At 34.9% G+C, this 114,033-nt stretch overlaps 13 protein-coding genes, 1 non-coding gene and 2 pseudogenes across 22 annotated transcripts in view; 10 read left to right on the top strand and 6 right to left on the bottom strand.

Annotated features, from left to right (window-relative positions):
• The first annotated feature begins 5,601 nt into the window (after window positions 1-5,601).
• LOC132628441 (transcription factor bHLH123-like) lies at window positions 5,602-9,322 on the top strand. 4 transcript variants are annotated; one of them, XM_060344230.1, is made up of 7 exons: window positions 5,602-6,238; window positions 6,373-6,925; window positions 7,567-7,677; window positions 8,105-8,170; window positions 8,296-8,361; window positions 8,520-8,570; window positions 8,881-9,322. In XM_060344230.1, exons 1-7 carry the CDS (start codon window positions 5,907-5,909, stop codon window positions 9,034-9,036), a joined length of 1,335 nt encoding a protein of 444 aa, XP_060200213.1. In that variant the 5' UTR covers window positions 5,602-5,906; the 3' UTR covers window positions 9,037-9,322. The 4 variants fall into 4 exon arrangements, with proteins under 4 accessions (XP_060200213.1, XP_060200221.1, XP_060200218.1 ...); XM_060344238.1 differs by having other exon boundaries at window positions 7,564-7,677; window positions 8,912-9,322; XM_060344223.1 differs by having other exon boundaries at window positions 5,603-6,238; window positions 7,564-7,677.
• An 8,448-nt stretch (window positions 9,323-17,770) lies between these two features.
• LOC132626976 (indole-3-acetic acid-amido synthetase GH3.6-like) lies at window positions 17,771-19,340 on the bottom strand (annotated as a pseudogene).
• Window positions 19,341-22,288: 2,948 nt separating this feature from the next.
• Window positions 22,289-26,664, bottom strand: LOC132628432 (indole-3-acetic acid-amido synthetase GH3.6-like). 2 transcript variants are annotated; one of them, XM_060344218.1, is made up of 5 exons: window positions 26,508-26,628; window positions 26,355-26,390; window positions 24,732-25,034; window positions 23,442-24,355; window positions 22,289-23,094 (listed from the first exon to the last, which is right to left on the bottom strand). In XM_060344218.1, the coding sequence occupies exons 3-5, from the start codon at window positions 25,019-25,021 to the stop codon at window positions 22,505-22,507; spliced, it is 1,794 nt and encodes a 597-aa protein (XP_060200201.1). In that variant the 5' UTR covers window positions 25,022-25,034; window positions 26,355-26,390; window positions 26,508-26,628; the 3' UTR covers window positions 22,289-22,504. The 2 variants fall into 2 exon arrangements, with proteins under 2 accessions (XP_060200201.1, XP_060200197.1); XM_060344214.1 differs by lacking the exon at window positions 26,355-26,390 and having other exon boundaries at window positions 26,508-26,664.
• Window positions 26,665-28,551: 1,887 nt separating this feature from the next.
• Window positions 28,552-30,833, top strand: LOC132626966 (indole-3-acetic acid-amido synthetase GH3.6-like; annotated as a pseudogene).
• A 543-nt stretch (window positions 30,834-31,376) lies between these two features.
• On the bottom strand, window positions 31,377-51,048 carry LOC132628393 (gluconokinase-like). Of its 4 annotated transcripts, XM_060344188.1 has the most exons (8): window positions 50,908-51,048; window positions 50,709-50,778; window positions 43,817-44,182; window positions 43,617-43,678; window positions 33,221-33,338; window positions 33,080-33,122; window positions 32,347-32,426; window positions 31,377-31,995 (listed from the first exon to the last, which is right to left on the bottom strand). In XM_060344188.1, the coding sequence occupies exons 5-8, from the start codon at window positions 33,285-33,287 to the stop codon at window positions 31,592-31,594; spliced, it is 594 nt and encodes a 197-aa protein (XP_060200171.1). In that variant the 5' UTR covers window positions 33,288-33,338; window positions 43,617-43,678; window positions 43,817-44,182; window positions 50,709-50,778; window positions 50,908-51,048; the 3' UTR covers window positions 31,377-31,591. The 4 variants fall into 4 exon arrangements, with proteins under 4 accessions (XP_060200171.1, XP_060200167.1, XP_060200178.1 ...); XM_060344184.1 differs by lacking the exons at window positions 43,617-43,678; window positions 43,817-44,182; window positions 50,709-50,778; window positions 50,908-51,048 and adding an exon at window positions 35,073-35,209; XM_060344195.1 differs by lacking the exons at window positions 43,617-43,678; window positions 43,817-44,182; window positions 50,709-50,778; window positions 50,908-51,048 and adding an exon at window positions 35,087-35,198.
• On the top strand, window positions 38,784-40,499 carry LOC132628383 (uncharacterized). Its single transcript, XM_060344169.1, has 2 exons — window positions 38,784-39,341; window positions 40,294-40,499. The coding sequence occupies exons 1-2, from the start codon at window positions 38,900-38,902 to the stop codon at window positions 40,359-40,361; spliced, it is 510 nt and encodes a 169-aa protein (XP_060200152.1). The 5' UTR covers window positions 38,784-38,899; the 3' UTR covers window positions 40,362-40,499.
• LOC132628419 (late embryogenesis abundant protein 46-like) lies at window positions 44,590-46,198 on the top strand. The gene is made up of 3 exons (XM_060344203.1): window positions 44,590-44,749; window positions 45,307-45,523; window positions 45,956-46,198. Exons 1-3 carry the CDS (start codon window positions 44,663-44,665, stop codon window positions 46,114-46,116), a joined length of 465 nt encoding a protein of 154 aa, XP_060200186.1. The 5' UTR covers window positions 44,590-44,662; the 3' UTR covers window positions 46,117-46,198.
• Window positions 49,373-53,517, top strand: LOC132628424 (uncharacterized). Its single transcript, XM_060344208.1, has 2 exons — window positions 49,373-51,034; window positions 53,238-53,517. Exons 1-2 carry the CDS (start codon window positions 50,718-50,720, stop codon window positions 53,281-53,283), a joined length of 363 nt encoding a protein of 120 aa, XP_060200191.1. The 5' UTR covers window positions 49,373-50,717; the 3' UTR covers window positions 53,284-53,517.
• Window positions 53,518-55,463: 1,946 nt separating this feature from the next.
• On the top strand, window positions 55,464-56,601 carry LOC132626957 (serine/threonine-protein phosphatase 7 long form homolog). Its single transcript, XM_060342000.1, has 2 exons — window positions 55,464-56,368; window positions 56,461-56,601. The coding sequence occupies exons 1-2, from the start codon at window positions 55,931-55,933 to the stop codon at window positions 56,599-56,601; spliced, it is 579 nt and encodes a 192-aa protein (XP_060197983.1). The 5' UTR covers window positions 55,464-55,930.
• A 7,091-nt stretch (window positions 56,602-63,692) lies between these two features.
• On the top strand, window positions 63,693-65,314 carry LOC132628377 (histone H2A.6-like). Its single transcript, XM_060344164.1, has 2 exons — window positions 63,693-63,965; window positions 64,734-65,314. The coding sequence occupies exons 1-2, from the start codon at window positions 63,777-63,779 to the stop codon at window positions 64,944-64,946; spliced, it is 402 nt and encodes a 133-aa protein (XP_060200147.1). The 5' UTR covers window positions 63,693-63,776; the 3' UTR covers window positions 64,947-65,314.
• A 1,015-nt stretch (window positions 65,315-66,329) lies between these two features.
• LOC132628370 (formin-like protein 5) lies at window positions 66,330-77,670 on the bottom strand. Of its 2 annotated transcripts, none has more exons than XM_060344156.1 (7): window positions 75,857-77,670; window positions 73,090-73,768; window positions 71,156-71,936; window positions 70,406-70,608; window positions 69,122-69,357; window positions 67,338-68,187; window positions 66,330-66,705 (listed from the first exon to the last, which is right to left on the bottom strand). In XM_060344156.1, exons 1-6 carry the CDS (start codon window positions 76,013-76,015, stop codon window positions 67,339-67,341), a joined length of 2,907 nt encoding a protein of 968 aa, XP_060200139.1. In that variant the 5' UTR covers window positions 76,016-77,670; the 3' UTR covers window positions 66,330-66,705; window position 67,338. The 2 variants fall into 2 exon arrangements, with proteins under 2 accessions (XP_060200139.1, XP_060200142.1); XM_060344159.1 differs by having other exon boundaries at window positions 66,330-66,696.
• A 3,687-nt stretch (window positions 77,671-81,357) lies between these two features.
• On the top strand, window positions 81,358-81,430 carry TRNAA-AGC (transfer RNA alanine (anticodon AGC)). Its single transcript has one exon. It is a non-coding gene; the product is annotated as a tRNA-Ala (tRNA).
• A 1,085-nt stretch (window positions 81,431-82,515) lies between these two features.
• On the bottom strand, window positions 82,516-85,686 carry LOC132628362 (photosynthetic NDH subunit of lumenal location 3, chloroplastic). Its single transcript, XM_060344150.1, has 3 exons — window positions 85,337-85,686; window positions 83,491-83,777; window positions 82,516-82,720 (listed from the first exon to the last, which is right to left on the bottom strand). Exons 1-3 carry the CDS (start codon window positions 85,608-85,610, stop codon window positions 82,622-82,624), a joined length of 660 nt encoding a protein of 219 aa, XP_060200133.1. The 5' UTR covers window positions 85,611-85,686; the 3' UTR covers window positions 82,516-82,621.
• Window positions 85,687-91,721: 6,035 nt separating this feature from the next.
• Window positions 91,722-95,664, top strand: LOC132628356 (uncharacterized). Its single transcript, XM_060344143.1, has 3 exons — window positions 91,722-91,870; window positions 92,958-93,556; window positions 95,308-95,664. Exons 2-3 carry the CDS (start codon window positions 93,095-93,097, stop codon window positions 95,458-95,460), a joined length of 615 nt encoding a protein of 204 aa, XP_060200126.1. The 5' UTR covers window positions 91,722-91,870; window positions 92,958-93,094; the 3' UTR covers window positions 95,461-95,664.
• A 9,649-nt stretch (window positions 95,665-105,313) lies between these two features.
• Window positions 105,314-110,679, top strand: LOC132628350 (transcription factor ILR3-like). Its single transcript, XM_060344137.1, has 5 exons — window positions 105,314-105,637; window positions 108,429-108,491; window positions 109,367-109,447; window positions 109,530-109,692; window positions 110,170-110,679. The coding sequence occupies exons 1-5, from the start codon at window positions 105,501-105,503 to the stop codon at window positions 110,428-110,430; spliced, it is 705 nt and encodes a 234-aa protein (XP_060200120.1). The 5' UTR covers window positions 105,314-105,500; the 3' UTR covers window positions 110,431-110,679.
• Window positions 110,680-111,402: 723 nt separating this feature from the next.
• The window catches only part of LOC132628340 (probable galacturonosyltransferase 12), a 4,917-nt gene continuing 2,286 nt past the window's right edge, over window positions 111,403-114,033 (bottom strand). The window contains exons 4-6 of the mRNA XM_060344129.1: window positions 112,914-113,504; window positions 112,253-112,555; window positions 111,403-111,934 (exon numbers count right to left, since the gene is read on the bottom strand). Coding sequence (XP_060200112.1) covers window positions 111,650-111,934; window positions 112,253-112,555; window positions 112,914-113,504 — 1,179 coding nt within the window. The 3' untranslated portion in view covers window positions 111,403-111,649. The remainder of the gene's footprint in view (window positions 111,935-112,252; window positions 112,556-112,913; window positions 113,505-114,033) is intronic.

Raw genomic sequence — 114,033 nt, 5'->3', positions numbered from 1 at the left:
ACATTTGTTTGGGCTAAGGATTTTGAACGCATGAATGTACAAAACTCTGTATATATAGCCAAATCTCTCTATAATAATATTATTGGGTCCGAATTGTTATTGTACATCTATAATAGCATTGATATTTAAATAATATTTCGTTGTTATAGGCAAAAAAGATGCATAAAATCTAATTTTTCATTTTAAATTGTCAAATCTTAAGCTTAATCACACTTTGTATAACAACGGAAAATCTTTTAATGATGAAAATATATATTCATATAATATTCTGTCATAAATAGTGTATTGAAATTTTAAAATATTTAGTCAAAATATCTTTACTTATTATTGGTAATCATAGATATTCTATTTTTATAAAGATGGTTAATTATTATATTACCAAAAATACAAGATTGTTGTTATATGGGGGATAATTTTCCAAAGATGATATTGTTATAAAGTTAGTTGTTGTTATAAGTAAAATATTGTTATAGAGAAGCAAAATATAACATAAAAAATTGGTTCCGAAAAAACTTAACTATTATAGAGAGGTGTTATTATATGTGGGTGTTGTTATAGAGAGGTCTGACTGTATAAGTAAAAATTCACCGATGATATAGAACAATACTCCATTCATATCAGTTTAAATGTTTTAGTTTGACTAGACGAGCAGATTAAGAAATAAAAGAGATTTTTGAATCTAGTGATTCTAAACTAAAATATGTATTGTGAATCACTAATTGTTATATCTTAAGCTTGCGGTCACGACGTTGAAATTAGGGAGTTACCAAATGTTATATATAGACATTGTTTTTTAAACAGAAAGAAGAAATTAAAAAACTTAGATTGAAACGGAGTGAATACTATATACACCATCGTTTTTTGTTAATGCATGCTACTTTTCTCTTAATTTTATGTGTCATACTTCTTAATTTGTCGCAATTTAAAAGTAATTTAATTTTAAGCTTTTCATTTTATATTTAATGTAATAATTAATTTATAACCACACAAATATTTATGACTTATTTAATTACGAGTTTTAATAGTCTTTGTTTCTAAAATTACGTGTAAAGGCAAACAGTGCCACGTGAATTAAGGCGGAGATAGTATAATAAACTACAAAGAAATTACTAGTAGTACTTGAGTAGGCGTAATGATCTAAAACTGTTGTACACACCACATTCTTACTAATGTGACAATCAACTACTAGTAACACATCTTATTCAGGTTTCACCAAGATAATTCTAAAGGGAAAAAAAAAAGGGGGGGGGGGGGGGGGGGGGGAAGAAGTATTAAATTAAGCACCAATAATTTCATATTTAGTTTTGGTTTCTTTTGTTTTTAAAAATCTTTTTGGAAAGAGGGATGTGCCCTTGAAAGAGAGAATATACTTGGTGAGGATTGAACTATCGACCAAAATAGCAAAGAAAAAGCTATATTGTAGACTTGTAGTGAATAAAATTTAATAATTATACGTGAAATTAATTAACCTTCAAGTTTGCTTGAGAAATGTCGGAAATGTACACTCATAGATAGGTTAAAGTTTTGTTTTATACAGCATATGCTATATATTGAATAATTGACTTGTTCGTATGTTTATTTTTTCACATTTTATGAATAAAATTTTTGGGCTTAATAGCTAGATGGACCCTTAAACTTGGCATGTTTTGTAAGATAGGCATATAAACTTACAAGGTGACCAGATAGACACTTAAACTTGCTCAAAGTGTATTTTTTAAACACATTTCTCCATCTGGCAACTCGCATGTCGTGACTTTTATCCTAAGCGCGTGAAGATTTTTAAAATTGCTGAGTCAGAATACAAGGCAATAAAAAAAACAACTTTATATAACTTATACCCATCTTCTTCCTGCTAACCACACCATTAAAGCCAGAAGATTCACATTTCTTGTTGTCTCTGCAATAAATCCACATTATCTTTGTTTCTAAACATTCCTTCTTCAAAATAGTTTATAGTTTTGTTAAATTAAATTTTATAGGCTAGTATAATCTGACACCATACGTTAGATCTAATTTTTCTAGTTAACACAACATTAGACAAATAGTAAAATGCTCTTAATAGAAATACAGAACTGAAACATTTGGCGTAGTTGAAAGGACCGCCAACACCACTTTGTCAACAAAATTTTAATAAAAGTAGAAAATTGAAATAGATACCATCAAGAAACTTTCGGCTATCCTTGTGCTATAATTACTACAATTAAAGCTCAAAATATGAGCTGCAAAAGAGTTGCTTCCAGACTACAAAACAATTAGTGTTGAAGAAATTAATATAACATCCCAAAAAGCAAAACAAGTTGTGCTAAAGCACTTGATTTACAAAAGTCCTCCTCCTAAAGTGATTCTTAAATACGGCAAAACAGTTGCATCTTCACTGGGTCACTCTATATCATTTGATGAAGCAAAATTTTTCAATTTTTTTAACAATGTTTTTGTGATGCTGAATTTGGGAAGTGGTTATAGCTTTCTTGCCTTTCCGTTTGAGAGCATGAGGTCGAAATCCAAGATCAATATTGGTATCAGCTACATTTTTCAGAAGTCCGGGTGTTAGAACTCTTTCACTTGGCATCCCTTGCTGCAACGTTTAAGTAAATTCAAATTAGAATCAACATCTCAAAATAGTGTATATCCTGCAGTATTTAAGAAAAACAAATTTACATACGTTGAATATTGATGTTCCAGACGCTTCAGACTCTTATTTGCTGTTCCAGACGCTTATTTGCTTACATGGAAATAAAATTACACGTGGTTGGACTATATTTTCTTACATGGAAAATTATTTATTTATTTGCTACATAATTGGCGTTTGGATCTCACGCACAGGTCTTCAATACAAATGTGTTTGACAAATACACTTTGAGTAAGTTTAAGTGTCTATCTGGTCACCTTATAAGTTTATATGTCTATCTTACAAAACATGTCAAGTTTAAGGGTCTATCTAGGTATTAAGCCAAATTTTTGCCACCGTCACTCGTGATACAGTTAATGCCAGATTCAATGTCAACCGCCTTTGAGGACTACTAATGGAGCTACTGCTAGCTAGTACAAGAATTAGATGATGTCTTTTGTGAACTCAAATTTAGTGGCAAAAGATATTTTACATTGACTTCAACCACTATCCTCAACAAGGAAAAATTATATACTTGTTAATTAAATCTTGTTAAGAAAGTACCAAAAGTTTTGACGATAGTGGTGAGTTTTAAATTATTAATCCTTTGACAAATTATAAACTTCTTGCTTTTATTTACTCTCATTGGTCCTTTTCAAATATCGCTTTTAGCCAAACAACCAAAGTAAGATGAGATATCTGTTATAATATAGTATAAAGCTAATCTGATAAAGTAGAAATTCTGTAGACTGTGAGTATGGATATTAGTTAAACTCTTAGGGCGTGTTTGGTATAGTTTTTTAATATTCGGCTGGTCAATTTTTTTGAAAAATATTTTATCTAGAAAAATAAGTTCTTTAAAAATAATAAAAATGTCTTCTCTAATAAAAGTAGAAAAAAAAAAGTGTCACCCCCACATAGCCCCACCCTCCACATCATACCCCCCACCACCTGACCCTATAGCCTTCCATCCCCACCACCCCACCCCTATCCCCGTCATGTTTGACTAAAGTATTTATGAAATAAACCGGAAAATAAATAAAAGACCCACTTATCATTCAGAAAAACATTCGCGGACAACATTTTCCTTCTTACCAAACCCACCTTTAATAAATTAATGTAACATCAGACAAATGTTATTATGCGTATGACGTGTAAGTTATTGTCTTGAAACATCAATGGTATATTGACTCAACGGTCCGTAGGAAAGTCTATTTGGACTTGTTGGCTCTTAAAGGTATATGCCACAAATAACAACACTGAAATAGATTCTTGCTGTTGGACAAAATAACGAAAGAGTCAAAGTGGGGGAAAAGCTAAGACTTCTATCGAGTATAAAATATTAAGTGGTCGTTTGGTAGATAGTCAAAATTATCCCGAGATTATAATTCCAGGACTAATTTATCCCATTTATTGGGATTATTTTATCCCACCTCCTGGGATAAATTTATACCTCTTACCAACACGGTATAAAAAATTAGTACTGGGATATCCTAGTCTATACCATGCACCAAACGACCCCTAGGGTAGAGTCAGATTTTAATTTTATGAGTTCTGAATTTAATTAACTTCAAAATTTAAGTACTAACAATAATTAAGTTTTAAATTTAAGATGTGTACATATTTAACTTAATGATTGATAACAATCAACCTAGGGAAACTCTAAGAATTAAACAAAACAAAAGGAAATAAAAGGGATATGGGAAATTTAGGGATGAGAAGATAGAAGGATAGATACTAGACCCAATTGGTAATGAAATCTATAGGCAAACTTAGGTATATGAAACCTAAACCCTTCTAATTGAATTTCAACCAAAGAACCTAAGTAATTTGAATTCAAAGAAGAGACTCAATTTGAATCCACAAATGAGCAATCTAGATGAATTTAATGGATCAGCAATTCAATTCACAACTTGAAAATCACGCTTGAACAATAACCAAACAAACTATACTAAAATTCTCTCAATTTGAGTTTATCATCAATATGCAAGCTAAGTCTTCCAAATGGATGAGAACAACTATTTATACTAAAGCCTATTACATCAAAAGGCCCTAAAGTGGCTCTTTTGCAAAAATACCCATATGGGTCTTTAATTGCATCCAAAGTGTTATAACTTGCAATTATGACCTCCAATTGTCATTCTAACCTCATAACTTGCAAGTATGACCTCCAATTGCAATCTTAGCCCCATAGTTTCACTTTTAGCCATTTTGCGCATCTAGCCACTTTGCGACACTTCCAATGCCAAGCTATCTTCCAAACATCATTTGCTCTCTTACGTGGATCCACAAGTGTCTCCAACATCCTCTTCCATGCCCTTGAGCCATTAGCATCGATCATGCCCTTTAGGATCATATCAATGATTAACACAAATAAATGCTTCAGCATAAGTTACGGGTTCGACCGAATACATATCTAGGCTTCTGCCTCTCTCCTTGGTTATATATATCTTCATTTTAAGGGATGTTTACGTCATCAGGTCATTTTTATCTGTTGTAGTATGTAATCCGTCTTATTTTCAAGATCACAAAAACCTACATTTTGAGGAAGCTTACCTGTAGATATCTTTTGAGTGATCTGATAGTGTAAAAAAAAATTACACCGCCAGTTACTGCAAAGATAGGAGATGCAAGTGGGTTCATCTTAATCCCCTTTGCCGGAAAATTACAATGTAATTACAAAATTAAATTTATTTTAATGTGTATATTCTAGTTGAATATTCTCCTTACTTTCTTCATATGCTTTATATATATATATATTTTGAATACCCTTAATAAAAAAATCTAAACATGCCACCGAGACAGTGAATATAACTTCACAAAAGATAATACCAGTAATTAATTGATGTTTGGCTAAGGATGGAGTACAATATAATTATTGACCCTTCCATTTGTCTAATCACTCATAAAAAGTCAATCAAAATTTTGGTCATTTCTCAAAGTCTCAAAAAATTCCTAATACTATAAATAGCCAGATGAATTGAAAAGAGAAACAAAATTCATTTCAATTTTTATAAACATAGCCAAAAACCCCAAAACCATAAACCAATCCCCAAGTGTAAAGCAAAAAGAGAGTTCCAGAATAAGAATCTTGATTCAATACCACAAAGAAAAAAAAAAGCAAACACAAGAAGTCATCTCATTTTATAAACTCAATTTGCAAGACCAAAGAAGGAATTTTCTCTTCTTTCTAACATCTCTTATTGTTCTTTTGTCACCTCTTGAAAATCACGAAAAGGAAAACTGTTATCGGTATTGAAAACGTCCTTTTTCTCATTTTTTTTCTTGAAAGGTTGCCATGGCAGAAGAATTTCAACTAGGAAGTGGAAATTGGTGGGAAAATAATACATCCACATCGAGGAATAGGTTCGATAGTGGCTCATCCAATACTCCTACAACTTCCTCATCCACTAGTAACTATAGTAATTGGCCGACAGAAACTCATGTGGACATCAAACCTAGGACTTTCTTGGACTCCGGGTCGGTGTTGGAATCTTCTGGTGGCGGCGGAATTGGTGGTGGAGGAGGAGGAGGTGGCGATGGCGTTTTATCTTCTCATGATTCCAATTTCCAAATTATGGGTTTAGGCCTTACTTCTCAAGCACATGAATGGAACCACCAATCTTTATTGTAAGTACTGTTAAATTGTGTGATCATTTCATTTGAAAGTACCTTAAAATCATTACATAAACTATACTTTTATTACTTAATTATATTATGTTTCAAACGTCTTTTCTTTTTTTATCTTTTATTTTTTGTTGTAGGAGGGGTGAAAAAGCTGAGAGTGGGTTTTCTTCATTACTTCAACAAGAAGACATAAGTTCAAATACAAATAAGTATCAACAAGAAGCTAATTCTCATGATCAAGATCATCATTGGAGTACTAGACAAAAAATGTTATATTCCGGTAATTCTGAGGATTCTTCATCACAAATGAATAATATTAGGGGATTTTCATTAGATCAAAATAATCCAATATTTAGTCATTCATCAACAAGTACTATGTCACAACAAGGAGGACTCTATGATATTAATCCATCAAATTATGAAGTAGCTGATAATCATCAAGTGATGCATTCATCTACAACAAATTCTTGGTCTAAATTTCCTCAATTTCTCCGAACATCACTGCCGGAACAGCCGTTGCTACCGCCATCGCCGTTGCCACCGCCTCATAGCCAGCTGCATTTCTCAAATAATACACCTTTTTGGAATGCAAGTGCAGCTGCCATGAATGATCTACCCTCAAGTCTATTTCCTTCTAATTTGCATAATCCACAACTTCCCAATAACCCAATAGTGGATGAGAAAGCAAAGGTAATTGTAATTACATTTTTTTTTTCTCGTTTGGTATTCGGTTTCTGTTTTGGTATAACGATAAATTCGAATTCAGGTCGCATATATAAGGACTATTAAATGGGGAGGTGTTCCTACCAAAGATTTTTTTTTTTTCATTCCCAAGGTTCTAACCTGACATATTTGGTTAAGAGTAAGAGATCTTATTTATCTAACCACTATCCATGGTGATAACTGTTATTATTCAACTATACCATATCTCAAACACGCCCCCCTCACATGTGTGGTTGATTCTTCTTCATGGCCATACAAGTGGAAATATTTTTTAAGTTTTTGGGTGGCGGTGAGATTTGAACTGACCATGTCTACTTGTTCGCACTGATACCATATTGAATTGTGTAATCATCTCATCTAAAAATTTGAACTATTAAAGAGAAGGCACACTTATAATTATCACTTAAATAAACTATGTCTCAACAGTGAATAATTCATTACACACACGTAAATTTCAGAATTTAGAGTCCAACGAGTTCAATATATATATAAATATGATCTATTATATACTAAATTTGCATGTTATATATATCTAGGGTTTACTTTTCCGATTGATTGATTCAATTTAGTACATGAAATGATTTTACTTTTTTCACCCATCGCAGCAGAATATGGGAGAGGTTAGGGAAATTAAAATATCAAAGAAAACTAGCAGTACTGAAACATCAAATAAAAGGCCAAGGAATGATCAAACTCCATCTCCTTCGCCAGCTTTTAAGGTATGTGTACAAGTATAAATTATATACAACAACATTTTAATTTTTTATCAATAACTTATTATAATTTACACTACAAGAGAACATGGAATTAGCTACGACATTTATCGGTAATTCCTAGTTAATCTGTCGCTAAATAGCTCCTCGCTAATTAGATTTTTTTATAATCTGTAGCTAAATAAGATTAGCATAGGATTTTGCTATTTAGCTACGAAATTTTGTCCGTCGCTAATTTCATGTTTTCTTGTAGTGGTAATAACAGGTTTATTATTATTTTTATCATATTATATCATGTTTATCAGAAATCTTACCTGATCGCGCATATATATTTTACATTGTTAATGCGTAGAACTTAAAATCTTATTTATTTTATAATAGTAGCCATATGTTATTACTAGAATATATGTAAAAAGAATTAACTCATTCTCAGGTGAGGAAGGAGAAAATGGGAGACAGAATCACTGCACTTCAACAACTAGTCTCACCTTTTGGAAAGGTTATAAGCACTGAGATTTAAAATTTTCTTCATTTTTTTTACTTAAGAGTAGCACTAGTTGTTTGAATTTACAATAAAAAAGAAGATATTTTCATTCATTTTAATAAATACTTTTTTCTCTCCAGACTGATACAGCTTCTGTACTATCAGAAGCAATTGAGTACATAAAGTTCCTCCATGATCAAATTGGTGTAAGTTTATGAAGATTCGTTTCTTCATTTATTTTTGAATTTAAGTTATACATACTGACGATATAATAAAAATTCTTTTAGATTATCCGATTATATAATATTTTTTACGCCGTCAATATACAAAGATTCATTTGTTTTTCTATGTAAATTAATTACAGGCATTAAGCGCCCCATACATGAAAAATGGAGCACCCATGCAGCATCAGCAGGTACTTAAAAACCCTACTCCATACATCTTGGAAAACAATTCATGTTCCAAATTTATGAGAGAGTTATAAGTTCTATGCAAGTACAGTGTAAAAATATATACTACAAAACATTAATCATATCATTTATAAGATATAATTACAAATAAGTTTCTATACCTAACCCCTGCGGTTATAGCTTAAATTTTTTCTACCAAGGATTATTCTCTTTCACCCTTAAACAAATATTTTGAATCGTGTCCTGATAGTTGAAAAAATCCTAGTAAAAGATGCTTTTCTTTATAATGAACTTTACAACACTGACATTGTGCAGAGTGGTAATAAATTATCCGAGGATGCCTCAGAAGGAAGAAATAAAGATCTGAGAAGTAGAGGATTATGTTTGGTACCAATTTCAAGCACTTTCCCAGTAACTCATGAGACCAATGTAGATTTCTGGACACCTACTTTTGGAGCAACTTTCAGATGAAATAGAGGCGGATTCAAGATTTAACTGTGATGAGTTCGATCTTGAAAGTTCTTGTCACTGAACCTATTGCAATACTTCTGGCATCACGGGTTCAAAAGTTAATATTTGTTAAATTTAGTGATTTTTTTTCTCGTTTAAGCTATATACATCATTAGAGTAAGAAATTTTACATTATTAGGTAAAATTTACATGTTATAGCGGGCGGTTCATTTTCAAGATTACAATTCTAACTAATGTAAAGTTTTGTTTACACTAACGATGTATATAACTTAATATTTTTTTTTTATATATTTATTAATACTTCATTTCAAAAATGACGTGTTCGATTGAACTCATAGTGGACAAGTGGGGATCAAATAAATAAGAAAAAGGCTGATGATATGATGATGAAAAAGGGATTAAAGGAAATGGTGAAAGAGAATTAAAGAAAAGGAATGACACTTTAAAGGGATTGGGCCAGCTTAAGGCAAAATGCTGCAGCTTTTCGCCAATCTTAAGGACCATAGATATATATACACACTGTACACACACGTCAGTCTCGAACAAGTTGAAAATATTAGAAGTTCTATCATGAATTTGACTAATTTTATGCTAATTATATGTTCCGCAACCATGCGACTTCTCTTTAATTTTGTCAGAACTTTAAATCGACAATTTGAGTAAACTCACACAGACAAAGTTGTATATCATATTCTTGTAATATAAGAAATAACTCGTCAGTCTCAAACAAGTCGGGGAGCATTAGAAAATTTATCATGAATTGATCAGTTTAAGTTGATTGTTTGTTTACGGTAAAGGTAGAATCATTTTCTTTTATTCGAGCTTAGGACCAATAATTTGAGCAAATTTCGTACCACTATATTGTTGTAATAATTAAAGAGTTTTGATTAATTTAAGCTAGTCTATTACTTTTTAGGAAGAAAAAAGAGCAAATAAGTGTAATTTATTTTAGTAGTTTATACTCCAAAAGAATTTGTAGTTTCTAGCTAATATAGTTTGAAATGATTGGGATAAAGGAGCTTTTAGCTCATTTTTTGTATTTATTATAGTGCATAGGGAGCTGGCAGTACCTTTAATTTTTTTTCATTTTTGAAGAAAAGAAATAAAGGAATAATCGAATTTTTCACAGAATAAAGCTGAGTGTGGACTAGAGATCAATTGACAGGAAATCTAACTTTTCATTTGTTTATATGTTGGAATATGTTAGTGGAAGTCAGAAGATTATGGCCCATGTCACCAACCCCTCCCCCCCAAAAAAAAAAAATTCTCATTCCGGACCATTGAAAATATTATTTAGCTATATAATCCAGTTTTACAGAAAATTAGTAGTATAAGTTAATATAATAAAGTACGAGAGATTTTTGTAGAGATGTACATTTCTTTGATATTCAAATTATATACAAGTGATGGGCATATGAGATCATTTCTGTTGAAGAATGAAAAAAAGTCCCTCATCGGTGGTTAATGAGATGGGTGGTCTCCTTATATGGACTTAGGCAATCCTCCCCTCAAAAGCTAGCTTTTGGGGTTGAGTTAGGCCCATTATCCATTTCTTTACATGGTATCAGAGCAGGACTCATCTCACCCGATATTAGGCCCCCAAATTAAATTGCCCACGCTCCAGATGTCCAGCCCTGGGCGTGAGGTGGGGTGTTGAAAAATGAAAAAAAGTCCCTCATCGGTGGTTAATGAGATGGGTGGTCTCCTTATATGGACTTAGGCAATCCTCCCCTCATAAGCTAGCTTTTGAGGTTGAGTTAGGCCCATGATCCATTTCTTTACAATTTCATCTCTACTCCCCCGTTTTAATTTATACAGTGTAATTAACTGAGCATGAAGTTCATTTTACTCTTATAGCCACAGAGATGTCTATAACATATTTTAGACCACAAATTTAAAAAATCATTAAGTTCCGTGTCTATTCAAAATACCTTTACATAAATCACACCGAAAGTGAATAGGTTTATTCATGACTTTCTAACTACTACTACTACTAATATTTGTGAATATACACTGCGTACATATTGCGTACTTATATGTATAGACTTTTATAATGCTCCACCAAATAAAGTAGAGATAGATTCATAAATATGAAATGATAGGGAGACAGAAAACAAAACAACAGACAGAAATGAAAGAATTATTTTTCATAGTTTCCTTTCATTCCTTGAATTGGTTAATATACAAAAATATCCTACCTAAAATAAGAGAGTACAAAATATTACAAAATATTCTAACCTAAAATAAGAGATTACAAAATATTACAAAATATTTACATAATCTATCACACCCCCGCAGTCGAAACGGAAGGTTTACGAACGCTGAGATTGTCATGAAATTCTTCAAAAAGGACCTGAGGAAGACCTTTAGTGAAAATATCTACAATCTGATATCGGGACGGGACATGAAGGACTCGAACTTGTCCCCGCGCAACCTGCTCACGCACAAAATCTATGTCCATCTCAATATGTTGGGTGCGTTGATGTTGCACCATATTACCGGACAGATATATGGCACTCACATTGTCACAATATACCAACATAGCCTTGCGAACCGGACAATGTAGTTCCAATAAAAGATTGCGAATCCAGCAAGACTCAGAGACAACATTAGCCATACCTCGATACTCTGCTTCAGCGCTAGACCGAGAAAGAGTTGGTTGTCACTTTGACGACCAAGAAATCAAGTTGTCACCCAAAAATACACAATACCTCGACGTAGAACGACGAGTGTCCGGACAACCACCCCAATCTGCATCGGTGTAGGAGACAAGGTCGGTGATCGATGATGGGTAGAGATGCAACCCATGGTCAAGAGTGCCCTGAACATACCGCACAATCCGCTTAAGAGCATGCATATGATCGTCCCTCGGATCATGCATATGTAAGCACACCTGTTGGAAAGCATATGAAATATCTGGTCTCGTGAAAGTGAGATACTGAAGAGCACCTACGAGACTACGATAATGAGTGGGATCTTCATAAGGAGCACCCGAAGTAGCACTGACCTTCGGTTTTGTGTCAACCGGAGTGAGAGAGGGCTTGCAAGATGACATACCCGCGCGATCAATGATTTCCCCGGCATACTTACATTGAGAGAGGAACATCCCCCCCTTGTGACGGGTCACAGCAATGCCAAGAAAATAATTCAAAGGACCTAAATCCTTCATAGCAAATTCGGAACCAAGCCTATCCACGATGGAACGACGGAGAGCGTCTGAGGATGCAGTGAGTATAATATCATCAACATATAGTAAAATGTATGCCATTTCAGTCCCCGCATGGTAGATGAACAAAAAATTATCAGACCTGCTATTAAAGAAGCCAAGGGAAAACACAAAATCTGCAAATCGTCTATACCAAGCACGTGGAGCCTGCTTAAGCCCATAGAGAGACTTACGCAATAGGCAAACATAATCAGGATGTGTGCGATCCCGAAAACCCATAGGTTGATGCATATACACAGTTTCCTTGAGCTCACCGTGAAGGAAAGCATTCTTCACATCCAGTTGATGTATAGGCCAATGCTTTGACAACGAAAGACTAAGGATAGTGCGGATAGTTTCCGGTTTCACCACCGGACTGAACGTCTCACCACAGTCAATGCCAACCTGCTGAGTTTTGCCATCACCTACAAGTCGGGCTTTATGCCTCTCAAAATCACCATTAGACTTTTCCTTATGAGTAAAAATCCACATAGAATGAATAACATTAACATTAGGTGGACGGGGGACCAAATCCCACGTCTTATTCCTAACAAGAGCATCAAATTCATCATTCATAGCCATTATCCAATTCGGGTCACAAAGAGCGGCCAATGGGTTACAAGGTAGAGGAGATTTCGTAACCGTGGTATGTAAGTTAAACTGACGTTTAGGCTTGACAATACCTCGTTGGCTGCGGGTGACCATGGTGGGACGGGGAGTGGGGATAGACGGCTGGACAGTAGCAAGGGGACGGGGGCTGGCAGTCGGGCTAGCTGGGGCTGGCAGTCGGTCCTGCTTGGGCTGCCTCACCATGGGACCAGCAGTGGTGACAGGAGGCAGTGGAGAAGCAGTGGTCGGCTGGGCAGCGGGCGGGGAGGGGGCAGGTCCCGATTTTTTGGAGGTGATGAAAAATATAAGGGGAGATCCCTTCGTCCAAAAAATCGTATGTATAGGGTTGAGGAGTAGGAAAATTAGCAAAGGGAAACCGAGTCTCATCGAAAACAACATGACGACTAAGGATGATCTTATTTGATGATAAGTCATAGCATTTGTAGCCTCTATGGTTTGATGGGTATCCCAAAAATACACAAGGTGTAGACCGAGCCTGCAACTTATGAATCGTAGTTGACGGGAAAAGAGGGTAGCACAAACACCCAAAGATCCGAAGGTGAGAGTACATAGGTTCCTTATGATATAGAGCATAGGGGGGAGACTTATGGTTCAATAACTTGCTTGGTAAAATATTGAGTAGGTAAGTTGCCATTTGCAATGCATGATGCCAAAAGGAAGGCGGAAGAGAAGCGTGGGCAAGAAGAGTTCGCACGACATTATTGATAGACCGAATCTTTCTTTCGGCCTTCCCATTTTGTGAGGACGTATGAGGACAAGAAAGACGGAAAGACATCCCATTCGACTCACAAAGACGCCAAAAATCATTATTTTCATATTCTTTCCCATTATCACATTGGACATTTTTTATTTCTCGTTCAAAATGCGTTCGGACATGGGCCCGAAATTCTAAGAACTTAGCAAAGACATCAGATTTCCTAGCTAAGGGAAAAGTCCACAAATATTTCGAGAAATCATCCAAGAAAAGAACATAATATCGATGACCCATGGAACTTAAGACAGGAGAAGTCCATAAATCACTATGAATAATATCAAAAGGCATACAAGTGTTCGAATTAGACGGAACAAAAGGCAACTTAATATGTTTTCCAAGCACGCAAGAACGACAAATACTAGAGCAACTAGAATTATTACATTCAATGCTTTTATTGATCCTAAGAGAATTCAAAACTGACGCTCCCGGGTGACCCAAACGATCATGCCAAAGAGAAGAAGACAAAGCAGCAAAGGTTGATGGAGAATTGGCTGTGTTTGTGATGGTGGTGGTGATGGGATATAGATCGCCCCGGCTCTCACATCTCATTAGTGGCATCCCCGTCTGAAAATCCTTCACAGAAAACCCATATGGATCAAAATTAACAGACACAGAGTTATCAGTAGTGAACTTTCTAACAGAGATTAAGTTTTTAATGAGTTTTGGGGCGTGAAGGACATTTTTCAACGATAAAGGAGGGTTTGGGGGAGGCAAATGAGTATGACCACAACCGTGAATTGAAATTGAATGACCATTACCAACAGCAATACCATGATGATGATTGCTCAAATTAGAATAAGACGAGAGATTATCATTCGTGGATGTGGCACCGGTGTCCATGTACCACTTCTGGTCCGGAGGATTCATAGTCATCGTATGCATTGCTGATTCGATGTCCGTGGGAGCATAAGACGGGGCATACATCTGCTGATACGGGGCAGCAGCATAAGCCTGCTGCGGAGGCTGGGGAGCAGGGCCGAGAATGCCCGGCTGTTTGGCCGAGGGGCCTTGCGAAGACGTCGGCCAAGTTGACGGATACGGGCAAGGTGGCACGGCCCATTGTGGCATCCATCCCCAAGCATAATTTGGAAACTTCCACGGGTGAGGAGATGGGTGACGCGGCCAGCTGCCTGGCGGTGGCTGGGAATTTTCGCCGCTGTGACCGCGGCTGCCGCCACGGCTGCTTTTGCCGCCATCGTTTCCACGGCCAGAGCCGTTCCGACGGCCAGAATTGCGGCCTTTGTTGTTTTTATTTTTGCCCCTGTTATTCACAGAATGACCAGACGAATTAGTATTATCAAAAAAAGAAGTCGAACCCTCGCCACCTGTGGCAGCCACCATCGCCGAAGGAGTAGAGTGGGCCGCCTGCATCGCCTGTTCTCGTTCCTCCAGAACGAGTGAGGAGCGCGCCTCGGTGAAAGGAGGCAATGGTTTGTTGTGACGAATCTGCGTTCCCACACCCTTGAATGCGTCAGTGAGACCCGAAACAAGCTGAAGAACAAGGCGGGAATTGGAAACCGGAGCCCCCACATTTTTTAACTGATCAGAGATGCTCTTGAGCCTTTGACAATACGCAGACGCGTTCGGGAAGTCTTTCATCCTAGTTGTGGAAAACTCTTGTTCGAGCATAACGGCACGGGAGTTTTGATGGTCCTGGAAGATGTCACGCAAGCGATCCCAGGCTTCCATGGCCGTCGCTCCAGGCTCAAGAATAGTAGTAAGGAGGTCATTCGAAATCGTGGAATAAATCCACTGAAGCACAGTCGCATCAAGGGTCGACCAAAGTTCTTTGTCGTCATCGGAGGGAGGGGCTGCCTGCTTCCCTTTCTCTGGTGCGATGATATGGTGTATGACCCTATGGGATTTGGCGTGAATTTTAAACAATTCCGCCTATGTACCGTATTGTGCATTCTCCATTTCAAGAACCACAGGAATGTTATTACGGATGTTGGAGACGGCAAAAGCTGGGTGAAAGGATGATTTGGAGTCGGACATGGTGGCGGAAAAAGGTGGCAGCCGACGGAGCTAGGGCAGCAGAGAGGAGAGAGGAGAGGGAAAAAAAAAAACCTAGACTGCTGATACCATGAAAGAATTATTTTCCGTAGTTTCCTTTCATTCCTTGAATTGGTTAATATACAAAAATATCCTACCTAAAATAGGAGAGTACAAAATATTTACATAATCTATCAAGAAAGAGCAGAAATTGGAGCTATCATAGAGATGCTAAAATTATCTAGGGTTTCTACCAAAAATCTATTTTTTTTGGAACCTTTGTTAGACCGTATTTGCTTACTTTTGTGGCAAGTTGAGTCGTCACTAAATGCACACATTTGTGGCGACCCCGAAGAGTTGTCACAAAATGTTGCTTAGCATGGGAAGTACTTATTAATTATCTTAGACCATCTCGGCTTTTGTCGACTTTAATCGCCACCCAAAAAAAGTCTAAGTTCTTGTAGTATTTCTTCCCAAAAAAAAAAAAAATCTATTTTGTGGAACCTTTTTTTGTAGCATATTTGTTTATTTGTAACTAGTGGCGAGTTTAGTCGTTACAAAATGAACACTCTTTGTGGTGACCCCAAGAGTTGTAATTCAGATGAAATCATCAGAAGTACTTGTAACAATTCTAAGGTCGCCAGTAAAAACATTTAGTAGAGATCATCTCAGCATTTGTACCAACTTTAATTGCCGCTAAAAAAGTCCGATTTCCTGTAGTGAGCATTCAAGAAATGCTAAAACTATCTACGGTTTTACAGGTGAATTTCACAAAGGTATACGTTATATGTATACCTTTCTTAGGCAGCTTTTAGCACTGCCATCAAGTACTTGAGAATATTTATATTTTGAATTTCCAAAAAGCAAGGCATTAGCTTTGCTTAGAAGCATAAATGAATCCAAAAAGACATATAGTAATATAATCCATAGCATCAATGCAATCATCATCATCAGTGTCTTCTTGGAAAAGTCAACTAATTAATTTGTTCTCAATGAAATACCACGAATTCCTGGCTTTTTGTTTGATTTGATTTTATAAAAGGAAAAGCTGAAGAATTTGTTTTCAAATACACAAAATAATATTTAATCAGTCACAAAGATTCTTGTCCACTTCCTACTATTTTTTTTCTTCTTTTTAACCATCTGGTAACTGATACTTATTGGCCCGACTAATTCAGATTTACGTATGCATAGGATTATTAAAGGAGAAAGCTCATTTACCAAGAATTTTTCCATTCACAGGATTAGAAACCGATCCCTCTAGGCATCATGAGTTTTGAGTATTACATTTAACTCCATTTATATTTTTTTAAACTCTTTTATATTTTGTTTTTCATTTCATACAACAGAAAAATATATTCTAAGTCGGAAGTCATGAGTTTTTGTATCTGTGACTCGCCCATGCATGAGTAAGCCGGGCGGAGCTAGAAGTAGCAAGGGGATTATTTCGTACTCAAAGGTGGATCTATGTTTTGAAGTATATGGGTTCCTATAATGATTTCAAGTTAACACAAAATAATAACTAGGTTCACAATCAGCTAGTTATAAATATTTTATGGATTTCCAATAGAAATACACGGTAAGAACAAAAGTGATTGCATTCCCGTGAACCCATATAAAGGCTACATCTGCCCTTGTAATCGTACCTCCTTTCCCGGATGTATACATTGTAGAATTCTTTATATTTTGAATCCCTCCGCAAAAATTCTGACTCCGCTAATATTTTTAAGCTCAAAAAAACTAATGGAAGTATCTGTGTATCTACGAGAGAGGTTAATAAAAGTACTTATATACAAATGAATTAAGGATTCTTACTGCAACAATTTTGTATTGGAAAAACTCTTTTAATTTGTTGTTACAGAATTATTGAAGAAAAAAGTTGGTCAAAAAGACAAATTTGGAATAAAAACAGAATGTTCATTTGGTTCTGTTATCCTTATAATTGGTTTGATCATAAAATGAGTAATCAAAAGAATTAGATAGGATTAACTATGGATGAAATATGGTTGTGGAATTTTCTGATTTCAAGATAAACATTCTTAACAAGCACAACTACGTAAGCAGGGTGGAGCTAGAGGGGCGGATCGCCAGAAATCAGCAGATACAAGGTCAAACTTTTTTTAGGTATATATAGTAGATGATGAACGTAACCCTCTCTGTGAACATCCTGCCTCCGTCAATACTGTTTATAAGTATCTACACAGATAATTCAATTCATGTTGTTCCATTTCTTGCTTCTACAAACCTATTTTGAACACACAGGACTGAAGTAGCTTGACACGACAGTCGAAACCTTTTTTTAGGTACATATAGTAATTAGTAGATGATGAACCTTCTTGATGAAAATCCTGCCTCCGTCACTGTCTGTTGTAAGTATCGACCGATAGTTCAATTTGTGTTGTTCCATTGCTTGCTTCCAGGTACCCATTTTGGACACATGGGACTGAAGTAGCTAGACACGACCCTTGAGTCCAATAGCTTCATGAGCGGCACAAGTTTCACGCACCGCGGCGTCTTGTATTGGTTTATGGAAGCACCTAAGTTGGTGCAACAATAGTCCATGAGCTTGTCAAAAGTACCTATTTCCACTCTCCTGATTTCCAGAGGTCCGATGGATTTGTCACACACACGGCCCTGGCGGTAGACGCTGTTTAAAGATTCTTCAATGGTGAGGCAACATTCTTCAAAAACCGAAGGAGGAATCTGGGTGGAGCCATTCTCGCTCAGCTGCCAGAATATGACATAGTGGCCTGGAATGGTAGCAGTATCCGCATAGCTGGTGTACTCGGTTACACATGCATCGAAATGTCATCAGATTGCTCGCTGCATTTTTCACTGCATTTTGCAGCTCAAATTCATCAGTCTTGTCAGAATCGATGCTCAAGATTACATTTTCCCGGCGTACAAAGTTGAATTGAGGCGTGTTGTTCTTGTGTCCAGTAACCCGAAGCACATCACCCACCCTGTAGCTATAGAGTCCTGAAATAATACATCCAAGAAAATCTGAGCATTAGCAGACATGTTTGACAGATAAATGGAAGAAAAAGCATGTGTCAAAGAGCATCTTCATTTGGCACTTGAAAATTACTCCTCCTATCCCAATTATGTGACACTTTTCACTTATCGAGAATGAAATTGCAAAAAATAAATTATATCCTAAATGAATTGTCATTTTTTTTGTTACATTTATTCTAACAAAAGAAAACTCTCAAATATTATTTTATATGTTATGTTATTCCACTACTAAATAAGCATGAATTATCGACAGAAAGTTAAACAATAATATTCATCGCTAATCTTATTTAGCGACGAATTAGTAACAAATTATCAAAAAAAAAAAAAATTAGGTGCTAGCAATTTAGCGGTTTTACGATGAAGTTCGTAGTTAAACTCAGTATTTTTATGTAGTGTTTGTTGTCAAATTAGGTACGCGCTTTGGTCATGCGCAAAGCGCGTACGCTGAGACTAGTTTGTAAATAAATTCGAAAGACCTTTGTAGAGACATTTATTTTATATCCAAATTATAAGTGATGGACATATAACATATAAAATCATTTCATCTCTATTCCCGCCGTTTTAATTCATACGATGTAATTAACTTAGCACAAAGTTCAAGTTCAAGGTGATACATTTTTCTTTATAGTCTTTCTTGAAAAGAATATCATATTTGTAAAGTTTGGAACACTTTAATTTTAAACTTCTCATTTGTATACTTGAGGACATGATTTTATAGACAAAGATGTTGATGACATATTTTAGACCACAAATTTAAGAAAATCATAAGAGTCGTGTATATTCAAATACCTTTACATAATTCAGCACCGAGAATGAATAAGTTTATTCATGTCTTTCTAACTACTAATATTTGTGAAATACACTACGTACATATTACGTACTTGTATGTGCAGACTTTTATAATGCTCCTACCAGTTAAAGTAGAGAAAGTTCATAAATATTAAATGATAGCGAGACAGATAACAAAAACAAAAGAAAGAAAGATTAGAAACTGGAGCTATCGTATATATGCTAAAATTATCTTTGGGTTTCTACCAACAATCTATTTTTTGGTACCTTTATTATAGCGTATTTGTCTACTTTAGTGGCGAGTTTAGTCGTCAACTAAATGTACACATTTCTAGCCAACCCCAAGAGCTGTCACAATTTTTTTTTTAGCATGGGAAGTATTTATAACAATCCTAAGGTTGCCACTAAAACATTTAGTGGCGATCATCTCGGCTTTTTTTGTAGCGACTTTTGTTGGGTGTGCGAACAAAGTACCATATTGATAGCTGAAAAGAAAAAAGATCTACTTATAAGGAGTTGGATACTCTTAATGATGTGAGACTTTTAGGGGAAAACCGTGCGGGTTTAGCCCAAAGCGGACAATATCACATCATGTTAAGATCATGTTAAGAGTATCTTTGGGTCATTTTAGCCCAACAACTGGTATCAGAGCCAATGGTTTGGCGGGACGAGTATAAAGATGACGGAGTGTAGCGTGGGGTCCGGCTTAGTGCCTTTGCCCGTCTATGGGCCGGTTTACAACCTTTACCCGTATGGCGGAGTGTGGCGTGGGGCCCGGCTTAGTGCCTTTGCCCATCTATGGGCCGATTTACAACCTTTACCCGTAGCTTTGAAGACGCATTCACAGTCTTTTGGCTTCGGTGACCGTAAATACTCTGACAGTGTGGGTGGCACACAGGCCACGAGGAACTTAGTTCGAGGGGGGATTGTTGGGTGTGCGAACAAAGTACCACATTGGTAGCTGAAAAGAAAAAGGAGCTACTTATAAGGAGTTGGATACTATTAATGATGTAAGGCCTTTTGGGGAAAACCGTGCGGGCTTAGCCCAAAACGGACAATATCACATCATGTTAAGAGTATCTTTGGACCGTTTTAGCCCAACAACTGGTATCAAAGCTAATGGTTTGGCTCTGATAAGAAAGTTAAATTTCTTGTCTTGAGCATTCAAGAAATGCATAAATTATCTAAGATTTCTTCCAAAAAATCTATTTTGCGGAACTTCATTTTGTAGCGTATTTATCTATTTTTAATTTGTGGCAAGTTTAGTCATACAGAATGTACACATTTGGGTGTGACCCCCAAGAGTCGTAACAAAAAACATTCAGCATTAGAAGTAAGATCGCCACTAAAAACATTTAGAGACCATCTCAGCTTTGGTAGCAACTTTTATTGCCGCCAAAAAAGTCCGATTTCTTGCAGTGAGCATTCAAGAAATACTAAAGCTATCTACGGTTTTACAGGTGAATTTCGCAAAGGCATACATTATATTTATACCTTTCTTAGGCAGCTTTAAGCATTCCTATCAAGTACTTGAGAATATTGATATTTTGAATTTCCAAAAAGCAAGGCATTAGCTTTGCTTAGAAGCATAAATGAATCCAAAAAGACATATAGTAGTCTAATCCATAGCATCAATGCAATCATCATCATCAGTATCTTCTTGGAAAAGTCAACTAATTAATTTGTTCTCATTGAAATACCACGAATTCCTGACTTTTTGTTTGATTTTACTTCATAACAGGAAAAGCTGGAGAATTTGTTTTCAAATACACAAAATAATATTTAATCAGTCACAAAGATTCTTGTCCACTTCCTACTATTTTTTTTTTCTTTATAACCATCTGGTACCCGATACTTACTGGCCCGACTAGTTCAGATTTACGTATGCATAGGATTCTTAAAGGAGAAAGCTTATTTACCAAGAATTTTTCCACTCACAGGATTAGAAACCGAGCCCTCTAGGCTTTATGAGTTTTGAGTACATTTAACTCTATTTATATTTTTTTAAACTCTTTTATATTTTGTTTTTCATTTCATACAACAGAAAAACATACATATTCTAAGTCGGAAGTCATGAGTTTTTGTTGAATCTGTGACTCGCCCATGCATGAGTAAGCTGGGGCGGAGCTAGAGGTCGCAAGGGAATTATTTCGTACTCAAAGATGGATCTAAGTTTTAAAGTATATGGGTTCCTATAATGATTTCAAGTTAACACAAAATAATAACTAGGTTCACAATCAGCTATTTATAGATATTTTATGGATTTCCAATAGAAATATACGGTAAGAACAAAAGTGATTGCATTCCCGTGAACCCATATAAAGGCTACATCTGCCCCTGTAATCGTGCCTCCTTTCCCAGACGTATACATTGTAGAACTCCCTTAATTTCTCTGTGTATTTATTCTTTATATTTTGAATCCCTCCACAAAAATTCTGACTCGGCTAATATTTTTAAGCTCAAAAAAACTAATGGAAGTATCTGTGTACTTGCGAGAGGAAAATAAAAGTACTTATAATACAAATGAAGTAAGGATTCTTACTGCAACAATTTTATATGAAGTAAGGATTCTTACTGCAACAATTTTATATTGAAAAAACTCCTGTTAATTTGTTGTTACAGAATCATTGAAGAAAAAAGTTGGTCAAAAAGACAAATTTGGAATAAAAACAAAATGTTCATTTGGTTCTGTTATCCTTATAATTGGTTTGATCATAAAATGAGTCATCAAAAGAATTAGATAGGATTAATTATGGATGAAATATGGTTGTGGAATTTTCTGATTTCAAGATAAACATTCTTAACAAGCACAACTACGTAAGCATGGTGAAGCTAGAGGGGCGGATCGCCGGAAATCACACAGCAGATACAAGGTCAAACTTTTTTTTAGATATATATAGTAGATGATGAATGTAACCCTCTCTGTGAACATCCTGCATCCGTCAGTACTGTTTATAAGTATCTACACAGATAATTCAATTCATGTTGTTCCATTTCTTGCTTCTAGAAACCCATTTTGGACACACGAGACTGAAGTAGCTCGACACGACAGTCAAAACCTTTTTTTAGCTCGACACGATGGTTCAATTTTTGTTGTTACATTGCTTGCTTCCAGGTACCCATTTTGGACACATGGGACTGAAGTAGCTAGACACGACCCTTGACTCCAATAGCTCCATGAGCGGCACAAGTTTCACGCACCGCGGCGTCTTGTATTGGTTTATGGAAGCACCTAAGTTGGTGCAACAATAGTCCATGAGCTTGTCAAAAGTACCTGTTTCCAGTATCCTGATTTCCAGAGGTCCGATGGATTTGTCACACACACGGCCCTGGCGGTAGACGCTGTTTAAAGATTCTTCAATGGTGAGGCAACATTCTTCAAAAACCGAAGGAGGAATCCGGGTGGAGCCATTCTCGCTCAGCTCCCAGAATATTACATAGTGGCCTGGAATGGTGGCTGTATCAGCATAGCTGGTGTACTCGGTTACACGTACATCGAATGTCATCAGATTGCTCGCTGCATTTTTCACTGCATTTTGCAGCTCAAATTCATCAGTCTTGTCAGAATCAATGCTCAAGATTACATTTTCCCGGCGTACAAAGTTGAATTGAGGCGCGTTGTTCTTGTATCCAGTAACCAGAAGCACATCACCCACCCTGTATCTATAGAGTCCTGAAATAATACATCCAAGGAAGTCTGAGCATTAGCAGACATGTTTGACAGATAAATGGGAAAAAAACCATGTACCAAAGAGCATCTTCATTTGGCACTTGAAAATTACTCCTTCTAACCCAATTATGTGACACTTTTCACTTATCGAGAGTCAGTTTGACTAATTTACAAAGCTAAATAGAATTAGATCAACTCAATATTTTTTAGATTAAAATTTAGATATTCAAAAACTATAGGAAAAGTACTATAAGTTGCAACTCTTCTTGTGTCAGTATGATGAAAAAGATAATTTTAAAAATATTGATCAAAGTTTACATAGTTTAAATCTCGAAAAGCGAACACATTACCAGAATATGTGGTAATAATGAGCTCGTATTCTTGGCCAATCTTGACATCAACCAAATCGACCAATTGTTGTTCTTTTCTCTCATTATGCGACTCGGATATGGAGATAGAATCGAGGACTTCATTGTTCCTGTGAATTGGTAAGAACTCGAAATAGGCCATTGTGGGAAAGAGTGTGTAAGAGACTTCACTGGGCTTACAAAAGGGGTTCAAGTTGATCCCAAACAAACATTCCGAGGAAGCATACGCAGTACTGACGAGAGGGAGGAGACTATTGCTGTAATAATCGAGCGTTGGTATATATTGTGACATGGTTCCAGTCACTACGACGTCCACGTACTTCGTATTAGGCCACAGCCTAGTGATGATCCCTTGCCATGAATCCTTGCTGCATTCGGCCTCGATGAAATCAGCCAACTCCGGGTCGGGTTTGAGGATTTTCATCACAGCCTCTCTCACCGAAGGATCAGTAATTTGCGCATTAACCGTTCCAGTTCGGATATCGTTCAATAGTATAGACCAATGATTCTCCAAGAATCGCATGGCACGGATGAAGGCGGATGCAAAAATAGCGCCAACACGGACGACTTCTCTGTTTTGGCAGAGGCCACAAAGCATTTGTGAGTACATGCTTTGGTAAGCGTCTAGGCAGTGAATGGCGTCAGTCGGGCTAGTGTAGTTCGTGTTGATGAAATGAGGGCTCTTGAAAATACTAGTTGAAATGGGGCGAGCTAATAATCCTCCCGGGGTCTTCGCTTCAGACTTTACGAACATGAAATACATTCCTTTGCCCTTTTCAAAATCTGGAATAAATTGGCTCACCACAGACATCATAAGGCCGTAAATCAGTGATCTCCTCCCATGTTCTTCCTCTATTGTTGGTATCAATTTTATCTCCCCTCGTGACGTCCCAGAACTGCACATTGAAATCACCCTTTAACAAATATTACGGAATTAGGACTCACATGCAAGAACTACAAAAAAAAAAATGATAATGAGATACTCCTACTGTTCCATTTTATGTTAAACTCTTCATTATCAGTCATGTCACACATTTTTCTTATTAGTCCTTTACGAACTGAATGACAAGTTTCTATATTTGGAAACGATTAAACCTTAAGCTTTCCATTTTACCCTTAATGACATGCTTTTATAGCCACAAAACCACAAGTTTCGAATCGTATCTTGCACAATCAAACACCGTTGTATAGAGTGAAACTGAAACGAGAGAGTTGTAATCCATTAAGATAAGTATGCTCATTTTTCATCTGAAAGAAAGAAAAAGGAAGGACCTTGTCAAGAATTCAGATACGGGCTGGGAGCAGAGGATTGGAGATTTATCGCCATTGGCTATACGGTTGATATCGGGGTGAATGTCTTCGTAGGTGATCACGGGGATCACTTTCTTGAATGTCTCTCTATCAGTGTGACCATTGAGATTATGGCGCTGCAAGTACTCAACTTTGGCATTTCGAGTGAGGATTTCAGCAAGAACTCTCTTTTGGACATCATCAGCATTGGTAGTGACCTCTTCAATGTACTGAAGATTCTTCTTGTTTTGCTCAGCCATGTTTCTTTCCATATTTAATAAGGACCTGTAATTGTATCACATTAGCACTTTACCCCTAATGTTGGACTTCACGTCGCACTATACCCCTAATGTTGGACTTCCCGACGTGAATCCGGATTTAGTCGGGCCCAATGTGGGTACCGAACACTGGAGGTGAAATGAAAAATAAAGGGCTCGTTTGGTTGCTGGAGGTGAAATGAAAAATAAAGGGCTCGTTTGGTTGCTGGCTAGAGTTATGCAGGTATTAGTAGTAATGCATAGATTAGTTATGCAGGATTGTAACCTGGTAACCAAATAAACACTGTAATTGGTACACTGAATTTTATACCTAACAACTTAACTGCTACTCTCTCCGGATCAAAAAAAAGTGTCCACTTAGTCTCTTTTTTTTGGGTCAAAAAAAGTATTCACTTATTAAATCAAGAAACAATTAACTTTATCTTTCCAGATTTGCCCCTATTAAGTGTTATGTGATCAAATCCCAATATCTTTTTAATTAGGGGTAGTTTAGTCAATTTACATAAAAAAAAATTCTTGGAGTGAGTAGTTTCTTAAGGAGTGTGCAAATGGCTAAGTGGACTCTTTTTTTATCCGGAGGGAGCACCAAATATGGTACTAGTTATGCTGGTTTTAATATATGAATAACTCACTTCCTAACCAACAACCAAACGACCCCTAAGAGTTCGTGCACAAAAAGAGATTCAGCTGATTGTGATAATAGTAATCAAACTAAGCCATAGACTTGATCTCTGCGTGAACTTAATTAACCATCAAAACACAAGTGCATTTGATGTACACATTTTTTGCATCAGGACATTTATCAAGTCAAAGGACAACGACCTCAAGTGTTAGTAATTAGGTTTGAAATTTAATATCCATTTGGTCCGCTAATTAGCGACTTGACTAAGATAGATTCAATAACGATAACAGCAGAAGCGGATCTAAAATTTGAACTTTAAGGATTCGAGTTCAGGATTGTATTACAACTATTTGATTTACTGTGTTCGAAATCAATTACTTGTGCTTACTTAGTGAAACTTTTAACAAATATACAAGGTCCGAGCTAAAGCTACTGAGTTCAAATAAAACCATAAGTCACACTAGATACCATTAACAAGAAAGTAAGAAAAGAAAAATAAAAGCTTGGTTCAAGATTTTTTCCATCTGTCCAAATCTTGTGGTCAGATTTACTTACCAACCTCTGCTGGTGGGAGCCAGCAGGTTCAAGCTGGCCCGGACACGACGATCAACTTATAAAAGATTAAAAAGAAATAACTAAGTTCAAAAACAGGCTTAGATTATTTCATCATGCAGATTAAATAAATTTCAAAAGAAAACAATGTACCTAAGCACAGAGTTCACTACTGGCCTTCAAATGCTTCTGCAGATACAACAAAATTAAATTGAAAATATTTTTTCTTCTTCTTCTTCTTTAAAACAAGCTATTAAAGCAGAAAAGAATTACTAAAATTTGACTAGGAAATAAGTAAAGATTTACCAGGAAACTCTCTCAATGTTTGCATTTAACAACTTTTTTTTTTCCTTCCTAAATTTTCCTTTGCAATGGATAGGTTTAAACTGTCGGTAAAGAGGCTTCGCTTTATCTCTGTCGTTCTTGTACATTACTATATTTTTATTTTAATGCAACGTGGAACGCCAGTGAAACATCCACATATCGTGAATGCATTTATATACCCCTTTTGTTTCGATCTAGGGGAAAAAACGCAAATATACCTCTCAACTTTGTGATTTAGAGCAGATACATACTTCATTAGAAGTGGAGTCAGGGTTTGACATTTATAGATTTGGGATTTTAGTTTTTTACGTTACTGAATTCTAAATTAATAATTAGTATATGTTCAATGAATTTTTCAATACAAATATAAGGTTTGGACCAAAGCTATAGGGTTTGGTCGAACTCGCACCCGATGAGCTAACTCCGCGTCTATCCTTCATTAAAAAGGTGATGCATAGATATCTTGTCGTTACACAAATGGTACAAATATATCATTTTCACTAACAGAATTTTTTTAAATATCATTTAGATTGTTCTTTAATTAAGAATATGTCACATGGCTTTTAAAAAAATAAGTCTGCTTAATCTTTTAGTAGAATTATTTCCTTAAGCCACCTAGTTTTTTTTTTGTGGGTCGGGTCTGGTATGTTAAGAAAATGGATAGACTTATTTCTTTTTAAAGCCAAGGAGATTTTTTTTTTTCAAACGAATGAGATAACCCACTAGAAAATAAATTGTCTCGTGGCTTTAAAAAAAATAAGTATACTGAAAAATATGGGTAGACTAATTTTTTTAATGCCACGTGAAATATTTTTAATTAAAAGATAAGTTAAGTATTTTTTACAAAAAAACATCGCAGCAAAAAGGGTATATTTGCACCATTTATTAACAGTAGGGGTATATATGCACTATTTTTTAACAATGGGTATATCTGCTCCAAATCGCAAAAGTGAGGATTATATTTGCACCTTTGCCCTTCAATTTATGTGTCCTGATTCGTCGGACGAGATGTCAAACTAACTAATTTTTTTTTCCGATGTGACTTAAACATAAAATCTTTGGCTATTTTGTGCTTATAAAATTTTTATATTTAAAAGTTACATAAAAAAGTACTAGTCGCTCAATTCAAAGTATTTAAAAAATATTTGAAAAAATAATGATCAAGGAAGCATCTCGTGACTCTCCAAGTAAAGTAGTAATGATATTACATAAATTGAAACTAGGAAGTACATATTTATTTATATGATCAAATATTTATCTATCCATTTATATGTATAATTATAAACATAATTGTTATCTATAGGAAGCGATGACTCAAGAGAAATAGCGCTGGCATATACTTATCTGAGTTTCTTCTTGAAGTAGATGTTTTGAGGTATTTTTTCGGATTAACTTCTAGATAAATCAGAACTAAATCTACAATTTATATTTTCCATGTATGTATCACATTCAATTTTAGTTGTTCCTTCCGTTTCAACTTATGTGGCATAGTTTGACAGGACAAGATTTTAATAAAGAAATGAATTTTCTTATTGTCACTTAGAATGAAACAAAGGGAGTAAATAATCGGACTAATTAGTCAAATTTGTTCATAATAAACATGTACTCAAATTTAAATATTATGTTTCTTCATAGTGAATTGAATATAACCTTTGTTTGAATTTCAAATACACCCTTTTCTTTCACCAAAATACACTTGCTTTGATGAGTGGAAAATAAGCTAAACATAAAATTTGAAAGAACAAAAACCACATGAAACACATGTTGATGACTATCTGATCATCTCTTTTGTCATAAGCTAGCATATGTATAAAAAAAGATACACTTGCTAGACAGATGGAAAATAACATCACCAGTTGATTATAAAAACCTGTGCATCAAAAAGCAAATTTATATGTGGCCTTAAAGGTGTATGTCTTGAAGGTCACTGAAACATTTCTTTTAATTATGAGACAAATTGCCAATAGGACACCGCGATATATTTACAAGTGAATACTGGATTCAGTTGAACCCGTAGTCAATACACTCCATCCATCTCTGCTTTGTAACGTCACCCGAAATCTTCCTCTATATAAAGCCACTTCTAATATAAATTTTGTTCGCCTTGTAATAAATCTCAACTCAGCCTTCCCAACACTCTCTGTGTGGACTCCTCTTATGCACACAATTGTCTAAGGTGATACAGTTACAGGTCTTTATTAATATGGAAAGAAACTTACCTGAGGCACCAAAGAGCCCGAAGAAGGCCACTGATTTAGTATCGCAGAGGAAAACAAGAAGTGTCTTCAGTTCATTGAAGAGGTCACGGCCAACGTTGATAGAGTCCAAAGGAGAGTTCTTGCTGAAATCCTCACTCGAAATGCCAATGTTGAGTACTTGCAGCGCCATGATCTCAATGGTCACACTGATAGAGAGACGTTCAAGAAAGTCGTGCCTGTCATCACCTACGAAGATATTCAGCCTGACATCAACAGTATAGCCAATGGTGATAAATCTTCAATCTTCTGCTCCCAAACCATCACTGAATTCTTGACAAGGTTTGACTTTTCGAAATGTCTCATCTCCAACTCAAAAGTGTACTATTATAAAGTACACAATTCACGTTCTTTGTATCTCCTTTGAGATTTTCTCGTTCTTGCATGTGAATCCTTTGTCTGTAGTTTCTTTTAAAGGGCAGTTTTCATGTGCAGTCCTGGGACGTCTGGAGGGGAGAGAAAATTGATGCCAACAACTCAAGAAGCGCTTGGGAAGAGATTTCAGCTTCACGGCCTTGTGATGTCTGTGATAAGCCAATTTGTTCCAGATTTGGAAAAGGGCAAAGGAATGTATTTCTTGTCCATAAAGTCTGAAGCCAAGACACCAGGAGGATTACCAGCTCAGCCCTGTTTTAACGAGTATTTACAAGAGTCCTTATTTCAAAAATAGACGTCTTAGCCCCTATGCAAACTACACCAGTCCAGCTGAAACCATTCTCTGCCCAGACTCTTACCAAAGCATGTACTCCCAAATGCTTTGTGGCCTCTGCCAAAACAAAGTACTCAGGGTTGGTTCGTACTTTGCGTCCAGCTTCATCCGTGCCATCCGGTTCCTAGGAAATCACTGGTCTCTACTTTGTAACGATATTTGAATGGGAACCGTTAACAACCAAATCACAGATCTGTCAGTGAGAGAATCAGTGATGAAAATCCTCAAACCTGACCCAGAGTTAGCTGATTTCATCGAAGCTGAATGCAGTAAAGATTCATGGCAAGGGATCATTGCTAGGTTGTGGCCTAATACCAAGTATGTGGATGTTATTGTAACCGGAAGCATGTCACAGTATATACCAACCCTTGATTATTACAGCAACGGCCTCTCCCTTGTCTATACCATGTATGGTTCCTCGGAATTCCCCTTTGGAATCAACCTGAACCCCTTTTGTAAGCCGAGCGAAGTCTCTTACACCCTTATTCCCACCATGGGCTATTTTGAGCTCTTACCAATTCACCGAGACAATGGAGTCATCAACTTTAATGAGAAAGAACAAAATCAATTGTTAGAACTGGTTGATGTCAAGATTGGCCAGGAGTACCAGCTTGTTGTTACAACATATTCAGGTACTTTCAAATGACAAACAAAATGCTCGACTCATTTTTTTTGATATTTGTCTGTCCAACAAGTCTGCTAATGCTTAACTTTGCTTGGACTTCAGGACTCCATAGATACAGGGTGGGTGATGTGCTTCGAGTTGCTGGATACAAGAACAACACACCTCAATTCAACTTCGTATGTCGGGAAAATGTAATCTTGAGCATTGATTCTGACAAGACTGATGAAGTTGAGCTACAGAATGCAGTGCAGAATCTGATACCTTTTGATGCAAATGTAACCGAGTACACCAGCTATGCTGATACTGCCATCATTCCAGGCCATTATGTCCTATTCTGGGAGCTGAGCAGAAACGGTTCTAACCAAATTCCTCCTTCAGTCTTTGAAGATTGTTGCCTCACCATTGAAGAATCTCTAAATAGCGTCTACCGTCAGGGCCGTGCCTCTGACAAATCCATTGGTCCTCTGGAAATCAGGATAGTGGAAATTAGGACTTTTGACAAGCTCATGGACTGTGTTAGCTTAGGTGCTTCCATAGAATAATACAAGCCACCCCGGTGCGTGAAATTTGCACCCCTTGTTGAGCTATTGAATTCGAGGGTTCTGTCCAGCCACTTCAGTTCAGGGGCGGATCCACACCATTGGGTGTGGGTTCGCAGTAATCCACAACTTTTATCCGAATCTTTTATTTATAATGAATCTATAAGAAATTTGAGCTGAGAACTCAGTAACAACAGACAATGCTAACTGGGAACCCACAAGCTTTAAATCCTGGATCCGCCTCTGCTTTAGTTCCACGTGTCCAGATTGGGTTCCCGGCCACAAGCAATGGAGCAACATGAATTGAATGGTAGCTTCATTCTCTATGCATAGCCACTTTTGGTTCTTCAACTGTAGGATGATACAAGAGCCTGAATTCTTATTGAGCTCCTTTAATTTGCAAAAGAAGAATGAAACCAAAGAAAAGAGACAAGTCGAAAAACCTTTCTTACCTTTGTCCTTGTCCCGTGAAATAAATATTAACAGAACTCAAAGTGTCATTGTCTCTTTGTTTTGGCTTTAGACACAACTCTCTTAGAAGGGGAAGATCATTACTTCGTTTCATCTACTTTTACTTAGCGTCGTTCAGAAATACTCCCTCTGTCCCAATTTTTGTGAAGGTGTTTGACTTGGCACGGAGTTGAAGAATGAAAAGAAGACTTTTGAAACTTGTGTTCTAAAATAAATCATAGATATTTATGTGACTATAAATCATCTCATAAATAATAAAATGGGAAGCTTAGAATTAAAGTGTTGCTAAATATATAAATGTGTCATTCTTTTTTGAACTGACTAAAAAGGAAAGAGTGTCATATAAATGGGGACGGAGGGAGTATTAGTTGGTTGCTATCCAAATGCATATAAAAAATACACATTACAACTATAAGAATTCTGTTTTATCACAAATTTTCTTTATATAATGCATCTTTAATGGTCTATCAGATGACAAAAGTTTGTATGGTTTTCACTATGTTGTCAGGATCCATTGTAGCATCAACCTTAAATATCCCTTCTGCTTCATCAATCTGAAGCAAATCCAGTTGGGTCTGCAAGAGCTTTGCAGGCATGAAATGCTTTCCCTCAGCTGCTCTCTTGACTAGCCGAGTAGCAAGTACTTCAGCCCCAACATCCAGCAACACGAACTTAACAACACTTGCATAAGAACCTAGTTCATAATTCGGGTCTGCAGATCTAAGGATTTCCCTGTACCGCTTTTGCAGAGCTGAGCAAGCAAGAATCAGTGTTTCATTGTCAACTAAACCTCTTCTCAGCACATTTCGTAGTGTTTCAAGCCATGGAACACGATCTTCGTCAGAAAGAGGGATCCCATTCTTCATCTTCTCTGTTTTTGGTCATTCAAATAATCAATAAATGCACCCCTTGGGGAATATGCTCTCATATTAATCAGCGTATGATTATACTCCTTCTGTCCCTTTATCTGATACTCTTTCCTTTTTGGTCAGTATCAAAATAGAATGACACCTTTCTATATTTAGTACTAACAATTTAAATTTAAAATGTCCATTTTTCCCTTAATGAGATGATTTATGGCCACACATTAATCTATGATTTATTTTGGACAACAAGTTTTAAAAGTCTTTTTTTCTTTCTTAAAACTCTGTGGTCAATCAAACCACCTTCACATAAATTAGGACAGAGGGAGTATTTGTGAACAAATAATCATAATCCTTACCTTTATTAGACTCTGAGTGATAATCATCAGCATCAAGAAAGCGGCCATGAACAGCTCTTCCAAGCATCTGACCAATTGTTCTGAGCCGGCAAGCACAAGAATTAGGTAAAAGCAAAACTGAAAACCGAATAATTGAAACATGAAATTCAAACCACAGAAATATCTATCAAATTGGAATGATATGTTTAGATAAGCTTCAAGTTCTTTGAGGAAAGGTTTCCTAGGAAGAGTAAACCATTAGATATCATAAATTACATTGAACTGAATCCAAGTCATTTTTTCTTTCAATTGATCTCAGAGAGACTGACAAACCAACTATATGCCGAGTTAAGAGATACTCCCTCTATTTTAATTTGTACGTCTTAGTTTGACTTGACAAGGAGTTTAAGAAAATAAAGAAAAATTTGAATCTTGTTGTCTACTAAAGATGTGTGTAATTTACCAAACTGCTCTTTGAATCCTGTGGTCTCAAATATGCCATATAGGATGTTGGGTGTAAAGAGTTACTAAATATAGAAAGTGGCATTCTTTTTTAGACAGACTAAAAAGGAAAGTAAAACAAATTGAAACGGAGGGAGTATTCTACTTCTACAATCTGAAGTTTTTATTAAGGACTACTTGAATCCTCAAGCAGATAGAAACTGATCAATGACCTCCACACTTTTTGGTTAACGGATATGCAATGACAGGAAGAAGCAATAAACTGATTCAATAAGTAACTTGAAAACCTTACGATTTTCCAGCTCCGCTAACACCCATAATTACAATAGCTTTTCCTGCGAAGTAAGACATTACATGCAAGAAGAAGAATATTTATCACACCATCCATAACAAATGAAAAGGAAAGAAGAATAAGATGGAAAATGAATACAACCTTTATAGTCAGATGCCATTTTCAGAAAACTTACTACACAATTGTAAGTGCTTGATGCCGAAAGCATCAGATAATTAACCACTTCAGATATTACAAGGTTCTGCGCATCTCTCTGATCCTAAAACACAGGAAATATCAGCTTTACATGAAGAATTCAGATCCTGTTAAGCTCTACCTTTCTCAAAATTGCCACAAAAGTGATGTACTAATACTTAATGTTAATGATAATATTAATCAGCAAGTCAAAATCACAGTTCTCAAGAACATTTTGAATCTGATCTTTTTAGGAAACAAAAGGAGAATCAGAGTAGCGTGTTTTCAAGCCAACAGGTTAAGATAGTAGAAACTAACTCTGAAAAGAGATTAAAACCCTTCTCATATAAGGATTATTTAATGCATTGTACCCCCTCTATATATGCAACAAATGTTTATCTTATCTACAAACACCTTCTTGATGGAGGTTGGAGGTTGGAACAAGAAAATGAAGGCAAAAAATGTTTCTTTTTTTAATAACCGTGTTGTCCAGACCAACTTGTGCGCACCTCTGACATATCGGATGACTTTGTCCACCAAGGCTCTGACAGATTCAAGTCAATCATCTAGTGTTTTTGCCTCCCCTAGTGTTTATCCTAAAACTACTCTTATACTGAAATTGCCACATCTACTTTCCTTCAGTTAGCAACGCTATTCATCGGCTCCATTGAGGATTATTCAATAAGAATTCCATCTCTTACTTTGTTTACTGTTATCCTACTGCTTTAACACAATTTACTGTTTATCTTGCATTATTCTAATATTGTTTGTATTAACGAAAGGCTTAACAGGACTAAGTTAATTCGCTTGAATGTGGTCTAACACTAAAAATTTAATTGTTAATCTTTAAGCCAGATTTTAGGTTAAAAAGTTGGGATTTGAACCTAAGACCTCATAGTTGGGATTTTATGGTCTTATTTGTCTATGAGTAACATGTAAGCCAATAATGATGCATGTTAACTTGTTAAAATCATAAATTAATCATAAACTTTTGATTTAATAGTTTCATTATGCTGGAAAGTAAACAAAAAAACAAAAATACTGAATCAAAAATTCATACTCCCTCCGTCTCAATTTAAGTGTTCCTTTTTGGTCTATCCAAAAAGAGCGTCTCTTTATACATTTAGAGCCTGTTTGGATGGGCTTATGGCTATAAGCTGCAAACAGCTTATAAGCTAAAAAAAATAAGTTGGGGTCGTCTAACTTATTTTTTTTGGCTTATAAACTGTTTTCAGCTTATAAGCTGCTTTAGATAAGCTAAGTCAAATGGGCCCAATTATTTTTTTGAGCTTATTTTAAGCACAAAATGACTTTAAGCTGGCCAGTCAAACACTCAAAAAAACTGAAAACAGCTTATAAGCCACTTATAAGCCAATCCAAACGGGCTCTTAATAAGTTATAATTCAAACATCCTACGTGACAAGTTTATTAACACAGCATACTCCCTCAGTCCCAATTTATGTGGCACCAGGAAGACTTTTGATATTTGTGGATCTAAAATAAATATTGGATATTTATATGGTTATAAATCATTTTTTTAAAAGGTAAAAGGAAAATTTTAAAGTTAAATTATTTCTAATTATAAAAATGACACATTCTTTTTCGGGACAAACTAAAAAAAAGTGTGTCAACAAACTGGGACCGAGGGACTACATTTTTTTAATTTAGGATCATAAAATTTAAAAGTATCTTAAAAGTTTCATGCCTAGTCAAATTAAGATATTTAAATTGACAGGGAGGGAGTAATTCGTATTTTAACAGTAAAAAAAAATGAAAAAAAGGAATAGAATTTCAGAGAATATTAAAGAGAAAAACTTACAAACTGGATTTTACCGGAGAAGTGAACAGATAATGATTGGTTCGGTGACTGGATCGAAAGGAGAAGAAGAAAAAGAAATTTGGAATCAATTTTTGTATTTTGGGCTACTAATTTGGTGGACCCATCCAACCTAACTTAGGCCCACTACTTAAATCCAACATTTTTTTGCACGGATTGCCCTTCTTTTGGGGTGGTCTTTAAATGTTGCCCCTCATATTTGTGTTCTTTAAGTTTTGCCCTTCGCTTGGATACATGAGGTTTTGGATTCGAACACCCGCTCAGGCATAAAATAAAAAAATAATTTCGCAAGGCAGGGCTGGGGGAGTGTATGCCAAATCCGACATACAATCCTTAAGGAAAAACTAAAGTTATGCCGGAGGGGGCAGACTTTGCCTTGAGACATATATTTTATTTTTTTACTTTTCAAGGCAAACTTTTAATTATGCCTTAAGGAAAAGTTTCGCCTTATGGGGCATACTTTTAGTTATGCCTTAACTAAACGTGTGCCCCATAAAATATAACTAAAAGTATACCCCATAAGGCGAAACTTTTCCTTAAGGCATAACTAAAAGTTTGCCTTAAGGAAAAGTTCTGCCTTATGAGGCATACTTTTGGTTATGCCTTAATTAAAAGTCTACCCCATAAGGCATAGTTCCTTAAGGAAAAGTTTTGCCCCATAAGGCATAACTAAACTATGCCTTGAGGAAAAATTATGCCCCTCCGGCATAACTTTAGTTTTTCCTTAAGGATTGTATGCCGGATCCGGCATACACTCCCCCCAGCCCTGCCTTGAGAAATTATTTTTTTATTTTATGCCTGAGCGAGGGTTCGAACCCAGAACCTCACGTATCCAAGCTAAGGGCAAAATTTAAAGACCACAAATATGAAGGGCAAAATTTAAAGACCGCAAATATGAGGGACAAAATTTAAAGACCACCCCAAAAGAAGGGCAATTCTACGAATTGCCCTAAATCCAATGGGAGCCCATATGTTTTTGCCCTTCAAATGAAGTGGTTTTTAAATTTTGTCCTTTAAACGAACTTATGTCTAGTGGGATATAACTTTTTTAAAGGCATTGACTTAATTTGTGCATATTATGATGGGCAATTCACAGGAATACCCTTATTTTGGATGGTCTTTAATTTTTGTCCATTAAATTGGTTGTCTTTAATTTTTCCCTTCGTTAAACCTCTTGGTTTCGGGTTCGAACTTTCGCTCAGTTAAAAATTAAAAAAAATTCGCAAGGTAGAATTTGAATTCGCAAGGCAGGCAAAACTTTGCCTCAGGTAGAATTTTGCTAACTTCAAGCAAAGTTTGAAACTCTACCTTAAGGTACTTTATTTGATCAGGTAGAATTTGAGTCAAACTCTACCTGATCAGGCAGAGCTTGAGTCAAACTCTACCTGATCAGGTAGAGTTTTGCCTTCAGGCATGCTAAAAATCTACCTTAAAAGCAGAGTTTTGCCTTATACCTGGAGGCAGAACTCTGCCTTACGGCCTAACTTTGAACCGATCAGGCCTAACTTTGCTACAAAATTCTACCTTGCGAATTTTTTTTTTTTTACTGAGTCGGGTTTCGAACCCCAAACCTCATAGTATTAGGCGAAAAGGCCCAAAAATCAAAGACCACCAATTTGAGTGGAAAAAATTAAAGACTAGTGCATTTGAAGGGCACTCCGCACAAAAAAAATGTATTATGATGTGTAAGTTTGATTTTAAAGGATAAAAATTAAAAACCACCCCATTTGAAGGGTGTACTTTTGTCCTTATTTTGTGTTGGTCTTTAATTTATGCCCCTCGTAACCAAAAAAAGGTTATAGGGCATAAGTTTATATTTCGTATCATAATATATCATACGTTATGCCTTGACATGACTTCATTTTCTAAAGAACACTCTACCCTCTCCAGGTTTGCGTACACTCTATCCTCTCCAGACCCACTTGATGAGATTATACTGGATATGTTGTTGTTGTTGTTGATCAAGCCCTCGAATAATACAATGCAATAGTGTATAAAATGACCAACTACATAGTTTTATTTTGGTAGATACAGAAGATATTTGTAGTTGTTTAAAACCTGAAGAAAATGAGTTTAAAGTATATGCCCTCCCGTATAATATAACAAAATCTTTACATCATCAAATCATTTAATAGATAATTACAAATAAATATCTTAATAAAATATTTATTGGTAATTTAAAAAATAATAATTAATCAAGTATGGAGCATCATATCAGATTGAATGAATCTCCTTTAGAATAAGACAGAAGAAAATGCTGCTACCCTATTGGATTTACAAACTATACTGTTTTTCTTGCTCTTTGCTCTATTTAACCTTAGGTAAAGTGTAGAGTAACAGTTAATAAAATTGCTATTGATAACAAAATAATGACATAATAATACCAATAATGATAACACAAGAAAGTCTAATGACGCCCCGCCTATGCAAAACTTACGACTAATCATTTTTCAGCTTCTCTAATTAAAAAATAATAATTGTCATAAAGTATTATATTGCGACACAAATTTGATATTACCACTAATATATCATTCATTGATTTGTTGGTTTGACATGTCGCAGATGAGTGTGCTTCACATGCTTGGTTTAATGTTTACGCAACATATTACTGTCGAGTAGCTAGAGATGTTCAAGTGGTCACTAAGACCCCTTTGTCGACAGATTTATTTTAAAATCTAAAATAATATTTAAAGATTATTTTAAATAAGTGAATGTTTATTAAATTGACTCATTATTTCAATTTCAAACTTGAAATATATGGAATTTGAAATTTGAAAAACACATTTTAAGAGTTTTTCAAGTTTTCACTCAAAAAACTTTTTTTTTTTTTTTTTTCGTATCCAAGCACAATTTCAATTTTTAATTACTTTATATCAACTAAATTTCAAATACTTTTTTTTTTAATATCGACCAACTCACATTTAAACGCCTATTAATTAGGTTAATTAATGCATCCAACTGACATATTGTGCCAGCTTAAAGGGGTTATATTGGTATTTTGCTTAAAAAGAAAGATCAACATTTTGAAAGGTAGAAAAAGAAACAAGTATCTCGTGAAAGAAGAAATATTAGTAATGGAAACATGAAAGAATGAGAAATGAAGTCAATCAATCATATGTCCTTTGTCCCTACCACTAAAGCCAACCTATTAAATATTAATTCACTCTTCATCTCTCTTGTTTAAAATAGTCTTTCTGTATATCCCCAAAGCTCCCTCCTTCATTCCCTCAAATCATACTTTAAATATTTATTAGTATCGAGTGTTTATATCTAATTAGATAATTAATTTTGAAAAAAGTTAAAAGTTAAAATACATATCATTTAGTTAATAGGTGTAATTATAATTTTTAGTTTATGAGTTTTGGATCATAATTCGTTTGCTTATTAATTTTTGGAGATATTATTTTACCTATTGAATTAACTTACCAATACAAATACATAATTTAAACTAAAGTTAATGAATTCTGCCGAATATGTAACAATCACTGAGACTCCACCCCTGCTTAATCATATCTAATATTAAGGATGATTCGATGCACAAAGCATCCCACATTAACAGGGTCCGAAAAAAGGCTGCATGCAAAGAGTGTGATGTAGAGAGCTCACCCTAATACAAGACATATGTCTTATATTCATTCGATCTGATATAAACAACCAATACTGATAAATTTTTACCCCCTTAAACCCCTCCTACACACCTAATTCCATAAAGGATATCAAAACCAAAAAAAACATCCTCGCTCTTTCTCTTTCTCTTTTTCTCTCTCTCTCTCTCTCTCTCTCTCTCTCTCTCATAATTTCCTTCATTCATGGCTTTCCTTCAATATCATCATCAATTTCCACTTCTTTTACTCTTCTTCTTCATGTTCCTCTCTTTAGCACTCTCTTCACAAATGTCCATTCATGATCTCCTCAAATCCAAAGGCTTACCATCTGGTCTCCTCCCAAAAGAAGTAAAATCTTACAACTACTCATCAAGTAATGGCCTTCTTGAAGTTTATTTAGATGGGCCTTGTTTGACAAAACTTGATACAATGGCCTTTTATGAGAGTTATTTTAAGGCTAATCTTACTTATGGTTGTCTTAATGGTGTTCATGGACTTTCACAAGAAGAACTTTTTGTGTGGCTACCAGTTAAAGGAATTGTTGTTGATGATATAAATTCTGGGATTATACTTTTTGATATTGGATTGGCTCATAAACAACTTTCTCTTTCCCTTTTTGAAGATCCACCACATTGTAATCCAGAAGGTAAAACTCTTGGCTACCCTCTTTTGCTCTATTTTTGGCTATCGTTATCTATACCTGAAAATAGTTGTTTTCGACTTGTTTGGGACTAAGAAATAATTATTGTTGTTGTTTATTTATTTTACCTTAAAAATAAGGCAGACGAAGTTTAATAACCAGTGGCGGAGTTAGGACATGCAAGGGGCTTCGAACCCCTTCGTCAGTAAAAATTACACTAAATTATTTATATATATAATTGATGTTGAATCCTTTTAAATTGTTTACTCTTTTATTTTTTTAATCTCTTTAGTGGAAAGTGCCAAACTGGGATCCGCCATGGCTACAACAAAGTCAAATTACAATGATAGTTAAAGTTGACGCAACTTATGCTCTATGAATTCAATTGAACCTAGTATTTTAGATATGAAATACTAATATATACAATACGTAAAGATTCACTAAAATTTGAAAATTGTTTGAATGAGGACACCTGACCGACTTTCCAAGATTCCCCAACCAGCCCTTCTTCTTTACGGATCTGGATTTTTTGCGTCGTTTAAGTCTTGGATGGAGTTATCTAACCAATGAGTTTAGTGTTAAAATTTTTGTTTTCAACACACCGAGTTTAAATCCTGATCTCCTATAGTGTAAAAAATATTCTTAAATTTAACTAATTCCATTTTTGTTCTTATATTGTTTTTTACTTGTTTTTTAATTTCTTTTGATTCTTGGAGTTCCGTTTTTCGAGTCTTTCAACATTTGTTCTGTATTTGACAAGTACATGCTGATTTTATCTCATGTGAACTACTCTTCATTCACGTGAAAATAATACTATGTCACTTGTTTCGATTTTTTTTATTTTTTATTTTAAAAGCAGTTTCTAGTTCAATTGTCTAGCTGGTCAATTTGTATTACTTCATTTTCTGACTTTTGGGTGCGGCAGACTGAACATTACACTGCATTATTGAATGTGCAGGGATTCTGAAAAAGAACACTGGAAGGGACAGGTATTTGAAGCACAAAGATAGAAGAGACGCCCTTTGAATATTATCTTGTGACTTATATACCTATAATAGTGTAGTACATAGTAGCAAGCTTCATATTATAGGATAACAAGTATTTATCTCTTTAATTAGAAGCCTCGGGTTTGAGCTCTGTGAATCAAATCGATTTTGATAAGAATTGTTTTAACTTCTAAATTTCTAATATGAAAATTTTCGGGAATTTAGATTAGTCTAGCCTTAAAACGAGTATCAGATACTAAATGAGAAGTCAAATAAAGTAAAACGTCTTTATTTAGATGGAGGGCTTAGAGATTTTGGGAATAAGATCTCTTGCTGATTAGATAGAGATATGCTAATCTTCTAACTTTTGTATATCTTTTGTTTATGGTAAACAAAGAATCTCATAAAATGCTAACTCCCTCAACAATCTTCTCTTTCTACAGTCCAAAATCTCTATGTTCCACATAATTAACAAGAATAAGAAAGATGTCATTGGTCAACAGATTATTATTCCCTTGACCAATTAGATTGTCTTTTAACCGCCCAGTATTCTAAGTTTACTCGCCCCATTAATTCGGATTCATGTTTCACAAATTAACTAAGGGAGTAAAGCGTCAATATTCGAAGTTTACTAGCCCAACGTAACTAATTTAGATTCATGTTTCGTAAACTAAGGGAGTAAAGCCCTGCTACCTTAAAGTTCTCCATTCCCAAAATCAAACTCTCTTTTGCGAGGATCTACACCCCTTGCGGTGTAGGTTGCCCCCTCATGCATGACATGACTTGGCATACTTGGATATTGTATGTGAAAGGGTGCTTAGCCAGTTCGCACACGCTGCAGCGCTTCGAACCCGCGACCTTGCAGTCACTTTTGTTCCCCCTTGCGGGAACGCCTCTTACCAATTGAGCTGGCGTTCCCGCAAGGGGGAACAAAAGTGACTGCAAGGTCGCGGGTTCGAAGCGCTGCAGCGTGTGCGAACTGGCTAAGCACCCTTTCACATACAATATCCAAGTATGCCAAGTCATGTCATGCATGAGGGGGCAACCTACACCGCAAGGGGTGTAGATCCTCGCAAAAAAGGCGTAAGGATGGAGAGATTCCTGGATCATATTAAACCTAAGGCACAACTATTCATGGATTTGAACTTATTGTTATTCCTTCATTTTTCATCTAAAGTTTTGGATACGGACCCTAAAAATATTTAAATAAGGAACACTTTCGCTCTTGAGTGGGTCTATATATTCAATACGACTTCGATTAGTCAAGTGAGTAAATTTTGATCGACTGATGGTTAAATAAAAATCTAAGCCATTAGTAATTGTTCTGTGTGAAACACAATTATCAAAAGTGTAAGTAGAAGTTGTACTAGTACTATACAACTTTGAGTGTAATTTGTTCAACATATTTCATTGGATGCTTGTATGGGATCGTGATATATGGTGATATGGACCTACATTCATATATATGGCTGCTTTTTACGGAAGTAGTTGATTACATCCATCTCTTATTGGGCAAACTCATTATGTCGTGGACCCTCTCACCGTGTACAATTTTTAGTCTTATCTCTGAACTAGGGGCACTCCAATTTTATGATTGAGAATCTTCTTGAAAATAAAAATCTTACGCAACGAGAAAATTGTCTTCGCATGAGGTCATGAATTTAAGGTGTAGAATGAGTCACTAACCTTCACATTAGGATAGATATTCATAATCTCGTCATAGCTCAGGTCGGAGCAAGGTGCCATCGAACGTTCAACACGTCAAAATGGTACTAGTCGTACTTAATAATAGAAGGATTTGACAGAAATATATAAATTTCCCCTCCTAAAAAGATTATTACAGAATAAATGAGCAATAGTTAGAGAGGTCGGCGAGCAGATGTGACCCTTTTCAAAATTCTGCATAGACATGAGATACTTGGTGCCCAAAATAATTTGTTTTTTTAAACCTTTCTTGAAAAGAGAAGAGAAAAAGAAAGGGGCAATTTGCACGATTGCCCTTATTCGGGGTGGTCTTTAATTTTCCCCCTTAAATTGCTGGTTTTTAATTTTTGACCTTCGCCTAAAATATTCAGAGGTTCTCGGTTCGAACTCCGGCTCGGAAAAAAAATCGCAAGGCAGAGTTTCGTATTATACCTATTCGGGGGGCCTAATTTTTGTAGAATTCGAGTAGAGTAAAAAAAGACAAAATTTCGCAAGCCAACTTTTTCCTTAAGGCAGAACTTGCCTTAAAATTATGTCTTATAAGGCAGAATTATGCCTTATAAGGCATAGCTAAAATTCTGCCTTTTAAGGTAAATTTTTCCTTAAAAGGCAGAATTTTCGTGAAGCCTTACCTTACAAATTGTATTTTTTTTTTTACTGAGCGGGAGTTTGAACCCAGAACCTCGGAGTATTTTCGGTCACTTTTTTAAGCGAAGGGCAAAAATTAAAGATCAGCGCCTTTGAAGGATAATCATTTTTTTGTGCGTATTGCCCTTCAAAGGCACTGGTCATTAATTTTTATCCTCTCAAATTGGTGGTCTTTAATTTTTGCCCTTCGCCTAACACCCCGAGATTCTGCGTTCGAACCCCAGCTGAGTAACAAAAATAAAATAAAATTGCAAGGCAGAGGTTTGTAGCAAGTCAGGCATATTCGGGCAAAAGTTAGGCCTTAAGGCAAACTTTTATCCAAAATTAGGCCTTAAGGCAAATCTCTTCCTTAAAGCCTAACTTTTGGCCAAAATTAGGCCTATTAAGCCTTAAGGCAGAGTTTAAATCCAAACTCTATCTTAATTTTTTTTTTTAATTTTTGACTGAGCGGAGGTTCGAATTAGAAACCAAAAATTTTTTAGTGAAGGACAAAATTTAAAGACCACCATTTTGAGGGATAAAAATTAAAGACCAGTGCCTTTGAAGGGCAATCGTGCAAATGAGCCTAATTAAGGATAATCCGTGCAAAAAAATGGAAGAAAAAAAAAGACATAAAGAAACTAGATCAATATTGGGTCGGTATATTCCATATGGGCTTAGAATTTTTTTATTTTTTTTGCGCGCATTGTCCTTCATTTGGGGTGGTCTTTAATTTTTGTCCTTCAAATGGGTGGTCTTTAAGTTTTGCCCTACACCTAATACATCGAGGTTGTGGATTCGAACCCAGTTCAGTAAAAAAAAATCGCAAGACAGAATTTATAAAATTATGCCTTGCGATTTTTTTTTTAAATATTTGCCTAACATTTGCAAATGCAGTGTTTTCCAGTAGCTACTAATGAAAAACATGACAAATTAGGAAAGAGAAAAGTGATTAGAGAGATACCCTCCTATTGAAACTTCCATCGCCAAGAAAATTGAAAGCATCAAACCCAAATTGTTCTCCACCTGGAGAGAATGTTATAGTGGCGGAATTAAAATTTTTACTGAGAAGTATCAAAATATAAAAAAATAAATATACGACGAAATTAATGAGGTTCAACACATAATATATATACATAAAAAAAGTTATGTTTACACATTTACATAATGTAATTTTTCAGCGAAGGGTGTCAACCGCATGTGCCTCCGCCTGATGTCACTACTCCATGGTTGCTGGAAAGTGAAGGGTTCAATTTGGTGAACATTTCCTCCAAATCCCTCACCTCCATTTCTTCTCAAATCCACACCCTTCATTTCCTTAAAATTATGCTGACCCATCACTCCGTTGCCGTTGATGCTTAGATTTTGTTGTTGAAAAACACCCATTTGAGGATTATGCTGGACACTGGTTTTCTGAGGATTAACAGACATCATTTGAATATTCTGATCATTGGGTATCGTTGACCGTGGCACACCATTTTTGATTTGGCTGATGACCCACCCCATTAACAATTGAAGCAAAAGCCTTACCTTGAAAAACAAAAAAAAAAAAAAATCTGTATAAAGAAGACATAAGAGGTTGCAACAGTCAAGAAACAAATTTTCTAGGATGGGACACGTTTCAGAGGGAGTGCATGTGTGTTGACTTTCTAGGATGGGACACGTTTCATTACATACCAAATATCCAAAATGGACCTCAGAACGAAAATATCATAGAAATATAAAAAGCAAGTAAATCAAAAATGTTGAAAGAAAAGAAGAAACAAAGATCTTAGCCAAAACCTAAAAGAAGCACCTAAGACAGTTTGTTTGTATTACGAGCTAGGAAGCTGACAGGTGTTTGGACAGGTGTTGGGAAGGTGAAAAAACTTGGCAATAAAGTGACACGTCTCATCTCATTAGTCCCTGTGGGCAAATCTATTTATAGCACTTTTGTATTTGATGATAGAAACGAAACGAAGATTAAACAGAGTGGTTCAAGAAAGAAGGTAGCAGTAAAAGAGAGTGAAAATGCAGGCCATGAAGGAAACCGCATCAAATATTGCTGCGTCGGCAAAGTCTGGCATGGAAAAAACCAAAGTTATTGCCCAAGAAAAGGTTTTCCATCTCTTTTTTCTTTTTAATTGAGAAGTGTATGATTCGTTTATCATAAGATATTTCACCAGCGATATAGTGTATAGATGAATAATGATAATCATTTGTCTTCATAGTTTTTGTTTTAGCGGTTTGATTTGTACCTCCTATATCTTTAGTAATTTTCATTTGGAAGCGGAATAAAGTAAAATCTAGCATTGCACTTCAGGTTTTCTCTTTCAAATATACTTGTTATTCATCTACTGTAGTTTCTTTCACAAGGAAGTATTTCCTTATATATTTTTCTAATTTTCTATAAAAAAAAAAAAAAATTGACATATTTTAAATTTAAAAATAATTTCACTGTAAATTTTCATTTTAGCGAGTGGCTTTTGTAGCCACACAATATGTTTACGCTCAAGGTCCAAATTATTAATAAAAAATAAAATACTGTTACTTAAGATCATAAGTTTAGAAATTGTAGTGGTCAGATTATGCCAACATAACAATGGCACCATATAGAAACGGAGAGAGCAATCTAAGTCAAGTTCTTATTTTGAAATATATTAATGTCCAAACAGATGGAGAGGATGACAGCAAACAACCCAACTGAGAAAGAGATGGCAACTGAAATGAAAGAAGAAAGAATTAACGAAGCAGAGATGAAGAAGCAAGAAGCTCGAGAGGAGAATGCAACAGCTCGGCAAGGCTACTCTAGCACTGGCAAGACATATTCCTACTCAACTACTGGAGCCACTGGGCATCCAACTGGTGCACATCAAATGTCAGCGTTACCAGGTAGAGGCGAATTCAGAATTTCAAAAAGATGCCTTCACTATTAGCTATGAGGTTTTTTAATTTTTTTTGTCTTTTGGGACTTGGATAATTAGAAATAAAGGGAGGTGTAATATAAAAAAGAAACACGTTTTTATTTTTGGGTAATTAGAATTATAGAAGAAAAGGGATTTAGAATAATACAAAAAGGAAGTTGAATGGCTGCTTTAGAAAATAAAAACGTAAAAACGTGCAGGAACTCAGGTTCTATTTCAAGACCTTAAGGAAATAAATACAACCCCTAATCAGTGCTCCTTTTGACCTGGTTTAATTATGTGTTCCTTCAGTTAATATTAGATATATTTTTAAAATTATACACATAATATATTGAGTTTAGTCGAGTGACCTATGTTCACGTGATCTAAATTTTATATGTAAATTCGCCTCTGTTACCAGGTCATGGTAGTGGCCAACCAGCAGGACAGGTGGTAGAAGGGGTGGCACAATCTCATCCTATTGGAACTGCTACTGGAACTCATAGAGCTTCTGCTGCACATAATACACATGTTGGTGGTGGGGCTAGCACGGGCTATGGCACTGGCGGTTCATATAGTTAAAATTTCTCATTTTATTACTGTAAACTAAGCACAATCTGTTTTTCTTTAATTTCAATAATGTGAACGGTGTTTTTGAGGTGTATGTGAACCTGTTTACGAAATGGTTTAACTTCTTCAAATTATCGGCAGATAGTGTATGCGTTTAATACTACTCTATCAACCTTAGATTTGAGTTCCATCCTTGTGTCTCCCAACTACTAACAATATTTTTAAAAAAAATTAATTTAAGTGACACTCTTTTCATTTCAGTCTATCTCGAAAAAATGACATTTTTCTATATTTAGCAATAGTTTAACTCTAAAATGTTTATCTCGTCCTAAATGAAATAATTTCTAGCAATAAAAATTTCGTTCTTAAGCTTTTTTTCAGAAAGTTATATAAGATCGTTTAACAATTAAGTCGAATTATGGAGCTTCCATGATGACTTTGGATCAGAGCAATTAATTCCTTAATTTAACGCGAAGTACCGCTATTTGACTGAGCTTGTTCCAAACTTTTAAGAGGTTGTTTGGTTTGGGATATTCCAGAATTAATTTAGGATTAAATTTATATTTTGTTAAAATGAAGGTATCATTAATTTTAGGCTAAATTTATATTTTAACTAAATAAAGTATAAATTCAATCTCATTAATCTTAAAAATCGCATAATTTAACACGAAGTACCACTATTTGACTTAGCTTGTTCCAAACTTTTAAGAGGTTGTTTGGTTTGGGATATTTCGGACTTAATTTGGGAATAATTTATATTTTGTTTAAATGAATGTATTACTAATTTTAGGCTAAATTTATATTTTAACTAAATAAAGTATAAATTTAATCTCACTTAATTTTGAAAATCGCACCTTATATCTTTTTAAATTAGATGTTGTTTTATCCCCATCTAAGAGGTGAATTCAGATGCAGATAAATACGTCGAAGAATTATAATTTTAAGATTAGGTGTTGTTTTATGTAGAATAAGTAAGTACACATATTATAAAACTAAGATTATAATTTTAGAATAACTTTCAAATATCCTTCTCTTCACGAGGGAACGAATAACTATAGGCCTAAAACAGTTGAATTTTATGATAATAATCAAATAAATAGACTATTATATTAGAAAATTGTGCAGTGATTTTTTGCGGGTTTATCAAAACTTTAGAAGAAACAGAATTTTAGCCCCCAACATTTTATACAACGAAATTATGGTAAATTATACTATAAGAACTTATGGAAGAACTAAAAGGATACTCGTGATGTGCATGGACCCAGTAACGATATGCTTAACATTAGAGTATATTCTTATAAAAATTCTTGTGTTAAAGTATGATCCAGAGAATACTAAAGTTCATTTAGATCATCAAAATTCGTTTAAAAAAAAGCATTACAACTTTTTTGGTCCGAATTATGATCTGAAAACTAAACTTCAGAAGGAGCTCGCGCCGTGATCATGTTGTGTTAATTCGCATGAGAAGGGTATATAAATAATGAAGCATTGAAAATTTATCAGGAAAGGTTGGGAATTGTTAGATTGAGAAATTAGAAAACATAATTGGATCTTTATAATTCCTTATGTCAATGTTGGCAAAAGTTGTAAACTTTACCTGTTTCTTCGTTGAAATTTGTTTAATTCTTTAATATTTAAAGAAAACTTACATGCTACTCTCTCAGGTTAAAAAAGAGTGTTCACTTAGTCATTGTACATCCCTTCAGAAAATACTAACTCTTAGACAAAAATAGGTAATTTGACTAACATGTTCAATTTTGTTGGGACGTTCAGTAAGTTATGTTTTCATGATCCTTATTTGGTGCAGTTTATTATTTTCTTTTCTCAACAACAACATATCTAGTGAAATCTCATAATCGTAAAGTGTACGCAGATCTTATTGTCGAAAGACACTCGGCTCAAAAGAAAACATGACGAAAAAAAAAGGTTGGACAGTTCATAGTATGAAAGTGAAACTAACGAAAGCGAAAAAGTCATGATAAAACAGTCTGAGAAAAAAAAAAAAAAAAAAAAAAAAAGAGCGATAGCAGGAATCAAAGTTACTATTTTCTTTTCTCGTGCGTTAAATTAAATTATTGGACCTTGACATGAGGGAAAAATTGGAAGTTCTCCGAGGAGGTGGACTCTTTTGTGTTTGGACTTTGAAGTAAGGGAGAAATTTTGAAATGCTGTCACACGTTTACTTGCTGGTTTGAATTAGTTGTAATATTTACTGTTTGGCTTCTTGAGAAATCAAAATTCCAGCATTATTAATACTTGAATAACTCTATTCAGCGACTATACGACCCCTTAAATGTTTCTTATTTATGTTAAAAGTTGACTACCCATTTATTTATTGTCTAATGTGCAAGGGACGAAGGTTTCTTCATCGGAGTATTTTAAGCATAAACAATATTTAGATAAAAATAATTACGCATGTTTATTTTGGATTCGTTGGTGATAATATTGCATATCCACTCACTCTACAAATTCTTACCTTGCCCTTTTATTAAATTAATTATTTAGTTTTCTTGACTTTCCGTTGGCCGGCAAAGCCGATATATAATTGGAGAAATGTTGTATAGTACAATTGTTTGTAATTTTAAAATTTAGAAGGCATGCCTTGCGTGTGAAATTTTAAATTTAATCATTTGTTAATATCAATGATTGACTGACCTTTTCTTTCTTAAAATATAAATATCACTTTATTTTCCCTCTATTTTAGCTCCCATTTTGTTTTGGAATATGATATAACTCATGTTTCATATAATCAACATGCATTTAGTTTTTCTTTTCCTTTTTATTTAATAGCGGTGTTCAGGTCAACTTGGCCATATCTCGACTATTTTATCGGATATTTTTTACCCCTCACTAGAACAAGCACCAGAAATCACAACTTTTCTTTTTAGTTTGTTCAAAAGAGAATAATTATTTTTATATTTACAAACAATTTAAATCTAAAGTTATTACTTTGCTTTTAATGGGATGATTCATAGTCATATATATAGCTTAGTTTAAACCGCAAATTTCAAATATCTTTCATTAATTTTCAATCATACCTAGTCAAAGTGCATCACTAAAATTGGGGTAGAGAAAATACTAACTGATTCTTCAGTAACTAATTGTACAGAGTTCTTTGCATTATCAATGAATATAAATAACACAAAACAAACATATATAGTATGTCAAACTCTAATGAGTCGTTTGGTTGGTAGGATAAGAATAATAATTCCGGGATAATATGTATGATTATTTTATCATGCATCTGGTTATAAGTATTTATTTTATCCCGATATTTGTACTAAAATGGTGGTGAGATAGCTACGCACATGGCATATCCTTGTCTATCCGTCCCACTAACCAAACGACCCGTAATAAGTCTCATCCTCTCCCCTTTTTTTTAAGGTAATGATATCCTACGATCAGTTATTTTTTAAATCGAAGAAAACAATTTATGTGTTTTATTTAGCGATATCTTGTATTATTTTTGATCTCCTAAGGAAGAAACTGTATAGCTAAACAATATTTGTAATGGACCATGAAATCGACCGCTTCTCTTAAAGTTTATTACCCTATGGCCTATGCAAGTGATCTTTAAATAAATATACACCAGAAGTGGATCTTTTTTTTATTTTTTATTTTTTTGGGCAATGGATGAAACACCAAACTCTAAAAACACAGAAGAAATAGTAACATTTGGCTCTTATAAACTGTCTCAGCAAAAGCTATTAAGTTCGACCGAACTCGTAGCTGAGTTTCTACCTCCGCTCCTGATAAAGTGGACATTTCTTCCAAAAAGTTTATTACTTTATGCAAGTAATAGGTAAACTAAAATTACAACCATAAGTGGATAATTTTTTATTTTTATTTTTTTTTGGGGAATGGATAAACCACCAAACTCTAAAAAAACATAGGACATTAATATTATTTGGCTCTAATAGTAGGAAACTCACCAACCATTCTTGTTTTTATAATGTCTCCGCACTGCTCGCAAAACCATTTAAGCCAAACTACATTAAAAAACTTTCCTAATCCAAAGAGAAACACAGAGAGAAAGAGATGTACAGAGAGTCGGAGAAAAAACAGATATGTATATAGATAGAGATTAATAAAAGAAAAAAACAAAAAAAAAATTACTACTATTATCCATTTTATCAAACACCTTTTGTGCTATCTATCATAGACATTTTATCAAATACCTTGAGCACAATCATACGCATTTTATCAAACACCTATAGCATAATCTATCCTAGATAATTTATCAAACACCTTTTACACGATCTATCATACGCATTTAATCAAACACCTTTCTTGCAAAGTGCAATATATCATACACATTTTATCAAACACCTTTCCATGCAATTTATCACACACATTTTATCAAACACTTCACGAGCGTAAACTATCTTAGGCATTTTATCAAACACCTTTCCGCCAATCTATCATACGCATTTTATCAAACACCTTTCAAGCAATCTATCGTACACATTTTATCAAACACCTTCCCGGCAATCTATCATACGCATTTTATCAAACACCTTTCCGCCAATCTATCATACGCATTTTATCAAACACCTTTCAAGCAATCTATCACACACATTTCATCAAACACATTTCGTGCATACCTGGTAAATATGAAGTTTTTTATTGAATTGGTGGCCTGCTGTGGCTGTTCATCAAATCGCGCTCATCGTCCTGCAGAGGATGAGGAAATCCTTGTTACTGCAGATGCTGAAGCGTCATTTGATCATAATAACAACATCATTACGTATAAAAAGAGACGGCGAAGGAGACGAACGTTAGCGAGATCTGCTGGTTCATTACCTGAATGGAAACCGTCACTTTCATCCATATCTGAAGATGGAATTGCAGCTAATTCCAGCAGGAATTTGAAGAAGAAGAAGGTCTCTGTCAATCAACTCCATCATCATCGTCGTCCCCAGAAACCCAGGTAACGCTGATGTGGAAGTTGATTCGAATTATTTTATGCACGATAGAATGTGAAACTATATACTTCCTCTTTCCAATTTATGCGGTACATTTATTTTTTTTAATCTAATATATTTTTTTATTTGATAATAATTTAACTTTAAATTTTACCTTTTACACTTAATGAGATGATCTATAATTATACAAATATCTTTGACTTATTTTAGATCATAAGATTCAAAGGGCTTCTTTTATTTTTTAAATTTTGTGTCCAGTCAAATTATATCACATAAGGAGAGAGTAATAGTCAACAAACTTCTACTTCCTCCGTCCAATTTTTTAAGTGTCAGGCACAGAGTTTAAGAAAACAAAATGAGATTTTTGAATCTCTTGGTGCTAAATTAAAAATGTATATAATGTACTAAACTGTCTTTTGAATTTTATGGTTATAATCAAAAAGGAAATTGAAACACTTAAATTGGGACGGAGAGAGTAATTTTAGTATGATAAGAAATCTATCTACGGCCAATTAAAACTAAACTCTCCCTGTTTCAATTTATGTAAACCTATTTTCTTATTAGAATTACTAAAAATAATGATCATCTTTCTATATTTGTAAATAATTTACCTCTACACAAAATATATGTGATTTATTTAACATCACAAATTTAAAAGTGTTCTCTTCCTTCTTAAATTCCATGCCATAAACTGATACGGAGGGAACTAAGCATTGTATTTATGTTTAAATTTGTGATGTTAAATAAATCACATATATACAATGCTTAGTTCTTAATGTACTAAACTGATGTTAAATAAATCACATATATTTTGTGATTGGGTAAATTATTTACAAATATAGAAAGATGATCATTATTTTTAGTAATTCTAATAAGAAAATAGGTTTACATAAATTGAAACAGGGAGAGTTTAGTTTTAATTGGCCGTAGATAGATTTCTTATCATACTAAAATTACTCTCTCCGTCCCAATTTAAGTGTTTCAATTTCCTTTTTGATTATAACAATAAGATTCAATTTCCTTCTTATCATACTATACCTTTCTCAAACATAAATACAATGCTTAGTTCACTTGGTGCTGAGCTAGTTTTTGTGACCCTAAGTTTCAAGTGGCTCAACCTTTGTTACTCGAATTACGCCCCGAGGGCAGCTTAGTCAGCTTGTTGCAGCGCTCGTATTTGTGACCTAAGTCACAAGTACCTCACTTAAACTAAACCCGGGCAGCTTAATTACCTTGGTGTGTGGCTCGTTGTTAGGATCAAAATAACATGGCGTCATGCGAAAGCTAACAATTGCAAACCTTGAACGACGATAAATCAGACAACAAAATACACTAAAAATGCATAATATTATAATATGATTTGGTCAATTGACCTACATATTGAAAAACTAATATAAAAAGGCTTAAACCTATTTAAAGAATAATCTTCCCCTAAACAAAACTCTTAACCCTAAAAGACTACATTGTGTTCTAGTTGTGCGAATGATGTCTTCAATTTATAGATGTTCAGAATTTTTCCTTCAAAACAAGAAATAACCAAATATGGAAGGGAATTACATTTTCTTTTTTGAAAAAAGTAAAAGTAATTATGGTAATACTTTGACTTCATTCAACAGAAAGGTAAAACTCAAATATATGGTAAGAAAATCAGGACAAAAACCCTAAAACTCGTATCTGTGACCTAATCACAAGTCCCTACCTTTGTCAATTGGATTAAGCTCTAAGGTAGCTTTTATTATCTTAATTTTAAAAGTAAATTCATACTATCTAAATTGTACTTTATATCTTATTTGTGTACTTAAGACACTCGTAATTCAATTATATCTCATTTCAATTGGGCATGTATATTTCTAAGCTTTCGTAACTATGATTTGTGTATTCATAATGATGTCATAAGCGCTTTAGGGCATCCTCAATAATTGCTTTCAGATACCGCTGTCCAATTACAACTCATTTTTCTTCATGAATACAAAATACCCATGCTTTAGCACCTGGTGGTACTTGAACCACTAGTTTAACTAGGGGATAGTGATTTTGTAGTAGTGGGTGGCAAGGGTGGGTTTATTGTTTATTCCATTAGGAACCGTTGATTTCTTGAATCTATTTAGGATGAATAGAAATTAATTGTACCAGTAAATTTCAGACATTTTTATGGTTGCTATATTGCCTTGTTTCTAAATTTCATGATTTTTTGGTTTGGTTCTCCAGGATAGCTTGCCTTGCTCAAATGGTTCCAGCACCTTTCTTGATTTGATATTGGATTAATCGAACCTCTTTCCAGTTTCCAATTACCCTCCGGCTCTCTATTGTGTAAAATAATTAAAACTTTGTATATATCGCGTAAACCTTTTTTTTTTTTGCTTTCCTTTTTTCATTTCATTTCAATTTCCATTATCTTCTCTCTCTATCTGTATTAATACAATGACTGTGATATTTGCAAAAAAATAAAATAAAAAAATAGATAATTAAAAGCTATATTAAGTTATAAGTCTGTGTACATATATAAACCTTGTTGAGAACATTTGTTTAATAAGTAAATTAGTGAAATGCAAGACATTATCAGTGAATTTACAAAATAATCATGTTAACTGACGAAATCAATGACAATGTTGTTTAGCATAAAATTCATGTATTAGGTTAATAAGTTATATTGATAGGCACGAGGTCATAAGCAACATATTTAATCCAAATCTTGTTAATCTATCGATAGTGTGAATGTAATGAAAATAGCAAAGTAGACAATCAGTTGAAAAAAATTGAGAAAAGAAGAAATAGGAAATTTCTTATTTAGTTTCTCGATTCGGACGGTGAAGAGCATATATGAACAATGATAAACAATAAAATTGATAAAGAGAATACGTAAATCATGTGTAATCAAGTGCAATTTGTTGTCTACGATGAATGGGAGTCTGGGGGACTTTATAACATAAGCTAGTTGTAAGTTGTAACTGATTTTGCGATTCTCCCCGTTTCAATTGTTACTTTGCTAAAATTGTGGCCATTTAGTGAACTTAAATGAAATCCAAGATATCTCGAAATCTGGCCGTTGTTTGCATCATCATATGTTCGAGCACTCTGAGTCCTTTCGTGCGGATCAGTTTGGGCCTATGTTGTCCAGTATGAATGAAGCGAGTCCCAAACTCATTCTCAGACGGTTTAATAAAATTTTTGGTATAACTGGCATTAACTAACTCAGTAGTTGATTGTAATCCTCTCTATGCTGGCCACGTGTCTGATCAAATGCTCTCAGCATATTTTCACAAATACAAGTGTTAACAAAAAAAAAAATGTAGAAACAATTTAAAGAGTAAGATGTAAAAAGTATTTATTCGATATAAATATCTAATAAGAGTAAGCTTTTATCTCCATTTTTTTGTGCGGATTGCCCTTCAAGGCCACTGCTCTTTAATTTTTGCTACTCAATTTGATGGTCTTTAATTTTTGTCCTTCGCCTAATACCCCGAGATTCTAGGTTCGAATCCCAGCTCAGTTAAAAAAAAAAATTCGCAAGGTAGAGGTTTGTAGCAAAGTTAGGGAGTCCGGAGCGTAAAGGGTATAAAAATACACGGTATAAACCAAAAGGGGATAGCCAAAAATTTACAGACCAAAAAGAGTATAACGTGGACTGATCCACGTTATACCCCAAAATATTTTTTCCATTGTCAGAACAAATAATTTTGTATAACGTGGATCAGTCCACGTTTTACAATATATATTTGTGAAACGTGGTACTGTCCACAACTTACATTCACATTGTTGCCCTAAATTTTCAGCTCTTTTCCTCCGCCTCTTCCTCCATTTTTGAAGTTACAGAACCTCTCCATCTCCTTCTCCTTTTCCTTCTCCTCCATTTTTTTTTAAACCCTGCATTACAGTCTAATTTTTGGAGCAACTTCTTCATCTTTATCTTTTGTTGCTATTTAAATTAAGGTATTTTTTCTAACTCGTATAATATTGTATATTTATAGTAGATGTAGATATCTGTTTGTCTTATATATCTTAATTGTTATTTTTTATTTGTGTTATTTTAATACGTATAAGATATATGTTTGTGTTATTTGTGTTATTTTAATTTGAACTTAAGATATGATTGTTAGAAGCATTATTATATAGAAGGTCCGATTTGTTTAGTAGCACTTTTGAAGAAATTTGTTGTTATGTTACTGTTATTTTTATGGATTGTTATATAAAAGATCTGAATAACTAATTGTTTTTCATTGTACCTTTAATGTGATATTTATATAGCCAGAAAAATGAAACTTAATTGATGCCTTAGTAGCCCAAAAAAAAATACTTAAAATGTCATGATAATGTTTTATTATATGGGACCTAAGTCTAAGTGGGTGGACAACTATTTTATCTATACCTTATATGTATTAATGTGGTCCACTATCAGTGGTTTCTAACTAAGGCGTATGGAAGTTGGCTTTATCTAGCCAGTGCATATTTGTTCTGCTAAAATTGGAATAATATATTTTTTTAATAGTAAGTTACTCCAAATAGCTTGATCTTGACTTCATTTTTTTATTTTTTTTTGTGTATAAGGTATGGAGTTTCCACGGGTATGCGTACATCCGGAGCCAGAAGTGTATGATGTGTTAACATTCCAGGAGAAGCATCGATCATAGGCTGTGTGGGATGGTGCCTTGAGAGGACCGACCGGATGCCTGTTTCCTCAACGCGCGGATACCGAATTTTGGAAGCACGTGAGGCGTCATCCTTTTCATCCTCGCATCCTTGACTATTTTGGCCTGTGTGGATTTAGGGGAGTAGTAGAAGTAGGATGTGTATCATATGATTGGGCAGTCATCACTGCACTTATAGAGAGATGGCGTCCTGAGACGCACACCTTTCATCTGCGTACAGGTGAGGCGACCATCACATTACAAGATATTGAGCTCATGTTTGGCTTGGTTGTTGATGGTAATCCCTTGAATGATCTTAATGCTAGAAATATAAGTATTGTTGGGTGGCAACAATTGATCCATGAGCTTACTGGTTGGGCACGCGGTCTGGATTGTTTTAATGGTGTTAGTAGGTTAGAAGTAAATAAATTAATTGAATATATTAGAGACTTAGATGACATTACAGATCAGACCCCAGAAATTGATGTGCAACAGCGGGTTAGGTTGTACTTGCTATGGCTTTGTGGCGGCACGATATTTCCGGATAAGTCCAGTGACTTACTTAATTTAGACTATTTGCTTGACATGCGTGACCTTAGAGCAATGAGTAGACAAGCTTGGGGAGCGGCTGCATTGTCATATTTGTATACTTGTTTATGTCGCGCTTCGTTGAGGAAAGCCAAGGATGTGTGTGGATTCATTTCCTTATTGCAGGTACGTGACCTTTAAAATTATATAATTTTATTTGGTTGTCCTATTTGATAGTTATAAGGTTTTTATGTATTTATTTAAAAATTTTAATATAGGTTTGGGCTTGGGAGCGAATTATACCGATGCAGCCACCACCCAGGGCCCTTCAGCCACACACGGCTCTTGCACGAAAGTGGACTCATCGTAAAGCTCGCGAAAATGAGGCACGTGTTGTGCTACCCATATGCCATATGTAGGGATGTATTGGACAACCTAACAGATGGTCAGGTATTTTATCATAATTATGGTTGTTAATGGCGTTTTGATATAATAGTTACGCTTATGTGTAATTTATTTATTTTATTATCATGTAATTTTATGTTCTTTTTATCATAGTTTGTGTGGCAGCCTTATTCAGAGGCCATCATTAATGGACTCCCTGAGTAGTGTCGGCGTGGCCGAGTTATTTGGATGGCGCAGGTTCCCCTTATTTGTGGGATCTATCGAGAGTGGCACATAGTAGACCGCGTTCTCAGACAGTTCGGTAGAAAGCAACATATTCCGGGATCATGTGCTGAGATTGATCCTTTTCATTACAAACGTGACAAGCCGTATGCTATAACAGTGGAGGATCAACAAAATTTTACACAAACGAACTTTTTGTGGGAAAATCGTCGACAAAGGGTAATTCTGGTGTTATATCCCGTATTTTATGCGTTTGGATATTTCAAGGTAGTCGCGGTAAAGCGAAGGGAATGACCATTTTCCGAATGTATTTCGACGTACGAGTTGGTTATAAATAATATTCATGAATATTATGGTATGGAAATATTGTGGAAGGCTAGGGGTAAAATAGTAATTTCACAAAGTTCAAGAAAATTCCTAAAGGGCCAAAGTGTACATAAGAAGAAATTGGTCTTCTTTATTAATTCTCAAGAAAGGTGAAGAGAATTCTAGAAAATAAAAGAAAGAGAAAAAGAAAAGAAAACTCTAGAAAATGGAGGGGAAGGCATGTGCCCCTCACATGCATGTAGAGCTATATATATATCTATGTGGTCATCTTCTAATTGAAGAGAGTGGAAGAGAAAGAAAGAACAAGCAAAACAAAAAAAAAAAAAAAAAAAAAAAAAAAAAAAAAAGGAATTCGGCCATGGTGGCCGAATTTTAGGGGCAAGGTGAGGACCAAGGAAAATTATTTCCTTCTACTTTTCCTACCTAATGGAAGGTCCTCTACATCATGGAGTGATTGTTGAAGCAAGTAGAAGGCTTTTTGGTGTCATATACCAACCCTAAACCAAGTGGGAAGTTGAAGAGAAAGGTAAGGTTTTCATCCCTTTTATGTGTCATGGATGGTTTGTGAGTATTGTAATGTGTGAAAATGGATGGAATTCATGAAAGTGTGTGTGTTTGATGTGTGGCCGTGAAATACATATATATATATATATATATATATAGTGTATGGTCGTGTATATTGTGTATTATGATTGGAATGATGAACTAATTTTATTTAATGTTATGGTTGTTATGGTATGTGGAGATGAATAAAAGCCATGAAAATATGGATGTTGTAAGTGGCCGTGTATGGTATGTGTAATGTTGTGAGGAAAGATTGAATTAATTTCATGTAGTATGTTGTTGTTGTTGTAATGTATAGAAAAGATGGAAAATTCATGGACATATGTGTGATGGCCGAAAATGGTGTTGTTTGGTAAGCTATGATGAATCGAGTTCATGTGATATTCTAGTTGGTGTCGTTGTGGATTCCATAATGTAAAATGAGAATTTAATGATTGAAAATGAAGTTGGAATCGTTTGTAAGTTGTTGAAGGAGAATGTGACCTTCATATAGTCTTGTGTTATTGTGATTAATGTTGTCAATGTGCGGAATGTTGATGTAGTTTATGAGTTTGGAAGGTGTTGGACGAAGTTGTATGTTGATTAAAATGCTTTGAAAGTCATATGAATTGAATTGAATTGAATCGAGTTGAATTGAATTGAATAGAATTGAATGTTGAAGTGTTGCTAGAAGGAATTGCTAATATTGTTGTTGCTTTGGCCGAGTTCCATTCTCGGATTGTTGTTGTTAATTGGGGCCGAGCCGTATTCTCGGGGATGGTGTATTTATAGGGGAAATGCTGCCGAAATTTCGTCAGACAAAGTGTCACTTTAAAGAATCAACTTCTAAAGGCTCTAATCAAGTTTTGGTAAACATGACCAATTCACAGATTTTGGCGAATTTGGAACGTGAACTTGGAGTTGCATAAGGAGCGGAAGAGGTATGTAAGGCTTCACCCTTCTTTCTATGGCATGTCTTAGACGTAATATGTTGGGTATGAGCCTCGGGGATAACCCTACCCTCCGGAATCCGCGCCTAAAGTTTCCCCTTTTTCACTCAGTAGAATTGAATCAAAATTGTGTAAAATGTTGGAAAAAACTTCCTAAACCTCTAGAACTCGCATAAATAGGTCCCGACTACCTTAAAACCCTCACAATTGACGCCATGAAATGCAATGTACGTAAATTTGGTACGCCGCCTCATTTGACCCGAGGTGGGCCCATTGTTCCCGGATTGTCCTTATTGTTCCGCTTAACCTATTTTGAAGCTGAATCCAAAAGAAACCTTTGACCCTTATTCTGTTATCAAATGATAAGTACTATACCTATCCCAATGAGAATACTTCTATGATGATAATGATAATGATGATATTAGAAAAGAGAATATGTCTACGATAAGTATGACTAGAACGATTCCATGACCAAGATTCCTAGGTAAGGGATTCAATGTGAATACGAAAGTGACAAACTAGTTCTTGATTCTTATCTCTATTTCTTAGCTGTGACACTATGTTCTACGGATTTCCAGGTCTATGAATTGACGTCTATGATGCCTATGATTTCATACTATGTTTCCTCCTAGTACTATTCCTCGTTGGTAGTCTCGCCTTAAAATACTCGTTCCTTCAAGGTGAGACAAAGCGATCCCGGGTATTCCATAATATAATCGGAGGTCACCGACCTTACGTCACTCCGATGGACTCATGACTTTCCTTGGGCTCTCATGCATGCCAATTGTATGACATATGTATATGAATGTGAATATGTATATGTATATGTATATGGGGAAAGGGAAAGGGCCACTGTTATATCACCACCTGATTCAGCTGGATTTCGTCCCGGACGCGGGATTATGGGAGAGCCGGGTACGGCGTCTGTATTTGTGATATTTATATATAATATGTTGGGACACTGTTGGGGAGGGGGATGGGAGAGCCGATGTACTCGGCGTCTGTGAATGTAAATGAATGACATCGTTTTCTGAAATGTTATGTTTTCTGTATATGTAAATAAGAAGCACCGTTTTTCTGAAAAAGAAACTAAGCATGCATGGCATCCGCAGAAAGGCATTCATATGTACAGGTTACATCTGTCCCAGGATAAGCTTCATATGTCTATTCCGTTATTATTCATACTGTATATTCCCTTATTATGTTACTATTCATGCTTTACATACTCAGTACATTACTCGTACTGACCCCTCTTCTTCGGGGGCTGCGTTCATGCCGCGCAGGTACACCAGCTGAGCCACAGTTATCATAGAAGATGTTCCAGCGGAGTTGGCGGGCTCCACTTGTTCTGGAGTGCTGCCGAGTCAGAGTATATGAGCTATGGTGTTTGTTCAATGTTAGAGACTTTGCAGACAGAGTCATGAGTATAAAGTGTCAGCTTAGTAGACGACTTCACCAGTCAAAATGTTATTACGTTTCATGTCGCGGGCCCCATATGCTAATAGTCATTACTTATGGAAAAAAAAAATTGGAGAGCTTACTATGTATTTATTTCTTAATTGATACAAGAGTTTATCTATGTAATAAGAGTCAGCGGGTTCGCTCGGCTCCAGATATGGGGTCGGGTGCCCATCACACCCTAGTAAAGTTGGGGTGTGACATCTGGCCAAGTATGAAACTCAAGACCCAGAGTCATTATCAGAGTATTTTTGTTGGTATCGACGTCACTCGCGTACTTTCATAGGAAATCCTGCGCATAATGTGGATAGAGGATACCAACACATGGCAGGCAGGCATGAGGCACTGGTACGTACATTACATTCCATTAAATGTTTGATGTCTTTATATGTGTCTTAGACCACTATCAAATCTTGTAAATTTTTTTTTAGGCTTTAGGACATCAAGAATCGTACAGGTTAGCTCAGCAGACTATCCAAGATCCAACCAAGTCTAATGAAGTGAAGGAAATAGCAGAGATGTTTAGCCATATTAATACAGAGTCCATGGCTGCTGCCTCTCTGGGGACGATGTTGAGTTTCGCTCCCAATTATACACCACCGGCAGAGTATGTTGAGCCGCCTACTGTGCAAGTGCCTCGTTATCAACGTCCTAATGTACCAAGACCTGCGGCGCGTGGTAGAGGACGCCAATCAGGTAACAGACGGGGTCGAGGTCCCGTGGATCACCAGTTGGTTGATGAGGAAGAGGTTCGTTTTGATCAAGATATGCCCAGCTCAACGATGCCTGCAGCTGATGATGCATATTACCCAATAATAGATTTTATGTCCAGCTCATCGTCGTCTGCTCCCGAGGTTTAATCAGCAACGGTAATCAGAAGTGAGGGGCCTTTTCAGGCATTCGCATCGTCTGAGCCTATTAGCCTTGCAGTTATGGCCCAATAGTTTGGTGTTCAGACAAGCAGCTCTTATGGGATGACTGAGGGGCCTTTACCTGCATTCACTGGACAAAGCTCTTCAATTGGAGGAGACTGAGTTTTACCAACGTGAGTATTCTAACCACTAAAATAGCTTGTATCTTGTTTAATTTCATTAATGTAATGGCTACCTTATGTGTCTATATTATTTATTTTGCATAGTCTCCCATGACATTTGATGTTGGATCCTCACACATTCCTGTGCCGGATGTACAAGAACGACGCCGTAAAGGTCAATCTAAAGGGTCGTTTGGTTGATTAATAATGCTAAAATTTTACGCAAGGATTATTTTTCTGTTAGATATTTAATTTGTGCGCTCTCTCTCTCAATTTTTTTAATGCTAAACATTGAATAAGTGAAAGTTTAGTTGGGTTGTCAAAGTTAATGCAATCATCTACGATGGCCCGCAGATATTGAAGCAAGAAGACTTGCATCTCTACCTACAACACGAACACAAGCTTTGCTTCTGAAAATTGTGATTGAAACTTAATGACAATAATTTTCACTTTAGTGAGCTAAATTAGTTGTATTTGGAAAGAGGAAAATGAAAGGGATATTGGTATCTATACACAACCTCAAGTATTTATTGGCATAGTTTTAGGGGATATTGACATAAGTATTTGCTAGCATATCTTTAGCCGTGGAAGAGGCGGAGGAGAAAGAGTTGAAAATTTAGGGCAACAATGTGAATGTGAGTCGTGGACAGTACCACGTTCCACAAATATATATTGTAAAACGTGGACTGATACACGTTATACAAATAATTTTGTATAACGTGGATCAGTCCACGTTATACGTTTTATTTTTTTATTTTTAATTTTTTCGTGATTGTTCTGACAATGGAAAAAAAAATTCACGTTATACCCGTTTTGATATGTAAATTTTTGGCTACCCCTTTTGGTCAAAAGTTCTCAAAATTAGGCCTTAAGACAAATCTCTGCTTTAAGGCCTAACTTTTGCTTAAAATTAGGCTTATTCGAGCAAAAGTTTGCCTTATGCCTTAAGGTAGAGTTTCAACTGAAACTCTACCTATTGCGAATTCAAATTCTACTTTGACTTAACGGGGTTCAAACGCGAAACTAAATTTTTTGAATGAAAGACAAAATTAAAGACTAGTGCTTTTGAAGGACAATCGTGCAAATGACCCTTTTACCTCAACTGATGATTGTACGTGGCATGAGAAGAAGGATTATTACACAGCACAAAGTCCAAATAGTACAAACCCACCAAGGCGGTTAATATTATTATCATTTCCTGTTAGCAATGGCAACATATCACAAATACACAGTATACCATTAGTAGGTAACATATCTGTCACTTCAACGTCCCCACCAAACGCCGCAGTACATTTCTTTTCTACAACTCATAAATCCTTAATCCTTATCATCTCACCGTTAACTCCCATCTGATCCGACGGCTTTAAATCATGTCTACCAAACACGTAATTAGTACATCTTCCGTCTCAAAATGATTGTCTTAGTTTGATTTAGTATAAATTTAAAAAATAAATGAAGATTTTTAAAATATATGGTTCAAAATAAACTTTAAATATTTGTATAGCTTTAAATCATCTCATAATTTTTTTTTTTTTAAATATAGAAATGTGTCAATCCTAAGGGGTCATTTGGTGCATGTTATAAACTGAGATATTCCAGCACTAATTTTTTGTATCATGTTTGGTAGAAGGTATAAATTTATCCTGATATAAATTTATACCTTGTATCAAACAAAGTATAAAATGCATCCCATGATATAAGCTGGGATATACCTTCTTATACCACTTATCCTGAGACTATTTTATACCATCTATGGGACAAATTAGTTCCGGAATAATTTTGGCCATGCACCAAACGACCACTAAGAGTAATATCAAAACTAATACATGCATTATTTTCTCTAATACTCCATCCGGATAAAAAAAAAAGTTCACTTAATCATTTTCACACCGCTTAAGAAAATATTAACTTTTAGACAAAAATAGATAATTCGACTAAAATGTCCCTAATTAAATAGGTATTGAAATTTAATCACTTAATACTTAATAAAGGCAAATATGAAAAAATAAGATTGATTTTTTTTTATTTGCTAAGTGAACGCTCTTTTTGATAAAAAAATAAAAGTTAAGTGAATACTTTTTTTGATCTGAACAACCTTCCAGGGCAATTAGGACCCGTTTGGCCATAAAAATTATTCACTTTTTTCAAACATTAGTGTTTAGCCATGAAAATTCCAAATACAACTTCAAGTTGTATTTGAAATTTGAAAAACAAGAAAAACTTGTTTTTGACAACCAAAATAAATACATTTCAACAAAAAAAAAAATACTATTTACATTATGGTCAAACACAACTCCAACTCCAAAATTAAAAAAAAAAATGTTTTTTTTGTTTTTTTTTTTATTTCTACGGCGAAACGCGTACTTAATACGTCCAGCAATGGCAACGTCGCAAATAGAGTAAATCACTAAGGATATATCGGTCACTTCCTCTAAAAAACGCCGTGGCATCTAACTCGTAGGATGATCATCTGATCCAACGGCTCACAATCACGATCCGCGTGATCTACTCCAATTGGTCCAATTCAAAACCCCTCATCCTTATATAAACTTCAAAAACCCATCAACCTTTAACTCAATTTTTGCTTTCAATATAGAATTTCAAATTTAACCAAAATTTTGCCCCCCCTTTCTTTTACACTAATTGTCCAATTATAATGGCTGGTAGAGGAAAAACCCTAGGGTCAGGTGCTGCAAAAAAGGCTACATCTCGTAGTAGTAAAGCGGGTCTTCAATTTCCAGTTGGTCGTATTGCTCGTTTCCTTAAAGCCGGTAAATATGCTGAACGTGTTGGTGCTGGTGCTCCGGTGTACCTTGCTGCTGTTTTGGAGTACCTTGCTGCTGAGGTTAATTTCGTCATTTCTACTATTTTAGATCTTACCTAACATTTTGGAGTACCTCGATGCTGTTATGGAGTACCATGTAGTTGAGGTTAATTTTGTCATTTGTTGTTTAATTTTTTTTTTTTTTTTTTTTTTTTGTGAATTCATGATGCTAGGGTTTGGAGTTGCTTTTTATTAGGTAGATTTTAGCTAACATTTTGGAATTTGAGATCTAATTTTGTTTTGTTATTATCGGTATTAAAATCTTATTAATTTTAAATAAAATTTATATATATATATACGTAGGTACTATGCAGATAAAATGTATTATAAGATACAATTTTGTTAGGATTAATAACATTACAAATTCTTCTGAAAGTGGCAAAAAAAAATTGAAGTGCTTCGTGTTCTAATTGTCTAATTTTATGTTTTTGAGTTCAGATTATCTAATACTCCCTCTGTTTCAATTTATAAGAACTCATTTAACTGGACACGACATTTAAGAAAGAGGGAAGACTTTTGAAATTTGTTATTTAAAATAAGTTTTGAAAATTTGTGTGGCTGTAAATCATTCATAAAGTGAATTTGTTTTTAAATTAGGAAATAGGTCATTCATTTTGGTACGGATTAAAAAGAAAATAGGTTTAAATAAATTGAAACAGAGGAAGTATTATATTAATTACAATATTAATTATTTTTAAATTTTTTAAAATACAGTCTATAATAACTAAGTAGAAGCATTTTTTTTAGAAATGTTTTTTCTGTGTTTCTAATTTTGGGTGTTTGTTGCAGGTTCTTGAATTGGCTGGAAATGCAGCAAGGGACAACAAGAAGACAAGGATCGTGCCAAGGCATATTCAATTGGCAGTGAGGAACGATGAAGAACTGAGCAAACTGCTCGGAGATGTGACTATTGCTAATGGTGGTGTGATGCCCAACATTCACAACCTTTTGCTTCCAAAGAAAGCTGGTGGTTCCTCCAAGCCCTCTGTTGATGAAGATTAAAAAGCCTTAGAAATGGTTTCGTAGTGTAGTAACTGTATTGAAGGGGAGTTTTGGTGTAACTGGTAAAGTTGTTGCCACGTGATCAGGAGGTCACAAGTTTGAGCTGTGGAAATAGCCTTTTGCAGAAATGCAAGGTAAGATTGTATACAATAGATCCTTATGGTCCGGCTCTTACTCGGATCCTATGCATAGCGGGAGCTTAGTGCACTGGACTGCCTTTTAATGTAGTAATTGTATTGTTCTTTAATAGAGTTTTAAGGTTTTCCTAGTGTTTTCAAAGTAGTTTAGTAAGTAGGGGGGGTTATGTTTGTTTTGTGTATACAAATGCTGAAGCAATGAATGAAAGACCAATGTCTATTATTTTTTAATTTTCCACTCGCGTTGGATTCAGTTTTTCCTTGATACTGATTGGCATTTATGTTCATGGGAAATACCTTATTTCATATTGATTTATCTTTTTGGTTTTTCAAGCATGCTATACTCTGTTTAATCGTTGCTGATTTATTTCTTTAATGTCTGGCTTAAGTACTATTACTAAAATGGTTGGATTAAGGGGTCATTTGGTACATGAGGTGGGATATCTCATGGGATTAGTTATGCTGTTTCTATGTGGGATAGCTAATACCCTAACCACCCCTAGGCTACAATCAGTGGTTAAGTGTGGGAAGTTCTTTGTCAAGAACATGTACACTTACCTTATGCCACAATATCAGAAAGTTTCCTGGAGAAGTATTGCCCTGCAGCCAAATGTTCATCTAAGACACTTTCATCCTATGGTTAGCACTTAGCAGCTTGGAGGAGATGGGCTAAAGTTGATAGATTACTTAAATTTGGCATTAGAGTTCCCATGGACTGTGTTCTGTGATTTAGCAGTTGAAACTCTAGACCACCTTCTGTTTGAGTGTCTTGTTACTAGGGGACTATGGAATAGGCTTCTATGTTGGATGGGAATTCAAAGATCTATTGGGTGCTGGCATGCTGAACTTCAATGGTTTGTAGTTGGGCTAAGAGGATATCAGGCAGAGGTGCTATCATCAGTTGCATTTTTGCCATGACAGTGTCCACTATTTGGAGGGAAAGGGTCTGCAGAGAGATTGCTATGCACATACACATCAGAGGCAGGGACTTGAAGCATTGGAAAGCAACACTGAACAACCTGAATCATTATCCTTGATGCATAGGATTGTGGTGTGCTTTACAGAAACCAGTTGATTATTGTGCTTCTGTTTTTCAAGAAAATCTTGTATAGTCGACTAGTGATAGGTTTAGTTTTCTTTACCTTTTGCCAAGTTTGTCATTCTGTAGAGAAAATAGGTGGTCAGCACCTGTTTAGATTTGTAACTATTCACTTTGGTATCAATAAAATGTTTGCTTACCAAAAAATAAAAATAAAGTGAAGAACATTAGACACTAATTATGATGAGTAACAAAGCTAGTACCATTTCTTTTTGGGAACACCATAGATATTAATCAACAAAGCTACTCTGTTCAATTACATAAAGAAAGAATCATCAGCTAAACTGGAGAAAAAAATGAATGAGCATTTTCCTAACTACTTTTTCAGTACAAGTGGAGATTCTGGAAAGGAAAATGTGCTGAAATAGAGCCATCATCTCTGTAAGCACAGCATCTGTAGAGACACCAGTCTCAATTTAGCCTAGCAAAACTGAATTTCACTTCCCTATTTACCATGCTTGGGCTCTAAAATCATCTGACTATATAGACCAGCTTCCTTGGTTCCATCGGATCCCTGCACCAACTATAAAGAGACCAAATTTAACAGGCACATATATAACATTGACTTAACATATAAGTTTCACATACAACATATGTACTTTGTTTTATTTCATGTTCTGAAGAATAACTAATCACTCGTATGCTAAAATTGAAAGTCATAGGCAAATCCATTGATTTTGACTCCTAGAGTGATATTCAAAATGCATCATTCTGACCTTGCATGCTTATTTCTTTTTAAAAACAATGGTGTTCAGATAAGCTTGTGCACACCTCGACTCCGGTCTCCAAAGTTTAACACACATTTCATTGATCACTCGGCCACACCTTGGATGCATTTAGACTTTGCATGCTATGATTATGATATTTTCACCAATTCAATTTCCCAATTATCATATTATAGTTTGATTACTTATGTCTGCTTTTAAGATTCCAAGTTTTTAAGAAGTTGCAACTTAGGAAGAAACTACCCTATTTTATGAGTAGCGTAGTAAATACATCACCTTTAAACTCTCACTTTATATCTACTCAATAGTAATTTGTAGATTAATGATGTATCATGAACTAAAAAGTGATAAAATAACGACTACAATCAGGCAAAATTGAAGAAGCAATTAGGGAAAAACACAAAGCCAGGTCCCTTAAGTGAAGCTTTACCTCAAGGAGCATCATCATCTGAACTAGAATCATCAATTCTCCTATCCATGATAGCTGGAAAAAGCTTCTGCCGCAGATCGGCAGATGGTGTATTGGTGGACTCTGAAGCTTTACTTGCCAAATTCTCCTTCTTTGGCGTGCTGTTTAGCTTTTTCTGAGCATTTTTTACCTCTATGCATACCTTATCCAAAATTATCAGAAAATCTCGAACGATGACAAACAATCGTAAACCTTCATCTTTCCCTGCATTTCCGTGGAAATAATCACCCGTGCTTTTAACTAAAGCCATAATTCTTTTTTCTTCCTCGAATAACCACATGATGTCAACCTCAGCATTCTGCACAAAACTCTTTAGGGTCTGGTGAAACCTGTTTTCATCTACGTTCTTCATTTCCGAATTTAAGAAATCCTGTGATTTTTTTAGGGCACGAACAAGCTTGGAAACCGTGCTCGTTAAGCCGTCCGCATCCAAATTTGCAGCTTTTTTCACATTTTCGAGTTCACTACTCAAACCCGAAACAACCTGTAGACCGGTACTTCGATAATACTCCTCCGCGTCCTGAGACTGATCCTCAGGTAGATCATCAGACTTGACGCTAGACACGCTCCCTCGATCCCTCGTACGGGCAGCTCGTATACCTTCTGAACGGATTATCTCTTGAACAACAAAATGCAACAACGTAGTTTTCCCATCTATACCTTTTACATCTGATAGTTTCAGAAGCGTGTCGAGTTTAAACGCTTGAGCACCGCCACGAAATGTCCCATCATTCATACGGTTGCCGGTTTTCAAAACAGCTTCAAGGAGCTTGTGAAACAGCCTGCTTTTCCGAAGTTCCGTGCAAGCAGCCTGAAGCATAAAAGAAGATGCACCAAACACCAATGTGAGTATAACCATAGAAAATATAGGAATTTTGAGGTTATAAATGTAAGGTGCAAGAGAGATGTCGCAAAGATATACTCCCTCTGTCCCAATTTATGACACTCTTTCCTTTTTAGTCAGGCCCAAGAAAAGTGATACCTTTCTATATTTAGTAACAAATTAACTTTAAACTTCCTATTTTAGCCTTAGGTGATTCATAGCCATACAAATATCCAAGGGGTTGTTTTAAACCAAAAGTTTCAAAAGTCTTCCTTACAATCTTAAACTCCGTGCACACTCAAACATCATACATAAACTGGGATGGAGGGAGCATTAATTTTAACGTGTACACACATGGTGGTATTTGCATGCAATGACTTTCTTCAATGCCCTCTATGAAACCATATAATAGACCAGTTGTAGTGAAGTAAGTCTTGTGCTATCTATCTGCTTCCAAAATCTACCCGTTAGAACTCACTAGGTTGTTGGTCGGGATCTCTATTATAGGAGGAAATTGCAATATATGTCACAAAAGTAGATGAGACATTGTTAATCATAGCTGAAGAACTGCTCGTAGCAACATATTGGAATAAATGACATCCATACAACTCATTGGTTCATTTGACAAGTTGACCTAGATTAAAATTTCAAGCGCCACTCAACCAAATTCCAAGTATATAAAGTGTTTGATTGGGCCCGGAGTTTAAGAAATAAAGGAAGACTTTTGAAACTTGTTGTCTGAAATAAACCATAGACATTTGTGTGGCTATAAATCATCTCATTAATGGTAAAATGAAAATTTTTAAGTCAAATTATTTTTAATTAAGGAAGTATACCATCCTTCTTGGAACAAATTAAAAAGGAAAGTATGACACATAAATTGGAACATAGGGAGTATTAAGTTAGGAATATTCTATCTCACCTCCAAGGTAACAAATGATTCTTTAACCGTTGATGTCTCCTCCTGAAGACTGCACATAAAAAGCAAGGATTCTAGCCTCTTGAAGGCGAATGGAATATCAACCAAGACTTTCAGGAACCGGTCCGCGGGCCCAAGCCTAGAGAGATCCCCATTGTAGAGCCTCAACTTCAATTCTTCGTCGGTAGTTGGTGCCATCTTAAGCAAAGTTTGAAGAAGTTCAGGAGGAAGCTCATTTCCTGGGTCAGTATAAAACATTAGTCTTTGCTTTCATAGACGCAAATGTGCAACAAACCAATATTTCCATTTCCAGGAAATGGCACCCAAGCAAAATATCAATCTTTTTTTAAGGCAAGATTTTAAGTGACCAATATCAATGGATACTACATACTCCTCTCTTTCCATATTACCTAAATTCTTTCTTTTATCACCTATATTGAATTGACGTCACCCCTGCCTGTAAAACGAAAAACTTTTCCGTTTCCAAGAATTCAATGTATCAATACCATATAAACTCATAATATAAAGTAACCATTTCACTTTTCACATTTTGGATACTTTTACATCTATCTCTACTATGATGATCCATTTAAACTTTCTTCTCCTAATCTCTATGGTGGTAACTATCATCTCTATTGTGACAAACGGGGTAAAACATAAAAGCAAACTCATGTAACGGGTAAGCATCGATTACTTTTTTCTCGAACATTTTGACAACCAACAATATAATCGAAAAAGAAAAAATCTTTTTGAGAAGGATGAAGAGTGCAAGTAAAATCGAGAATCATCTTCTTCTTCTTTTTTTAAACAACGGTGGTCGAGCTTGCGCACATCTCAACTATTCTACCACTACTTGCCACCTCCAACAAGCATTATTACCGAGTGATTTTGCCCACTAAGGCTTAGACAAATGGAAAGAAATCACCTAGTATTTTGTCTCTGCTCGGAATCACTAGAGAATCATTATAATAATAATATAAATTTTTTATAGGACTTCCACAGAATTTTCTTTCTTTTCAGAGGGGGATAGACGATTAAAAGTAGTTGAACACAATTCTTTCATTGAGTAGCCAAGTAAGAGAATAACAAGGTGAACAGTGAAAATCAAAAGAAAATGAGCAGAAAACATCTTAAAATGCTTTTCTTCGACTAAACAGCTAAAGTGATACATTCAGAAAATTTCTACAGTTCATTTGATTGCACATGATAGGGTTACAAAGAGTATCAATTTTAGTGTTTCTTAATCTTGATATATTAAAGGAGAGAAGGCAAGGAACGGAAAATCACCTTCTTTAAGGGCATCACAAACTTCTTCAGTTGTCACGTTTAAGGCTTTAAGAAGAATAGATAAATTCTGTGCCTTCTTTTGATCAATAATTTGAATATATTGTTTGGAAGCATCTTGAAACGCAGAATCCTTCTTTTGACCATTCTTGTCTTTATCAGCATGAGCATATCCAAAGAGACTCTCTATCATATCTTCATCAAATCTGTTGAAAAATATTCACCCATTCATTTACTCAATCAAAAAAATTACAGAGCAAGAGAAAATGACAAAATGGTCCCTTGTGTTTGATGGCAGGTTTTGGTCCATTAAGTATGCAAACAGTTTTGGTCCTTTCAGTTTGCCAAAAGTTAACACTTCTAGTCTCCATCAAATACTTAACAATTTATGTTCGTTAGATTTGACGAAAATTGGGGGGAAAAAAAGAGTTAACCTTAAGGCTTAAACACCAAGATAGTTGCACCAGACTCTAGAAATAAATCAGAAGTAGCAAAAACTACAAAAATTGTACCTCTGTATGTGAGTTCCCGCTAATATCCTCTTTTTTCTTTTTTTTTTTCATAGTATTCGTCAAATCTAATAGACAGAGTTCGGAAATATTTGACTGAGACAAAGTGTAAACTTTTGACAAACTTAAAGGACCAAACCGTTAAGTGCATACTTAAAAGATTTTTTTGAACCTACCCTCAAACACGAGGAATTTTTATCATTTTCTCCATAGAGCAACATCAAGCAAGAAAAAGTACACTTACTGGAAAGATCCTGATTTGATTTGATGCCAAACCATTGAATGGTCAGGGTTTGCTAGAACCTTATCCCAGAAGAAAGGCTTTAGCTTCGTTTTAGAAGCATCAGTGCCTGATCCCTCAGTTGACGCACTAGAGGATGCATTTGATCCAAGAGGTGAAGGTCGAGGTGGCTTCAACCCTGTAGGAGGAGGACGAGGTGGAGTAACACCGGGGCCCGGAGGCGGTGGTGGACGAGGACCAGCCTTTGCACGAATAGGTATGGGTGGTGGAGGCGGAGGCCCTGGTGCAGGAGGACGTGGACCGCCAGATGAAGGCGGGGGTGGTGGTGGAGGGGCAGGACTAGCAGGATCTTCAAAAGGATTCACCCTACGAGGAGGAGGCCCCGGTGCAGGAGGACGTGGACCGCCAGATGAAGGTGGAGGGGCTGGACTAGCAGGATCTTCAAAAGGATTCACCTTACCAGGAGGAGGCCCTGGTGCAGGAGGACGTGGACCGCCAGATGGCGGACCGATATTGGCTGCCTTGGCTGGAGTAGCAGGATCTTCAAAAGGATTCACCCTACCAGGGGGAGGCTTAAGCGGTGGCTGTCCATGCATTCCCATCCTTCCAGGTGGTACTTGTGCAGAATTACCTGCTGCGGCCACAGCGATGCCAGTAACAGTTCCCAAAGGGATCTCACTTTTAGAACCATTAAGAACGTTCGGTTCCATGTAGTAATTTTTACCCATTTTATCGTGGGAATCATCACTGACTGAATGATTACCAGCAGTACCGTGTACTGAAGCTGAAAGATTGAAGTCACAGAAACATCAGTATACCAAAAGCCAAAATCAATATATACTTCCTCCGTCCCAATTTATGTGACACTCTTTCCTTTTAGTAAGTCTCAAAAAGAATGACATTTTCTATATTTAATAACAATTTAACTTTAAACTTCCGAACCCTCAATGAGATGATTTATAGCCACGCAAATATCAATGTCAGAAGTCATCCTTTATTTCTTAAACTCCATGCCCAGCAGCTTCACATAAATTAGGACGAAGGGAGTATTATATATATATATACAAGAGTAGCGGTGTTCACGGTTTGGTTTAAAACCGATCCAAACCGAAAACCGAACCAAACCTATTAAATAAATCGATATTTACTTGGGTTGGGTTTGGTTTGGTTTTAAATTTTTAAAAACCGATAATATTTGGTTTGGTTTTGGTTTTACTAAAAGTAAACCGAAGAAAAAACCAAACCAAACCAAACCGACAATATTTTATACATAATTTTTATAATTATATATATATATATATATACAATATATTAATTTTTATAAATACTTTTAAATAATTTATATAGACCCTTGTGGTCCGGCCCTTCCCCGGACCCCGCGCATAGCGGGAGCTTAGTGCACCGGGCTGCCCTTTTTTAAAATAATTTATATACTTTTTAAGCAAAATTTTATTTATCTCTAATAGGCTAATGAAATTTATACCTTAAGCCCATTTTTAAAAAGGAATCCATGAATTCAAACTCATTTATTCAACGAAACAGCTATGAGATATACCTAGATTTATTTTTGGTATTTCTTATAAAGTTTATTGACTTAACTAAAATCATAAATCCTAAGAAATTTTCTCCATAGTGGAAGAAAACTATAGCTACCACAATAAAAGGGTAATAACAAATTATAAGTTGAAAAAGGATAGAATATTACTCCTAATTGTAGGAAAATCATGAAAGAGAGAAATAGTGTTAGTTTTTTTAAAAACCGAAAAATTGACCCAAACCAAACCAAACCGACTACAACCAAACCGATGGATATGTATTATGCTTAGTTTGGTTTGATTTTAATAATTTTAAAAACCGATTAGATTGGTTTGGTTTTGGTTTTAACTCAAAACCGACCCATGAACACCCTATACTGTAACAGGGAATAGAGAATGTACCAGCAGAATAGTCGCTTATGCTTAGGCTAAGAAGAGGCCTCTCGTCATTTTTCCCCTTTCTGTATCCAACCCCACAAACCTTGCAATAACATATAAAAAAGAGTGCAACAACAATAAATGTAACTGCAGCAGTCACAAGAACTGCAACCAAAACTGTCTTAGTGTTGCTTTTTCTATTATTTGATTGACCATCCGAAGTAGATTTTCGACTAGTGGAAGACTGATCACTAGTAGGAGCAGAGCTTTTGCTTGAATCATTGTAGTCTCGAGGAAAAAATGGCTTTGTAGGAGGATGAGCAGGTGGCGCAGAATTGGGAGTTTCAGAAATAGAAGTTGCTGGAGCAGGAGCGGAAGCAGAAGCGGGAGCAGAAGCGGGAGCAGGAGCATCTCCAACCTGAAGCAATTCACGCCGTCTAGGTGTGCCGTACCAGGAAAAGAGGAAGTCCGTGCACCTGGTATACCATGTAGGTGAATGCTTCTCCTCTCCAGAAATTAGAAACAGGAGATTTTTCTTCACTAAACAACCCATAAGGGCTTCCATATTGACTTGTTTCTCTTTAGTTTTAGTTAACGATCTTCTGTTAGAAAGGATTCCGTGGCTCCCACTAAACTCAAGATCTTCAACAGCTTCATTCGAATGTACCAACCCTAGCCTACAGTTCAACCATAACTCTTCAGCCTGCAGCAAAGATTACAATCAGAACTGAGCATGAGCAAAGCAAACAAAGGTGCTCATGACACACACACATATATTATTTATACTGTATGTATGTATGTCATGCAAGATAAGAGTAATTGTAAAATGTTTTTTTTTAATAATTGCAAAATGTGAATGCAAAAGAATATAAAAAACCATAACTAAACAGAGCATATGAAATAAAAATCATATAAGTCTAGTTCAAATACCATTTTAGAATGGCATAATACATAAACTGGCCCTCAAACTTCAAACTTGGCCTCAGCTGGCAAGTATGTCTTCCAACTTTGGGTGTGCATAAGTAGGCACCTCAACTTGTATAAAGTTGAACACGTAAACACAAATGCTGACGTGGCACATGAATTTTGGAGGTGTCTAGATGATCATTTTGTAAGTTGGAGTGTTCAACTGACTAAGTGGAGACAAGTTGAGGTGCCTACAGTTTAAGGGCTCTTTATGTATTATGCATTTTAGAATCAATCTACTTCAAATGCCAACAACAACATACCCAGTGAAATCCCACAAAGTGGGGTATGGGGAGGGGTAGAGTGTACGCAACCATTTTAAAAAAATTGATATACATGTAAAAACGCTGTTTTAAAATTTTATTGACTATTTTTCTTAATAATTTCTATTTTTAAAATACAGGTAGCGCCAAAGCCAACTTGCGCGATCAAATTTCTAATTTCTTATACACGTAATCGAAAAAAGAGAAATTCATTAATGGTGTTTCGTTAACGATTAATATGTCACTTTGTCAAAATGTGATTGTTGTCTAGTGCGCCTCTCAAAGATAGAATCAATGGGCAATGAGACACATGCCTTACTACCTTAATACCTACACTAAAGCGCCATCTAAACGAGGCGAAGTGCCCTACCAAAGCTTCATCTAGCTCTAGGGCTTAAGCAAGCCTTTAACTACATAGGTTGCAAGACGAGAAGATTTGTAGGGATTCACAATGCTATAGTGATGAGAACTATAATGAAACGTGGAGTCAGAGCTTTAGCAAGCAATGAGGGTATAGTACAGTATATTTGATTTTGGTTTTCCTTTTTAAAGTCTTATTTGGGAATTCTCTTCTTCAATTATTTTTTTTGGTAAAGAATTCTCTTCTTCAATTATAGGTCATAAGGAAGGTAGGGCGGAGACCAATATTTGAATTCAAGTCACTCTTTGCTAGGTGCTCCTCTTTAAATTTTTAGTTGGTAAATAGCACACCGAATGCACCCCGTCAATGCAAAATTCATGAACTCTTTTTTTTTTTTTTTTAAATAAGGTAAAAGTTGTATTAATAGGGTGGCAAGAAGGTACTAAAAGGTTACAAAAACAACATAAAGCAAAATTTATGAACTCTTTTTTTATAAGGCAAAAATTCTATAGGGTAGCAAAGAAGGTACTAAAAGGTTACAAAGACAACATAAAGCAAAATTCGCTTACTCTTTATGTCAAGAGGGAAAAAAATGGAAAAGGAAGGAATGCACACACATGGATTGTTACCAATTTTCTTGTCTCTATAGAAGTAGAAAAATGCAACAAGGACGGAAGACAGATAGCAAAAAAGACAGAACCTTTTCATTTACCAAGTAAGAAGAGCTGACTGGTCAAGAGAACAAACAATCAAGATCCCATTTGAATGAAGTCATGCATAGATTGTTTTCTTTTTGATAATTTTGGTGTCCGGGCCAAGATACGTGTAGCTCGACTAATTACAGTACCTGCAACCAGCCACCCCACCCCCCACCCCCCGAGTATAGGTTCCGGTAACTCTGTCCATTAAGGCTTAGACAGATGGGGAGAAATCACCTAAGTGTTTTTGCAAATCATGCATAGATTGTTCACACTGTTTCACCAAATGGCATATCAAATGCTTCATTGAACATGGAAATGGAACATATGCTCATTATGACGAACTACTGCTACATATTTCTTAAAAGTGGCAGGATCAAGATGCTAATTTTTCTACGTACAAATTAAGTAAACGGTAAAAAAAACATTTAGGAACTTCAAAAACAAATGATATTCAAGCAGTGTGTAAACGTAAGTTAGCTAAAGAAGAAAGTTAGGAGTACCAATTCCTGGTTGATTCCCACAGAACTGATTTGATTGGCCAGTAAATTTTCCTCTGAGTATTTGCTTTCAGGATTTGCTGCCACTATAGTAAAAAGCACAACGATGAAAACAAATAATCGGGCTACTCCTCTCACGCCCATTTCTTCTTGAATCAGCATCAACGTAGCAGACAATGCTTATCATGAATAACTCAACATACCACAAACCTTCCAAGAACAAGAACACCAGTTAACCAAAAGTGTGTTCACCCCCTTCAGACAATTCCAAGTCTTTGATGTATTTATCACCAACCCAATTCAGGTTTTACGAAGAACACCTTTCAGATACTAAAATCACTAAACTTCAACAAGAAATCTTACTGACTCGCTAGAGCAAAAGAGTACTCACCCCTCCTGAAAATCCCACAAAGAATCAAAGCTTTGCTGTATTTAACACCAACTCAGTTCAGCTTTTGCGAAGAACACCTTTCGGGTATCTAAATCACGAAATCTTTAACAAGAATCTAAACTGACTCACTTCAAATTTTCAAGCAAAAAATTCAAGAAACATTGGCATCAAGCACCTGTAGAACCCAATAAACCAAAAGAGCTGAAAATTCCACAAAAGGTCAAGTCTTTACTGCATTTACCACCAACCAAATTCAACTTTTGCTGAAGAACACCTCTATAATATCCAAATCACAAACTTCCCAACAAAAATCTCACTGACCCACCTCAGATTTTCAAGCAAAGAACTCAAGAAACAGTAGCATCAAACACCAGACAAAACCAATAGACCAAAAGAGCTGAAAAATTCCACAAAAGGTCAAGTCTTTACAGCATTTACCACCAACCCAATTCAACTTTTTCTGAACAACACCTCTATAATATCCAAATCATAAACTTATCAACAAAAATCTCACTGACCCACCTCAGATTTTCAAGCAAAGAACTCAAGAAACAGTAGCATCAAACACCTGACAAAATCCATAGACCAAAAGAGCTGAAAAATTCCACAAAAGGTCAAGTCTTTATTGCATTTACCACCAACCCAATTCAACTTTTTCTGAAGAACACCTCTATAATATCCAAATCACAAACTTCCCAACAAAAATCTCACTGACCCACCTCAGATTTTCAAGCAAAGAACTCAAGAAACAGTGGCATCAAACACCTGACAAAACCAATAGCCCAAAAGAGCTGAAAATTCCACAAAAGGTCAAGTCTTTACAGCATTTACCACCAACCCAATTCAACTTTTTCTGAAGAACACCTCTATAATATCCAAATCACAAACTTCCCAACAAAAATCTCACTGACCCACCTCAGATTTTCATGCAAGAATGGCATCAAACACCTGACAAAACCAATAGACCAAAAGAGCTGAAAATTCCACAAAAGGTCAAGTCTTTACAGCATTTACCACCAACTCAATTCAGTTCTTTTGAAGAACACCTTGCAAATATCTAAATCACAAACTTCCCAACAAAAATCTCACTGAACCACCTCAGATTTTCATGCAAGAACTCAAAACAGTGGCATCAAACCCATAAATAGAAAAAAGAACTCAGCTTTAACACAAAAACCAACTAAAGAACTAACCTTAACACAAAAACCAACTTACAGAATCAAGAAGTAGTCAATTCAAGAAAGCAGCTTAGCTTCTAAAAAACAAAAACAAGAATAATTAATTCCAATGAATTGGTCATCAAAGAAAATATTATTGTAGTTGGGTTTTTATCAGATCGAACTAAAATAGTAAATACAATGAATTGTGTAAAGGGTGAGAAAAGGGAAGGCGCGTGAGTTGACCATGGAAATTTTCTTTGAGTGTGAAAGCTGCCAATGTTTTACTCTGTTCAATTTATCTAGAAGTGTTTTTGGTTTAAAATATATAAAAAAAAAAGGTGTACAGTAAGGGTCTTATTTTCTTTTTTTATTTGTCTCAATTTTTTTTATTTTTTTTTTATATTTAGTACTCCTTCCGTCTCGTATTACTTATCGGCTTTTTTTTAGAAGTTAACTGTACTTCTTCTGTCTCCTAATAAGTGTCACCTTAGCCAAAAACACGCATATTAAGAATCTAATAATGTAATGCAAAGTTTACTAAATTACCCCTGTATAATAAAAATAAATTGTTTTTCCACTTGAGTAGAGCATGCACAAGTAGTAAACCTTTTGACATTGGAAATCCAATAATACCAAATTATTATGTGGCTTTTTCAATCATCATTTAGATGTTACTTTAACTTGTTAGTTTTTGTATAATGGTAGAATTGGAAAAAACTAGTCAATTTATGTCTTGAATTCTTAAGGTAACACTTATTATGGGATAATTTTTTTTGGCTAAGGTGACACTTATTATGGGACGGAGGGAGTATAAACTTTGATCAACATTTTTAGATATATGTTTTCACCATATTAATAAGAATGAATTGCAACTTGTAATACTTTTCTTGTAGTTTTTGAATATCTAAATTATAATTTTAAAATATTAAATTGATCTAATCTAATTTAACTTTGAAAATTAGTCAATTTTCTCGAAAAGCGAAACTGGACAACTAATATGGGACAGAGGGAGTAAGTTGACAATTCAAATATTCTACATGGCAAATTTAAAACACAAGATTCAAAGGACATTTTAGTACATTACATACATCATAAATTTATGACCACGAGATTTAAAAGTCTCATTTTATTCCTTAAAATTTGTGCCCAATTAAAATAAAACACTTAAAATGGGTCGGAGGGAGTAATTTTTACATATTTTTGTTCACTCCATTTCCCTTTTCCCGTTTTTCTTCTATACAACTGGTAATTGAGTTTAATATTTTCACACCACTATTTATGGTTTCATCTTATTTAAGTGATACTCCCTCCGTTCCATTTTACTTGTCGTTCTTAGTAAAAATAAATAATTCAAAATAGTTGTTATCTTAGAAAATTAAAACATAGCTAACTATTAAGTTCCACTTTTATCCTTGCGCAATAAATGTCGAGAGAGATTAATGTGGCAAAAAAAGAAGAGTAGTATTAATGAGATCAAACAAGAAATAAGGATTAGTTAGTCAAATTACCCTTTAGTTAACGTTTTCTTAAAGAATGTGAAAAAACATGACAAATAAAATGAACCGGAGAAGTATTCAAATGAAGTTTTTTTTTCCCCAATTTTAGACGGATCTCAACCACGATGAATTCAAGAAGACTTGAGTCTCTGAATTCTATAATAACGTTTTTCTTGTTCACTTGTTTGTGAGTTTATTGGACTCGACTAATTTATATTCGTATCAAATAGGATTATTGAAAATATAAAATACTTCATGTCAAAAAAATCTTCATTCTCTTTAAACTTCATATGTTTAAATTTTAACCAAGTGAGGAAGAATTTCAACTATCCCATACACTTTTGATGATTCTTACAATGATTAGACCATACAAAATCTTTCCTTTACTTTTAAATTTGATGCTACTTTTTTTACTGTGTTTTATTTTATTTTTCTTTGTGAGGGGTAAGATCCAGAGTGGACAGTAAAAGTAGTAAAAGGAGAAACCATTTGTTTGCCCTTTTCATTTGCTTTTTCTTCTTTATTATGGCAAAGGAAGTAAAATGGTAAGTGTAAAAGACTAGTTATATTTTAAATCAATAGTGTCAAAGCTGAGGGAAACAAGCACTAGTCTTAAATCTTAATTCTTAAGTGGTTGTTATCCTTATCTAGTATAATTTAAAGGGAATGATAATTCCAAAATTAAGTGGTTGTTATCCTTATCTAGGGATATATTTTTCTCAGTAAGGATAACTTGTGAAATGTTATGGGGCTCATGTAAGTTCCTATTTTGCACAATAACAGCAATATTTCTTCTTCCTTTTTGTCCTCTATGGCCACATCATATTATTTAACTTTCTGTTTTTTAGTGTTTGAAGAATGTTTATTGAATTATATTTTAAAGGCGTATGGATGGATGTAGACGGCAAGTTTGTCTGCTTTTAACTTTAAATACATCCCTCTTTTCGAGGGCCAAAGTGTATAGATACTCAATTTTGGAATTATCATTCCCTTTTAAATTATACTATTTATAATGCGTAAAATAATTTAATCACTTCGCAATAATTTTACGTGATGCTGAAATAAGATTATTAGACAGATACAATTGAAGTTTAATCTTTTGTTTTTGCAAGTTAGACACATACGATAAAGTTTAGTCTTTTTTGCTTGAACTTTAGCCATATTTGACTAAAGTTAATCTACCTGATGCACATACAGAGATATTTAACTACTTTGTTTGAACTTCAAGCAAAAATATCTGAACTTTAATCATATGTGCTAACTTCATACCGTCTATCTAAAGTTATTTTAAAATGAGTGGACATATAAATTTTTAAATTATTTAAATACATATTAAATATCAGCATCCGAATAAAATACAAGAAATTTTAATAGCTCAATTAGTTGGCTACTTGAACTTTTACCTTATTGATGAGCGTTACGTAATCCTTCTCCAACCCCACCTTTTTTTTTTACTTTTTTTTAAAGTATCCAAATAGAACACGCGTTAATCAGTACAATATTTGGCCTTTTGCATGAAGCCAGCTTTTAGCAGTGTTTCATAAACCAAGCCTTGCAAAAGTTGAAAGGCAGTCACATGTGCTATGTTTTCAATACTGACGAATTTAGAATTAAAGTCAATAAAATATCCCTTTTTTTGTCAGAATAATAAAATGCTGCAATATAGATTTAAAGCCGTATTGCAAGTGAAATATTGCCTACATATAAATCCCTTCCACAATATGTTTTAAGTACTAGTGAGGTATTATTGTTTTCACCTTAAGAAAAATTGACACTTGCCAAAATTATCGAGTGCATGAACAAAATTTTTTTTATTAATGCATTGTACCTACTCCTTTGAAAGTGGCTTTTTGTATTCAATAAGAGTGGATTCCAACTGCAAAAGGCCACAATCATAAAATACTGCACACCTGTCATTTCTCCATTTTAAGTTCAAACTTATAATTATTCCACTAGTGATGACACCTTTTAAAGAAAAACAAAAGAAAAAAGTAGGTGTCCCCAACATGAGTTACTTGGACTAATTTCATATATAGTTGTTTAATTGCATTTATATCAGAAAAAACAAAGTCATCATCATATTTTATTATACGTGGTTCAATGATCATTTGTGAAGAAGAACCAAAACAGAATGGTTACGTCTACTCAAAATTAAGAAGGAATGTTGCCTACTACTAAAATCCTCCTCCGAAGGATGGTGAGGGTATATATTGAAAAGAGCTGCCGAGAATGCTAATTAATCTTGTCATGGGAATACAAGTGGGATGCTACTTCAACAACTCACCTTAAGTAATATTCACTTGATACCACATAAAAAATGAAAAATTATTTCTTGACCCAGTTTATAAGGGGAAAAAAAAACATAGTGTACCACGTGGTGAAAGACATTGCTTATTAGGTTGAATTGGGAGATGAATTGACGTATTTAATGATATTCACGTGCAGAAAATAACAAATGGGGATGTAGCTCAGATGGTAGAGCGCTCGCTTAGCATGCGAGAGGTACGGGGATCGATACCCCGCATCTCCATTTTCTTTTGGGAAAATAACACTCTATGTTTATTTGCAGAAAATATTTATCCGAAATGACCCTTATATACATTATTATACATTTTTATACAAGGTTTATACGTCATTCACAATAAGTGTATAATGTTGTTATCTGGAGAAAATATTTATCCGAAATGGCCCTTATATATACATTATTATACACTTTTATACAAGGTTTATACGTCATCCACAATAAGTGTATAATGTTGTTATATATCATGTGTATAAACACAATTGCAAAAAAAAAAAGTTGGCTATGCGGATGTAAATTAAAAATCTGGCTACGTGGATGTAATGTTTTTTGCTGGATTGTATATTGTTGAAATTATCCTTTTCTTTTTGCTCATTCTTTTTCTCAGAATGCTATTCTGATTACCTGAAGTTGGAGTGAAAGTGCAAAACCAAAGGACAACTTTTGACTTCAGCAATTGGCAATGATGAGTCAAGAATAACAATATCAAGAACTTCTATACATTCAATCTATCTTAAATCAACTAGAAGCTTTTCACTTTTCATGCATTTTGGACTAAACAGTTATTCTGATTTGTTAGATTTATGTTTTACCGGATATATCTTCTGTGTTGATCAGATCTATTGGAAAAAAAGTCGAACAAATTTCTCTTTGAGGAGTCATTCTTATTCGCTTTAAGAGTTTCGTGTGAAGGAGAGTCTTGGACCAACTGTAAATTTATCTCTGTGACCTATAAGTCACATGTTCGAGACGAGGAATCAACCTTGGGGTGCGGCCCTTCCCCCATTCCTGATATCTTGCGTGTTCGCGGGATACTTTATGCACAGGGGTGTCTTTTTTTTAAGAGTTACGTGTTTTAATGAGATGAAGACGTTCATTTGACAGCTGCTGCATTTTGGCATTGCCATTTTGATTGCCTTTTTGTTTACAAGAATTCTGATTTTAATGTGACTATAGATACCATCTTCATGTGTAGAGTACAGAGCAACAAGTACAAAGTGTGCTCAACTTCTCCCACTTTTGTAAGATAGATCTTCAGTGATGCCGTGAAATCAATTGAATTTCCAACACAGTGTTCATTGACAGTTCCAGAATTTACTTGAAATATTTGTCTTGCTGTAAGCAAATTTACTACTTCCATATGCTTCAATTGGTTTGAGAATATCAGTATGACAAACAGAATCTAAACATGTGTTGTGTTTATGCCATTCTGTCCATGACTTCTTGGAGAATGGTAGTTGTTTCTTGATAACATGACTGTGTTTGAGGCAGGTTCTTTTGCTTCACAGCATCTTCAAGCTGCATTAAAATGGAACAAAGCACAAAGGGTTACCAAAAAGTTGTTATTGCTACATACATCATCAGGCCTATGTTGTTCAAACTCCTCAAATTAAAAAATACTGTCGGTCCTTGGGTGTGTGTCGGATCCTCCAAAAGCTATGCATTTCTGGAGGATCTGATATGGGTGTGGCAACATTTTTGGAGGGCCGGACCAACATAATGTTAGGCCTATGCTTCCCGGACTCTTCAAAAATATTGCCGCCTGCACGGGGTGTGTGTGGAATCCTCCAAAAGCTATGCATTTTTTGAGGACCGACACGGGCACAACAACATTTTGGGGGCCCACCAACATAATATTAGACCTACGTTGCTCAGACTCTTAAAAAATGTCGTTGGCCGCCAAGTCTTGTTGGGTCGTCCAAAAGCTATGCATTTTCGGAAGATCCGACACGGGCGCGAAATTGGAGGTCCGACGACCAACATAAGATCAAGCCTATGTTGCTCGGACTCTTTGAAACTACTGCAATCAGCAGGGTATGTGTCGGATCCTCCAAAGCAATGCATATGTTGGACGATGATCCAAGTGCGACAACATTTTTGGAGGGTCTAACCAACATAATATCACGCCTATGTTACTCGGACTCTTCAAAAATATTGTCGGCCACTGGCGTGTATCGGATCCTCCAAAAACTACACATTTTTGGAGGACACAACACAGACGTATTTTTGGAGGGTCCGACCAACATAAACATCAGGCAAACGAAGATCAACAGATGAATCGAATCTACCTTCTCAACGTTGTCGAATAATCGATTGGCAAGATCAGTCAAAGGTTGCTTATCATTCTCTTGTGCAGCTGTGATAACTTCATCAAAATCATAGTACATGAAAGTAGACTTAATCCTCAGATACTTCCTCACATAATTCCAGGCATCTGATCCAATCAAATCCCCCAATGCTAATAGATCAAATGCATATCTCTTCAGCCTATGAATTCTCCCTTTTGTTCCAATGTTAGCAATGTACATTCCTTTTTTGAGAAATGATCTTGTACCTGTCTCCTTGTTTATAATGTCTACATCAAAGATTGCAACTTTTTCAACATATATGTAAAGCAGAGTCATATTATGAACATATGACTCGATTCTTGATATGCAAAGAGTTAAGGTTCAACTTTTGAATATCATACGAGAAGGGGAAAATGGTCAAGTTTGGCAAATTGAGCAACTCTAACCTCCGTTAAACTTTTGATTGTTAGGAAAAAATCTATATTAAAGATTAAAAACTTCTTCAAACATATGAAACTAGAACCTTTAACAAAACAAATATTCAAAACTAAAGTCAAAATTATGAACAGACAAACTCGATTACTGACCTCTTATTATATGCAAAAAGTAATGACTCGAGTTATCAATATTCCAAGGAAAAAGGGTCAAATTTCCCTCGAAGAGCTCGAAATTAAGCTAACTCTAGCTTCCGTTAAACTTTTGGTCTAATATTACCCCGTTAGTAAGAAAAAGTCTCATTTTTACCTAACATAACTCTGACCTTAGGCCATTTTAAACCATAGTAAAAATTTGAGGGGTAAATTTGGACCCTTTTTCTCGACTAATTTGGACACATGGAGTCCATCCATTCCACGCTTGAACACTGTTAGTGACAAAAACACATACGAGACGATTTGCTGACTGCAAAGATACGAATAGACCAAAAGTATACTGAAGATCGAAATTCAACCATTTCGGCTATTACATGCAAATTTGGACCCTTTCCCCTATAACATTCGAAATTAGGTAACTTTGACGTCCGTTAAACATCTACTCTACGAAGAAAAAAAAATCTCATTTAAATATGGACGTTTTTACTCGAATAATTTGAAGACGTAGGGTCCACCCATTCACGCAAGAACTCTATTAGGCCCCGTTTGGACATGGTTTGAAACCTGGTTTCAAGCCATGGTTTCAAACCATGTTTGGACATACAATTTGGATATTTTAAGTTGTATTTTCTCTTATAGACATAAAAACCCCACAAATTGTGAAAACTATCAAAACATTCTCAATTCTTATACAATCTTACCAAATGAGCAAATCATAGTTTATAACAAAATTAGTACACTACTAGAAGGCTTTTCTAAAAAATGCAACATCAATTAATCAAACTTTACTTCAATAAAATCGAAAATTTAACATGAATAGTAATGTAACTATTATTTAATATAATCTTCTCACATAAATTAAAGGTTGGTAGACATAAATAAAGGTTGGTGGAAGTTAATGAGATCAGTAAATGATTGATGGGGGTAATTGTTAAAAATATTTACCAACTTATGGGTCTTTTTTTACAAAATATGAACTTATGAGTTAAATTTTGTATTTAAAAAAAGTTAAAACCATGGTTTCAAACCCAAACCATGCTTTTTTGGATGATTTGGGTTCAAACCATGGTTTCAAACCACAGACTGAAAATTGATGGCCAAACGCTGGTTTGAAACCATGGTTTCAAAATTGATGGCCAAACGCCTACTTAATGACAAGACAAATACGAGATGATTTACTAGCGGCAAATGTACGAATGAACCAAAAGTGTAACGAACCGGGAAAACTGCGTTCTAATGATGTAAAGAAGGCTTACTGGTGGATACTGAAGGGACTCGTAATGGACCAGTGATAAAAAATCCATTATTATCTTCAGCAAGAGAATTTTCAATGCCTGAATTTGCAAATAAAGCAATTGTAGCTAGGCCTAATGCTAGTCTTCTTGTAGTCCTTGCTGGTAAATTTTCTTGAATTTCTTCAGTTTTTTGGCTAACTGTTTTTGCCTTTTTCTGAAAATTTTGAACACCATGAATCTTGGGAATGAGTGAAAGAGCTTCAAATATAATGTTCAAATTTGTTGTGTTAGCCATAATTTGGTGTTGAACTAAGAAGAAAAGTGACAGGCCATTTTTGCACGTCTTTTTGTTATATCTGTTTGATGAGTGTTGTGATGACTATTGGCCACTAGAAGGATATCTCAATTAAGGGCAAGTTTGTAATTCTATCTTTTTCTTTTTCTATTTTTCCCTGAGTTTATATATTCCCTTCGTCCAGGAGCAGCTAGAGACAAAGGTACATGTTCGGTTGTATTGAGATGAAGGTACATGTTGGTCAAAATGTGAATGCCTTAAGAAATTTATTTAATATGTATAAATTATTAATTTAAAAATCAGTATATTAAAAGGGCTAGCATTTTGAACTGATCATAAGCTTCAAATTTTGATTGTTTCTGCCCTCGTCCTAAAATTCTGTGAAAGAGTAAAAATGAAAGAGTATCACATGAATTGAATAGCGAAGAAAGTAGGATTTCAGTTACATACATTGAATAGTGTTAAGATCTTTTAACACTATCCGTCAATTTTAAGTTGTGGTAGCAAGTTAGTCACCATTTTAAATGGACTACACATTAATGTTTTTCAAGGTATTTACCTGTGATTACTTTATAAGTAACCTCATTTTGCAAATCAAGAGATTTATTCCGTGAAAAAGTGTAAAGATTTTTTATATCATGAATAAATTTTAACTTGTGATTGTAGGGTAATTACCGTAAAGCTTGGAATGAGCACAAATGACTAATAGTCTGTTTGGTCAAGCTTCTAAAATCAGTTTATTTTAAAAAATATTTTTCAAAAAATTACTTTTAGTAAAAAGTTGTTTGTGTTTGACCAATTAATTTGAAAAACACTTTTGAGCCGCAATTAGTGTTTGACCAAACTTTTAAACAGTGCTTCTAAGTATATTTTTCTCAAAAGTGCTTCTGGGAAAAGCTATTTTTTTTAGCTCCTGAAAAACAGCTTCTGCTACTCCCTAAAAGCTTGGCCAAACACCTCACTTTTTTTTTTAATTTTAAAATAAGCTCTTTTTGAAAAAAAAAAAAAAAAGTAAACACTTTTAAAGAATATTAAGCTTCATCAAACAGACTATAAGTAAAAGCATCTGAATTGCAAATATATGGGCTAAATCCAATGGGTTTCACTTGTAGGCCCAAATTTACATTTCGGAACCGAAATTCAAATACTTTCCGGCGATTTTACGGATGTAAGTAAACCCTAAGGGGTCGTTTGGTTAAAAAACAAATTATGCTGGGATAAGTTATGCTGGGATTAATTACGTTGGGATAAATTATGCTGGGATTAGTTATTCTGGAGTTATTTTTATTGACTGTTTGATATGTTGGACTAAAAATACTATACATTGGATAATTTCTAAAAAGAAGAGGTTTCTTCCTTATCCCGAGATAACTATAAGTTATCCCAGTACTATTTTTACTCCTAGGATAACTTATCCCATGATTACTAACCAAACAAGGGATAAGAAATTGCTAAATTCTTATCCCATGACTATTTATGTTTATCCTTCGTACCAAACGACCCCTTAAATCCCTTATTCAAATGCTTCCCCTTAAATCCCTTATTCAAATGCTTTGTTTCACATACAGAAAAGTTAAAATTCGATTTCATACATAAAATTAACCAATTGAAAGAGTTAATGTTTCACAATTAGTTGTTTAAATTAGATAGAAATGATGTCAAATGATTAAGCTTTGTAGCAAAAGACATTGAATTAGGATGGAAATTTTGATGATTATTGAGATTTACTATTATGAATGAATTCTGTTACCATCTTAAAAACAAAAAAGAGTGAATGAATAAGCTTTGAAGCAAAAGACTTAAGGGGTCGTTTGGTAGCTAGTTAGGATTATGCAGGTACTAGTGAATTTATCCGCATTTCGCGCAGACGTTAAAGCAAATTAAACTCCTAGTATTTTATTCCAAAGATATCTCGTGCATGTGGAACCCACACCCACGCCCTTCTTGTGTCGAAACAAATGCCACAACAATTATGAAGAGTTTGTGCAATATAGGTAATTATAACCTGTCTTATTCTTTCCAGCTTAGTTTTGTGCATGTTGCTTGTCCTGTTGGTGCGACACAAAATTGGTGCTTGTTCCTGCTATAATGTCGTGCGAATGAGTAGCTGAAGAAAGTCAGCTTGTTATTGTGTTGTAAAACACACATAATTCTTGGAAAAGATGGATTCTACTTCCAAGAACTCTCCCTTTTGCTTAAAATGACCTTGGGATGTCCAGAACCAAAACCCAAATAACCCTTTGCCGTGTACCTTTGAAACTCCTTTTCTATTCAAACTATTTTGGGTTGCTTTTCTCTATGATAGTTGGATATTGTATTTCCTAATTCAGATATGTCATTGAGGTTGTTTGTGTCTATCATGATTTAAAGAATCTTTCTGTTACTTTTTGCTTGAATGATAGTACAGTTCTTGATCCCTTTAGATGATTATGAATAGTTTATTCTATTAAAGAAATGTTACATTTGAACTGGACATTTCTTCCTTTACATTTTGGTTTCAAAGTTAGAAAATTCTCATGGTAGATAATTTAGAGTTCTTTTGTGTTGCAGCAGTGTAAAACTAATATTGGATTGAGAAACATCCTATGCTCAATCCAAAAGGAGAAATAAGGCCGGTGGCCGAGTTTATTGAAGTATGAAGAGAAACCCGTTCCATACCTCAAGGTCGATTGGAACAATGGTGTGATGAAAATGATGAAGAATATTGTGAGTTGGCTGCATATCACTTGCTTCCTTAAATTTAAATTAATTTTATGACTATCTTTCCATTAATTTGAGGGGAAAAAAAAGGATTAGACAAAGTATTTTAGTGAATCCTAATGCTGGTAAGCCTCACTCCTGTTTTTCTGTTGAATCTTCCTTTATTTATAATTCAATTTACCCCTTCATCATCATTCAATAAGCAAAAAACAAATCAATATTCATGTGTTGTCAACTCAATAAGAACGGGGAGACGCCGCTCCTAATCAACCTAAAGTTCTACAATCCACTCGCCACTACAATACAACGCCTAACAAGGCGGTCACTGACAGCGGCACCGTCAGATATCCACCCACTCCGCCTAACTCCGCTGCCACCACTCCACCCACTTTACCTAATGCCACTCCTTCTCCAGCAAATGGCTGCACATTTCTCCGTGTCATTCTTTACATAATTTTCAAGTTTCTTGAGGAGGATTGAAGAAAGACGCATGCTGGAGAGAAAAGAAGAAATTAACACTTGTAAATTTTCATTTTTTTTAAAAAAATTGGATGAACAGTATTCTTGTGTGGATAAATAAAAGGGAAATACTGGTTGAGAAATTCATTCAATCTTGTAAAGAAACAACATTCTTGTCAATTCATTCTCGGAGAAAATCAAAATTTGAAAGGACAACTGGAGAAAAACAATGCTAGACGGCCAGTGTTTGTAGAGGACATGATAAGTCAATTCATGTCCTTTACAGACAAGACTTTGATATTTTTTGACAGTATCAGACTTGTTTTTTTTTTCGGTCTACGGGTAAAAGGAGGACAAATTGTCTAGCTAAATGGAATTTGTTCAATGCTGGAGTGGCTACACTACCTGCAGTGTTAGTTGAGGGAAGAATCTGGGTGAATGGTTTGAGGCGTGGTCAGATTCAGGATGGTTCTGAGAATGCGTAGTTTGAAACATTTCCCAATATCTTTAGTGTTAATCTCTGTTTTGTTTCTGAGAATGTGTAGTTACAAACATTTCCAAATATCCTTAGTGTTAATCTCTCTTAGTTCGTTTAAAAAATAAAAAATAAAAACAATAAAAAAAAACATTCTTGTGTGGATAAATAAAAGGGAAATAGTAATGACAAAAAATAAATAAAAAATCTACTCCATCTCCATCCTTCCCTTTTTTATGATTTGTAGTAAGCGTTAAGTGCAGATGAAATATTAACAATATATTATATTTTCTTTTTCTTTCTAGTAGATTTCTGTCAACGATCAGGACACCATTTTTAATTATATGTAGAAATGTGCATATTAGTACATCAAGTCTATTGATGGCTTCAATTTTCATGGTTTATTTGGCAAAACTTTTGTGAAGCTAAAAATGTTTTTTTTTCCAAAACAAATGCTTTTTCTAATAAGAAATAGTTAAAATCATATTTCTTTTCAAATAATATTAATTGTAAATAAGTTTTTATATGCTTTTTATTTTTTTATTTTTTTATAATTGATGCTTAAAAGTATTTTTTGAAAAAATGACCAAACACAAATTATTTGTTATTACTAACAAAAATGCTTTTCAAATGATTTAACCAAACACAAATTACAAAAGCCTCATATAAGCTCGTGATCTTACCTAGGTTAAGAGCTTTGATCCAGTTGGAGTCTTACTTATATTAGAAGACTTGTCTAGATTCGAGGTGTAGATCAGATCATATGTCTAGATTATACATTATTTGCTAGAATATTTTTCTTTTATCTTTATTATTGTATAACATTTTATAGAATTTCATATTAAATTGGTGTCTTAGAGGCTACAATTTTTTTTATTACTATTGATTGTTATTATCATTGTTGTTGTTAATTCCATCTTAAAGTGCAGGACTGCTAATGCCGACAAATTCAATTTGTATCAAATGTTATAGAAAAATTTAGACCTTTTCTAATTTAAACTCATTTAATAATTACTTCTTATTAGCATCTTTAAAAAATCATTTTAAGATTAAAACCTTGATTTTCCTAGACACGAAAGTAGGGAAGTAAATAGGGCAGGACAAACCTTAATCCGCTAAAGTTCTAACGCTCCTGCCTTGCTCCATTAATTTTTTGGCCAATTTAAGCTTTGCCCTGGCCAAGCCCTGCGCCCCCTATTTACTTTAAAATATACTTTATAAAATTATTATTTTATAACTCAAATTGTAATATTTTTTTATATAGCGCATAGGTGAAAACTTTAATTTTGAAGCATGAGATTTTCTTAAGATGTGCATGAATAGTTGCAGGCACTCAAAGACAAGTTGAACAATAAGCACAAAAGGACCAAGTACAAATTTGTGAAGAAACTCCATGATTTACCGTTCAAATGGGCTGATCTTTATTTTTTTTCCCCTTCAAATGAGCTTGTCTTTAATTTTTGCCCTTCAAAATCGAAGTTATGCTTAGCCGGGCATAAATTCTTTAAGGTATCTGACATAATTTGTGAGATATTATGAAGTTGTATTTTATGATTAAAAAAATAAAAGAAACATAAACCTGATTATATTATTCCAATATTATTTTGATGATAGAAATACCGTATAACAAATATTTATGAGGATATGCATGATTACAATTAAATAATACTCTTCCGTCCCAAAGAGATTGACACTTTTCGCATTTCGAGAGTCAAACGAGGTGTCCTATGACTGCAATTTTTCATCTGTCTCTTGAATATTTTAAATTATTAATTATGGTGACTCATAGTACTTTTTACGTGATTTCCAAATATGCAAATTTTATTTTGAAATTTTTAAAGGATTCTATGTTCAAACATACGATCAAAATTAAGAAGTTTGATTATGGAAAAGTGAAAAGTGTCAATCTCTTACAATGGTGGAGAAGACCAGCAACTACGCTGACGAAGATGGTGTATTCAAATTTCAATGTCATGCCTTCTTTTATCTGCTGGCAGCCATGGAAAGCGAAGAAATAAAATTGAACATGGAGAGTGGAAGAGTTTTACAGCAGTTAAACATGGTATTTTAAACAAAGACAAATGGGAGAAGCAGTTCTATAGAAACAAACTACATGCATAAGCAATTATGTATGCTTTACATGTGTTGTTGCGCTTAAGACAAACTTTTGTTTAAGGCCTAATTTTTGCTCGAATAGGCTTAATTTTGGGCAAAAGTTTGCCTTAAGGCCTAATTTTGCTACAAACCTCTGTCTTGCAAATTTTTTTTTGACTGAGCCAGAGTTTGAATCCAGAACCTCGAGGTATTAGGAGAAGGCTAAAAATTAAAGACCAACAATTTGAGGGCCAAAAATTAAAGACCGGTGCCTTTGAAGGTCAATCGTGCAAATGACCCTATCCTATCCGAATTGCTATGGACTAAGCCCAATGGGTTACACAACAGGCCCAAAAATCTTCTAGAAACGGACCATATATATATATATAATCCCTAAGGCCTTGCACATTCAACTCATAATGACAAGTTGACAACAAACATATTTTAGTACATAGGAATAATATCATCTTATGGATTGGTGTGGCATATTCTGATGCTATGCCATTTTATACTTTCCGGCGATTTAACGGCTGTAAGTTCTCTCTTCTTTCACTTTTCCCCCCTCAATGTTTCTTGAAAAGACAAACAACCCCCTAAATTTATTTCAATGCTTTGTTTCATAAACAGAAAAGTTAAAAAATTCGATTTCAGACATAAAATTGACCAATTTAAAGAGTTAATGTGACTATGTCTCACATTAGAAATGATGTCAAATGATTGAACTGTGTACACTTATTAAATTAGGATATTAATATTATCAAATGATTAAGCTTTGTAGCAAAAGACATTGAAAATTAGGGTGAAATTTTTGTGAATGATTAAGCTTTGCAGCAAAACACTTAAGGGGCTGTTTGGTTGCTGGTTAGAGTTATGCAGCGATTAATAATGAAGGGATTAGTTATGCAAGGTTTAACTACGCTGCATAAAATAATACATATATTCTCTCGTATATGCTAGATTGTAAATTGGTAACTAGAAACCATACTTGATGATTGTGCTGAATTTTATACATAACAACTAAAATGCTACCAAACATGGTATTAGTTATGCTGGTTTTAATACGTGAATAACTTACTTCTTAACCAGCAACCAGACGACCCCTAAGTACATTCAGTGGCGGAGCCAGGATTTTCACTAAGGGGGTTCAAAAATATAGTAAAAAACAAGGAAGCCAAGGGGGTTTAACATCTACTATTTATACATAAAAATAATTTTAACCTTGTGTCTACATGGTAATTTTTCGCCGAAGGGGGTTCAGGTGAACACCCTGGCCACCACTTGACTCCGCCCCTGAGTACATTATAATCATTTCTATGGTCAACTTTCATAAATTTGACCTTTAAACTATCTTGGAACTAGACATGGAGTCAGGATTTGAACCTTCTGGGTTCTAGATTCTAGGGCACGGGATCAAGTGTGTGCAATTGGGTTATGAATTTATTTTTGTACATATTTAGTAATTTTCAGCACATATAAAGGGTTTGGACCAAAGGTAGTGGTTCTTCCAAATCCACATGTTATATACTACCTCCGCCCCTGGTTGGACAATAAAAGGTGTAACGACTAATATGCCGTTTGTCAAGTCAGTAGTTATAACCTGTCTTATTTTTTTTTTTCAGATTAGGTGTATGTGTTGCTTGTCCTGTTGATACAGCACAAAGTTGGTGCTTGTTCTTTCTATAATGTCGTGTGAATGAATAGCTGAAGAAAGCCAGCTTGTTATTGTGATGTCAACACGCATAATTCTTGGAAAAAGATGGATTCTACTTCCAAGAACTCTCCCTTTTGCTTAAAATGGCCTTGGGATGTCCATAACCAAAACCCGAAGAACCCTTCGCCTTGTACCTTTGAAACTCCTTTTCTATTCAAGCCATTCAAGATTCTTGGCTCTGGAGTGTTTAATTTCATCCAAAATATATCAAAACCCCTACCTTTATCACCCGGATTTAATTCCCAGTCGAACGGTGGAGTCAACCGAAATAATACCTTGAAGTTAGTGAAGAAGAAATTGACTCCTGCAGAGCAAGCGGAGATCGAGCAGAGTGCATTAGCGTCTGTCTTGGCCAGTGGAAAAGAGGGTACTGTAATTGAATTTTACTCCCCAAAGTGCCAGCTCTGCAATTCTTTGGTTAATTTTGTTAATGAAGTTGAGAACAGGAACTCTGATTGGCTCAACATTGTTATGGCTGATGCAGAGAATGACCAATGGTTGCCTGAGGTACTCTTAATGCTCTATTCATTGTATTCTCACATTTTTTGAGAGTCTGTTTTAATTTATATATCAATTGTGGGGCGGATTGGTTTAGACTTTGCACACTCCAAGAACTGAGAGGGCCTCATACTTTTGTTGTTTAATTGTTGATATAACTCTTTTTTTCTTTCTGTATTGAAACGATATTTTTATATTGATTCTTGATAATCTTGAACTAGTGTTGATAATTCAAAGCTAGACTCGTGTTAAAGGCATTATTACTGAGTATGGGACTCTTCTAGGGGTGTCAAATGGGCAGGTTGGCCTAATTTGGACGGGTCAAAATAGGCTGAGTTAATAAATACTTGGGCTGAACGGGTTGGCTAAAATGGGCTAAAAAGCCGGTCATATCAAACTAAAAAAATGTCTTTTTGACAATATTTGAAAAGGTTTCTCATGGGACAATTTAGGCTACTTCTCAGCCCAACCCAATTTTTAGATGAGTAGAAATACGTTGGGCTAAAATGGGCTGAGCTAAGATTGGGGAGAGGATCCCCTCCAATAATGATCCATCCGGTAATTCTCAATGGGGTCTTGGGATGTTGCCGCGTGTTTAAGAACCTTTTAAAGGTCAGGATATTTTTGTAGATATTATGTCTCAGGCATGTTTAAAATTCTTGTTTCTCTTTCGAACAAAATTTAAAACAATAATTTTCAACCTTTTCCTATAGCTAAGCTTCTGTGAATGATGCATACTCCAATTTAAATAGGATGCTGCTGCTGCCAACAATACTAATGGCTTTGATGACATTATATTTGAGCTTACTCCAGTTATTCTCTATATTGTTGACTTGTAGTTGGTAATCCACTGTTTTATTGATCCACTTTCTTTGAATTTGCACCAACAATCTCCTTAATATTTATGAGATCTATTAGAGAAAATTTTAATGGAAAACAAAGCCCTAAAGAGAAATAAGAGAGGAGGTGAGAACCTGAGTTGAAGTTTATTTTTCCATTGAAGTTGTGGACTTTGCTGTAGTAATATTTTGAAATGAACATGGTATCCACAACAATTTAATCTTGACCTTTAAAAAGTTCCTGAACATGTGTCAATATCCCACGACCCCATTGAGAATTACCGGACGAATCATTATTGGTGGAGATCCATTCCCTAAGATTGATCCGCCCAAACTTGGCGAGTTAGGCGGGTCATATTTTCACGGGAATTTTACCACCCCTAGATTCTTCTACCATGTATCCAGATATCATTGCTATGTTAAATTACCTTCATGAATCAATTGGCTGTTAAATTTTTTTATTTCTGTTCAATATGTTATATAAAACTGCAAAATATTGTCAGCAACGTATTGAAGCTAAATGTCATCCTTCCAAAGTCTTTCCGTAGATTAGCTTAAGTTTCTTTATACTTAAAATTTGGTAGATCTCTGTCTTTGTAAGTTCTTTGATCGACTTTTTACGCTTTTGGTTTTAGCTAATTGATATCTTTCTGTATGCTGGGATTGGTTACTCTGTGGCGACAGTTGACTGATATAATTGGAAGTTACTCTATGGTGATAGCTAAGTTAAACTGTACAATTGAAAATAGGGAAAGTCGAAAAGAAGTAACTAAAACAAAGAACAATTCTTTCTGTTGTTTGGTTGGTCTCTGTCACTGTGTATTACCTGTGGAATAATCCATCTAGTACTTCATGTTGGAAATGATTGACTTTTCACTCTTTTGGTTTAACTGATTGTTATCTTTCTATTTGTAAATTCAGCTTCTCCATTATGACATAAACTATGTTCCTTGCTTTGTTCTACTGGACAAAAACGGGATGGCACTTGCAAAGACGGGTGTTCCAAGTAGCCGTCTGCATGTTGTGGCTGGCGTTTCTCATCTCCTCAAACTGAAACGTCCGCAACACAAATAGTGCGCCTTTGGTTGATACAACAGCAGACGAGGTTGTTGGCTTGTCGCAGTAAATTGCATGTAAAACAGTTTTTAGTTGTAGGGATCGACAGTGTGGAACAAGTAATGTAGTAGTTATCAAGTAGAAGACCTTTACTTGAATTAGTCTGTAGCTTTGTAATCCATTTTGGATATGCTGTTATATGAAGGTAAATTAATTTACATACCCGTCTGGCCTCAAAAATAGCCTACAGATGTATGATATATGTTGTTTGATATGCATATTGGTTAGCAGTTGTAAATATTTTTGAATGAATAATTTACCCTTGTTCGTAAGGTAAATAAGACAATAGAAAGATAAAAGGTGGTCTTTTAGGTGATTCATTCAAGGAAAGCTAATTGAAACTCCCAAAAAATGATTTTGGTTTACTCTTATCTTCCTTCTAATAGGGTTGGTGTAAGTGCTACATTTCAGTCATAAAGTATTTTATTTGCCAAATGCGCGTTGATTTCTTGATTATAAAGTTTGTAGGCGAATACAATTATTCGATACTTATATTGATGAAAGGTAACAATATTCGATGAAATAATTAAGGTGTGTGCAAGCTGATTCGACCAAGCATATCAATGTCACCATGCTCTACTAAGGTCTAAGGGATATAACTCAAATTTGTCATAATTGTTTTGTTTAACAGAATATTTTGCTATAAAGGTTAAACTGAAATCTGGAACATTTTATCTAACAAATAATTTAGCGTCCATTAATTTAAAGATAGAGATCATCTCACAAATTCTAACATAAATAAATGCTTTTAGCTCTTAACATTAACCAATTACAGAGCTTTCATGTGCACATGAGTAACAGAGTAAACATATTATTTGTTGCATTAGTGGCATTGCAGTTTACTTAACCATCACAGGATACAACCCAAAAAAAGAAGGAAAAAGACAAATTATAAATAGAAAAAAAATCACTAGCTGATGCTGACATTTATGCACTGGTTGGATAAGCAATTTCCAGGCTGCGACAAAATTTAATTCTATAATATTAACAATAGACAACAGTAATAAATATTTCAAATTCAGCGTGATCACACATTTTCAATTATTGTTGTGCTTAGGAGATAATTGTCCATGCACCGATAAGAGATGTATTAATTCTCAAGAAGAGAGGAACCGTGGTGGTCCCTTGAATCACCTGATTTTGAGTGAACCGAAAAGTGGATCTACAGTAAATTTCACGTGAACCACCCCATCTGTCCTTCTAAAGAGGAGCTTGGTTTCAAAACCTGGTTTGAAGAGTTTGTCATGTTAAGATTTACGCAAATGTCCCCTTTTAGGTCACTAAATCTTTGAATAGTTCAGGTGTGTTTTTAACCATTAGCTCTTTTATTTTTATGAATATAATCTTTAGGACCGACGAAACATTAGAGTATCGTATAATATCTACAAAATTAAAACTGTCATCTGACGTTTTCTCATAAGATTTTCAATTTAATTAAAATAAATCTTTAGATCGTGATTTTAAAAGTTCGTGAATTGCAAGAGAACTGGAAAAGGTTATTTACTACTACAATATTGGTTCTAAAGAGGAATAACCGATTTTTTTTTGGCTAATGTGCCTTTGAATGACCACATGGACCACATCTCAAGGTCAGGTACCGATAAGTAGGGTTGTTCACAGTTTTGGTTAAAATCAAAATCAAACCGAAAATTTAACCAAACCGAATAAAATAACCGACATTTGGTTTAGTTTGGTTTGGTTTGGTTTTAAATTTGAAAAACCGATAATATTTGGTTTGGTTATGGTTATAGTAAAAAATAACCGAATAAATAACCGAACCAAACCGATAATTATATACATAAAATTTATAATTATTTATATGTATAATATTAGCTTTTCATAAATAATTAAAGATATTTTATACCTTTTAATTATTAATTTAATTTTGGTCTACTTATTTTTAAGGCCCATGTCTTAAAAGAATATGTCCAACAATCCAAGCCCAACTCTAATAAGTCGTAAGCATAAGAGTTGTTTGTATTTTGAAACCTCTGTTTGACTTGTTCTTTTGAATCTAAACTGCGTTGCAAGTTTGGTCCACCTGATTTGCCAACAGCGTGTCTTTCCCTCAATATGCAGCAAAGTTCACCCTTGTGGGCCATGAGGAAAAAAAAGCTTCATAAGAAATTTGAAGAATGTAGAGAGAGAATATTTGAATTGTCACGGCTAGTCATAAACCGAAAAACCGAACCAAACCGACAATAACCAAACCGGTGGTTATTATTTTACTTGGTTTGGTTATGGTTTTAGACATTTAAAAACCGACTAAATTGGTTTGGTTATGATTTTAACCAATAACCGACCCAAACCGAACCATGAACACCCTTACCGATAAGCACATTAAACTATTCGTGTAATAAAAAAACTTCACAGTCAAGACATAAAGACACAAATATTAGGGGCACATTTATCACCGAGCTAATAGGCCGTCGTGCTTGTGTCAGAAGAACCTAACGCTAAAAGAAGCAGAAGGAAGCTTCGTAAATTAGGAAGTGAATAAGTAGAGAGCAATTGACATTTTTTATATTCAATGGGGTCCAACATGCCAATAAGTCCCAAAAACCTGTTTTAATTCTTTGCACTTACGAAAACTTTTTCTTCCAAACCAATTATAAACATGCAGATTTCTCAATAATCTACTAAGTATATTCCATGACTTTAAATTTTAAAACAAGGGCACATGGCAACCTAACTTCCATTATTTGGCCTCAATGCACATTTTGTCATCAAGTTTGGACATCTTCAATGATTTTACTAATTTACAAAAATTCCATATATATAGTGGCACCTGTTAATCGAGACCCAAAAACACCCTGGCTAATTAATGTGGCCTACTTGATGAATGTCTGCGAACGAGACATCGAAAATTAGTCTGCGTGCATTGTGCTCGATAAAGCTATCAAAATTATAAGTATATTATACATTGACAGGCTATTATTTCAGGTAACGACTATACAATGTTAAGATCCCTTAAACTTTGGGGTAGGAATGATACATAAAGCTTGGCGCTGAACATCGTCACCATCAATTGATTTCTCATATAATATTGATACATTCGTCCTGGCACTCCTGCCTTCTGAAACGTTGAACCATATTGATCCATGTAGTATATGGAATTTCCTTTACACCCTGGAAAATTGGAAGCCAAAAAAGATATGGACGGATGACTACCACACAAGAACAAGGGTTCATCTCCCAAGTAATTGTCCACATCAACAAATATGGATTCGTTCGTTGATGAGTTCGAAACCAACTTGGAAATCTTAATGTCTAATGCACATTTGTGAATTCTTAAAAGGTCGTTACTAACTTCCAGAAGAATAATCCATTGGTCGTACGATTTCCTTAGACTTAAGAGTAGTGGTGTCCCTAGATATAACCGTGCCTCTATTGGATAAAAGGCAGAGGTTATCGTTGTAATATATCATGTCAGAGGCTTCACAATCCGTTGAAGTATAAATCCAGGTTTTACTATCGGGTTTTAGGATAGCCAATTGATGCCCTTTCCCATTCTTCAATGCCACTACCTCAAAATTATTAAATGGATCACTAGTTGAAGGATTTTGGGATAGAATAATTTTTTTGATATCAAACATGAGAGAAGGGAGATGTCTAGTTTCACTGGAGAAAGGGTTGAAAAGTGTCACACCGTAGCAATGTGTTTGAGAGAAGGAAGATGATGTACAGTCAGGTGTTTGAAAAACCAACCAACTATAAGAGGAACCGCAACATCTCCAGGTGGAAGGTATTATTAGTAGGTTAAGGTAAGAGGTGAGACCGTTGATCAAATTGTATGAGCTTGTGATATTGTTAAAGCCGCCTTTATCTTCCAAGATCATTAGCCGAGGAAGTTCTTCAATAGAATTTGAATTGATGTACACATCGTAATTTTTGGATACAAAGGAGAACCAGGGTTTACACACTGCGCTAAAGCGTACGCAATTAGAGATGGAAGACAACTTTTGAAAAATTAAATCGAGTATCAAATCAGTGAGTTCTGCCCAGTCTCTTGATCTTAAATTTGAATCCATTCCTTCACTTCTTTCAATGTGCATATAGGTTCAACAAAAGATGAAGAAATCAAGGAAAAGCAAGCATGTAATACCATATATATAAAGTATAAGAATCTTTTAAATTAGTTGAAGATATATCAAATCTCCTAATCAAGGTAAAAAAAGGACTGTACAAGCCAATGCCCATAATTACGATCTCCTAAATCAAGTATATAACTCCTAAACTTGGCAAATATATTTACATCTAATGTGCAATTTTTTTTTATTCTTAATATGAGTCGGTTGAGGAAACATAGCACTTCACAAAGTTTGTTTGGCTTGGACTTTATTCGAACTTACACAGCCCTAATATACTTTTAATCTGAGGTATTAGTGTTTTTTAATATTATATTCTTAGGAGTTTTTTAATTTATGCATACTTATACAGCGTTTGGTTGCTAGTTAGGAAGTAATTCATTTATAAAATTAGTATGGCGTTTGGTTTGCAATTTAGAAACACATATAACTAATACATGTATAAATTATGAGGGAATCTATATATTATTTTATGCAGGGTAGAAGATGAAATAACTAATACATGAATAACTAATTACATGAATAAAAAATTGAAATGACAATATTACTCTTATCACGCGCTCTTATCACACGCACTTAAATAATGAATTGACAAGAGGTTAACAATTACTCCTCGCTTTCCGCAAGATCATAAGTTTATTCTTGCGTTATTTAAAAATAAGAATATTAAATCGACTTGGATTGATTGGATAGAAGGAATAGTAGTTTGTCTTATATTAATTTACAGCATTGTTTCTCTTTCGTTAGTAAGAGCATTGTCTCTCTTTCGTTATCTTTTGCTCTCCTCGTATATAGGTTGGAAAAGTTTGGAACCCTTACTCAACATAGGGTCCAAAAACCCGACATACACATTTTTAGCCGCGTTTCAACATTTTCTGCTTGAGTTGTTGACACACAAAAAATGTAAACGTTTGAAGGTACCGTTCTGCTTTATTATAGCAATTTAAGATCCGTGGGTCACTCTCTTGTAAGTGCTCGTCTAGCTCCCTCTCTTTTGTCTCCTCTTTTTGGTTTTAGCTGAATTTGACATTTTAACCATCCCCTTCGTGCTTCGCCGCCAAATCCATTTGTGCGCTACGGGCAGAATACGCAAATTGCTCAAACACCCCATAGTGGCATTAATCTAAAAAAATTAGTGCAAGTTAATTACTGCACCATCTTAGTGGCATTGATCTAACTAGTGGTGTACATGGACCGGGTTAGTTCAGATTTTTTAAACATCAAACCAAACCAATCGCGTCGGATTTTTAAATTTATACACCAAACCAGACCAATAAAATTCGGGTTTTTCAACCTCGGGTTTTCTCGGGTTATTTGGTTTTCTCGGGTTTTTTGGTTTTTTTTTTTTTTTTTGGAATAGTCTTGATACAATACATATAACTTTTACTTCAAATATTTCTGTCCTAGTAAGATACAACTATATAATTAAGGTGTTTCTTAAGAAAATAACACAAAATGTGAGAAGAGTGATGACATTGTAGTAAAATATTCAACAAAAACTAATAAAATCGGTTAAAATAAATATTGCTAATTAACAAGCCATAAAGAAAATGACCATAATCTAAAAATACTAAGTCATGCTAAAATAAGCACGGCTAATAAGTATTAATTATATGACAAAGAAAAAAAACTTAAGTTATGTATTTTCACTCTCTAAACTAATTATGCAAAACTAAAGAATAGATATCAAATATTATTGTCATTCCTAGTGGTAAATTGAATTTCTTTTGTTAGCGTTAGTGTTGAGCTGGTTTTGGTTTGAACTTTATTTGAGTTACAAATATCCATAGGATATAAAATTTGTTGACATTCAAAATTCTAAGTTTAAGCTTGAATAATATGATAATAGATAAAAAAAACTACAAAAAAATAAAAGAAATATTTATAAATTCCATTACAAATAAATATTTTTATGTATAAAATATTTTAAAAATTGAATACATGTAATATCGGGTTGGTTTGGTTCGGTTTGACTTTTTTTAGTTAAAACCAAACCATCCCAATTATGATCGGGTTTTTTTTCTCAACACCAAACCAAGTCAAACCAAACCACTAGTCGGGTTTTTTTCTCGGTTTGACTCGATTTATCGGTTTAGTGCGATTTGTCGGTTTACTTTGTACACCCCTAGATCTAACAATAACTCTGAGTACTTATGAAAAGTCCAAGTTCTTGACAGATTAGACTGTTAAGTTTGTTATAATTTTCCATTGCTAACAAATCTCAAGGAGATTATGTTACAATAAATCAAGGACAAATAAGGGAAGTAATCACATGTAACCACAACATTAATTAGTACATGTTCAATGGACAGTCAACTTATTAAAGCTGACAATAGTAGTTACTATTACTTAATTAGGAAACGGATGAGTAAATTAATCTTTGTTTTAACTAAGTGGATAACCTCTAACTTGTACAACTAGACTTAGAATATCTTAACTGTCATCACTACTCTGTTATAGAGTTTGAAGCTTTAAACAACTCTCTCCATTTATTAATTGACAAAATGATTTTCAAACAATTGTTAAATCCCATCTTCAAACCTCTTAATTTGGTAAAATATTCGTACCCAGTGTTCATATCAATCTAATAAATACATGACACATGCCTTGAAATAGTGCCGGAGTCAGAAATTTCATCAAGAAGAATCAAAATATAAAGAAGTAAATATACGAAGAAGCTAAGGAAATTCAACATATAATATATATATATATATATATAAAAGATTCATCTATCTACACAATGTCATTTGTTAATTGGCACTCCTTTGACAAGTTCACTATGAAGCAACAAATGACATTCAACATATAATATATACGCATAAAAAAGATTTATCTATCTACACAATGTCATTTATTCAATTGACACCCTTCGACAAGTTTTATAAGGGGAGTTAAGATATAAAGAAATAAACACACGAAGCAGACAAGGAGATTCAACATATAATATATATACATTAAAAAATTTATCTATATACACATTGTCATTTGTCAATTGACACCCCTTCGACAAGTTCACTTAGGGGAATCAAAATATAAAAAAATAAACACATGAAGCAGCCAAGAAAATTTAATATATAATATGTATACATTAAAAAAGTTACCTATCTACGGAGTTGACACACCTTAGAGAAGTGTGACTCCATCACTATCTTTAACTAAACTTTTATCACTAAAACATTTCCATCTTAATTTATAACTCAACTACGATAAATTATAATTTGATATAAATATTCGGTACCAGTAAAGTTTTACCCTCAAAATTTACCACTAAATCACACAGCTTTGTTGTGGTCAACTTCTTCTCCTGGATCTTTGGACCACTTAGAATGGTGCTATATACAAAAGTTTTTCTTTTGGTACGGATTTTTATTTTTATATACCAAAGTGTACTTGGTTCACTGTATTCAATCCTTTTTCTCCAGCATATACATCTGTACTAATGCACAAACTGACCTGAATCAAACTATATAGTATATACGAATGTATATTTTTTTATTTTTTTTTTGAAAGAAAGCCTTTAAAAATAGGCTATAGACTAAATGGTATTACCGACTGCCTTTGTGAATCTACAACTGTCATAAGATAAGATTTAACATAAGATTCAAAGACACGATTAAAAATTTCATAACAGCCTTTTTCTTTTACTAGACAAGCAATAATGATATTACAAATTGAGCTTAAGTGATATTTGAATTTACGTTAATTAGTGAAATTTAACATGATATGAGAGGTTACTAACTATTTATTCTAGGTTATTAATCAATACTAATTAAATAGGAGTTTAAGTGCGTTATATGCAATGACAATATAATATTCTTATTACCATCAAATCACTTAAAAGATAGATACAAATAAATCATTTTACAAATCATTGATCAGTAACCTACAATAAATGATAAGTAATATGTTATACCATGTTAAATTAGGTGCACTGATGGTATTAAAACTTGTTACACAATTAGAGCATATAATCATCTTTTAAATGATCGGAGGGTACTAGAGTTATAACCGAAGTAGATCAAGAGAAGGGACTTGACCTAATGTCAAACAGGGCAAAAGCTCATAATGAAACAAGTTAGGAATTCAGAATAACTTCACTTACTGATCACCAAACAAGAAAAACGCTTTACGGAACCTTCAATTTAGAAAACTGTCATCTCAACTTTTCAAGTCGAAAAACTGTGTAAACATGTCCTTAAGTTAGCTTAGGCCAACCCCAAAATTATATATGATCACCTTTCTGATTTAATATTACAGGCAATAGCCAGGAATCATCCTCTCAATAGAATAAAAAGAAAGGAATCTTATAGTATCTGTCATCACTACTCTATTGAAGCTCTCAAGTCTCACCAACTTTCTCTTAATATATATCAATCAAAAAAAGGGTCTTCAAATAATAGTAAAATCCCATTTTATAACCTCTTAAATCTACCACTAAGTCATACAACTTGCTGTGGTTGACTTTCCATAGTCACATAGCTTGATGAATGTTGGCCGATCTTTCTAATTTTAGAAATTTCTTAAAAAATAGTACATGCATTAGATGGTGCACCAATTGCCTTTATATTCTGAATCTACAACTGTCCATAAGATTTAACATAAGAGAAAAGATATTGTTACCTAACTACCTTTATCAATACAATAGAAAAGATAAGATCTCTTGTCAGAAATTTTGGGTTCAAATCATGAGTACGCAAATTTTTTAGTAGAAAGTGCTTTTTCTTTTACTAGACCTTATACAACACGACTTTAAATTAACACACGAATATCAAACACCATGTTGAGAGCGGGTTTAAATATGTGCAAGAAAGACAAAAAAGAAAGGAAAAGACAAACCTTAAGAGGTGTCAAATTTTGTCTTATCTGATATGAAAAAGGGTCAAATTTGCTTATGTGGAGTATTAAAAATGAGCAATTTTATCCTTCATTAAATCTTTTTTTAATTTAATAGGAGTATTGGTTTTTTATTTTAACTTTTTTATCATTAATCGTTAACGAAACTCCAATCGAGGGATTTCTATTTTAAATTTAAAGCTCATAGACTTAAAATCCTAAATTAACATGCCACTCATTTCACGCTGAAGCTTCGCAAATGACAAGATCATATATGACAATTTACTAACAATAAATAATATGATGAAGGACAAAATTAGACAATTTTGGATAGACTTTAGCTCTTCAAGTATTCAAGTTCCAAATTCCCAATATGACATGATTGTGGGGGTATCTACAATTGAGGGAACCCAATGTTTAACAAATAAAAGTTACAAAAAAATGGCCAATTTGCAGCATATTAAAAAGGAAAAATTAGGGGATATGGCAAACATTTATACTATATTTAAGATACATAATTATGGGAAGTGACACATATTCGAGCCGTAAAATAGTCTCTTGCAGACTGTCCTTTTTTTTAAGATACATAGCAATAGTTTCAAGAAATTACTATATATGCCTACATTTTAGGCATTTTTAGTTTTGTAGCAAATACGCAATCCACGCACTTAACTATATCCGCTAATATAACTCTTTAACGCAATTTCAGCTAACACAATATGCACTAATAAAGCTGATACACGTCCGATACACGTCCGATACACCTCTTCCGCCTCATACACGAGTATTGCTACCTTCCTAATACCGCTCTAAAATATAGCTATTTATGTAATTATTTCTATTAAAAAATACCCCCTCAATTTTTCTGTAATCTTCACATTCCCAGTATATATATATATATATATATATATATATAATTCCATCTTCTAACCAAGAAGCACCAATCATTCCAATTTCCAATTCAATCTCCATAATCAAACACCCTTTGTGTAAATTCATTCAATTTTTTCATTTCCAATTATTTTTTTCTAGTCGCCGGAAAATATATTTTCTTGATTTTCCGGCGAGTGATCGGAGATGGTGTCACAGGAAAATACTAACTGGTTATATGACTATAATTTTGAAGATATATCTGTCCCTAATGCTAATTTTTCTGTTTCATCAAATATGTTTTCTTGGTCTATGCAGGCTTTTAATGGTTCAACTAATGCCAGGTAATATTTTTTGAAATAAATTTGACTTATGGCTTTGTGTAGTATTTGCTAAAGTTGGTATTTTTTAGCTGATGAGTCTTGTTGTTTCTGAATTAGGTAGAATGGATATAGATGATTCATGTAACTGTTACTAAAATTTAAGTTGTTTTAGCTGATTAATTCATTTGTGTTGTTCATCTTGCTATTTTGTTGTCGTTATTTCCCTTTCAAATCCTACTTTGCTTTCACTTCTTTTGAGCCGAGGGTCTACTGGAAACAACCTCTCTATCCCACAAAGTAAGGGTAAGGTCTGCGTACGTCGTACCCTCCTTAGACCCCACTTGTGGTATTACACTGGGCATGTTGTTGTTTTAGGCTTTTAGCTAATTGGTGAGTCTTGTTGCTTTGTACAAAGTTGGAATGTGTATAGAGAATTCATATAGCCGACCACAACTGAAGTTTGGGGTCTTTTCGCTGATTGATGAGTTTAAGGCGGAATAGATATAGACTATTGAGGGTTCGTATAGTTGACTCCAATTAAAAGTTGGGATCTTTTAGCTGATTGATGAGTCTTGTTGTTTCTGATTTAAGTAGAATGGATATAGAAGATTCATATAACTGTTACTAAAAGTTGATTTTGTTAAGCTGATTGATGAGTCTTGTTTCTTTGAATAAAAAAAGTTGGAATTTATATAGAGGATTCATATAGCTGTCCCTAACTAAAATTTGGTATCTTTTAGCTGATTAATGAGTCTTTATAACTTCTCAATAGAGCTGAATAGATATAGAGGGTTCTTATAGTTGACTCTAACTAAAAGTTGGGATCTTTGAGCTGGTTGATGAGTTTTGTTGTTTACGAATTAAGCAGAATGGATACAGAGGATTCATGTAACTGTTACTAAAATTTGGGTTATTTTAGTTGATTGATGAATCTTGTTTCTTTGAATAAAGTTGGAATGTCAAATAAAAGATTCATATAGCTGACCCCAACTAAAAGTTAGTGGAATAGACAGAGAGGATTTCATGTAGTTGACTCCAACAAAAAGTTGGGATCTTTTGGCTGATTGATAAGTTTTGTTGTTTCCGAATTAAGCAAAATGGATACAGAAGATTCATGTAACCGTGACTGAAATTGGGTTCTTTTAGCTGATTGATGAGTCTTGTTTCTTTGAATAGTAAAGTTGGAATGTTGATAAAAGATTCATATAGTTGACCCCAACTAAAAGTTAGCGGAATAGATAGAGAGGATTCACATAGCCGACCCCAACTACAAGTTTGGATCTTTTAGCTGATTGATGAGTTTTGTCGCTTCCTAATAGAGCATAATGGATACAGAAGATTCATATATCCTTTACTAAAAGTTGGGTTCTTTTAGCCGATTTATGAGTCTTGTTTCTTTGAATAAAGTTGGAATGTTGATAATGGATTCATATTGCAGACCCTAACTAATAGTTGGAATCTTTTAGCAGTTTGATGAGTTTTGTTGCTTCCTAATAGAGCATAATGGATACAGAAGATTCATATATCCTTTACTAAAAGTTGGGTTCTTTTGGCCTATTGATGAGTTTTGTTGTTTCCGAATTAAGCAAAATGGATACAGAAGATTCATGTAACCGTGGCTGAAAGTTGGGTTCTTTTAGCTGATTGATGAGTCTTGTTTCTTTGATTAAAGTTGGAATATTGATAAAAGATTCATATAGTTAACCCCAACTAAAAGTTAGCGGAATAGATAGAGAGGATTCACATAGCTGACCCCAACTAAAAGTTAGCGGAATAGATAGAGAGGATTCACATAGCCGACCCCAACTAAAAGTTGGGATCTTTTAGCTGATTGATGAGTTTTGTCGCTTCCTAATAGAGCATAATGGATACAGAAGATTCATCTATCCTTTACTAATAATTGGGTTCTTTTAGCCGATTTATGAGTCTTGTTTCTTTGAATAAAGTTGGAATGTTGATAACGGATTCATATTGCAGACCCTAACTAATAGTTGGTATCTTTTAGCTGATTGATGAGTTTTTTTGCTTCCTAATAGAGCATAATGGATACAGAAGATTCATATATCCTTTACTAAAAGTTGGGTTCTTTTGGCCTATTGATGAGTTTTGTTGTTTCCGAATTAAGCAAAATGGATACAGAAGATTCATGTAACTGTGGCTGAAAGTTGGGTTCTTTTAGCTGATTGATGAGTCTTGTTTCTTTGATTAAAGTTGGAATGTCGATAAAAGATTCATATAGTTAACCCCAACTAAAAGTTGGCGGAATAGATAGAGAGGATTCACATAGCCGACCCTAACTAAAAGTTGGGATCTTTTAGCTGATTGATGAGTTTTGTTGCATCCTAATAGAGCATAATGGGTACAGAAGATTCATATATCCTTTACTAAAAGTTGGGTTCTTTTAGCTGATGTATGAGTCTTGTTTCTTTGAATAAAGTTGGAATGTTGATAACAGATTCATATTGCAGACCCTAACTAATAGTTGGGATCTTTTAACTGATTGATGAGTTTCGTTGCTTCCTAATAGCAAGAATAGAATGTAAATGTCCTTTAACTCAGTGAGAAATAGGGGCTCAGGTTTTGACCCCTACTTGTTCATATATAAAGAAAGAAAAGCAAGATTACATAATAAATGGGGGGATATTATTATGTCTAATCAACTTTTCTTCTGATGTCAAATCTGGATCTGTCTTAATCTTATTGGCAATTTTCTCTTAACATCATTTTCATACTTCCACTTGCTGGCTGCTTTTTTTCTTTTCTTTTTCCTGGTATTTGTTCTGACCACTTTGCTTTTCTATGTTTATTTTAGTGTTGATATTGATGGCTCACTTGGTGAATCAGACTGCCTGAAGGAAAGCGGTTCTAAGAAAAGGTAAAAAAATTTGCCGTTTAGGCACATTTTTGTGTATTAAATGTTCACCTGAGCATAGAGATATGACGTTATCTAGTCAGGTTTAATTTGATTAGCTACTTGGTGCCTACAATTGTTAAAGAAAAGTGACAAAATTCTCCCCTCCATTTGTTTCATTTCCCGATTTCTCCTCTATTATCTTGAAGGCTCATGGTTGAGATAATATCGATCCACATTATGCTTTTAATTAGGAGAGTTTTAAAGATTTTGACTTGTTATGTCTTCTTGTTTTAATGGCCTATATGGAGGACTTATATTCCCTAAATGGCCTTCTGAAGGTTTCATGGAGATATAGTTCTCTTCTCTCTATTTGAAAGAAGTTACACTAATTTAGTTAGTCAAATTCTTGTGATGTAACGATGGTACATGGAGCCCCTTTATGTTACTCTTTAGTTTGATAATTCTATTATTAGGTTTGAACCCAAAGATGAATTAATTTGTTCGTAGAGGTATACTCTCTGAGCTTTGTGTGCTCATAATATTGATTTTGGAAGGAAAGCCAGGTGTACTCTTAGAGGTCGTTTGGTTGCTGGTTAGGAAGTTAATTATTCATGTATTAAAACCTGCATAACTAGTACAATGTTTGATAGTATTTTAGTTGCTATCTATAAAATTCAGCCCACTAGGTATGGTGTCTGGTTACTAGTTTAAAATCCCGCATAACTAATACATGTATAAGTTATGAGTAAATTTATGAATTATTTTATGCAGGGTAGAAGATGGAATAACTGATACATGAATAACTAAATCCTGCATAACTCTAACCAACAACCAAACGACCCCCTAATGCATACCTACAGAACATTGTTTACTCATGTTTCCGACAATTGCTACAGGGTAAGAGCTGAATCATGCACCACCTCATCAAGTTCCAAAGCTTGCAGGGAGAAATTAAGGAGAGAGAAGCTGAATGACAAGTGGGCTCCACTATTCATTCTTTCTAGATCCATTTCGCCCTTAATTCATTTTTTATATTGCTAAATGAGAATATGGTAATAGGTTTATGGAGTTGGCAGCGCTTCTTGAGCCTGGCAAGCCTCCAAAAACAGACAAGAGCGCCATTCTGGTTGATGCTGTTCGTGTGGTGACACAGTTACGTGGTGAGGCTCAAAAATTGAAAGACTCAAATTTGGATCTACAAGAAAAGATAAAGGAGTTGAAGGCGAGTATTTGTTGCTTTCTTTCCATTGGCCACTAGTAGCCTGCTTGGCTAAGCTTCTAAAATCAGTTTTTTTTTTCAAAAGTGCTTTTCAAAAAAGTACTGTTGATGAGAAGCAATTTGTTTTTGATTAATTAATTACACTTTTGAGCAGTACTCAATGTTTGACCAAGTTTCTAAAAAGTGCTTTTAAAGTGTATTTTCTCATAAGTGCTTTTCAAAAAAGTACTTTTGGAAGAAACTACTTTTTTCAGCTTCTCAGAAACAGCTTCTGGTTCTACTCAAAAGCACTTTTTCTTCAGCCAGATACCTCAACTTTGAAAAAACAAAACCCTCTTTTGAAGGGGAAAAAAGAGGCACTTTTGGCCTTGGAGAAGCTTGGACAAATAGGCAATTCGGCAACACAACCTGATGACAAGAAAAGCTAAAACGTCGCTATGTATACTGCCCCTGACTTCCACATTTGTTTAACTTGTGTAGGTTGAGAAAAACGAGCTTCGAGATGAAAAGCAGAGGCTGAAGTCGGAGAAAGAGAAGCTAGAGCAACAACTAAAGACTATGAATGCACAACCTGGCTTCTTGCCTCCTGCCATGCCCGGTGCTTTTGCTGCTCATGGTCAAGCTGCAGGAAGCAAGCTGGTGCCAATCATAAGTTACCCTGGGGTGGCCATGTGGCAATTCATGCCTCCTGCAGCAGTAGACACCTCACAGGACCACGTGCTCCGCCCTCCAGTTGCTTAAGTTGGCAGCAAAAGCTTATGATAGTTGACTTTACTCCGATTATGTTGTTCTAGTCAGATTCTCTTTGGCTGTGTTAGTTTTACGCTCGAGTCCTCTTGGTGTATTTGGTTGATGATAGAAGTTTTCTTGTAACCTTTGAACTTTTACTGAGTTAATTCTGGTTTTATCAACTGTAAATTTTAGCGGGTTCAACCTGGCATTTACATGTACATTCTTTTCCTTCCAGGTTAAATTCTCTGTTATTTCTTCCTTTTTTGTCTGGCAAGAATGTCTTGTATAACTTGATAGTCTACCATTTGTTGATTCTGTAGACAAGGGTGTGACCTAGTGGCAAATGAGGTGGAGGAGAACCATGAGGTCACAAGTTCAAATTTCAATGGAGGCAAAAAAACACTAGATGATTTTTTTCTCATTTGCCTAAGCCTTGGTGGACAGAGTTACGTGTTACTTGTGTTGGTGAAAGGTAGCAGGTATTTGGTGGAACACAGGATCGAGGTGCACACAGGCTGGCCCTGACAAGTCCTCACCACGGGCCCCTTTCTTCCAAACACAGGAGGGAGAAAAGAAAGCATATACATTATACAATCAGACTTCTCTATAACAACTATCCTCTATAATAACATTTCACTATAACGACCAAGTTGTCTTTGGAACTCATTTGTCATTTTATGTTATATTATATGTTCTCTATAATAGTATTTCGGCCTAAAAATATCCGGACAAACGCCGCCATTATAGAGAGCTTTGACGACGGTAGAACAAGATCTAACTCTACTTGCATTTGTGGAACTAGACCTATTGACTTCATGAATACATGTTATTGCAAGAAGGTGGAAGCTACTTTGTGTACTTGTTCTCTCCTTTTGTATGTATAATAATTTCATTCCCTTTTATTACCTTGGGAGTTGGGTCCTTAAATCCTCACTCTGCATGATCCTCAAAAACACATTTAGCATGGTACTGAAGATGATCTCGCTTTTATTATCTTTGTAAGCATTATTTTGTGAAAAATCCACCATACATTGTATAATATCTAACTACAGTATAAAATACATTGGGTGAACCAGAAATTATCGTAGCTTTGAGGAGTTCTGGAATGTCAGGCTTGGGGCTGTTGTCAATCTCGCGTCGGGGAGGGGAGACCTTCTATACATCACCTCTCTCAAAATTTTTGTTTCTTGTTTACAAGCAACATGGTTAACAAATCCCTTGCCTCATTTCAAGTTTCTCTAATATGGCAGGTTTTGATAAATTTATCTGAGAAGTTAACGTACTTTGTCCACAGGGATCGAAGCTGTGGGAACGCTATATCTAGCCAAGGTTTTGCTCGGCCATTGAAGTGGATCACACCAGCACTCTGAGCATCTGTGATGCTCGTGTTATCTTGGTACCCTAGTCCTAACATGTGCCAAAAGGGATCGATAGCATGGACATGACCATGAAATGCAATTAGTCCCGGAGGTAATGTTCCTAGCTGCCACAAACTTAGATCTGACTTCAAGTTCTGCACGAGAAAAGGAAGATTATGTCATCACCGAGTGTTTCAATAAGTACTTTCGAGCAAATGCAAAAGATTTACTTCTACAGTCAAAACCTCTCTATAACAACGTCATTTGTTCCGATATTTTTTTTTTACTGCTATAGAGCACATATAATATAACATAACATGAAATATCGGTTTCACAGAAAACACGGTCGGTATAGAAGATGGTTGTTATAGAGAGGTCTGACTGTAGCTAAAACAAAATGCTTGAATGTTGCATAATGTTTAGAGTGCATTTTCATTGGAATAAAAGTTGATATCACTTGTGGTGTAGTTAACCTGTTCAAGCCAGTAATGGTATGCTTCACTTATATTTGTTTCCCTCCATGCTTCTAGATCAAAAATGTTCATGCCATAGGCCCATGCACATTCATTAGGATCAAAGTTCTTCAATATGAGAGGATGCGAAAAATTCAAATAGTTTTTGAAGCGCTTCGCCATCACAAACTTGTCCTCTCCCCTGCATGTCTCCACTGCTCCATTCACCTTCCCGTTCATGTCGATGTCCCATAGAGATGAAAGATCGGTTTGAACAACGATGTCATCGTCCAGGAAAACTACCTTATCAAGACTGGGAAACAACTGCAAAGATATTTGTCCTTCTCAGTATTGGAATTTAGGAGCCGTTTGGCCATGGGAATTGTTCACTTCTTTCTGGAATAATTTGTCAGTTCATTTCAAAATCAGTGTTGGGTTGAAAAAATTCCAAATCCAACTTGGAGTTGGATTCCAAATTCGGAAAAGTGGTCCAAACTTGTTTTCCAACTTCATCTACATAAATGCCAAATAAAATTTTCTCTTTTGCAAAAAGTATAACCAAACACAACTCCAACTTCATAAATTCCAAATAAAGTGAAAAATAACGCCTACTTAAAGAGCTTCGGAGAAGGAGAGGGACATTACGTGCAAATTTTATGTGAGCTTTTAAAACTTTCCTTACCTCTGGCAAATATATCCTTATGTGGTTCATCAGAGAATTGTATTTGGGACTGAGGGCTTGCAACTTTGCTGCAATAACATGAGGTTTTTCGGTTGTATTTGCTACAATTGCTGATGACCCTCCTCTGAATTGTGACCTTGCTTTTTGGTCTTTCTCCATCGCTTCTAGAACCGGGACCTTTCCCTTTGTTAACCAATCAAAGTGGTTCAGCCCTTTAACCTCGATGATTGCGGGTGTCAAAGGATGTAACGAAAACCACGCTTGCATAGGCGAGAAGGTTTTGCTATCCGTGATTATGTGAAGGACAACTTTTTCAGGTCGGAAAGAGTTCTGGACAAGCGATGATGCAACAACAGATGCAGCAAGAATGTTGTCGGAGGCAAGGACAAAATGGAAGTATGAATTATCAACGAGGGCGGGAACAAGTTCCGCTGATGGTAATTGGAGACGGGCATTGGCATTGATGGAATGCTCGTGGGCTAGCTTGAGATCAAGGCAGTGCAGCTGTTTCGGGATGCCACTAGATGCCACATGCCGATAAAGGTATTCTTGAATCTTGGCAGTTCTTGTTCTTTGTTCAAGGAGAGTTACCTGGAAGAAATAGGCACTAATTGTTGAAGACATAATTAAGTAAATAAAAGTGTGCTTTCTCTGATAGCTTAAGCCTTCTGACTAGTCATACAATTCAACACTAGTTAGGCCTTGAGTGGTTATAGCTTGTTTCACCAAGCTTTTGGGAAGCCAAAAGTGCTTAATTTTTTTGTCGAAAACTGCTTATTTTGGAAAGTTGAGGTGTGTGGCCAAGCTTTTAAGGAAAAAAATAAGTGCTTTTGAGTAGTGGTAGAAGTTGTTTTTCAAAACTAAAAAAGTAGTTTTTCCGCAGAAGCACTGTTGCAACATTGACCAAGAACAAAGTACTGCTATCATATTGGTGTTTTCCAAATTGATAAGTCAAGGACAAACTGTTATTCTCCAAAAAAGCACTTTTCCGAAAAGACGAAAAGCACTTCCGATAAAAAAGCACTCTACAAAAATAAGTAGATTTTGCAAGCTTGGCCTAACAGGCTATTGATATGATTACATTGTAAATGTCTCATGGCTTTTGCTTCATAATCAATTG

This window comes from Lycium barbarum, chromosome 1 (assembly GCF_019175385.1).
Source record: "Lycium barbarum isolate Lr01 chromosome 1, ASM1917538v2, whole genome shotgun sequence".
NCBI lineage: Eukaryota > Viridiplantae > Streptophyta > Magnoliopsida > Solanales > Solanaceae > Lycium > Lycium barbarum.
Note: the sequence above shows the minus strand (reverse complement) of the source record. Positions and strands in the feature narration are given on the sequence as shown.

Excerpts from the sequence above, each read along its gene's own strand:
- LOC132628441 (XM_060344223.1), top strand. The coding sequence starts at position 5,907 with ATGGCAGAAGAATTTCAACTAGGAAGTGGAAATTGGTGGGAAAATAAT. Across the intron at positions 6,239-6,372 it reads TGGAACCACCAATCTTTATT|GAGGGGTGAAAAAGCTGAGA; the intron begins GTAAGTACTGTT and ends TTTTTGTTGTAG. Across the intron at positions 6,926-7,563 it reads TAGTGGATGAGAAAGCAAAG|CAGAATATGGGAGAGGTTAG; the intron begins GTAATTGTAATT and ends CACCCATCGCAG.
- LOC132628432 (XM_060344214.1), bottom strand. The coding sequence starts at position 26,632 with ATGTACAAGAACGACAGAGATAAAGCGAAGCCTCTTTACCGACAGTTT. Across the intron at positions 25,035-26,507 it reads AACATTGAGAGAGTTTCCTG|GTCCTTATTAAATATGGAAA; the intron begins GTAAATCTTTAC and ends ATACAATTACAG. Across the intron at positions 23,095-23,441 it reads CATTATTACCACATATTCTG|GACTCTATAGATACAGGGTG; the intron begins GTAATGTGTTCG and ends GTATTATTTCAG.
- LOC132628393 (XM_060344179.1), bottom strand. The coding sequence starts at position 33,819 with ATGATTGACTTGAATCTGTCAGAGCCTTGGTGGACAAAGTCATCCGAT. Across the intron at positions 33,339-33,762 it reads AGTCATCCGATATGTCAGAG|GATCAGAGAGATGCGCAGAA; the intron begins GTGCGCACAAGT and ends CCTGTGTTTTAG. Across the intron at positions 33,123-33,220 it reads AATGGCATCTGACTATAAAG|GAAAAGCTATTGTAATTATG; the intron begins GTTGTATTCATT and ends CTTACTTCGCAG.
- LOC132628383 (XM_060344169.1), top strand. The coding sequence starts at position 38,900 with ATGGCTTTCCTTCAATATCATCATCAATTTCCACTTCTTTTACTCTTC. Across the intron at positions 39,342-40,293 it reads ACCACATTGTAATCCAGAAG|GGATTCTGAAAAAGAACACT; the intron begins GTAAAACTCTTG and ends TTGAATGTGCAG.
- LOC132628419 (XM_060344203.1), top strand. The coding sequence starts at position 44,663 with ATGCAGGCCATGAAGGAAACCGCATCAAATATTGCTGCGTCGGCAAAG. Across the intron at positions 44,750-45,306 it reads AAGTTATTGCCCAAGAAAAG|ATGGAGAGGATGACAGCAAA; the intron begins GTTTTCCATCTC and ends ATGTCCAAACAG. Across the intron at positions 45,524-45,955 it reads TCAAATGTCAGCGTTACCAG|GTCATGGTAGTGGCCAACCA; the intron begins GTAGAGGCGAAT and ends CTCTGTTACCAG.
- LOC132628424 (XM_060344208.1), top strand. The coding sequence starts at position 50,718 with ATGAAGTTTTTTATTGAATTGGTGGCCTGCTGTGGCTGTTCATCAAAT. Across the intron at positions 51,035-53,237 it reads CGTCGTCCCCAGAAACCCAG|GATAGCTTGCCTTGCTCAAA; the intron begins GTAACGCTGATG and ends TTGGTTCTCCAG.
- LOC132626957 (XM_060342000.1), top strand. The coding sequence starts at position 55,931 with ATGTTTGGCTTGGTTGTTGATGGTAATCCCTTGAATGATCTTAATGCT. Across the intron at positions 56,369-56,460 it reads GATTCATTTCCTTATTGCAG|GTTTGGGCTTGGGAGCGAAT; the intron begins GTACGTGACCTT and ends ATTTTAATATAG.
- LOC132628377 (XM_060344164.1), top strand. The coding sequence starts at position 63,777 with ATGGCTGGTAGAGGAAAAACCCTAGGGTCAGGTGCTGCAAAAAAGGCT. Across the intron at positions 63,966-64,733 it reads TGGAGTACCTTGCTGCTGAG|GTTCTTGAATTGGCTGGAAA; the intron begins GTTAATTTCGTC and ends TGTTTGTTGCAG.
- LOC132628370 (XM_060344156.1), bottom strand. The coding sequence starts at position 76,015 with ATGCTGATTCAAGAAGAAATGGGCGTGAGAGGAGTAGCCCGATTATTT. Across the intron at positions 70,609-71,155 it reads ATCAAATCAGGATCTTTCCA|ATTTGATGAAGATATGATAG; the intron begins GTAAGTGTACTT and ends ATTTTTCAACAG. Across the intron at positions 69,358-70,405 it reads TTGTGATGCCCTTAAAGAAG|GAAATGAGCTTCCTCCTGAA; the intron begins GTGATTTTCCGT and ends ATACTGACCCAG.
- LOC132628362 (XM_060344150.1), bottom strand. The coding sequence starts at position 85,610 with ATGGCTAACACAACAAATTTGAACATTATATTTGAAGCTCTTTCACTC. Across the intron at positions 83,778-85,336 it reads AGTCCCTTCAGTATCCACCA|ACATTATAAACAAGGAGACA; the intron begins GTAAGCCTTCTT and ends TCTTTGATGTAG. Across the intron at positions 82,721-83,490 it reads TATTCGACAACGTTGAGAAG|CTTGAAGATGCTGTGAAGCA; the intron begins GTAGATTCGATT and ends ATTTTAATGCAG.
- LOC132628356 (XM_060344143.1), top strand. The coding sequence starts at position 93,095 with ATGGATTCTACTTCCAAGAACTCTCCCTTTTGCTTAAAATGGCCTTGG. Across the intron at positions 93,557-95,307 it reads ATGACCAATGGTTGCCTGAG|CTTCTCCATTATGACATAAA; the intron begins GTACTCTTAATG and ends TTGTAAATTCAG.
- LOC132628350 (XM_060344137.1), top strand. The coding sequence starts at position 105,501 with ATGGTGTCACAGGAAAATACTAACTGGTTATATGACTATAATTTTGAA. Across the intron at positions 108,492-109,366 it reads GAAAGCGGTTCTAAGAAAAG|GGTAAGAGCTGAATCATGCA; the intron begins GTAAAAAAATTT and ends CAATTGCTACAG. Across the intron at positions 109,693-110,169 it reads AAAAGATAAAGGAGTTGAAG|GTTGAGAAAAACGAGCTTCG; the intron begins GCGAGTATTTGT and ends TAACTTGTGTAG.